Raw genomic sequence first — 144,179 nt, 5'->3', positions numbered from 1 at the left:
CTCAGCTCTGTTTTATCATTAAGTTCCCTTAGCCATTGCTTAGTGAAGTCATAACTATCTGCAGTTTGTCAGCTCCTCTCTCCATGTAAGGATTCCGCTCTACTCAATCGCTCTACCCCGGAGCAAGGCAACTCCAACGCCACAATTCCACCGCATAATTGTTTTAACATTAGAGAGTTCTTGACTATTCATCTTCTCTTCTCTTGTGTCAACATTTTTAAAACATCACTGCGTCAACGTGACAGTATACCCTTTATGGGTAGTTACCAGTAGATGGCGACAGCCCTGAGATATAAAAGCCCACTTCTCTCACTTGTAGTCCTCTCTCTAATTCTGGGCAGCTGGGTATGCATGGTCCAATTTACAGGTAAATAAACAACTTAACTTGTTCAAATTAGTTAATGTTTCCTCTAATGTTAGTCACTTTGCAGTCTGTTGAGTGGTAAAGGAGCCTTGCGGCTGTTAGCAATCTTGAGGAGCCAGGACGTTTGTTGTAGCCAGTGGGTAGGCAGGGCCCCGGTTGGAGTCCTTCATCAAAAACATACCTCGAGTAGCAGTTTCATTCAAACTAGTTTGATGACTCTGGTTAGAAAATCCTCTCCCTCCGAGCGTTAAAAACACTCCTTTCTGAATCTCCCCAATAGCTGATGTTTTATTGATCTGTCACATGGCTCTGGGAATCTTCTCTGCTTTTTTTTAGGTCAATAGACTCGTTCTGTGAGTTTGTTCCGTCTAATCATGATCGGTACAACTGCTTTGATCAGTTTATTTAAAACAGTCTTTAATTCGCTCTGTCTACCATATCTTCTTTCCAATGTCCAATCTTGTCAGCTCTCAGAAGCTAAGCAGGACAGGGCCTGGTTAGCACACCAGGAGCCACTGTGGGGCGCTAGAGCGAATGTCATTGTTTCCTTAGGCAAGACACTTCACCCACATCGCCTGGTAAAGCGCTTTGAGTGCCTTGTAGGTGGAAAAGTGCTATATAACTACATTGTAATAATAACCAGAAGATGGTGCCAAAACTCAGTTTGTCCTTTGGCAAACAGCAGACATCCAAATGTATTTTGTTTGTTATAAAACAAATGTTTTAGTTCTAAAACATGAGATCAAATGAAAAGCTTTGAGATGTTGAGAGAATCCTTTGAATTGGAGAAACAGAACTTTTATAGATATTCATATAGTTATTATAACCAAGAAATTAAACAAAGCAATAACATTATAACTATCTGACTGAAATTTATTAAGGCTTATAAACCAGAACTTTCAAGGGGAATAATAACTAAATTATATCAATCCATTAATAATCTAGACAACTCCTCAACTAAATATATTGGAAATAACTTTCAAGGGGAATAATAACTAAATTATATCAATCCATTAATAATCTAGACAACTCGTCTACTAAATATATTGAAAATAAATGGTATTGATATCTATGGAACATACTTTTGGCCGCCGGGAAAAAGGCGATAACAAAAAAGTGGGTGACGCAAGCTGCCCCGACGATTAAGGACTGGACGTACATCATCATAACTGACTGGAAAAAATAACCGCCAGACTCAACTTGAAAATGGACAAAATGGACTCATAACTCCTCCCATAAGATACGTTAACCCATTCTTCCATTAGATGCTAACTAGTTCACTATCTGCTAACCGTTATTCCTTACATATTCTGAGTTCCCTATGGTCCTACCCAGTCCTACCCTTTTTTTTAAAGTTTTCTTGTTCTTATTTTTTTCTTCTCTTTTTTCTTGTTATTATTTTTATTTATCTATTATTTATTTATTTTAATCTTCTTTTGTTATTATTATTATCATTATTATTATTATAATTATTATATAAGCATAAGAGAGAATGAGTGTATGTATGTGTGTATGTGTGTGTATATTGTGACGAAGTAGCTTCGTCAGCCAGCGTGGGGAGACCAGGGCGCCATGGCGCCAACGCATAGACGCGCACACACGCGCACACACACGCACACACACGCGCACCGGTACAAATATGAATGTGTATGTATATCTCTTTTTTTTCTTCCCTATGTCTTTAGTTAGGTTAGTCTGTGTTATGTAAGTTTTGTTGTGTATATAAAAAACAATAAATGGGAAAGAGAAGGTAAAATTTTTTTGACGAGTGGTAAAATGTATGTACATTCCAGTGGAGGACCACAAATTTGACAAACTTTGGACCAAGTGGTTCTTTTGATGTTTTGTTGAAGTCTACTACTGTTCTTATTTCCTATGTTTTATGTTTATTCTTTAAAAAAAAAAGCTAAAAACTAATAAAAATACAAATAATGCATTATATGTGTCCTTTAAATGAAAACATTAAGGCCATTGCTGAAATTCCACATTATACCAACAGTAAACCAATGTGACTTGGACTAAAGAAACTAAAGTCTCAGGAAATGTGAAACTGTTGTGGAAACTGAATGTGAAGTAACTCAAATAAACTACAAGTGAAAGAAGACCTTTATCAGAATAAAAGTATGTTGACTCATATGGCTCATCAATGAATGAACTTGCGTGTCTTTTTGTCTAGTTATTTTATATTCCAGGTTGAGCCCCGGTGGTGTTGTTGGTTTTTGTTTTATTTAATTACAGTTAAATCGTCATTTATTCCCCACTGAAGTGACTCTTATGGCAGCCCACATTTCAAATATCCTTGTTTATACTATGTCCCGAGTGTATGACCTCTATTATACAATAAGCAGCTCTAAATGTTTCAGAAAAGAGCAGTCCTGAATGACCCATTAGCTTCTCCCTCCGCATCGAGCTCCATGACATGTTGTTCAACGTCATTATCACCCATTCCCACATCTTACACCATCAGCCTGATCCTAAGCTCCGTATTCCCCCACACATAATGGCTCTGCCACGTCAATCACTTTTATTACTGCCAAGCGTCGTAATTCTTTTAATCTGCTGGTATTTTAGCATCCACTTCTGCGCTTAGGAGGAAAAAAGGAAGAATTAGTGCATTTGCATGTTTAGGCCAGACAGCACACACACACACACAGATAGGCTCGTGTTATGTTGGAGCGCTCCCTTCACTCCTGCGACTCCCGATAAGGAAGCTAAGTCCAGGATTTAGGGCTTTAGCTTATCATCATCTTTCTCTCGGATTTTTCTGCAAAGTGCGCCAAGCATGGGCCGGCAATCTGCACGGAGTTTACAGAGGAGGAGGCGTACAGAGGAGGGGGCGCTGTACTCACAATGTGAACATGCACAGACAGAAGGGAGCGCTCAGACAACTGTACAAGGAAACTACTGCTGCTGAAAACACACAAGTAGTAAACGGGGACAACCTTTACAAGTAAAAAAGATCAAATAAATCTATCACATTTATGGTGCTTTTTTGACCACCAGGCGGGTACTCCTCGTGTTTATGGGATCAGTACGTTTCTGTTATGATTATTTATCGAAGCTCCAAAACCTCAAACCGTAAGAATCAAGCTTCCACTCCGATTTAATAGAATGATCTATCTATGACCTAATGTTCAGGGATTAAAATTCTTATGACCCTGGCTTTGAAACACTACTCCAGCTCTTTTTTTTTTATTTCAAACAGTAATGATGCATGTTTCTGTTGTCAGTGTTTGAGTTTTGAGCGCTGTGGTTTGTCAGTTTGAGAACTGTCTGACATTGGCAGGGTGGTCACGCTGTGTGCACATAACTCCGCCCAAAGGTGTGCACAGGGGCTCACCTGCAGAGGCAGCATGGTCAGCCTTTGTACAGACAATACTACCACAGTGTGGTGAGTGCTCATGTCTATAGTCCTGTACTGACGGGAAATAAACTTCCTCTATATCTCTCAACTCTTGAGCTGATTTAATTGAGACGGTGAGACGATGGCTCTGCCATCGGAGCCCCATAAAGGTTAAAGGTAAATTGTAAAATTGATTGAAATGTTAACCTTAAAGCTATAGGTGAAGATTCTCAACCAACTAATGACAATTATCATACTACAACCACTGGTGGGTAGAGCAGACAAAATAATATTAAACAAGTAGAAGTACAAATTAGTACTATGTTTGTAAATTTTGTTCATTGACAATGGCAATAAACTTTTTTCTGATTCTGATTCTGAGTAGTTCAAGAAGTCTGTGTAACCCCTCATTTGTCCAGGAGTGTTCCATCTACGACAGTCCAAGAAATGACATAACAGTACAAACGTATTTGAAGCAAACTACAGGAACGATTGTTGTAAAAATCACAGTCTGGACGTAAAATTGGATTTATATTGTGACGACAGACACAAAAAAAGAGAAAATAAATAATATCGGAAAAAAACACAAAATGTTAATAATTTCATATTGTCAACATAAAGCTTTTGTAGCTCAAACCGACACTTTCACTCAAGTAGGAGACTGTTACACTCTACAATACTCAAGTAGAAGTAAAAGTATGCTGTCTGAAATCTACTCTGAGAAGTACAATTGCATTACATAGCAAGAAGCTAAATCTAGAGAGCAGTAACAACATGGCAGCTTACAGAGAGAGCTCATTTCCGGCTAAACTTGGACTGCGGTTTCCCAAATCAAATTGCTTTTATTCTTCCCAACATGTGTTCCCGGAGATTAAGGCGCTGTAATCTTGCCCAGGCTTAATAAGACGGGGTAGTGCGAGTGCGGGCTAGAACAGAAAATGTGGAACGAGCGTTAGCGCTTAGCCTCGCTCCACACACTGACTTTAATCCTGTTTATTAAATTATAAAGAACCTTAAAGGATAAAGATAAAGAATATTGAGCAAAGGATTTGAATGATTCAGGCTGGATTTCTCTCCTCCTGTCTTAGCTGCAGTTATGTGATAGTTGTGTGTTTTTTCTAAATGGTGCTTTCTGACTGCATTAACCCAAGCTGTGGCCTGGTCGTCATACTACGGTATTAGTGCCATTTTCTTGTGGTAATCCGGAGTACCACTGATCTCTGCCACCGCTGTCAAGCTGAGAAGCCTCCACAAATGTGCTCTAAAACGCTTCATGTCAGGCTAAACCGCAGCCGGCTGACAGTAATGCTAGTGTATATGCTTATGGGGACATTAGAGTGGCGGGCAGGTCGGCAAGGCAACACTGGAAAAGGCGGGTCTATTGTTCAAAGTGTCCCATATAAGGAGGCGTACTGAATTCATTCATCCAGTATGGAGTCAAAGAGAAATGCACACAATTGTAAAGCGACTTTGAGGGCACTATATAGATTATTGTTATTAATATTATGGAAGTTAGATATTTACTGTTATTACTCGTTGGCAAATAAGACATAATATATTTCAACAACAAACATTTGTTTGTACTAAATTCAGGTTTTTATTATCATTGAAATGAATGCGATTGAACGGTTATATCTCCATCAGTGCTCTTTATACATTGAAGAGTCAAGTCTAATAAGCTCATCTGTATGGAGTAACTTTTTTTCACCAAGGGCCACATATTAAAACTTTCAAAGCAGAGGGTCATGGTCAGTGGTAAATACAGGGAGTAGTTCAGATGGGTAAATTCAACATATGTAAATGACACCGTACCTTTGATAAGGCTTGGACAAAAAAGGTTGCCAGGAAGCACAGCATTATCGCGTGTTCTGTTGCACAGAAATACTTGATACATACATATACATATACATATAAATACATACTCCTGGCAGCTGGGAAAAAAGCCATCTCAAAAAAATGAAGGACACAAATAACGTTGACTAGAAACTTTTGGTCTGTACTGACATGATATATAAGTCTGTACTATATATATATATATATATATATATATATATATATGCAGAGGCAGCGGGCTGGTGTGGGCTTGCTTATAGTGTTGGAGTTCACCCCGGTACAGGTCTCTCACTGTTGTGTTGGCCTATGGGCCGAACAGCAGTGCAGAGTACCCGGCCTTCTTGGAGTCCTTGGGAGGGGTACTGGACAGTGCACCGACCGGGGACTCTGTGGTTCTACTGGGGGACTTCAATACCCACGTGGGTAATGACAGTGACACCTGGAGAGGGGTGATCGGGAAGAACGGCTTCCCCGATCTGAACCTGAGCGGTGTTCAGTTATTGGACTTCTGTGCTAGCCACGGATTGTCCATAACGAACACCATGTTCAAGCACAAGGGTGTCCATCAGTGCACATGGCATCAGGACACCCTTGGCCGGAGGTCAATGATCGACTTTGTTGTCGTGTCATCAGACCTCCGGCCGCGTGTCTTGGACACTCGGGTGAAGAGAGGGGCAGAGTTGTCAACCCGGTGGTGGACACCGGAAGTAAGGGATGTCGTCAGGCTGAAGGGGGCCTATCAGGCCACTCTGGCTTGTAGGTCTCCTGAGGTCATTGACAGGTATCGGCAGGCCAAGTGGGCCGCAAATTGTGCTGTCACAGAGGCAAAAACGGGGCTGGGAGTTCCGGGAGGCCATGGAGGAGGACTATCGGTCGGCCCCAAAGAACACTGGACCAGCTCTATACTCTCCATCGGGTGCTCGAGGGTTCATAGGAGTTTGCCCAACCAGTCCACATATGCTTTGTGGATCTGGAGAAGGCTTTTGACCGTGTCCCTCGGGGTGTCCTTGGGGTCTGTACGGGGTCCGGGGCCCTTTGCTCAGGGCTGTCCGGTCCCTGTATGACCGGAGCAGGAGCTGTGTTCGCATTGCCGGCAGTAAGTCAGACCTGTTCCCAGTGCATGTTGGACTCCGCCAGGGCTGCCCTTTGTCACCGGTTCTGTTCATAGTTTTTATGGACAGAATTTCTAGGCAGCGTCAGGGGTCGGAGGGTATCTAGTTTGGGGACCACTGGATCTCATCCGAGGCCATGGTTCTCAACTGGAAAAAGGTGGCTTGCCCTCTCCGGGTGGGTGGGGAGTCCTTGCCCCAAGTGGAGGAGTTCAAGTATCTCGGGGTCTTGTTCACGAGTGAGGGAAGGATGGAACGTGAGATCGACAGGCGGATCGGTGCAGCGGCTGCAGTGATGCAGTCGCTGCATCGGACTGCTGTGGTAAAGAAGGAGCTGAAGCGAAAGGTAAAGCTCTCGATTTACCGGTCAATCTACGTTCCTACTCTCACCTATGGTCATGAGCTTTGGGTGATGACCGAAAGGACAAGATCACGGATACAAGCGATCGAAATGAGTTTCCTCCGCCGGGTGGCTGGGCGCTTCCTTAGAGATAGGGTGAGGAGCTCGGCCACACGGGGGGAGCTCAGAGTAGAGCCGCTGCTCCTCCACGTCGAGAGGAGCCAGCTGAGGTGGCTTGGGCATCTGTTCCGGATGAGTCCTGGGCACCTCCCTGGGGAGGTGTTTCGATCATGTCCCACCGGGAAGAGGCCCTGGGGAAGACCCAGGCCACACTGGAGGGACTATGTCTCTCGGCTGGCCTGGGAACGTCTCGGGATCCCCCCGGAGGAGTTGGAGGAAGTGTCTGGGGAAAGGGAAGCCTGGGAGTCCCTGCTTAGACTGTTGCCCCCGCGACCCGGCCCCAGATAAAGCGGAAGAAAATGGATTCATCAAACAAGAGAAGAGAATGACAAAAAAAAAAAAAATGATTTTAATTTTATTGCTCAGCTATTACACAGCTGAGCGAGCGTGAAGTGGGGATGAGAGCGAAGGACATGCACTAAATTGTCGGAGCCAAACTCACGACATTGCGGCCGGCTGCACATGGAGCCTCGTGGCAGACTTTTGTTTTCATGTTTACATTTTTTGAAAAGAGGTTACGTTTTTGTACAGCACTGAACTTTCAATCAATGTACTTTCAAGGGGAATAATATTTAATATATATAAATATATATATATAATAATTAAACATGCATTATAATCTGGACTAGAATCCTTCAACTATATATATCCTCAAAATAAATTGAAAAATATGTCACAGTGTTTGAGAGTCAAATTGCATGGATCCTTGTTTTGTGTGATATACATGTAGTGTGTCATTGTGTGGACTACTCACTTTTGGAGTGACTTTGGGTGTGCGTTACATAGAGCAACTAATTGAGCTACACCCCATTTAGCCTCTGAACTTTTCTAATTGGTGGTTAGGGCTCAGCGACTCCATTAGATGAGCTGGCAGTGTAGAGAAGGAGGCCTGAAACCTGGAACTGGAGCACACAGAGGTGGACTGGTGGAGGAGATTGTCCAACACAGCTACTGTAAGTGCAGAGAAGTGTCCAGACTGAAAACTACAGCTGTCCTGACGGTGGCAAACTGTGCCGGGTTGCGAAGGAAAGGAAAGCCAGATGGAGTGATTTGATGCAACGCACGGCAAGAGATAAGTGCAGGAATGTGCCTAGTCATTACCTACAGTACATGCGTGCAGAACTACAGTATGTTCTGTGTCTACCATCAGTCATTTGAGTAAGTGCTCCTTTCTCTGTAGCTCAGAGGGGAGCATGAGAAGAGGGTGTGGGCAGACAACTTCTAGAGAGGCCCCAGGATGGAGCAAGGAGCAGTGGAGCCGCGGTCAGACTGGGCCTGACTGGTGTTATCTCTAAGAGAAAAGCAAAGGATGTTCCAACTACCGTGGTGTGTGTGTGTATGCGTGTGTGTGTGTGTGTGTTGGATTGCAGTGTTTGTCAATCTTTTGATTGTCTTTTTCTCCAGCCCTGTGACTGAGGCGCGACCTGCTGTGCTATGGATGGCTTAGGACCAGGTAGTGGATTTGATACAATGCACTCTATAAGTAGAGGGTGTCCATGTCATTCACGTGTCACAGAGGTTGCCTAGATTACTCACAGACAATTGATTCTCCCTTGTTCTGTCCCATAGGTGGGAGACGTGACGGACCAGGAGGGCCGCGGGGTGGACCAGTATCAGCTCACCTGCTGCATACATTCTCCGACACAGGCAGTGTCACCTTAGTTTTCCAACTGCGGGCAGGAGCAACCAGAGTTTTATACCATTTTTAACTATTTGGAGTAACCATTATATTAAGTGCCCTTTTTATATTTTGTAAATAAACTTAATCTAAAATATTTCTGGCCTCGGGTGTTTCTTGGTAGAAAGCATCTGGTAATAAAAGGAAGTGAGACAGTGACAAATATATGTGCAGCTCTGAAGAACCACAAGGAAGGAGTTCTGTTGGAAAAATGTATCTTGTTTTTCATAAACTGCTCATTATTTACAAGAAAATGCTAACTGCTGGAGAAACTCTGGTTGCCCGGAGAACCACCACTACCATGTGTTTTGGGACTGTCTTGTTACTCAGAAATAAAGCTGAGATCAGTGAAGTGCTACATACTGTTTTTGACATCGCCACTTGATTTCAGGATGATATATTTGGGCCTCAAAACTCCCATGGACACAATAAATGGATAACTTTGGTACACACTCTTGGCAGCAGGAGAGAAGGCCATTACAAAAAATGTATGACACAAACTGCATCAACAATCAAGGACTGGACCCAAATGTTCTCAATTTGAAAATTGCATTTTTTGACAGACTTTGGACTAGATGAGTCTCATTCGCTGGCTTAGCGATGCCGTCATTTGTTTCATTTCTTGGATGTCTTTTTGTTTCCTTGTTCTCAGTGTCATATCCCTTGGTTTGTGTTTTATGTGTTTAAATGGGGGAAATAAAAGTTGATTATGCAGTACACGTCCCCTTTAATAATCAATAACATTATATTTAAGTTATGCCATTGGGTTAGTAGGATTTGTTTGAATAGATATTTTACCCAACTCATGCAAACATTACAGACCTTCAATGTTGTGTTTCTGGTCTGTCATTGTGAGATCATTAGTTAATTTCTTTAACAAAGGAACTGTTAGTATCATTGCAAAACAAAAAAAAACATCAGTATCATCCGTGGTTTTTCATTGCTGTCCCCCATAAGAGAGTGGAACACAAAACAAAATGCATGTGACATCACCAATCATTCAAGGTTTTATTAAGGCTCTTTAGACATATTATGACATCACAAGTAATTTAAATGCATAGGTCACGCCCCTCCCCCTCCTATCATTACTGTCATGTTTACATCTCTGTCTGTATGTGCACATATAATCCGCTTACACACAAACTGTCAAAGTTAATGGCTACGAGTGCGACTGTGCAACTCGCCAACTTGTCACTGAGAAGCAGCGCGGCGCGGTGGCTAAGAGGATTGAGCCGCTAATCCCAATCAAAAGACATACCATGTGAATTATTACATTCTGAGACAGATTATTTTAGGCCGGATTAGCTCCAGGGCCAGCCAAATCTTCTCATGTCTTTGCTGATGAGGAATGCTACTTCATTTGAGGTCACCACAGTAAGAACAGGCTCCCAAACGCCACTGTAAGCATGAGAAACCAGAGAACTGGAAGCTAAGATGAATTGTAACTTTGAATTAAGTGAAACTTTGCAAGCTCTACAATACATCAACTCCAGCTGAGATGATAAAGACTGACCAGCTACGCGCCAGCACTAAACCCACTGTGCCCCAATCAGCCACAGCTTCAAACATGAAACATTTCTGTAAAATTTGAATGTCTGGGGATAGTTGCAGCAGAGAGGGAAAAATAAGTTATATTAGAGAATGCAGACTTGGAAGAAAATGTGTAGTAAAACATTGCATAAGCGTGTGTAATAAAAATGAACATTAGCATGTGACATAAGGCTTAGCATAAGCATGTGGAATAATACATTGCATAAGCATGTGTACAAAGACTTTACATAAACGTGTGGAATATGCATGTGTAATAATGTTGCTTGCCAGATCTCTGAAACAACATAGGGTCTGGTTAGTACTTGAACTGGGGACATTGTGCTACAGTGGGGCCGCAGTGACTCTAGTGCAAACCCTAACCCTAACCCTATCATCCAGGACTCTTCCCTGCCTTTGCAACGCTATTTTGACCTTTTACCTTCTGGAAGGGGGTATAGAGTATTATCAGCAAACAAAGAACTCTTTTTTTGCCAAGGGCGGTCAAAGCAGCTAACTCTATGAATCTCCAGTAAATGATGTGAATTCTCGGATATTACTTTTGGTGCGTTCTTTAATGTAACAAGTCATCTTTTATACATTACATTATGAAATGTTGAGCCAAGTGTGACATGTAGATCAGTGTATGTTTGTAATTGTTTTGGTGAAACCAAAGGCAAATTTCCACATCTGTGCACTATAAAGTTTTCATATTCGTGTTCATAAATCTAAGGCATTTTTATATTCTTATCACGACTTTGCATAAGCATATCTATAAGAGTTTGCATAAGCGTGTTGAATAAAACATGTAGGTTGTGAGGCGTTTGTGAGCTCAGAGCTGCTCACATTGTTGTCATACTTGTGCAGGAGAGATTAGCTTGAGAGGATTAGACTGAAAGTACAGCCCTTTCATTCAAGTGTTTGTCCTAATTCTGCCCAAATTGCTGAATTTGTTTACATCTGTTCAGGCCAGGGCAGTTATTTCAAAGGGCCTGTTCTGTTTTGTTTTACAACCAAGAGGTGCTAAAGGATGGACATGCTAGGGAAGGGAATCACAAGCTCCGTCACAAGTCGATATAATACACAGTTCACAATGCGATAATATCACATCGATGGTGATACATTTAATAAGAAACATAATGCCCATGATATTCTATGATACATCAATGGCTGTGCTCACACGCACACTAAAATGGGATTGATATCCGATTTATGGACATATAATTTAATAATCTTATAGACCAAAAAAAATCAGATTTTGATACAAATTCTAATACAAATACATTTGCAGTGATTTTCTTTCTTAAATCACAATATGCACATTATGTTTATGAAATACACTTATTTCATAATCAAACCAGTGAAACGGCATTACATTAAACAGGTTTCATTATCCTTAAATTAGCACTTGATTTGGGTAAATCTACAGCTTTCTCGGCATATAGATGAGTATGAGTGCTCTCCCAGCCTCCAGGGGGCACTGTGGTTACCAGCTGGAGTACAGCATTAGTGTTTTGTCTCTGTTCCAGCCTGGTAGATTGACTTTGTGGGTCAGTTTCAGCTAAAGTCTTTGTTTATGTACAACAGTGGTGACCCCCTGCTGGTGGATCAGAGCGCAGCAGGCCACTGGGATCAGAGCCAGGGATCAACAGCTTCTGTCTGCAGAGTGGAGCTGACCTGTGTGATTAGGACACAGGCAGGTTGGACCGGCTTTATTAAAGGAGGTATTTGTTGTGAGCTAATATTACTCTTCAACATTTTATATGGTATGCAAAATCAAGTTTTATGAACGGAAATCCCAAGTTACATTGGGGGGAAGTATTTTTTAATTTTAATTTTAAATCAAATTACAATTTTTCATCCCACCAAATAGGATTTGTTCTTATGATTTAGCCAAAATGTTCTTACAAATTAAAACATAGGTTGTTATGTGCAATAAGACCTCCGCATTTGGCTAAATGAGGCCTGTAGACTACGAGCTGTGCACAGATAATAGTGGAAAACATAGGCTATTTATGCCAACGTTATAGGTTGTATAATTGGCTTAAATTAACGTAAATATATAGAAATTAAATCAAAACCACATATTCACATTGTTTTTCCATCACACTCAGGTGTGCTCAGGTACATCGTTTTTCCACTGATCATCCTTGAGATGCTTCTACAACTTGATATTTGACATGATTTGGAAAAGCTCACACCTGTCTGTATAAGGTCCCATAGTTAACAGTGATGTCAGAGAACAAACCAAGTCATTAAGTCTGTCTGTAGACCTCTGAGACAGGATTGTATCAAGGCCTAGATCTGGGGACGGGTACAGAAACATTTCTGCTGCATTGAAGGTTGGAAAATGGAAAACATTCTTTCTAGAGCTGGGCACGGCCAAACTGGGCTTGAGTCAGGGAGGTGACCTAGAACCTGATGGTCACTCTGACAGATCCCCAGTGTGGCTCAGTGGAGAGAGGTGAACCTTCCAGAAGAACAACAGCCATCTCTGCAGCACATCATCGGGACAGTCCCATCTCTACAGTTAAGCATGGTGGTGGCAGCATCAGGCTGTGGGGATGTTCAGCACCAGGAACTGGGAGACTCGTCAGGATCAACAGGAAGAGGAATGCAGCAGTTAGTGTGGCCCAGTCCAATTGAACATCTCAGGAGACTCTGTAAACTGACACATCCACATCCATCCAACACCAAACTTTGGTGTTGGATGGTTCTGCAAAGAAGAATGGGGAAAACTGTCCATAAATAGGTATGGTAAGCTTGTGGCATTAAACTCAGAAAGACTTCAAAAGACTTGGGGCTGTAATTAGTGTCAAAGGTGCTTCAACAAAGTATTGAAAGTATTTAGCAAAGGCTGTGCATACTTTTGCATGTGATTTTATTTTTAAATTTTAAAGAAGACAAACAACCTTCTTTCACGTTGTCATTATGGAGTATTGTTTGTAGAATTTTGAGGCAAATAATGAATTTAATCAATTCAGTTTTTGAATAAGGCTGTAACATAGCACAATTTGGAAAAAGTGAATAGTTTCTGGATGCAATCAACAATGTTTTAATTTATGTGAACGATTTGGCTAAATCACTGGAACAATTTAGTTGAATCGTGGGCAGACCGGGATGGTTGCCTCTCTGTTCAAGAAGAGGGAGGGTTGTGTTCCAACTACAGGATCACACTCCTCAGCCTCCCTGGAAAGGGCCAGGGTTCTGGAAAGGAGAATCCGACCGATAGTCGAACCTGGGATTCAGGAGGAGCAGAGTGGTTTTCGTCCTGGTCGTGGAACACTGGATTTGTGGAACTGGAGAAGTCTTTCAACCCTCGGGGTGTCCTTTGGGGGGTGCTCCGGGAGTACGGGGTCCGGGGCCCTTTGCTCAGGGCTGTCCGGTCCCTGTATGACCAGAGCAGGAGCTGTGTTTGCATTACCGGTAGTAAGTCAGACCTTTTCCCAGTGTGTGTTGGACTCCGCCAGGGCTGCCCTTTGTCTCCGGTCAGAACAGAACATTTCTAGGCACAATCAGGGGTCAGAGGGTTTACTTTTTCCCCTGCCATGAGGTGGCCTCCATATGTATGAGCTCTAAATCACATTCTAAGGGTTTTCCCTTCTCATTATCTTACTTTGACTTCAAATTATTTAATTGTAATCACAACACATTTCACCATCAGAAGTCATATTTTTTGTGAGCAAATTAAAAGGTTTGTGTGCCCTGTACATGCATCCATTTACAGTACACACAAGTTATCTTTTTAAGCATTAAACAAATAAGTTTGACCTTAAATGTAGGCATATTTATTTACTCAAGTAACCGTCTGGAGTGATTCATGCATGTTTGACTAATCCTGTATTATCCTGCATTTTGAGTGCTCAGACAGCTCTGTACGTGCGAAGATTTCAAAAAATAATTGACTTCAGGTCATCAAAATAAAAATGTGTGAATTCAAACATACACCACTATGAAGAGGCGGAGCAGTTTTGAAAAGGACAGCAATGGACAATGCATAGTTACCAGAGGATTTTATATTTTATTTCTGAAACCATGGGGACGGATGAGCTTTAACCATGTTATAATTGTTTCCTTTCTCATTTCCCCATTAAACGTTATATTTAAAGTCATTCCTGTTTGAGTAATCTTTATTGCATTTAAACTGTTATTGTGCAACTTTTTCACCAACCGCCCAGACTTTTTTTTTTCTTAAATAGCGATCCATGTTGTAGATTCAGTTTGATGTGAAAAAGAATGATCATGTGTGTTGAGGTTAAAGCAGACAAAAGCATACTCTGTTATCTTTGAGCTCATATTCAGAGAAATAGGGAATCTTGCTTTGTTTTGTACTTGAGACGTTTTTGAGAAGTTTACCAAGAGAGTCGGGTCTTTGGGTCTAGATAAATGCCTTCTATGAAAAGTATTATAAATTAAAGGGACATCTGAAGGTCGGTGGTTCGAATCCCGCTCTCGACAACATCCTTGGTAGAGCCCTCAGATCCAGTCCCACAGGTTGGCGATGCGATTGTAGCGGCCTCAGGTTAAAACAGCCGTGGTTTCCTTGGGCAAGACATTTGGCCCATTTTGTCCCCAGTGTTTGCACACACTGGTGTGTGAATGAGTGAGTGGTTCCTAGATGTAAAGCACTTTGAGTGACTTAGAAGGTAGAAAAGGGCTCCCATTTGTAGTATCAGCAGCACCTTGGACAGCGCTTGAATACAGCAGCATTGATGCACCAGATGAAGAAAATGTTTTCTATTTACATTATTTTAAGTTACAAAATGAAAGAACAAGAAAAAGAACTCTCCAGACATAGTCTAAAATGCAAGAATACAGAGGAAGTACTCAGTTGATACATTTACATTAGTAACTTTACTATCAAATAGTACTTCTCTGAGTAGTTTTCAGAGAACACATATTTTTACCCCTACTTGAGAAATATATTGTAACAGTCTCTTACTTGAGTAAAAGTGTTGGTTCTTCTTCTCACAGTGAGTAAACCTAAAATAGGCCATAGGCTGTAACTCAGAATGTGGCTAGAAAATGAATTTCGCTCCACCACATCAAGACTACTTTTCAAAAGTGGTTTTCCAATCTCAAAGATATACTTGAGCTGGGGGAAAAAGTTCTCCGCATGATTTCTGCCAGTATTTGAGAAAATAGGTGTCGAAGTTGCCAGTTTACCCAAATATGTGACAAATTGGGCTGTACACCCATCTTCATACCTTCTTATTTTTTTCATTCTTTGATTGATTACTTCAGAAATTCAGATTCTCAGAGACATAACTACTTTCTTGAAGGATGTAAAGTGGTGAGACTCTGGGTGCTTTAGTTTATGTGCAAATGTAAGTTAAAAAAACAGTTTTAACAATTTTGCATGTTATCGTTACGCACTTGAAAACTCTTACTCCACATTTAGTATTCAACTGAACGCTTCAACAATTACAAATTCTCTAGTCTTGATTCATACTACACTATAAAAACATAATCTAAAAGTAGTATTTTAACCCTTTCAACACCAGTTGCCCATTTGAAGAAAGAAAACATAGGCTATTGGTAAAGGTTTTATTCTATAGAACGGATATAATTTTATGTAAAGTATTTACAATATGAACAATATGAATAATTACAATCATAAAAGCAGTATTTACATCGTGATAAACAGGCTAATTAACATGTGTATCTTTCGATCTAGTATAAGGCAAACTTTCTGCAGAATAGGATATACATACAAACAGAGGAATGATATAAGTATGATTGATGTCAAAATGTGTAAGTACAACATTAACATGAGGCCATGACATTGGACTGGTTTGATTTTTACCTTTTGAGGACAAATATATATCTTGGCAAATTGACAGTAAACAAAGATCAACCTCCTCGGATACATTACCATGTTAGACAATGTCAATTTATCACTAGCACCTACACACCAAGCTAGTAAGTTATAACGTTCAATTGGCACAATCTTTCTGGCAGAGGAAACATTTAGATCCTCTGATGTAGGAGGCCAATTTACATCCATACTAGGGGCACTTTTGACCGCTTGTTTCAGTGATACTAGGGGCACTCTTGACCGCTTGTTTCATCCATACTAGGGGCACTCTTGACCGCTTGTTTCATCCATACTAGGGGCACTCTTGACCGCTTGTTTCATCCATACTAGGGGCACTCTTGACCGCTTGTTTCATCCATACTAGGGGCACTCTTGACCGCTTGTTTCAGCAATATACCTGCACTGTAAACTGTCCTTGAGAGCTCTCGCAGTGCTGCATCTTTACCACTTTCTGGCACCATTTCTCCATCACTACATGACATCTCAGAAACTGACATATCAGTTTCAGTTGAAAAATCCTGGTGGAGAAGTCCTGTAGTCTCCGTGGAAACCATTTCACTCAGGTTTCTTCTTAGTGGTTTGTGAATATTCAGCTGTGGTAAGTCTCGCTGTAATCTCTTCTTCAGAAGATCGGATCTGTAAAAATTAGACAAGGAATAGAAATTCATAAGTATTGATAGATTACTATTTTATTTGTGTTACTATTTTATTTGTGTTTTAGTTTTAGAATTATTATTTTATTTGTGTTTTAGTATCCTATGTTTGTTGTTTATTTTGTGTTGTGTTTTAACAGGGTAACCACTTTTCTCACTGGGTTTTCCCTGTATAAATAAACAAAATGAATGGAAATATGTAGACTCCTGTAGCTAACTGGATTGGTTTGATCTTGAATGAAATTTCATGAATAAACATAGCTGTGATGTTTATCTGATCTTCTATTGTTTTCTTTCATAAATAATAAGAATAATTTAATTACCGGTAACTTCCATGACCAGGGTGTTTTTTGATGAATTTCTGGAACAGGGATAAGAGCTTCTTCATTCTGAGGATTTCCTGATTTTCAATCAGTTGTGTCCGGATGACAGTGTCACAGAATACTGTATATGCATCGCCGTACTCCCAGACTTTAGGTCACCTGTATAAAGCAAGGAAATGCAGTGATTGGTCAGTGATTGAAATATACTAGCTCACTACAAACAGAAATTTGCTTTGATTCAAACGTCTTTAAAATGATCGTGTAGTCATTACAATAATTTTCAATTAAATTATGAATTTATCTAAATATATGGAAATATATATATTTTATTTGATTACCAAAATGTTACCTTTCATCACTTGTCTTCTTTGTCAGAAAGCTTGAGTATTCTTTGTAACACCTCTTGTGATAGAGGTGCCTTCAATGGCAACACAATCTTTACCTCTGGTACACATCAGGATGGATTCATCTGCTCTTGATTCAGCTGCTTTGACCAAACTTCCTAGTAAAGGAGAAGTAAAAGAATTTCAATCAAGGGTGAGCACAATCAGTAAACAATCGCAAAAGTTGTATTGCCTTTTTATTCAACTCACATCATCATACAGTCTTACATACATTACATCTACACCTACATGTAATAAACTAGGCACATATTCCTATAGAGATCTGTTCTTTTCTTCTGTATCTACCTCTGGATCTTCCTGCGTTGCATCAATGAAATGTCCCCATGTGGGACAATAAAGGATTATCTTATCTTATCTTATCTATGTATATTTTGGCCAACTTATTTCACTGTGATTAGTCCTATTTACCACGAGCAAGAGAAAACACACATGCAAGAATCAATATATAATCTACTCACCAGCAGTTAAAGTTTCAGCTTGGACCAATTTATCTTTCTTTGTCTTGTGAGCCTCTTTGATACAGCGATCATCCATCCATTTTCTACCGCTTGTTCCCTTTCGGGGTCGCAGGTGACTGGAGCCTATCCCAGTGACTTCGGGCCTTAGGCGGGGTACACCCTGGACAGTGGCCAACTTGTCGCAGGGCCAACACAGAGACATAACAGACAGTTCACGCTCACATTCAGTCACCAATTTTTGCCTAACACATGCATGTCTTTGGACGGTGGGAGGAACCCGGGGAGAACCCACGGTAACACAGGGAGAACATGCAGACTCCACCCAGAGAGATCATGTGATGTTGGTCTGGTTCGGGAATCGAACCCACGATCTCCTTCTTGGGAGGCAAGAGCGCTAACCGCCTTTGCCACCGTGCACCCAATCAAGGCGATCAACCTTCTGCAAATGATGCAAACTGCAGGAAGTACATCGCTTGACTTTTTAGATGATTTTGTCTTTACATCTCATCAAATCATCAAATCAAATCAAATCAATTTATTTTTGTAAGGCCCAAAATCACAACAACAGTTGCCTCTGAGGGCTACAGGGAGAAATGAATCAACAATGTCTGTGGTGGCGATGGAGTCAGACAATGTCTGTGGTGGCGAGGGACGATGTCCCAGGGTCCTCTGTCCTTAGACTCTCCTTCTCGGCCAGGAAAAACTACAAAAAAAAACCTCTTTGGGAAAAAAACGTAGAAACCTGGAGGAGTTCCAGTGAAGGAGAGATCCGACTCTCACAGACGGACAGACGGACACGAGGAGACTGGAGCTGGACCCACTCTTCAGGCAGATGAGGGACCGACTGAGGCGAACTGGACCCACTCTTCAGGCAGATGAGGGGCCGTCTGAGTCGAGCTGGACCCACTCTTCAGGCAGATGAGGGACCGTTGGGGGCGAGCTGGACCCACTCCTCAGGCAGATGAGGGACCGTCCACACAGGGCAGGGACCACTTCACCAGGGGAGGGGCATCTGGGTCCACAGGTCCTCAGGAGTGAGAGAAAGAAAAGAAGGCGGTGAACAGTTTGCAAGTGGAATCAAAAAATAAATATTGTTTGATAGCATAAGTAGTCAGAAGAAGAGGATAGTGCTCAAGCTGTCATACTTCCCCCAGAATAATTACTCCTAGGGCAGCGTAGCTAAAGCTGTGGGTTTATGTTTCTGTTCCTAACTAGTCTGACCATAAGCGATTTCGAAGAGGAACGTTTTAAGCCTGGACTTAAATGAAGAGACTGTGTCAGCATATTTAACATGGGTCGGGAGCTGATTCCATAACACAGGAGCTTGGTAGCTAAACGCTCTACCTCCTACAGTACTTTTAGAGACTCTTGGCACCACCAGAAGGCCGGCATTCTGAGAGCGAAGAGCTCTGTTTGGATGATATGGTTCTATAGCATCTTTGAGGTAGGATGGGGCCATGTCATTTATGGCTTTGTAGGTCAAGAGTAGAATTTTGAATTTGATTCTAGACTCGACGGGGAGCCAGTGAAGAGACTTCAGCACTGGCGTAATGTGCTCTCTTCTTTTTGTTCCTGTTAGTAATCTTGCTGCTGCATTTTGAACCAGTTGAAAGCTTTTTATGGAGCTTTTAGGACACGCTGCAAGCAGGAGTTACAACAGTCTAATCTAGTCGTTACAAATGCATGGATACGTTTTTCGGCATCACTTTTAGGCAGGATTCTTCTGATTTTGGCTATGTTGCGCAAATGGAAATAGGCTGTTTTACAAGCTTGATTTATATGAGCTTTAAATGAGAGCTCCTGGTCAAATAAGACTCCAAGGTTTCTTAGAGTAGAACTGGAGGCTACACTGACATTGTCCAGTGTGACTATCTGCTCAGATAGAGAGTCTCATAGATGCTTAGGGCCAAGCACAATGACCTCGTTTTTTTCAGGGTTAAGAAGCAGGTAGTTTAGTGTCATCCAGGTTTTTATCTCCTTCACACAAGTACTAAGTCTGTCTACTTGATCGCTCTGATCAGGTTTCATTGATAAATACAGCTGAGTGTCATCTGCATAGCAGTGGAAGTTAGTGTCATGCTTTCTGATAATGTTACCTAATGGCAGCATATAAAGAGTAAACAGAATTGGACCGAGTACCGAACCCTGTGGCACACCGTAAATTACTTTAGAGCTTGGTGAGGAGCTCTGGTTTACATTAACAAATTGGAACCTATCAGATAGATAGGATTTAAACCAGCTGAGGGCTGTTCCTCCAACACCTACATCACATTCTAACCTCTGCAGTAGAATGTTGTGGTCAATGGTGTCAAACGCTGCGCTGAGGTCCAACAGAACCAGGATTGAGACCAGTCCATCGTCAGCGGCTAATAACAAATCATTTGTGACTTTAACTAGTGCAGTTTCAGTGCTGTGGTGGGCTCTGAACCCTGACTGGAAAACTTCAAATAAGTGCAGGTGGCGACAAAGCTGTTTTACTACAACTTTTTCAAGGATTTTAGAGACGAAGGGAAGATTTGAAATAGGTCTGTAGTTTACCAATAGGTCGGGATCTAGATTAGGCTTTTTCAGAAGAGGTTTAATGACTGCATGTTTGAAGGACTGTGGAACATAGCCACTTTCGAGTGAAGTATTTATTATATTAAGAATAGGGTCTATAATTAGGGGAAGAATGTCTTTGAGGAGTCTGCTTGGAATGGGGTCTAGGACACAAGTTGAGCTTTTAGAGGACATAATGGCTGAAGTTATCTCTGCGTGATCAACAGCTGTGAACCTTTCTAAGTTTACAGGTGGATTTATATGGGACGTTAGATTTACAGCTTGGGCTAGTTCAGGGCTAATAGCGGGGGTAATTTCATCTAATTTATCTCTGATTGTTTTTATTTTATTGTTAAAAAATAGGAGGAAATCATCAGAGCTGAGTGTAGCTGGGATTGAGGGCTCTACTGCACTGTGACAGTTTGTTAGCCTAGCTACAGTGCTGAAAAGGAATTTAGTGTTACTTTTGTTGACTTCTATTTGATTTGAATAATATCTGGTTTGGGCCTTACGCAGAGCCTGCTTATAGGACAGCAGGCAACTTTTCCATGCTTTTAGGGATTCTTCGGTGTGAGAGCGACGAAATAATCCCTCTAACTTTCTAACTCTTTGTTTATGTGAACGCAGTTCTTGGTTGTACCATGGGGGGGCGCGCTTTGGCCTAATGACCTTCTGTTTTAACGGCGCGACAACGTCAAGAGCAGACTTCAGAGAATTCATGGTCAAGTCGACACATTGATCACTTAAACTGGGACTAAAGCTGTTCTCAGCAGGATCACATGACATGATCACATGACATGTCACTGAATATTGGCTCTATTATTTCTTTGAATTTTGAGATAGATTTTTCAGATATTGTCCTTTTCATTATAACTTTATTTTGTGGGACTGGATGATCTTTAAGAATAAACTGAAAGGTAATTAGGAAATGATCTGACAATATAGGGTTTTGAGGGAGGACAATGAGGTCACTAATCTCTGTTCCATACGTTAGGACAGGAGTGTGAGTCGGTTTATTTACATTGAGTGAAACCAATGCTGTCTAACAAGGCGCTGAAGGCATTACTGAGAGCGTCATCACTCATGTTCACGTGGATATTAAAGTCTCCAACTATAACTATTTTATCCCAGGCTAACACTAAGTTTGATATAAAGTCAGAAAACTCTGTTAAAAACTCTGAGTAGGGACCAGGGGGTCGGTAGATAACTATGAACAAAACTCCTTTTTGGTTTTTCATATTTGGACATGTTATCGACAGCATAAGGCTTTCAAATGAGTGAAATGCATTGTTAGTTTTAGGGCTCATGAGTAGGCTTGAGTGTGAGATCACTGCCACACCACCACCTCGGCCTGTGCTCCTGGCAGTCTGAAAGTTAACATGGGTGGGTGGGGCGGACTCATTTAGTCTGACGTAGTCGTCTTGTTGAAGCCACGTTTCAGTTAGAGCTAGAAGATCTATGTTATAGTCACTAATTAATTCATTAACTAAGAGCGATTTGGAGGAAATTGCTCTAATGTTTAGCAGTCCACATTTTACGTGTTTATTCATTTGTGTATTTGTGTCATTTGTGATTGTTATTTTCCTTAAGTTATTTGGTCTGACGCCTGAAATATTTTTTCTGAGATGTGACTTTTTGGCATTATTTGTACGAGGGACACGAGGGACACACACAGTCTCTATCTGTCTTGAATCTGAACACTTCACATGTAACAGAACGGGCGAGAGTTCAGCGACAGAGGAGCGTCTTGAACTGCTGCTCTGCACCTGGGGCTCATCCCTAGATGGTCACTTAACACGACTAAGACTATCGGTCAAATTCCGAACTAATAGGGATGTACCCTCCGAAGTCGGATGGATGCCATCCCTGCGTATGAGCCCGGGCTTTCCCCAAAACGCACTCCAGTTATCAATAAAGACAACGTTGTTTTGAGGGCACCATCTGGATAACCAGTTGTTGAATGCTGAGAGACGGCTGTACAATTCAGCATTGATCCGATTGGGCAGGGGACCAGAAAATATTACAGTGTCTGACATCGACTTCGCTAGGTCACACACCGCGGCTACTTGAACTTTGAGCACCTCTGATTGTCTCCGCCGGGCGTCGTTACCGCCTGCGTGAATCACGACTCGCCGGAAACGGGTCCTGCTCCGCTTTAAGATCCTAAGGTTTCCTTCGATGTCACCCATTCTGGCCCCCGGGTAACACCTAACGCTAGCAGCTGGCAGCTTCACTGTTTCTCTCGTGTGTTCAGCGGGCATGTGATCGCTGAGGGGAGAAAACCTATTATAGACGTGAAGCTCACGGCGCTCTGAGGTTCGGCGTTTAGCGCCTTGTCCCCTCCGAACTGTCACAAATTGGTCCCTATTCTGTTCCTGGTCTAGTCCCGGCTGCACGGGAGACGCTGAGGGGCTGAACATCTGTGGTAGATCTCAGTCATTTGGGAGAAGGTGGCAGAGTTGATGTGGTAGATTCACCTTCTCACCCTTGCCATGCTGCCCACATACCGACTGTTTTGCTTTTCAGCACTAGTAATTCGTTTCTTGTCAATGAAACGTCTATAGCATGTAGGGTGAAACGTCTATAGCATGTAGGGTGAAAAGTCTATAGCATGTAGGGTGAAACGTCTATAGCATGTAGGGTGAAACGTCTATAGCATGTAGGGTGAAACGTCTATAGCATGTAGGGTGAAAGCCTGGCTTGTTACTTTCCAGAAAATTAGAAAGATTTCCGTCCGAAGAAGCCACAGAAGACGTAGGATAGTTTTGTTTGGCGAAGTCGTCATTGTGTACACAAACAGCTGCCGCTAACGCGCGGTCTATTCCATCGATTTCTATCCACTTCTGAACACAAGTCACCAGCTTCCTCCAGCGGACAACAGTCTGTGGCTGTGTTTGTTCTTTTTCTACCGATGAAATGTGTGTGATGCACGTGTTATCCATATTTTCATAGTGTTTTCTATCGGCTCGAGAGACAACATGCCGCTCCACGGGAGCAGCCATCTTTTATGTTGTTGTTGTAACTCTCACCTGATTGGCTGATTCAGAGGCGGAATGATTCAGGCGTAGGGATATTGCGCTATCAGGCTGAGAATATAGTTCCGCATTTAAGTTATCGCCGTAAAAAAAACTGGCGCGATCCGAGTGGAGAACTTTTGGTCATGAGCTAATGGTACAATGATAATTTTATATTTGAAGTATTTTTTTAGTCTTGTGACAGGTGTAGCGAACTTGAACGATACAGGCTACAGCCTATGGCCTAAAAGTGAAAACAGCTTTATGGTGACAATGAGAAATCATTTGAACATTTGTGTTTCATGCACCGTCAGATATGATTTAATTTGTCTATTTTTTGTGTCTATCCTTTGAAAACAGATTAATGAGATTTTGTGCATATTTAATGTTTTGTCCTTTAATTTACACTAACTTCAAATGTATAAATGAGGAGTACCCACCTCTGTGTAATAATGCATCTTTACTTGCTCTCTTGCTCAGCACACTCTCTTGTTCCCACAGATGGACTTCACAGGCTCCATGTGCTTTATTTGAACTGTGATTGCCTAATCCCGCTCAAATTAATGTGTGTTCAGTTAGCATAGACAAAGGTCTGTAAACAGTAACGCGCTAACGGCTGAAGCTAGCAGTCCAAAAACAAAGCTTGACACGTCCTGATGATGTTATTAAAGCAGACGCAGCATTTCAGCTAAGCCCCATGGAAATATTCATTTCCAAATGATACTAAATAGACTTTTGCTGTTTTGTGCACCCCTGATGCATACCTGGAGATGTTCTTAGTTTTATTCAGTCACCCAACATTTTAAGCAAACATATTGTCCTTTAAACATGCTCTTGTTTAAAACTTAAAATAATGTATCTAATGAAATTATACATGACTTATTATCTACTGGCATCAGCAGTGTTGGGAAAGTTCACTTTCTACATGAACTAGTTCAGTTCATAGTACATAATTCAAAATTTTGAACTAAGTTCACAGCTCCAAAAAATGAACTAGTTCAGTTCTTTTTTTCAATTTTATGCTATAATGTTTCTAAATTATTTCCACAGCCCAAATACAACCACAGGCAGCATTTTTTTTATTAGTTAATGCTGAAACTATGTTTCAGATTTCATCTTCATATCCAATATTGAATCCTTACCCAGGATTTACATTCACATTGAAGGGACAGACTTCTCCCATTTGTTGCTGTCCATTCAGCACCACACTAGCAGCAGGTTTCAGCCCCACAGTATATTCTCAAAAACATGAGGGAAAACTTGCTGGGCAAAGTTTGCACAGAAATTGTTCCCATCCTCACCGACCTTATCATAAAACTCACATAACTGGTCGTAGAAGGGCGACTCCTGCTGTTCTGTTGCTGTCGCGTCCCTGCTGCTTTTTGTTTTGATGCACATGTGCAGTGTGGTACGACACGCGAAATCTCTATCGTCTGCAATAGCGCTATCGGCCTCTACAACTTCGGCGCTCTCACACTTGCCAGGCATAGGATCTGGTTCGGCAACATAACAGTGTGTTTTTTGCCAGAAGGTTTCTAGAAACACCTTATTGAACGAAATTAAAAAGAATGAACAGACACCAGAAGGAACGCGTTCACAGTACGTTCATCGAACGAAAGTTTATGAACACGTTCATCATTTTGGTGAAGGTGAACTGAACGCGTTCAGGCACAACACTGGGCATCAGGGGGACTTGCCATGGGGAAATAAAGGTTCCTCTTAATTTAACATGGGGAGAAATGAATGATCTGACTTCACTGGAAATAGTTAAGAAAATGCTCTTTACCAAACAAAGATATTGTGAGAATGGATAAAACATGTTTAAATAACAAACTTGGAAACAACAAGATGAAAGTAGAAAAAGCTTCAGTTGTAGTCATCTGGACTCAGTTTGAAAAAATAGACGTTTCGACTCTCATCCAAGAGTCATTGTCAATAAAAGAATTTAGATCGAGAACCCCGATATTAATACTGTTCTGTGGTAAGACCCACCCATTGGGAGGAGCCTTCCTGAAGTAGAAAGAGTTGTTTGTTTCAACAGAAACTCCCCCCTTGTATCTACCGAGCTAGCCTATTCAGAATCTTAATGGGCTATTAGAATCCTCTTTGTCTTTGTGAGACCCTGGCTCAACCACCCTGAGTACCTGATTAGCATCTAAATGTCCTGGTCCTCTACCTTTCCAGGGGTTCAGTAACCCATTTTAAATAACAGGAAGATTAAACCTTAGCCCTCCATTTCTGTTTAAAGAAGGTCTTTCTTTTTTAACAAAAATAGCTTCCTTGACTCCTCTTTCAAACCATCTTTTCTCCCTGCTTAAAACCTTCACCTCACCGTCTTCAAACGAGTGATTAGAGGCTTCAAGATGGAGATGCACGGCACTCTGAGGTCCTGAACTTGTATTTCTTCTGTGCTGATAGAGCCTCTTGTGTAGAGGCTGTTTTGTCTCCCCTATGTACCGTTCTTTACAGCTTTCTTCACTGCATTGGATCGAATAAACTACATTGCTCTGTTTTTGAGTCGGCAACTTGTCCTTAGGGTGAACCAGTTTTTGTCTTAAAGTGTTTCCTGGTTTAAAATAAACAGGGACTTCGTGTTGTCTAAAAATTCTCTGCAGTTTTTCCGACAGGCCAGACACATAAGGGATAGAAACACCCTTCCTTCTCTGTTCAGTTTCCCTTTTGTCCTGCTTCTTGGTTCTCTTCACTCTGTTGAGAGCCCAAGCGGGGTAACCACAGGCTGAGAGGGCATTTCGGACATGTTTTTCCTCTTTCTTCTTGCCCTCTGAGCTGGTGGGCACACCTTGAGCTCTGTGTTGTAAGGTTCTGATCACACCCAGCTTGTGCTGTAGTGGGTGGTTGGAACCAAAGAGCAGATACTGGTCCGTGTGTGTAGGTTTCCTATATACCTCTATTTGGAGTTTCCCGTTCTCTCCTCTGATCGTGGAACAATCAAGAAAGGCCAAGCGATTCTCCTTAGCGTCTTCTCTTGTAAACCTGATATGTGGGTCCACAGCATTGATGTGATCAGAGAAGGTTTCCAGCTCTTGTTTCTTAATTGTTACAAAAGTATCATTGACATAGCGGAGCCACAGTTTTGGGGCTATGCCTGAGAATGAGGACAGTGCCTTCTTCTCAAAGTGCTCCATGTACAGGTTGGCCACTATGGGAGAGACGGGCGAGCCCATGGCACAGCCATGAATCTGTCTGTAAAATTGTCCCCGGAATTGAAAGTAAGTGGTGTTCAGACAGATGTCCAACAGTTTACATATGTGTTCAGGTGTCAGTTTGGTCCTTTCCTGTAGGGTGGTGTCTTCCTGCAGTCTGATCCTCACTGCTGCTACTGCATCAGAGGTCGGGATGCAGGTGAACAGGGACACAACATTATATGAAACCATGAGGTCATCTGGGTCCAGTTGGAGATGTTTCACTTTATCCACAAAGTTGTGCCTGTTTTCCACATGATGTACCGAATTCCCCACAAGCGGAGCCAATATAATTGTTAAATGCTTGGCCACATTGTAAGTGATGGAATCTGTGCTGCACACTATGGGTCTGAGTGGAACCTCCTTTTTGTGTATTTTTGGGAGGCCATAAATGCAGGGCATGGCTTCACCAGGATACAGTCTGTAATACAGAGGCCGGTCTATCGCTTCCTCTTTTTCCAGCCTTTGTAAACAGTCTATCACTTTCTTCTTGTAGCCACTGGTCGGATCTCTTTTCAAGCGCTCGTATGTGGTCGTGTCCTCGAGGAGGGTGTGGACTTTGGCTTCGTAATCAGCTGCGTTGAGAATCACAGTGCAACGTCCCTTGTCTGCTGGGAGGATGTTGATGCTATGATCTTTTTCCAGTGCTGAAAGTGCTTTTCTCTCTTCAGATGTGATATTTGAAGGCGGTGGTTTGGCACTCTTCAGGGTCGCTGTGACACGTAACCTCAGGTCTGCAGCCTCCGATTCAGTCATTTTGTTGTTCCTAATTGCCGTTTCAGTGGCTGTGATGTAGTCCTCTGTAGGGATGTGTTTAGAGGTGACAGAAAAGTTGAGACCTTTAGAGAGCACCTCCTTTTCTGCCTGTGTCAGAACACGATCTGATAGGTTCTTAATCCAATTGTTTTTGCTGGTCGCTAATTTGTCTGTCTCAGTCCTAATGTCTAGCTCGACCTCACCTGCATTCTTTTTGTTCAAAAGAATGTTGAACTTCTTGATTTGGCGTTCTTTGCTCTTCTTGTGCTGTGCTTCTTGTGCTGTCTGTGTAAAATCCAGCACTCTTTTGAAAGCTTCTTCAGGGAGTATGCTGGTTAATTTCTCCTGTAAAGTTCCTGTTCTGTCTTTCAATTTATCAATTCTGACGTTGTTTTCCTGGATCCTTTCACTGAGCATCTGCATAAGGCTCCTTCTCCAAATCTTCTCTGCTCTGTGTCCTCTGACCGGTGATTTGATCTGCAGGCTCTTCGGGATCATGTTGTTCTGTCTGCATCTAAGATTGAACCTCAAGTGATTCCTGTTGTCTGCTAGTTTCCTGGCTACAGATTCGAGTTCCCGAACTAAATCCAAGGTTTTAGGCCCAAAATTCTTGGAAATATGTCGGTGTAATCCCTCATTCGTCCAGGCGTGTTCCATAGTAGAAAAAGCTTCAGTTGTAGTCATCTGGACACAGTTTGAAAAAATAGACGTTTCGACTCTCATCCAAGAGTCATTGTCAATAAAAGAATTTAGATCGAGAACTCCGATATTAATACTGTTCTGTGGTAAGACCCACCCATTGGGAGGAGCCTTCCTGAAGTAGAAGGAGTTGTTTGTTTCAAAAGGAGGTGCTCTCTAAAGGTCTCAACTTTTCTGTCACCTCTAAACACATCCCTACAGAGGACTACATCACAGCCACTGAAACGGCAATTAGGAACAACAAAATGACTGAATCGGAGGCTGCAGACCTGAGGTTACGTGTCACAGCGACCCTGAAGAGTGCCAAACCACCGCCTTCAAATATCACATCTGAAGAGAGAAAAGCACTTTCAGCACTGGAAAAAGATCATAGCATCAACATCCTCCCAGCAGACAAGGGACGTTGCACTGTGATTCTCAACGCAGCTGATTACGAAGCCAAAATCCACACCCTCCTTGAGGACACGACCACATACGAGCGCTTGAAAAGAGATCCGACCAGTGGCTACAAGAAGAAAGTAATAGACTGTTTACAAAGGCTGGAAAAAGAGGAAGCGATAGACCGGCCTCTGTATTACAGACTGTATCCTGGTGAAGCCATGCCCTGCATTTATGGCCTCCCAAAAATACACAAAAAGGAGGTTCCACTCAGACCCATAGTGTGCAGGACAGATTCCATCACTTACAATGTGGCCAAGCATTTAACAACTATATTGGCTCCGCTTGTGGGGAATTCGGTACATCATGTGGAAAACACGCACAACTTTGTGGATAAAGTGAAACATCTCCAACTGGACCCAGATGACCTCATGGTTTCATATAATGTTGTGTCCCTGTTCACCTGCATCCCGACCTCTGATGCAGTAGCAGCAGTGAGGATCAGACTGCAGGAAGACACCACCCTACAGGAAAGGACCAAACTGACACCTGAACACACACATGTAAACTGCTGGACATCTGTCTGAACACCACTTACTTTCAATTCCGGGGACAATTTTACAGACAGATTCATGGCTGTGCCATGGGCTCGCCCGTCTCTCCCATAGTGGCCAACCTGTACATGGAGCACTTTGAGAAGAAGGCACTGTCCTCATTCTCAGGCATAGCCTCAAAACTATGGCTCCGCTATGTCGATGATACTTTTGTAACAATTAAGAAACAAGAGCTGGAAACCTTCTCTGATCACATCAATGCTGTGGACCCACATATCAGGTTTACAAGAGAAGACGCTAAGGAGAATCGCTTGGCCTTTCTTGATTGTTCCACGATCAGAGGAGAGAACGGGAAACTCCAAATAGAAGTATATAGGAAACCTACACACACGGACCAGTATCTGCTCTTTGGTTCCAACCACCCACTACAGCACAAGCTGGGTGTGATCAGAACCTTACAACACAGAGCTCAAGGTGTGCCCACCAGCTCAGAGGGCAAGAAGAAAGAGGAAAAACATGTCCGAAATGCCCTCTCAGCCTGTGGTTACCCCGCTTGGGCTCTCAACAGAGTGAAGAGAACCAAGAAGCAGGACAAAAGGGAAACTGAACAGAGAAGGAAGGGTGTTTCTATCCCTTATGTGTCTGGCCTGTCGGAAAAACTGCAGAGAATTTTTAGACAACACAAAGTCCCTGTTTATTTTAAACCAGGAAACACTTTAAGACAAAAACTGGTTCACCCTAAGGACAAGTTGCCGACTCAAAAACAGAGCAATGTAGTTTATTCGATCCAATGCAGTGAAGAAAGCTGTAAAGAACTGTACATAGGGGAGACAAAACAGCCTCTACACAAGAGGCTCTATCAGCACAGAAGAAATACAAGTTCAGGACCTCAGAGTGCCGTGCATCTCCATCTTGAAGCCTCTAATCACTCGTTTGAAGACGGTGAGGTGAAGGTTTTAAGCAGGGAGAAAAGATGGTTTGAAAGAGGAGTCAAGGAAGCTATTTTTGTTAAAAAAGAAAGACCTTCTTTAAACAGAAATGGAGGGCTAAGGTTTAATCTTCCTGTTATTTATAATGGGTTACTGAACCCCTGGAAAGGTAGAGGACCAGGACATTCAGATGCTAATCAGGTACTCAGGGTGGTTGAGCCAGGGTCTCACAAAGACAAAGAGGTTTCTAATAGCCCATTAAGATTCTGAATAGGCTAGCTCGGTAGATACAAGGGGGGAGTTTCTGTTGAAACAAACAACTCTTTCTACTTCAGGAAGGCTCCTCCCAATGGGCGGGTCTTACCACAGAACAGTATTAATATCGGGGTTCTCGATCTAAATTCTTTTATTGACAATGACTCTTGGATGAGAGTCGAAACGTCTATTTTTTCAAACTGAGTCCAGATGATACAACTGAAGCTTTTTCTACTATGGAACACGCCTGGACGAATGAGGGATTACACCGACAACAAGATGAAAGGACATTTTTTTAAATATGGGACAGGCAAAATGACACGTAATGTAAACTGAACAAGATCAAATTCAATCAGCATTTGAATCCTTTTATAAAAAACGTAAACAAAATTCCAGACACAAATTATTTTATGGACAACCTCAATTTGCTTTTTATGTCAAGAAGAACAAAAAGTGAAATAACTGTTTTGGAAATACAAGGCGCAATCAAAAGATCAAAGAACAATTAATCCCCGGGGAGCGAGTGGTATAAAGCTTTTAAAACACACTTACTCCTTCCCTATTATAACTTTTAACTGGGCACTTAAGAAAACTTAGATCCCTCCGAGATGGAAAGAGCCATCATATCCCTGATACCAAAAGAAGGGAAGGACCGATTGGATTGTGCCTCATATGGACCCATTTCTATTCTGAATGTGGACTATCATATATCCACAATGATCAAACAGGATTCATTAACAAACAAAAAACACAAGATAACATAAGACGATCCTTAAACATAACGAATCATCTTAAAAATTGAAAATAAAATAGCTGTAATAATCAGTTTGGACCCTAAGAAGGCTTTTGATTCTGTTAGTTGGCCATATTTAGTGCGAAACAATTTCAAATTGATGATTTAATTATACAAATATTGGGTTTAGGATGGTCCAACATCAAGAATTAAAATCAATAGTCATCTGACTCTGGAAAGAGATGTCAAGCAGGGTTGTGCCTGGTCACCCTTCCTGTTTGCTTTGTATTTGGAACCATTGGCCCAATTTATCAGGCAAATGATTTGAATTGCCTACTATGCAGATTATGTCCTACTATATTTGACCAAACCAGAAATTTCCATACTTATTGTGATGATTTCTTGATAAAAAAAAAAGTACAACCCCCTCTGACCTTCAGAAAACCTACCCATTTAAATAGCAAACAGAATCTCAACACAGAATAAATATATTTATGTGTCCATAAAGACATAAAAGCTATTCTGGAGAAAGATTTTACCCCTCTTTTTATTAATATCAATAAGATCTTGAAAAATTGAATGTTATCCCCTACTTATCCCCTAATACAACTGTACATTTGTGTACATAGTAAACCTATTTTTATTTTCATTTTGATCTTTCTGTCAAAATAATTGTAAGCAAAGAAAGTTGGTGAAGCAGTGCAACATGTTTAGATATACTTTAATAAGAAATAATTATTAAATCTGGACAACATCTATCACTGTCGTCAACGATTAAGACCAAACTGTGATGCAAAGATGTGGTCAGAAGGAACAGCGATGGTGCTCGGGGCCCGCTTAGACCAGGCTATGTTTGCTTTTCTCATCAGCCTTTGGCCCCTGTGCCCTGCTTGTCCTCCAGGTCAGGGGCCACGCTGAGGTTATCCACACAAAAGAAGAACTCATTTGTTTAGTGGACAGAGAAATGTTGGTGCTTAGACTTAGGCAGGTGGAGATATCGACCATGTGATGATGGAACAGTGGAGTAGTTTTGACTCAACCCTGGTGTTGGTGAGGAGCTGAGATGAGGAGGTTGAGGGGTTTGCTGCTGTGGTGAAGATGAGTAGCAGGAAGAAGAAGGAAGGAGAGTCAGATCTCTTCTTCACTCTGGAACTCCTCCAGGTTTCTACTTTTTCCCAAGGAGGCTTTTTGTAGTTTTTCCTGGCCGAGAAGGAGGGTCTAAGGACAGAGGACACCGGGACATCGTCCCTCGCCACCACAGACATTGTCGATTAATTTTTTACTGTCGCCCTCAGAGCCAACTGTTGTTGTGATTTTAGGCATTACAAAAATAAATTGAATTTAATTGAAATTGAATTGAACTAGAGAACACGTGGTACCTGGGCTATTTCAAGATTCAAGATTTAATATGAACTTTAGTATGGGAAATTTGTCTTGGGCTATCAATGCAGTGCAATAAAATACACTATCCATAAACACAGAATACTTTAAGAGACATACAAGAGGAAGCAACACAGTTTGCTATAAGTTGTAGTTACATGATCCAACGCTTATCTTTCCTTGTTCAGTAACCAGAGGTCGGCACAGTCTGCTCCCATGACAGCGCTGAATTCTGAACCTTCTCTGTGAAGATAGTAACTGACTGCAGAGCATGCAGGGCCATTCCACGTTACAATCTATTACACATGTGGTCCACATGTCTACTCCAGGTTCATCTATTGTCAAGAAAGACACAAAGGTACTTATACGAGGGCAATGGTTTGATTGTGTATGACAACTGGCCTGTGTCCTACACATTTGGGGTCCAACACAATTTATTTTGTTTTATTTGCATTCAACACAAGATAATTAAGATTTCACATCACAAACCTTTAAACTTCCAAAAAATATTCAGAAGTGTAGGTTCCTTTATGTTACAAGGATAAAATTGCAGAATCATCAGAAAACTTTTGATTTTGACGATGAAAACATTTGCACTTGTCTGTATATATAGTAAATAAAACGAGCCATGGGGGCTCCTGTATTCAAAATCTTGCTGCTTGATGGTGTGCTGGCTTCGATCAGTTAAAAAATAATGGTCTTGACTCCCAAGTTACTGACGTATTAATGAAAAAGAAAAATTACCAATGATGCATCATTTTCAGTCTTTAAATGGTGATAATAGAAAAAAATCTTGTATTATCTGTGAAACCAGTGGCACATTCCAATCTCCGTACACGCCTGTGGCCTGGTGCTTTTGTCATGCAGATTGCTAAAGGCTGGCGCGGCGCTGTCTCCGGCCTGTACTTCAGGGTCAGGGATGAGCGCTGGGACAATATTTGCGTTTCTCATCTCCTCGGCGCTGTCAGGGCCTTTGTGACTTCACACACTGGCCGCGTTGTGTGGGCAGGAGCAGATGCTGTGAGTGCGTCTGTCTTACCTCGCAGCCCGGCATGTTAGCATGTCAGCTCCAGCGCTCCGGTGTTAGCGTGAAATGCTTACTTACTATTGGCCTGAGGATTAGCGGAGCTTGGGAATTTGATAGGAACAGATCTGAGGCTGTGTGTGGCTTGGCAGGGCTTTCACTGCGACCTAAATCACACTAATGCCCCAGAGTTTCCCTAGAAAGGCTTTACTTCCTCTCAGCTCCGCAGGCTTACCAGGGAGGACAAGAGTTCCCAAATATTTCAGCTCAAATTCCACATGGATAAAGAGCAAGGGATTGGTGTGCAATGTTGGATTGTTTTGTCACAAGCTAAATTTAAGTTTTTTTAGAATCAATTTACCACAATTACATTTTAATTATGCTTAATAAAGTCCAAACAAAGACTTAATTCCTAATGAATAAATAGTTTATAAAGAGTGATTTGGGCTTAGTAACCATACTCTGTTCAAGGGGCTATGTGTAGTTTGATTACATAAGTTCCATCACTATAGCAACCCAGGCTCATGCTGTTTTCCAAATGGTTATGTCTGTTCACTTTTGCTCATTCCTGTCCCACCTCACACACTGCTCAGCCGGGGCGGAGGGACACACAGCCGGGGCGGAGGGACACAAGGGGCCCGCTGTGCTGGTGCGGACATGTGGGAGCGACACAAGGGTGATAGGGCGCTCATCATGTACAGAGTGAGTGTTGTACATGTACTTGAGTCACCAAAAGGTTTCTGGTTTGACTGGAGAGGGTCTGCCTCAGAGTGTGCTTGTGTGACTTCAGTCACTGAATGTGCATCAAACAGGAAGTGGAACTAAAAACAAAAAAGTACCAGGAACCAGTATCATTGACCAACTATTTCTATCATCGTTTTTGTCAGTGTCATATGTTTGTGGGCTAAAATTAAATAAAAAGTCATCACAAAGACTATAAAGTCGCATGTGTATACTAAAGTATTCATATTTTCATCAATTAATAAAAGTTAAATATCAATGAATAAAAGTGCAGCGGGACAAGTGCAGACTAGATTAAGTTTAACTTTTCAGTCCTAGACCCTAAATTGACAAAATCTAGACCAAAACTAAACATAATTGTAATTAAGAAATGAAGGCTACTTAATCCAAAAGGTTCCTACTGTGAGAACACACCTTACACACCTGCACCAATAACATATGCTCCTTGTGTACACACTGCACACATGAGCTCGCCACAGCTGCTTGTTCACATGTAAATGAGCCCAGTTGTCATGGAGAGCTGGGATCAGCGTGTGCAGCCTGGAGGGTCCTTCACTGCTCTCAGCTCCTCCACAGGGCTGAGGCTGCAGCTTTGTTCTGCCCAGGGACCAGGAACCAGGGACCAGAGACCAGGGAAATTAACTGAGCCACTCCACACGGACCCTCCTCCCGCCTCACTCCTCACTCACAGAGGAGGAGGCCAAGTGTGTAGGGCCCTTCAAAGATTTGCACGGAGAAGGATGCGCGGTATAATGAGGTTTTTTTTTTCAGCGTCGAGGTACAATTGCAAGGAACAAAGAAATGTGTGGTGTTCCAATGACTCAATAGTTAGAACAAGCCCAAAAAGTGTGAAATAGTGAAAATATGTTATGTTTTTGGAAGGCATATACATCCAAACTTTCAAGGGGAATAATATCTAAACAATATAAATGCATTATTACTTCTACTAAATGTAGTAGAAGTAAGATGGAAAGAGAAGGTAATTTTGTTTTGACAGATGAAGAATGGGAACATTCTCCGGGAGAGGCTGGGGACATTGAGCCCGGGTCGACCATGTTCTCGACCTCCATTGTCAATGCGGCTGCTCGGAGCTGTGGTCGCAAGGTCTACAGTGCCTGTATTCGAACCTGGTGATGGACTCCGGAAGTAAGGGATGCAGTGCTTCACCCACACTGTTTATGGTGCATATGGTGCAGGTGGAGACCTGCTGACTTCGACTGGGGATGTCGTCGGATGGTGGAAGGAATACTTTGAGGATCTCCTTAATCCCACTGTCAATTCTTCCGAAGAAGAAGCAGAGACTGACGACTCGGAGGCTGACTCGTCCATCACCCGGGCTGAAGTCACTGAGGTTGTTGGCAAACTCCTCAGTGGCAGGGCTCCAGGGGTGGATGAGATGGATGACACTTGGCTGTCTTGGCTGACACGTCTCTACAACATCACATGGCGATCAGGGACCGTGCCTCTGGACTGGCAAGACCAGGATGGTGGTCCCTCTGTTCAAGAAGGGGGACCGGAGGGTGTGTTCCAACTACAGAGGGATCACACTCCTCAGCCTCCCGGGTAAGGTCTATTTTAGGCACTGGAGAGGAGAATCAGACCGAACTTCGGATTCAGGAGTAGTAGAGTTGTGGAACACTGGACCAGCTCTAAAATTTCCGGTGCTCAAGGGTTTATGGAAGTTTGCCCATCCAGTCCACATGTGCCTTGTGAATCTGGAGAAGGCTTTCGACCGTGTCCCTCGGGGTGTCCTTTGGGGGGTGATCCAGGAGTACGGGGTCTGGGGCCCTTTGCTCAGGGCTGTCCGGTCCCTGTATGACCGGAGCAGGAGCTGTGTTCGCATTGCCGGCAGTAAGTCAGACCTGTTCCCAGTGCATGTTGGACTCCGCCAGGGCTGCCCTTTGTCACCGGTTCTGTTCATAGTTTTTATGGACAGAATTTCTAGGCGCAGTCAGGGGTCGGAGGGTGTCCGGTTTAGGGACCACAGGATTCCATCTCTGCTGTTTGCAGACGATGTAGTCCTGATGGCTCCATCAAACCCGGACCTGCAACATGCACTGGGACGGTTTGCAGCCGAGTGTGAAGCGGCTGGGATGAGAATCAGCACCTCCAAATCTGAGGCCATGGTTCTCGACCGGAAAAATGTGGCTTGCCCTCTCCAGGTGGGTGGGGTGTCCTTGCCCCAAGTGGAGGAGTTCAAGGATCTCTGTGTCTTGTTCACGAGTGAGGGAAGGATGGAACGTGAGATTGACAGGCGGATCGGTGCAGCGGCTGCAGTGATGCAGTCGCTGCATCGGACCGTTGTGGTGAAGAGGGAGCTGAGTCGAAAGACAAAGCTCTCGATTTATCGGTCGGTCTACGTTCCTACCCTCACCTATGGTCATGAGCTCTGGGTAATGACCAAAAGGACAAAATCGCAGATACAAGCGGTTGAAATGAGTTTCTTCCGCCGGGAAAGAATGGGAGGAGCTCGGAGTAGAGCCGCTGCATCTCCACGACGAGAGCCAGCTGAGGTGGCTCGGGCATCGGATTTTGGGTTTCGGAAGCCTCCTGGGCGCCTCCCTGGGGAGGTGTTTTGGGCATGTCTCATCGGGAAGAGAGAAGACCCAGGACACGCTGGAGGGACTACGTCTCTCGGCTGGCCTGGGAACGCGTCGGGATCCTCCCGGAGCAGTTGGAGGAAATGTCTGGGGAGAGGGAAGTCTGCTTAGACTGCTGCCTTCGCGATCCGGCCCCAGAAGAAGAAGATGGATGATATTTTTTTAGCAATATTGAGTGATCGACCATATCAAATGCGGTTGTCAAGTCTAGCAAGATTAAAATAGAAACTTTACCGGGACCCCAATCCATCTTTATGTCATTAAGACCTTTAACAAGAGCTGTCTCGGTACTGTAGTTGGCTCTAAATCCTGATCGAAAGGGGTCAAGAAGGTTACGATTAAGATTATTATTACCCATTAGATAATAGGTGACTTGTGTACAAACAACTTTTTCAATTCTTTTGCCGATAAACAGCAGCCTAGATATGGGCCTAAATACAGTCTTCAAGTTAGTTTTTGTGGTTTGATTACATCAACCTTTAGAGCCTTAGGAAAAACACCTGAAACGAATGACGTATTTAAAAATTCGTAGAATGTCTTTTTCTAAGCATGAGTGGTAAAACGGTGATTGGAGCCTGTGCCGAAGGTGCGTTTGCCCGGCTCCTGGCGGCGTGGGCTGGCGGGCTTTAAAAGCGCTCCCTTTCTCTTTGCTCCCCCTTTTTCCACCCACACGCATTTCCAGGTCCTGGTTGGCCACTCGTCCTCGCGCTCCAGTGCCATTGTCCGGCCACTTGCTCGGCACCAACCAGTTAATCTGCCGATCGCTCAGCGCTTGCTTGTGCACCTGAGCTGACGGGTTTCTCTAAGCGTCTCAGTTGCGCTGTTCGGGCAGTAGAACTCATTTCCACATCCAAGTGTAATGAGTTTACATTATTCTTTAATGACAAAGTTCAGGGCATTAAAAATGCTATAAATCCCACAATGCAAAAAATTACCCTAAAACCACCAAGACACTTAGAGCTAACTCACTTTGCACCAGTAACTGACAAAACTGTCCATGAGATCATCACCAGTCTGAGTTCATCTACATGCTGCCTTGATGTGTTACCCACCAGATTTCTAAAGTCTGTGCTGAACAGTTTGTTAGCACCACTCACTCACATAGTTAACATGTCGCTTCAATCTGGAACATCCGCCTGAACACTGACACGGGCAAAGCCTCAGTCTTAATTCTGTTAGATCTGAGTGCTGCTTTTGACACTGTCGATCATGGGATCCTCTTACAGAGACTAGAGGACTGGGTGGGCATCACTGGCACTGCCCTAAACTGGTTAAGGTCCTATCTGGAAGACAGGAAGTACTTTGTTAAAATTGGTAGCTGTGTCTCAGACCACATGACCCTGACCTGTGGAGTGCCCCAAGGGTCTGTCCTGGGTCCCCTTCTGTTCAACCTCTACATGCTGCCATTAGGTCAGTTGATACGCAGTGAAAATGTGTCCTATCACAATTATGCAGACGAGTCAGATCTATGTTTCACTATCGGCAGGTGACTATGGACCAGTAGATTCACTCTGTCACTGCATCCAACAGATCAGTTTGTGGAGGCAAAACAACTTTCTCCAGCTGAACTCAGACAAGACTGAAATAATCGTTTTTGGCCACAGAAACAAAGAGAAAGTGTTAGAGGTCACCTCCAGAGTCTCGCTCTAAAACCTACAAACCAAGTTAGAAATCTGGGGGTAATAATGGACTCAGACTTGAACTTTAATAGCCACGTCAAATCAATAACATCAGCAGCTTTTTACCATCCAAAAAACATTGCCAAAATCAAAAATATAGTGTCAAAACCAGATTTAGAGAGACTTATCCATGCGTTTGTCTCCAGTAGATTAGACTACTGTAACGGCCTGCTCACTGGTCTCTCCAAACGAGCTGTAAAACAGCTGCAGTACATCCAGAACGCTGCTGCTCGGGTCCTGACTAGAACCAGGAAGTACGATCACATTAGTCCTGTTCTCAGGTCTCTGCACTGCCCCCTGTGGCTCAGAGAATAGACTTTAAAGCAGATCTGCTTGTGTACAAGTCTCTCCATGGCCTAGCACCAAAGTACATCTTGGACATGTTAGTGCCATATGAACCATCTCGGACTCTGAGGACCTCAGGGACCGGCCTCCTGCTGGTGCCCAGAGTCAGGACTAAACATGGGGAATCTGCGTTTCAGTTTTATGCAGCTAAAATCTGGAACAGTCTTCCTGAAGATGTGAGACAAGCTTCTACTCTGACAATGTTCAAATCTAAGCTAAAAACAGTTTTGTTTTGCTGCGCATATGACTGAAAGGATTTTTTCTTTGCACTCTTCTCTTTTGTTTGTGGTTTTATTAGTTTAGAAAATCAGTTGGATTGATAATTTTTAATTTAGTTAATTTTATTGTATTTCTGTTTCTGTAATTTCTTTGTGATTTGAATGCATTTTTCCTGCTGTGTGAAGCACTTTGAATTGCCTTGTGTACAAAATGTGCTCTACAAATAAACTTGCCTTGCCTTGATGCCTCCAGCGAGCCATATACGAGGTGGTCCATTCATACTAATTGGAAAAGCTTGCTCTCAGCTGAATCAAACAGCCTGAGCAGTGCGGGTTGGTTGTTCCTCCTGGTCATTTCTAGGTCCATCTGAACGCCGCCTTTGTTTGGCCTCACGCCATGGACTACATATAGAACTTCCTCAAAATTGGTGTCTGCAGTGGTGAGGAGCGGCACTGGGCACGCTGCTGTTGCTTCACTTGTTGCTCCGCTGTTGTTCCGCTGTTTGTTCCGTTGTTTCGCTGTTTGCTTCGCTGTTCTCGTTGTTTTGCTTACGTTGCTACTACGCTGTTTTCTACTCCACTGTTGTTTTGTTTACTCTTGTTTCTACGTTGCTACTTTTACTATTGCTTCTACGTTGCTTTTACACTGTTGCTTTTACGCTGTCGCTCTTTATATTGCTGCTTACCGTGTTGTTCTTACTGTTATTGCTCTTACTGTTGTTGTTTCTCGCTGTTTCTATTTTTATCTGTTTACTGTGGCTGTTTTCTGCCCCTGTTTTGTTGTTGTGTTTGCTCTGTCTTCCGCTTTGCGGTGTCCCCCGTTGGCCCCTCCGTTGCCTGGCTTGTTGCATGGCGTCCTGCACCTAGTCAGGCCGGGAAAAATTGTACTTTTGCAAGGATTGTTTGAGAAGATGAAGATTAACTGTTGACTTGTGTTACCGCCATTGCTGTCTTTCTGCATTGTCTGAAGTTTCACCTGTGAAGCATTCCTCCATGGAGCTTCAGGCTCCATTTAACTTTAAATGGTGCAATTTTATCCATTACAGACAAAATGTTAGAATTGAAATTGTTTACAATATTATCAGGTGATGAAGATAAAAAAGTGGGAATTTCAGAGTTTGCTTCAAAGAAGTGTTCAGTTCTAAGCACCCTGATAAATATTCTTTTTACACACTGAGCTTGATCATTTTTATGGCAGAACATTCCAATCCAAATGAACACAGAAGCGATCTGAAAGTGCAGGGTCAAAAACCTAGATATTGAAAATGTTACATAACAAAGTTGTTTTCAATAAGGATTAATACAATTCTGATGTATTTATACAGGGAAAAAATATCAATGAAAGAAAGTCTTTCACGTGTACGCTGTTGAGTACCCTGCCAATAAAACAAAGGTCAGTGTATGGCCTTTGTTATGGATCGGCTCATGTACATGTTGCATGCAAGTTCATGATGGTCCACCGCAGATCCAAATTCCTGAGCATTTCTATCATTAGGATAGTCAACGTGTATGTTCATATCTCCAGAGATTATAATATTTTCAAACTCAGTTATTTTCAAACTCAGCTTTGTGCTGAGCACTTTGTTGATGATAATATTTTTTTTTACAGTTTTGACACGTGTTCAAATGAGCCATAGGTACCAAATTACTTTTATTTACATATCTGCTTGTTGTTAAATAGCACTGCTACTCAACCTCCCTTTTCCCCTTTTCTGGTCACATCTAAAAATATAAAATCCAGGGGAGAGGAATCGGTAAGTATTTGTACTTGATTATTAAAAGCAAAATGTCAAATATTTTAGAAATAATACAATCATTGATTAAAAATGACTTGGAATTTGAATATTTAAAAGTGCCAAATGCAGTGGTTCTGAGCTTGATTCAGATTCTGTGACTATATCTTGACAGACACTGGTTAACCTTTTTAAGCGCTTTGGTTTGCGTGACCTTGTTCTGTTTGTATTTATAACTTGAATTTTAAGTGGCTTCTCATTCAGTTTTCACAATCGTTCAGTTGGGAATTCAATGTTCACAGTTTACTTCATACCAGTTCCTTTAGTCCAAATCACAATTGTTCTCAAGTTCTAATTTCACAGTTGATGCTCACGATAGTTTAAATTTGCACCTTTAAATAGTCCACCTGCACAGCCAGGGAAGTAAAACAGGAGGAACAGGAGGAACAAGAAGAACAAGGAACAAGAACAAGATGACGGCAGGAACTCCAGGGCTAGTGCCATAGAGAGCCCCTGGATGGGGCCCATGGTGGCAGTGGGGTACAACGTGGGGCCCAATGCCTCACCACAGCACTGGCCCTTCAGCGAACAAAACATAACCTGGGTCCAGCTCCGCCAAATGGGTTTGGAATCTGTGATGGTGGAATCGTTTTTTTCTTTACATTCTGTTCTGTGAGTGTTTTTATTTACCCTCAAATCACAAGCATTCCATGCTTACATTAGCATGTCAGGGCAAGCTAGCGTTTGTTTATTTCCCCATGGTAATTCCATCTGATGCCAGCAGATGGAGCATTAACACCAATCCTGATGAGGGAACACCTGTGGTTTTCAGTACATACATTATTTTAAGTTGTAAAACATGAGAGGCCAAAGCAATGATACAAGAGCAAGTTTAAAAGTAAAGGAAAAATACAAATCATGCAGAATTTAGTTTTTTTTGGTACAATATTTCTTCTCACACTAATTGAAACACTAAAACATGACAGTGACATGTGAACACTGGGCAAACGCTCACAGACTCTTGGTTTCCTGTCACATTTGACCCCTCACACACTACACACACTGATGGCTGTGTTCCGGCCCCTGACTGGCCCCTGTCTCCTCTCTCACACACACACTGATGGCTGTGTTCCGGCCCCTGACTGGTCCCTCTTTCCTAACTGACCCCAGGTGACCTCTCTTTCTCTGTTAGAATTGTCTGTTTATTTCTACATTCCTCTGACATCTCCTCAGAGACCTCCGAACTAATTATTACCACATTTGGGTAATGTGGTAATAATCATTTGGGTGATTGCTCATTCAAAGTGATGATGTTTACTGCTATAGTCCTCAGGTAAGCAGAGTAAAATTATTCTTTTCAATCAACTATTCTGATGTTTTTCCTTCATCATTGGCTTACTCTAAGTCTATGTTGATTGGTTCCTGCAGAACAGGAAGCTATTGAACCTGTTTCTACTATTAAGCTGTTTTAGAGCAATATTGTGGTTTACAGTGAACAAAATGTAAAATGATTATCTACATATGTGAGGTCTGTGTAGTCTCTCAATCGGCCAGGTACGTTCCATTGTAAAAGAAATATGATGTGACAGTTGACAGTGACTCACCAGTGGTTCTAGTGAGTCACTGCCTTAATTCTGTCTGAAGGGATGAGTCAATACACTGAAACTAACACACTTCAATAAGGATTAATACAATTTAGATTTATTTATACAGGGAAAAAATATCAATGAAAGAAACTCTTTCATGTGTACGCTGTTGAGTACCCTGCCAATAAAATAAATGTAAAAAACCCACACAATGTGGAATAGAATCATTGCAAACTGGCACTGGCCCTGTGGATGGTTTTAACAAGTGCTTTAAATTCATTTAAAGGCATAAAATAATGTAATTTAAAAAGACTTTGTTCCATAAACCAGGAGCAAATTTCTTGAAAGGGTTTCTATGCTAAACAGAATCAGAATAAAGTTTATTGCCATTGTCAAAGAACAAAATTCACAAACATGGGAACTTGTCTTGGTGATTCGATGCAACACAAACAACAAAACAATGAACAATGAATACAAAACAATGAACAATGAATAGCTACCAGATATATAAGAAATAAGTAAGTAAAGTTAAAATAAAGTTAAAAATAGGCTTGATATATACATAAATAAAATATGTAGTGCAATAAGAAGTGAACAGTGCAGTGAGTGCAAAGTGGTTCATGAGTCCAACTGCAGAGAGAAAGAAACTGTTGGCGGGAGGTTTTGGTCCGGATGGACGGTAGCCTCCTGCCTGAGGGGAGTGGCCTCCTGCCTGAGGGGAGTGGCCTCCTGCCTGAGGGGAGTGGCCTCCTGCCTGAGGGGAGTGGCCTCCTGCCTGAGGGGGGTGGCCTCCTGCCTGAGGGGAGTGGCCTCCTGCCTGAGGGGGGTGGCCTCCTGCCTGAGGGGGGTGGCCTCCTGCCTGAGGGGAGTGGCCTCCTGCCTGAGGGGAGTGGCCTCCTGCCTGAGGGGAGTGGCCTCCTGCCTGAGGGGAGTGGCCTCCTGCCTGAGGGGAGTGGCCTCCTGCCTGAGGGGGGTGGCCTCCTGCCTGAGGGGGGTGGCCTCCTGCCTGAGGGGAGTGGCCTCCTGCCTGAGGGGGGTGGCCTCCTGCCTGAGGGGGGTGGCCTCCTGCCTGAGGGGAGTGGCCTCCTGCCTGAGGGGAGTGGCCTCCTGCCTGAGGGGGGTGGCCTCCTGCCTGAGGGGGGTGGCCTCCTGCCTGAGGGGGGTGGCCTCCTGCCTGAGGGGGGTGGCCTCCTGCCTGAGGGGAGTGGCCTCCTGCCTGAGGGGAGTAGCCTCCTGCCTGAGGGGGGTGGCCTCCTGCCTGAGGGGAGTAGCCTCCTGCCTGAGGGGAGTAGCCTCCTGCCTGAGGGGGGTGGCCTCCTGCCTGAGGGGGGTGGCCTCCTGCCTGAGGGGAGTAGCCTCCTGCCTGAGGGGAGTGGCCTCCTGCCTGAGGGGAGTAGCCTCCTGCCTGAGGGGGGTGGCCTCCTGCCTGAGGGGGGTGGCCTCCTGCCTGAGGGGAGTAGCCTCCTGCCTGAGGGGAGTAGCCTCCTGCCTGAGGGGAGTGGCTTCCTGCCTGAGGGGAGTAGCCTCCTGCCTGAGGGGAGTGGCTCAAATAATCCGTGTCCAGAGTGAGAAGGGTCAGCTCTGATCCGACCTGCTCGTCCCAGAGTCCTTGAGAAGTACAGGTCCTGCAGGGATGTAAGTCCGCAGCCGATCACCTTCTCAGCAGAGCGCATAATGCACTGTAGTCTCTGTTTGTCCCTGGCTGTTGCTCCAGTGTACCACACGGTGATGGAGGAGGTGAGGATGGACTCAATGATGGCTGTGTAGAACTGCATCATCATCTGCACTGGCAGCTTTGCTTTCCTCAGCTGCCGCAGGAAGTACATCCTCTGCTGGGTCTTCTTGATGAGGAGCTGATGGTGGGCTCCCACTTGAGGTCTCGGGTGATGATGGTGATGATGGTGCAGAGGAAGCGGAGGGAGTTCACAGTGTAGATGGGGGAGAGGTGAGGGGGGCTGGGGGGCTTTAACTTTCCTCAAGTCCACGATCATGTCCACTGTCTTCTGGGCGTTGAGCTCCAGGTTGTTACCGCTGCACCAGAACACCACACCACACAACTTTGGTGATAAACAGCATGTTAGGGCGTCATCCGGACGTCTCGGGCCAACCCGGATCAACCAAGCCCCAAGTCTCCTTTAACAACTACTCTGCGCAAGTGGTCTGTAAACTCTCCGGTGAAATCCCGCCTGATGGAGAAGAACGTGGAATATGCTCGACTTTATCCTGCAATGCTGAGGATCAATGTGAATGGGAAGTTGAGAAGGTTCACTTCAGCAGACGAGGCGTTAGCATTTGCCAACTCAATACAGGTCCCCTTTTATTTTCCTTTATTTAAAGTAAAGGGACCTGGACTGTACTGGAGACATGTGAGTATTTGCCTATTGTGGGCCAGTGTGTTTACTTTTAAATGCCTAAATTTTTTAACCCTCCTCTTTTTGCCCATGAGCTTTTTGCGTTTTTTTTTTTTTTTGCATGAGCTCTTTTTTTTAATTTTGTTTGTTGTGTTGTTGTAGATTCTGTGTTTTGTGTGTTGTGTTCGACCAAAGAGCTGTGTAACAAAAGTAGAATTGCCAGAAGGATTTCAACATGTTGAATACAATGGCATGTGAAAGGTTAATAACATAATTTAATGTTAGGAAATGGGAGGTTTTGTCTATAAGAGTTCTTCTAATAAGAGTGATTTTTAAACTTCCTATAATCTGTTATCTGTCTTTTTCCTCTGTATCTACCTGCGTTGAATGAATGAAATTTCCCCATGTGTGGACAATAAAGGATTATGTTATCTTATACAGGACATTAAACATTAGAGGGGTGTGGTCATATTGATCTCAATCAGAATAGCCTTTGGTCAGAGTTTTGAATGCAAAAATAAAGATGGCAGATTTGTGGGAAGGGAACTATTCATGGAAATATGTTTACTTTGAAAAATCTATATGCTCTCCAACAGGAAGTGACCTCACTTTCTATACTGTTAGTTGTGGATCTGATTGCAAACCACTCTGGGGGAACCCTTATCTGCGGCGGCAACTGGAACTTACATGTTTAGCCGACATTGGACGTCTCAAGCTCACAAAATATTGGTAAATCTATAAATAATGAATTTCGTAAATTAATACATAATGTAGGATTGATCAATATCTGGGGATCTTTTGTTTTCCACCCCACTTACGATCTGTATTAGAATAGAAGCACAGAAGCAGACATACGTATAATAGATTTAAGTGATCGCGTTTCTATCTACATTATATCTGGAACAGAAACAAAAAGGGTCTTTTAAAAGTTAAACTTGATTTGCATTTAATTAATTTTGTGTTCTGCAAACACCCAATAGAAGAGTAGTCACTAAAATCAAGAAGGAAGACATTGCTAGAAATATACTTAGACTGACATTTTTGACAATCAATCAATATTTATGTCACCTAAAACAAGTCATTCAGAATTATCAAAAGTGGAAAGGAAAGAACTCATGTAGCTCAGCAACAGGTGCAGACAGGGGACAATAAAGACCTACTATAATTATTTTTCTAGCATTATTTTTACTCAAACCCACCTTAAAAGTTATATATTCAAAACTATTTGATTACTTGAGTACTTTGGTATGTAAAGATACAGTACAAGATTTTATAAATATTTCTACTCCACCTCCTTTGCTTGGCGTATCACAACAAAATATATTATACTTGTCCAAAGATATGTCAGCATCCGAGATTTTGGAGGTTAGCCATGATTCAGAGACTACGAATATATTAGGATTTGCTTGTTTTGCTAGTTTCAGTGTAGTTCAGTGTCGTGTGGCTCAAGACCCGGAGCAGCAAGAAAGCATCCAATTCAACATTGGCTTGTGTGGCCTGTTGGCCTTTAGCAACTAGCTACATTCAGTGGCCCATGGACCGTGCGCAGTAGTTCTCTTCTCCCATGTGCGCACAAGTGAGGCGCATGGGCTCGCGTACAACATGGCTGCTCAGACCAATCCGAGCGTAAGTTGCTAGAATGGAGTAGAGATGCTGGATAAAAATCACATAGCTCTCAATGGGGAAAATGCTTTCTGGGCTGCAGAGGATTTTTCTGTTGCAATTCCAATGGACTGGCCACTAATGAAAACTCATGACAGGTTTAGACAGCAATACTCTATCCTGATATTGTAAGACAGATATGGTGATTCATCAGATACTAGTCAGAGGAACTGAAGACGTTGCTTGGATGAGTGGCCAAACGTATTCACTCTTAACGGGCGTTCAGATCGGGGCGTCAAATTCGCGCCTGACGCCTATACATTTGAAGGCAGACGCCTCGGACGCGCGTCCAAAAATAAACTCACCAGCAGACGCTGGTCCGAGGCGTCCAGCGCACATGTGCAGTGGAGGGGATGCTGTGTTTCCCTGTGTAGCTGTGCGATGGCAGCACAAGTGGAGAAAGTGGCTTTGGTGCATTAAGTTTACAAAGTCCAAAAACAGAGGCAATGGGGCTTGTCTGGGACCCGCAGATACTTCAGAGGTGAGAAGAGTTTAGTCAATATCATTATTTGCTCCAAGAGCTGCGTCTTGAGTTTTTTTTTTTTTTTTTTATTGTTGCAGGGTTTGTTTTGGGTCTTCTTCCGGATTGTGCGTAGCACGTCACTGGAGTAATCTCTGATTGGCTGCTGCGCCGCGTCTGCTGCAGAAAAGTTGAGCTTTGTCCAACTCTTCTGCGTCGGACACTCTGGACGTCCTGGATGCGCGTCCAAAGTGTCCGACGCTCAAACTCCCCTGACATCTGACACTCAAAACGCAGGGATCGCGCCGCAAAAATGACGGACGCCCAAGAAGCGCGTTTACTTAGCCTTTGAATGTAAACTGAACGCTTTTGACGCTTTGGTGTGAACAGGGCTTTAAACTCTCAAGTTGACAGAATTCTATTGACAGGCGTTACCTGATTTCTACTGTCTAAAACATGAAAAACAGAACTAGTTCATTTTTATCTATGTGCAGCGGTCCAAAGATATGCTTCTCTTTATCATACTCGCAGCATCCGAATTATTCAACGAAATGAGTTTTCAACACACAAGGGTCCCATTTTTGCCCCAAAAAGCTGCAATTTACAACAACTATACTGGAGAAAAAACAATTTAGCTCAAATACACAGAAGAAAAAAAATCTCTGTGACTACTACTTTTCAATCTCAGCCAATCATTTCTCAACAAGACACTCAAGTGAAATATTTCAAAAACATTGGATCAGACCTGTGTGTGAGTGGACCCTGCCACAGGCCACAGTAACCTTCCTTGTTCCTCTGTATCTTTTGAGATTAAAGAGGCAGCGGCCACTTATGCCGCTCACTTTCAACCTCCTCCTGACCTTTCACCCTGAGTGCGCTCTCTTGTCCTGCTCTCCGGGATTAGCTGCTCCCTTGTAAGGAACAGGCGGGCTCTTGTGATGGTTCATGCACGTACAGCCTAAGGGTCTGTGAGAGCTAAGGAATAGTAAGATCCATTTAAATACTCCTTCCGAGTTTGAAAATGAGGTGCCCCAGATTTAAATATATGTTGGTTGTAAGCAGTAGAGGGCTAACGGTGGCTAATACATTTGGGGAGCCAGCCAGGAGATCAATGCCCTGCTAAGTGTACAAGTGGGCCAGTTTATTGTTGTCCGCAGAGAAAGCAGGCCACTGGGGCAGTCTAGTCTGTCCTGTCTACTGACTCTGTTGTGGCTCTTTCTCTTTCTTTCTCTCTCGCTCTCTTTTCTTTACAGTAAAGCATAAAACACTTACTTTGAAGACGTGCAACTACAGTAGGTGGCGGTAAATGCACATTTTCAGTTGGCTGCCAATCACCATTAAAAGTAACACAACAACAATAACGTCTCTATTGCGGGCACATTGGTATGGACAGGACAGCATGATCTCTGCTAACACACAGAACAAAGAGAACACATAGAACACAAGAACGGTCAGGAAGATGAAAGGATGTGAGGGACACTGAACAGAGCTAAGTCAAGTCTTCTAAGTGGGTGACTCTCCAGGCCTCTCCTGCACCTGAAGCTTTAAGAGCCAGAGACATTACTTCAGTAGAATATTCAGTAGTATATATCCAGATTTCTGTTTCCAGACAGACTTCGTCCAGCTTGTCAGGGGGAAGCCCAAGGTGTTCCAGGCCAGAGAGTTAAAGGCTATGTCTCCACTGGTTCGCTTTGGAGATCAGGATTTTCTTGAGAGGTTCCAGCTACCAAAGCGATCTGGCTTTCTTCAGCTCTGTTTTAGCCAAGGAGAAGCTAGAGCAAAAAAACTGGATAAGAGCGAAAGCAGATGCCAAAAAAGATGGCTAAAGTAGATATAAACAGAAAATAATGATTTCTCACCAAACACTGACTGTATTTCCACTGATGCTAACGTATATGTTGAGCTGCTTAGTAAAACAAAGCCAGCAAACACGTTAACAAATATAATTTTCTGTTTATTGATGCATGGCACGTGCATCAATACCCTGAATATCATATTTACATTTAGATACAGTGAAGTGAAAAAATGCAGATAAATTGGAGGATAAACCAGCAGTTGTTTCTGGTTTACTTTAGCTTCAGTCACATCTGACAGACACAGAACTTGAAACAACTAAACACTTAAATTGGCCTTGTGAATAAAGTCAAATTCAGATAGGATTTAGATTTGATTGATGATTTTTGGTGTTTGGGTGATGTCAGTTGCTCATGTAGCTGACCTGGTTTAATATAGCAGGGCAGTTGCTAGATTTAGTCACTCAACCCCAGAGAGATTTTTGAGCAGACTTTGCGTGATGTGTGAGGGGTATACAATTTCAAAAAATATGTAGAGATGTGTAAAATTTTGTTACGTCTAGACAGATAAAGGTTTCATAGATGTTCCTTGCTTCTCCTGTTAGAAGTCCACAAACCAACTCAACTCGGCAAAGGTTACACCAGATACACCCAAACATAATGTTCTTCTGGTTTCTTATCGTGACCATAACAGAACACTTATAGTCTATGTGAATCCATTTGTCCCCAGTTTGACCATTTTTGTAAAGTATATAGATTCACATTCTGGTTGGACATGGACAGCAAATAGGTAGCTCTAGCTATAATGACTGTTTAAACCGTCAGAAAAGTGTAGAAGTTGTTTTTGTCTTTTAATTTTCCAATTTTTTTTCACAAATTGAAACCTAACTGAAGTAAAACTATGATAAATATTTACAACAGTTGCTATACCACCAAAATAAGTCATATAGACTTAAAAAAAAATATGCAGGATATAAAAGCACATTGTAAACATGTACAGTTGAGGTGAATATAAAATAATATCCAAATTAGAGCTCAGTATTTTCAAGAAGCACATGTGTACACCTAAAAAGGGTTTAAAAAAACATTGGAATATCATATTCACAACTTCCTTATACCAGAACATAATAGATTTATGAATATGTCAGTTCTACAGATTCAGTCTTAAAGGTGTTGCTTTGTTAGTAGTAACGCTAAAAAACATTAGCATGCCAACAGCTCATTTTCACCTCAAGAGCTGGTTTTATCAATGTAACTGTTCTGGGGCAAGACGGATTTGATTTTAGGCCCACGTCAAAGAAAAAAAATAAAATGTACTTAAGAGCGCATTTAAAGGCCATTAACAATACAAATAATGCAGAATATGTGCCCTTTAAAAAATTAAGTGTGCAAACACAGCTTCTACAAAAACATTTTATTGATTTATTAACAACTGTACATTTCTTTATGCTAACAGCGTTATACTTTGGTGTGGTTTCGGCTGGGCAGGCACTTTCTGCCACGTTTCACACAGCTTTAGTTTCCTCTGCGGTTGTTCTGCCCCATCGAGCAGCTAGGGGGAGCAGCAGGTGAGACGAGTGAGGCGGGGAAAGGGTTGCACGGGTCCCTGGCATTATCAAAGAACCACGGGCCGTACCACGGGGCACAGAGCAATCCGCTCGCAGTGCACCATTTGGCTCCAGATCCAGTTAGCGAAGAGCACAGTTAGCCGCTAGCTGAGGTTAGCATCAAAACGTCTCCGAAATCCAGCGAGATCATAAGAAAGAAGCGAGCACGGACAGATAAGGACATGTAGTACACTTTAAAAGCTTTGTATGTATACCATTTAAATGTACATCCACGGGTTAGCCAGAGAGCGCCCCCTGCTGCTCCTGGAACGCCACACCCATTATCAAGTAAAAGCACGGCGACAAAAAGGCCATTTCAAAAATAAAATCCCCAACAAAATGTCCCTGCACACCAGTTTTAAAAAGTCAGTCCTAAAAATCAGTACAGCGTTTTAAAAAGGTTCCACCGAGTTCTCACTAAAGAGAAGGGACAAAATCAGCACATCACAGCCAGGACATGAAAATATATATACTTTATCATATATATAAAACGGCTTTATCTAATCCAGTATGTACACTTTTCACAGACGTCCTGGAAACGAGGTTTGTAAGAAATGAAGCGCTGCTCCATTCGAAGAGACGAGAAAAGGGTTCAAATATATCCGAGGAGGTGAAGGTGGTCAGCAGACGAGGAGGTGATGGTCAGCAGACGAGGAGAAGGTGGTCAGCAGACGAGGAGGTGGTGGTCAGCAGATGAGGAGAAGGTGGTCAGCAGACGAGGAGGAAGTGGTCAGCAGACGAGGAGAAGGTCAGCAGACGAGGAGAAGGTGGTCAGCAGATGAGGAGAAGGTGGTCAGCAGATGAGGAGAAGGTGGTCAGCAGACGAGGAGAAGGTCAGCAGACGAGGAGAAGGTCAGCCGAGGAGGTGGTGGTCAGCAGACGAGGAGAAGGTGGTCAGCAGACGAGAAGGTGGTGGTCAGCAGATAAGGAGAAGGCGGTCAGCAGATGAGAAGGTCAGCAGACGAGGAGAAGGTGGTCAGCAGACGAGGAGAAAGTGGTGGTCAGCAGATGAGGAGAAGGTGGTCAGCAGACGAGGAGGAGGTGGTGGTCAGCAGATGAGGAGGTGGTGGTCAGCAGACGAGGAGGTGGTGGTCAGGGGGTGCAGCTTCAGTAGATGACCTCGTACACTGTTGCCTTCTTGTCTCCGGAGCCTGTTACGATGTACTTGTCGTCTGCAGAGATGTCGCAGCTCAGGACGGATGACGACTCCTTGGACTGGTCAGAACAAGGAAAACAAAGACAGGTCAGGCTTCGTTTTGTCACAGTTTGACAATGTTTGGAGCGGAGCGGCCTCTGAGGGCGACCCATTCATTTCAATGTAGAGGAGCTGCTCCATCACTGTTACCTAGCAACCATTCTCTAAACAAAGTCCAAAATCCAAACAAATTACACAATAGTTTTATTTTGACAAATATTAATACCTGATAATATCTTTGTAAGTTTGTGTGTCCGTTGTTAGTAAATTGTCAACGTTTTGGATGGAATCTCGTTTACTGATGCAATAATTACTGATGCCGTCTATTTCAAGTTAAATGAGAAAAACATGAACCTGTACACGCACTTTACAGCGACACTGCACAACTTGAGAGGACGTTCATGTTTAGATATAAATAGGCTATAATATCTAATAAAAATCAGACTTCACATTTTTCCTGTCTGTGATTTAGATTCAGATGGTCAGACTTAAGTGTCTCTGAGCGTCTCCAGTCCATGTCATCGCTGTCACTGCAGCTCCTCCTCAGACTGTGTCCAATCACACTTTGTCTCTTCTTCTTTAAACCTCTTTCACTCAAGTCGTTTGCCGTAAACATGTCATCATTTAGGAGGAAAACGAGTGAAGTAATGTTCGCCGCGCTTATATTTAATTAAATTAATTTTCTGGGTCTTTTGGCCCAGAATAAAGTTCTGTTAGAATATAACCTCCACAGAGGTGGAGTTCCCGTTTCTGAAGGCACAGCAGAGTTAACTCTTTCATTAGCGAGCCGTAATATTGGTTTTGGACTTAAACCGCAAGCAGTCATTGACGTGAATGCCGATACCGATACTGGGCCAATATATCAGTGCAACATTTCCGTGGAAACAAGCAGGAGGAGGCGAGGAGAAGTGCGAGTTGGGTTGGTTTTTGAGTGCATTCCACTCATGAGTTTCACTGTGATTTATATTACTCAAGTAGGAGTAAAAGTATGGGCTCTGAAAACTACTCTAACTAGTTACTCAAGTAAATGGAACTATTGGCCTGTGGTCCCCAGATATAAAATAAACAATAAAAAGTACAGGATTTAATGAAATCATTAGACGTCCTAAAAGCAGAGGCAGCCTCATGCTTAGGATGGCCACACTGAGTGAAAGTGCGTGTTACCTGGAAGATGCTGGCGCCGTACGGGGTCCTCCAGGCGTTCAGCAGGTTGTCCTTCCCTGTGCTCACAAACCACTTCCCTGGAAACACACCAAACATGTGGATTCAGAATAGGACTTTTCAAACAAATGGTGCTGAAAAGTGCAGATTGCAAACACCCCCAGGAGCTTTAACATTACGATGAGACTGAAATATGAACAGATAAACTAATACAAGCACCACATGCAAGTCATGTCTGGAGAAGTCTAAACCACAAGTTTCTCTCTAAAAAGACACGATGGTTTGTATAATTTCAGCCTTTGTCGTTCGATTGCACCAAATCATATTGCGATTTCGATTGCACTGTGATATATTGTACGGCCTTAATTAGTATAATAATAACATTACGTTTGTGAACACTTCGCCCACTTCACTGCCACAATGAGAATGACAAGAGCTGCAGCACCCGGTGGGCGAGCACTGCAGCCTGTGGAGCACCCACTGGGAGAGAGCTCTACAGCAGAGGATAATGAAGGAGAAAGCAATTGCACTCACGTCATTATTTTAATCAGCCTCTGATTAATTAGCCGCTGACTATTGGCTAATGATTTAATTAGTGACAGAAGGGCTCCGTGTGCAGTGGCTCTGTACACGCAGGCGCACACGCACACCTACACTTACACACGCCTACACACCCACACCCCCCCACACACACACTTATACACACGCCTGCACACCTACACACCCACACCCCCCCACACACACACACTTACACACGCCTGCACACCTACACCCCCCCACACACACACTTATACACACGCCTGCACACCTACACACCCACACCCCCCCACACACACACACTTACACACGCCTGCACACCTACACCCCCCCCACACACACACTTATACACTCCCCCACACACACTTATACACACGCCCACACCCCCCCCCACACACACACTTACACACACGCCTACACACCCACACCCCCCCACACACACTTATACACACGCCCACACCCCCCCCCACACACACACTTACACACACGCCTATACACCTACACCCCCACACACCCCCCCCACACACACACACACACACTTATACACACGCCTACACACCCCCCCACACACACACTTACACATACGCCTGCACACCTACACACCCACACACACCCCCGCACGCCTACACCCACCCCACCCAACCGCCTACAACCATCCACCCACCCACCCGCCTACACCCACCCACCCGCCTACACCCACCCAGAAGATAAGTATTGGAAATGGCAAAATTCAAATATCGGCTTGGGACATCACTAACAGCAGTTTGACAATTACATTTTACTTTTATTCCATCAAGTACCACAAACAGACAAACATGAGTGACCTTTAGAAAGCGGAGCAGGAAGTGAGCCGACTCGTTTGGCTCAAATGTAACTTTCACACATCCTTTTGTCTTGTGCAGTCTGCAAACATCAACATCTATGTTTTTATGTTGCCGCCTCATTAAAATGAACGGGTCAGAATGTTTCTATCAGTAGCAGGTTCTGAAAGGGTTAATTCATGGGTTTCAGGCACAAGGATCCTTTCCCAATGTAAAGGATTTGCAATGGCAATGGTCCTACGTTTAAATAGTAATAACGCAAATTAAAACAAAATACTATATATTTTGGAAAGGGAAAGGTCCTCGCAAAATCCTTCAAATCAGGAAGAATCATTTGCCTGAAACCCACGAACAGCAAATGTAGCAAAGTTCTAGGCTGATGTTATGAGGAAATCCCAAATGTGAGTGTTTATAGCTGGCACGATGCCGAGGGCGGTGGCCTTACCGCAGTAGGCAAACTTGAGTGACAGCACGCAGCTCTCGTGCAGGTGCAGCTGGTACTTGTCTGGTTTGGTGTGGTGCAGGACCTCCACGTTACTGCTCTCCATGCCCACGGCCAGCCACTCGCCAGTGGGACAGTAGCCCAGGGAGAAGATCTGCACAGCACACATGACAAAGCACACTGCTCAGGACGCCGCACTGTTGACTAAAGATTATGTAGTAACAAAATTTTTTTTTTTTTGTACATGCAAATAAATCAAATTTAAAAATCAAGCAGAAAACTGCATTCACAATCTGTTGCTAAGTTCCAGTTTCATATTTTGATACACACAGTCCATTTGGACTCATCTGGACATTTAATATTTCAGGGCTCGATCAGCACCGTCTCCATAGCGACATGCGCCTCTTTAAAGCCTCAGGTGCTCACAGCCTCATGGCCTCTTTCTGTTAGCTAATGTGTTATTTATTCAGTTTGGATTTGACTGTGACTGTTTTTGCATGCCATCAATAATACTTTCATAACTGGAATATTAGCAAGGTTTTTTAAAAACCTGAAAATGACCCCAGGGTTACTCCAAGCCGAATACCTAGTCATAGATACACCAGGTACCGTATTTTCCAGACTATAAGTCGCACCTTTTTTCATAGTTTTGGCCCAGGTGCGACTTATATTTATACTTATTATACTTATACTCCGGACCGACTTATTTGTGATATTATTTGTTATTTTCACACTTGCAACCGCATTTCATACTCCAGGGCAACTTATGTTTTTTTCTTTCTATTATGCATTTTTTGGCTGGTGCGAATTATAGTCTGGTGCGACTTATAGTCCAGAAAATACGGTATATATCGGGAAGTCCCCGTTCAAAGGAACATTGTGTTCCATACGCAAGGAGTCTTTCAGCGCCACACAGTACGTGTGGTCAAAGACATAAAAGTATAGTGAGCGAAACGTTATGCAAAGCAGGGTATGTACAAGCGCCAGCCCGTCGTCTGCAGGGCCAGGAAGCAAAACCATCCCATCGAAGCCATCAAGCGTCCCTCGGTTCAAGATAATGGATGAGATTTAGGCCCATCTTTACTGCCCGCGCGTCGATCCGTGCGTTGCAATTTGGATCAGGGCATCCCAATTACTGTTCCCATGTAAACAGGAGTAACACTGCTCATACAACTCATAACCCCAATACTGACTGCATCTGGGTCTTTTCTTTATTTAGCAGACAAACGCTGGGCCTGGCCCCTAACACAGAACACTCTATTTAAAATCATTCAAGTTAATCTTTTTTACCATGCTGTTCGAGGCCATCCCCTGCTCAACAAACAGATTCATTTACTTTACATTTTATTAAAAGTGGCTTTTAAATTCATATTAAATCAGTTTGTCTCATTGTTTGTGTTAAAAAAAATACTTCATGTGCTTAGAAACGGGCTCTTCTGCTGTAGAGTGTTACAGACGCCTGTAATAGTTAAAATCTAGGTAATATTTGAATACTGTAACATCCTTAACAACAACGTGTGGAAGCAATTCCCGGCGCTCTTTGGCGTGTACCTGTGAGGTGAAGTCGTGCTGCTGCAGCTGCCGGCCCTCTCTCAGGTCCCACGAGCGCACAGTGTTGTCCAGGCCCCCGGTCCACAGCTTGGTGCCATCATGGGAGATGTCGATGCAGCTGGCCCCGTCCGTGTGGCCCTGGAACTGCCTGAACACACACAGCACACGTCACTTCAGTTGTTTTTTACATGAGGTCTACACACAGCCTAAACTGCTGGGTTGTATTAAGCTTTCATTATTATAATGCACACATGTTGAATAGCAGTCAGCTGACCAGACATTAAGCCACGATAGGCAATGATTTTATAGAGCCATCCACAAAGAAACCCTGTGCTGTTGTAGATTTTTTGTTTGGGGCTGTCCTTCAATAAGGCTTCCTTGCATTCATAATGTAAATAGAAACCGGTTATTGAAACCTTTCCTGGGTAAATACAGATTAAACAATTCAAAAGTAACTTTAGCTCCAGTCTTCCATCTAAAAATGTATTATTACATTTCATAATGTGAAGCCAACCAAGACCTGAGGGCTCCTCAAGAAAAGTTGCCAACTCTAAATCCTGGGTAATTTGGCAATCTTTACTTTGCTACTTCTTCAGTTCCATACAAGAGGCTCCCTGAGCTTTAAGGATCTGGCTGAGCCTACATTCAGACCCTTCTGGTCCGATGGACAAAAGACAAGTGAGCCCGGCTTCTCCGCCTGTGTCCAAACAGTTTGACTGAACTTATTCTGCTCGTCTCAGAGCTCAAATGGTGTTTATGAGCATCATGTGCACACACTAGTCCTGCTGTGTATGGAAAAGAGGAGCGAGCAGACCTGACGAGGGTCTGGTTGTGCAGGTCCCACACTGCAATGTTCCCGTCGCTGCAGCAGGAGAAGCAGACTTTGGCGTCGGGGCTGATGGCGAGGGCGTAGCAGGCGGGGGCCGAGGACGTGAGCTCCGCCTTGATGCGGGGCGTCTGAGAGGCCAGGTCCCAGATGGTCAGGGTGCTGGCCTCTCCGCCCACGATCAGAGTGCGACCGTCGGGCAGCAGCTTACACGAGCGGATGTAGTTGTCTCGGTTCTGGAAAGTCCAACAGAGAGAGGTTAGAGGGTACAGGCTTGTAATCATCGTATCATACTATTAAGTTATAGATTATCAATAATATTCATACTTTCTAAAATACTATAAGCCAAAAAAAAAAACTTGGATTTTTGAGTTAACTTTTGACGAATAATGTTGAGTTTTGTGTCTTTGGGTTTAGATTTATTCATTAATTCCTCCTTTAGTTTCATAAAGCGAGACACTGCAGATGAAAAGGAAAAGATCTGAAATTTAGTATAATTTATTTATTATTTATTATATATTTGTATAAGCAAAGAAAAAAATGCATTACATTTTTGTATAATGTAATGTTCATATGAAAATAAAGCCATTTATGTATAAAACATGACCGAATGTCACATAGTTGGGGCGTAGAAGTCTGACAAATGAACAGAGCCAGACTTCATTTTGTTGACATATTAGATACAAATTGACACAGGAAATATCTTATTTAGTATTTGAGTAAACTAGATTTTGCCTGATTTCTTGGGTTAGATATGAAATCCTTCTGTAAACTCTTGTCCGGTCTGAGTGTAAAGTCTGGTGTGTGCAGGTGCTACTTTAAGAGCTGCTCTACGTCTCAGTAGGAGAAAAATGCATTTGCGAATGTAAATCAAAGTTCTTTAGAATAAAAAGCATTTCTAGAAAGTCTGCCCTGGACCTGATCCAACACTGCATATGTTTACATCCGTGGGTATTAAAGGCCCAGATATTAGCACTTATTTGACGCGCTTGAGGACAATCTAAGAGAGTACATCTCCCTCCCTCGGCCTCAGACTTGGCTCGTGTCTGTTCAAACGCTGTGGGCCTGGCCCGGCTCCAGGTGAGCGCAGACGGATCAATATGGCTGCTTAAGCTCTTGGTGAATTAAAAGTGCCGTGTGATGGCTTTATAAGCGCTGCTCAGAGTCCGGTCCGAGGGTCGGGCTCTGGCTCCAAATGAGGGCTGTGAGCGGGAGGTCGAGCACATCACTGGGCTGGCTAATGGCGCGCAGCTCGGCCAATCAGAACGCCATTACTCAGCAGGGTTCAGCTCTGCGCTACTCCTCTCTGAATTATTCACACGTTCATCTGTGAAAGCGGCTGGGATGTGCCGTCGGGCTACATTTGGTGCTCGACAACACGGAAGCGTCGCCAGAGAGGAGCCATCGCTGAGAGCAGTAAATGAGTGCTTTTTCCATGTTGGAATCCAGACAATTGCAGCTGCTGCAAGAACAACTGGTCTTATGGTGCCAAAACAAGTTCAGAAAAACTATCCATGAATAATAGACGTTTCGCATTCAATAAAAAATACATACAAAGGCTGTAGTTGACTAAAGACATTGTTGGTCGACTAAAGATAAGCCCTGTGCACGGTCTAAAAGGGGAAGCGGTGTGGTGAAGGGGAAAAGCTCTGAAAACTATTAAGTATCTCTACAATCTGACCATATATCTGACCCAACGTACAATGACAAGATCACTGGAGTTCTCACAATAACAAATATCTCTTTTTACAGAAAAAACTTGTATTTATCTGTTAAACGGCAGATTAAACTCACTATTTACTCCAAAATCTCAAACTCACTCCAGGCCATATTCTTTCTGTTGTTATCCATATAAATCGTTGTAATACCAAAATAATTAGCCTAAAATAAAAATGTTATTGAGTAAGAATCCATTGACTAAACGACTAAAGACTCAAACACATGACGCAAAGCTTCAGTGTTTCCATAACAACCACTGTTGTTCATGAGTGGGTGAGTTTCACATAAATCGGAAAAATTAAAGAGGGGATTTTGGAAATAATATTTTGAGCAAAGCAGATCTGAAAATTGGAATATAATTCAAATGTCACCTATTTTTTTAGGAGCTAAAACTTTAATATATCAGGCTTCAAAATAGAAAATCACAAGTACATTCTGTCTAAAGTACAAGTTCTTTATAGTGACTACCATTTTTGGAGAGTTGCTGGCAAATTCTGTCGTGGGATGTGTTTTTTGAGGGGCTTTGAGGCATTTTCACGCCATAAAAAGGGTTTTCTCTTTGGCCTTTTCTTGTTCCGTTTCATGATAACGGACCCAATAATAGAGCTGTCTAGTTGTAATTACTAGTGAGGACATAATGACTGAAACACAAACTGTGGTCAATATTCAAGTCATTATTGATGTTAGATATGCTAATAAGACATTTCACTAGCATCTCATTTCCCCTGAGAGGCTTGGTGTCCTGGCGTCCTGGCTAACTCCTCCCTCAGCGCAGAGGAGCGTGCTGCCTCACCAGACAGTCGAGCTGGGACACGGGGCTCTTGCTGCCCGGCTGGCTGATGTCCCAGATCTTGACGCAGCCCTTGCCGCCGGTGTAGACGTGCCGTGTGGGGTTGCTGATGGTGACGGCGCACACCACCTCGCCGTGGCTCAGTGTGTTGATCTGGCGAGCGTGACGAGGGATACCCGGCCCGATCAGAGCGTCCGGAGGGAAGGGCACCGGCTGCATCTGCCCGTCAGCGCTCACGTGAAAAGAGTAAGCCCTGAGGAGGGGGCGAGACAATGGGGGCAAATATACATTAGTGTATTGTTCTTGGCCTTTACACATGCTCTTGTACCTTTGCTTTGGCATCTCATGTTTTACATATACTGTGTTTAATATAAAGTATTGTTGGTTTTAGTAGTTGTTTCACATGTCAGCAACTGAGTTGGAACAGGCTGTACAGGATTCTTTCATGGAATAAATGTAAAAGCAGCCTGTAGGGTCAAAATGAGAACGCTGAGTGCTGTCTGCGTGTTTTATTCTCCACAAAGCAGGAAGTGCGCTGTTAGCAAGCTAATGTTTGTCGTCTGGGAGTTGTGATAACACTCAGTAAATAATTAGGTCAGTGAAAAATCCATTTGGACCACGTCAAACAGTTTAAAAGGATCTGGTTCTGTTTTTCACGGTTTAACAGTAGAAGTAAAATCTGAGCTAAACACTCATATCATACATGAACTGAAGTGTATAATTATTCAGTGGATTGACAATCGTGATTATTCAGGTCACAATATAATCGTAAGAATAAAATAATAATTGTGGCGATAAAAAAATTAACCATTAACTATTCTATTCTAAGATATTCTTCATAAATGCGATCACAAATAGGAATAGTAACTATTTTCCTGGTGTTTGGTCATGATCTCAGTATTTCTGAATAATAATTAATTACTGTAAATCCTGTTGTTTTTCTCTCAATAATTGTAACACTAAAATGTGACATAACGACTGTGTGCTGTCTGTATGGAGAGGCCGTATGCATTAGGACATAAAGAAGACTCTGGTACTCACGGTTTTCCGCCCGAGATGGAGGTGAGGCTGGCAGGCAGGCCCGGGGCTCTCATGTGTGGGTGCGGGTCAAAGCCTCCCTGGGTAAAGGAGCAGGAAACGGAGTGAGTGAACAGAACCCGGAGAGTATCCTGCTCGGACACATGCCCTGAAGTCTCCAGGCGAATCCCTTGAATGCGCAAACGAGGGCTCTTTTTGCATTCGGACAGGCGTTAGACAGGGCTACACCAGCGCCGCGGCTAATGCTAATGAAAGTCTGGGAGATTTTCAAACACGAGATTCGCCCGGCCTCGCTCTCTTTTAAAGCCTTTAGAATGCTAACTAACCCACTTCAAAGTGCCAGAGCCGCTTTGTACACGCTCATTATGTACACACAACAAAAAGCACCAGTCCTAAAAGTTTTTCTTCCAGTGCTTTGACCTCCAGTGCTTTGTCAAAGCACTGGAGGTCAAAGCACTGGAAGAACAACTTTTAGGACTACGACAAAGTCTGGGGAATAAAGTCTGGCGGTAATGCGACACTCGGCTGTCGACTGCCATAAAACAATAACAACAGCAACAACAGTCTAAGGAATAAAGTCTGGCGGTAATGCGACACTCGGCTGTCGACTGCCATAAAACAATAACAACAGCAACAACAGTCTAAGGAATAAAGTCTGGCGGTAATGCAACACTCGGATGCCAACCGCCATAAAACAAAAACAACAACAACAACAACCAGACGAGCAGCAACGCCGAGAGAGACCAGCTCAACTTTCTCAAAGTCATTTGGGCTTGAACATTTATATGAACAGAGTATATTTTTGTTGGCGGAACACTAATGGTGCGTTCCAGTTACCATCGGAGGTGGCATTTTCTGCGTTCCGTTACACTAAAACATCTTCACAAAAATGTCAAAGCCCGAGTAGGCAAATCCCTGTGTTTGGAAGAAGACAGGTATAATATTGATTGTACTTCCATGTACTGTCCTCCTGCAGTCTTAGCTTATGCTAATAGTCACCTGGAGTTAATGACAACAAAAGCAGAAATTCTCTCAAACGTTGATTTATAATAACAATTTCTGTTCCACTAAACTTAAATGATATGCAGTTTGGCAGATTTGAGCACTTTATTAGTTTGTATTACATTTTTTGAATCTGAACTGTTTTCCCGACTTGAACGACTGGAACAGAGAAACTCTGAGAAAACATCACTCCCGAGGACTTGTGTAATACAGCATTTCTTACTGTCTGTTATGGACATAAGTTTGACAACTTTACTACTCTGATGATTGAATTGCTTATTGCTATGACAATGATCCAAATTTGTCATTACTTGAAATCCTTGGATGGAAAAAACAAAAACTAAAACTAATGGTGAGTTCAGTCCTGTGTTAACATGAGTAAAGTCTCATCCTTACAATGGGGGAGCGTCCGTATGCGGCGGCCGCAGCGGCGCTCATCTGAGGGGAGATGAGGCCAGGGTAGACCCCAGGACTGGTCAGTGAGCCGTTCATCTCGTGGTGACCCATCATGGCAAAGGGGCCGTAGGAGCCCGCGATGGAGAGGGGCGTGCGCAGGGCCGGGGCCGCTGTGGGGACAGGGTTAGAGTGTTGTCACAAGAATAACACAAGAGCCCATTTTCATAATAAGGAAAAGGCTCAATACCAATTCTGACGGCATAATGATACAAACGCTCTTCAAAAATCTGCATTATTCATTTTAGCTGCCCATAGAATTTTGTCACACGACACTTAAACGCAGCCTATAATAATAATGGCTGGGTAATCATTATTATTGACATAGAGAAAACACAAATTCTGACCTCTTTAAATTCTTTTTCTGCGGCATGTGATTCCCAAGTTAAGTTAATCATTCATATTTAAGTTCTATTGCTTTTAAAACATTATAAGGCAAGCCAGTGAAGGTGAATAGGAAAATATCTAGAAAAATAGCAATATAAAATGGAAATCCTGTGGTTTACCAACACAAAAAAGGCAAATATTTTAGATATCTTATTTAATATTTGAGGAAACTGGATTTGACTGAAAAAGAAATCCTTCAATACGACCCATCAAAATCTTAAATCCAAGGTTGTAAAGTTTGGTGTGTGGGAGCTACTTTAAAGGCTTTATGTCTCTGTGGGAGAAAATGCACTGTAATGTCTCGCCTCACTATAAATGACTTGATAGCGATGTGTATTTATTAGAAGATTGTTCAGCTCTAAAACAGATATTTCTTTCACGCTGAGCACATCTCATACCCAGTGCCTCCATGCCGGGGGGCTTGCCCATGGTGAGGGGCCTCAGTCCTGGGGTGCTGCTGGTGCCGGGGGTGGGGGCCTCGTTCCTTGGGGTGGGTGTGTTGGATTTCAGGCTGGGTGTCAAGGACTTGTCGTTCTGGAAACAGAAAAGCACTTTGGCTCAACTCTGAGAAAAAACAGCAGCCACCAGGATTCACCAAAGCAAACCGAGCGCAAATATGTTCATACCAGATTATAACTTAAAAGTAAATGGTAAATGGTCACATTTATATAGCGCTTTTCTACCGTCAAGGTACTCAAAGCGCTTTACATCAAGGAACCAGTCACCCATTCACACACACATTCACACCCCAGATATACGCAGACACTGGGGGGCAAGTTGGGTTAAGTGTCTTGCCCAAGGACACAACGGCAGTATTCACATGAGGCAGCTGCGATCGCACCGCCAACCTGCGGGCCAGTGGATCTGACCGCTCTGACTGAGCGGGGAGTCGAACCGCCGACCTTTGGATCAGAAGACGAGCACTGAGTACTGAGTACCACTGAGCTACTGCCGCCCCAATTTCCATCTGCAGTCCTGCAAATTGTGATGTTGATCTAAAGCAGCTTTAATTAGAAGCAATACCCTTCACTTCAATTACAAAACTTCATGTGACATTTCACAGTAACAAGCAGCAGATTGTCATTTACATGTCTTTATGGTTGAAAAGGGCTGCGGGACATTTTAGAGCCCATGTGTCATCCAAAGTCTTAATTTCTTTTTGAAATTACAAGTAAATACAGGGAAGTGGGTTGGTGATAGGAGGGTAGGTAGATAGGAGGTAGGTGAAAATTGACGATTATGTTATCAGCTCATAAATGTCGCTTTAAATAAGATTATTATCAAATACATTTTCTTTACAGTGAGAGGTTTATCAGTTGTCAAGGACCTGAGAGAAGCTGGACTACAGATGGAGCTGAAGAATGGCACCAAAACCTGTGTAAATCAGCCAGCAAAACACGTCCCCCTAACAGACTATGAGCCTCACATAGTTATGGATGCCTTCTGAATCCTTCCTCAAGTCTGTTTGAAAGGAATGTATTTGATAACAGTGCATATTTGATAATAGAGCCTATAACTATTTACTTATTCAGATGGTAAATTGCCAATTTGCCAAGTTTTTTTGGCACTGTATCAGTGTCTAAACCAATTTGGAGATCCAATACGACCCAGAGAGGACAGTAAATGTAGGGTTGTAAAAGCATCGGAGGAGGTGGGTTATAGCGCACAGTAAATCTGCTCCATGGTTTATGTTGAAGTGATTCATTTTGACTGGTGAAAGCAGGTTAGTGAGATGGGCTCTGGGGCAGGGGGGATCCCAGGGTTATTTACAGCCTCAGGACCAGGGCGAAATAAGCATTTACTGGGTAAGCCATAAAGTAGATTGAGAGGGCTTGGATTTCCTGAGAGTGCATCCACATCAGACGGAGACGGAGACAGAGGACAGGGGAGTCTGCGCCCGTCCACGCTGTTACTCTGGTTCTAGGTACTCACATGGGGGTGGTCCTTGGCTTTGGACGATGGAGTGCTCCCAGAGGAGGCCACAGAAGCGGGACTGTTGGGCGCAGCATCTTTCTTCAGTACTCGAGACTTGTCCAGTCCGTTTTCTGGTGGAGAGTGTGCCGGGCTGCCGCGCGGAGTGGCCGGGTCCTAGGGAGGAACAGCAAACGTGAGTCCATGCTTATGTATCCAGGGTGCCCTGAGGCAGACTACTGGAAGGCTGCAAATCTGCGCCAATGGCCCTTCTGACCACCTCATCTATAGGCATAGTGGGTGAAGTATCTCAGTGCGAGCAGGAATCAAACCTCTAACCTTCGGGTTGGTGGACGAGGGCTCCAATCATATCCCCCTCAAGCTAAGCTAACGTTAGCTTACCTTACAGTGTAGCAGTACATTTAAGAGTGGTTTACTCATAATCATGGCTAACGTTGGCGTCTTTACAGTGTAATGGTTGCTGTCTGCTGTTGTTTTTCCAAGTCTGCCAGTGCATTGTGGTCAATACTTAGCCCTAGAGGCTAGCATTGGACACTACTTTTAGAGGTGCATTGTGGGATATTTCAAGCGCACTACCTTTTCACCTGCTAGACATCTTTACAGTACTGAAAAAGGAGTGATCCGTAAATAAATTCTGACCCAATACACATGGGAGGGCTAAAGCTAACTGAATGCGTTTGAAGCTAACTTTTGTGTGAAATTGCTATTAGTACATAAACTTTGCACAAGCTAACCAAAAATGCTAGCTAGCGGTGTGGTGGCTTTAACCTACATTAAAAGGGCGGCGAATGCGGTTCTAGTTTCATTTGTTTACATGCATTACATCACTCCTTTGTCTGGCTCCACAGATACTTATCACACACCTGACAGTTAATCCAAACATTTAGGCGTGTTCGGCTATTCAAATCTTAAATTGCTACCTAGGATTAGCTCACTATTTACCAGGGGTGAGTAGCCAAAAAATAATAATTACTCAAGTACAAAATACTGGTTCAAGTAGAGTAAACTATTACTCAAGCATGAATAACTGTTAAGAGAAACTATCAGATTTATAATTTTAAATTAATGTAATTGGAACTAATGCACAAATAAAGATATACACAAAAAAAACTAATTAATATCTAAACTAAACTATAGTAACAAAATAACTTAAAATGTAATGTTATATTGTCCGAATAAAGCTTTTGTCACAACCAAAAAGTTTGCTAAGACTGTACAATATATTACTCACTATTCAGTATGTTTGTCTCCTCGTGTAAAGTGTTTTTGGGTACTTTGAAACATGTCATGTATTATTATTAAGTATGACTACAAGTAGTACAATAAGTACAGAGAAGTACTAATCTACCCAAGCCAACATACTTGAAGTTCCTCTTCCCACAGTGACTAAATCTACAAGTGACAAGCTTTATGTTGACAATATTAAATGCTTTGAACATTCGTTTATTTTCTCTTCAGACACAGTATGATTTAGTTGTTCTAATTTCTGTGTCTATCCTTTGAAAAAACAAATTGTTGTGGTTTATTTAGCCTAATGTTTTGACCTTACAATTGGATTAACTTCAAATCATAAATCTGGTGTTTTATCTGGAAAGTTACTCCTCTTAATTGAGTAATTTCTTGGACCACTACTTTGTACTTGATCAACCTCTGCTATTTACATGCATTTCCAAACTTGAGCTCTAATCAGAGTGAGGCAATCAACATTTCTGTATTGGCGTGTAACCGCACTGTCTGAGGCTGAGCAAACATTGGCGGTCGAGAGTCCTGGCCTGTACGCGCCGGTCAAACACAGTAAACAAACATCCTCCTGTATGCGCTCCTTTCATTCACCTGTCGCTGCCTCTCCTTTGTCTGGTCTGGCCTTACGCATGAACGCCCCCACAATCAACCCTGTCCACACACACACGGGCACGCACACACACACACGGGCTCACAACACACACGGGCTCACAACACACACGGGCGCACAACACACACGGGCGCACAACACACACGGGCGCACAACACACACGGGCGCACACACACGGGCACGCACACACACGGGCACGCACACACACGGGCACGCACACACACGGGCACGCACACACACGGGCACGCACACACACGGGCGCACAACACACACGGGCACGCACACACACGGGCGCGCACACACACGGGCGCGCACACACACGGGCGCACACACACACACGGGCGCACACACACACACGGGCGCACACACACAACACGGGCGCACACACACACACGGGCGCACAACACACGGGCACGCACACACACGGGCACGCACACACGGGTACGCACACACACGGGCACGAACACACACGGGCACGCACAACACACACGGGCGCACACACACACACGGGCGCACACACACACACGGGCGCACACACACACGGGCGCACACACACACACGGGCGCACACACACACACGGGCGCACACACACACACGGGCGCAGACAGACAGACAGACAGACAGACAGACAGACACAGACAGACAGACACACACACGATCTTATGACAGATGTTTTGGCAGGCACATGGGGAAGAAGGCGTTGAGGCGTATGTAGATGGGTGAACAAAAGAGGTGTGTTTGAGAGGAATGTGGCTGAGCAGGTGAAGAGAAGGAGAAACAGGAGCAGAGGCAGGAACAGGAGGAAGAGCAGAGGGAGCAGAAGAAAGTGGAGGAGAAAGAGGAGGAAGAGCGAAGTGAGGGAGAACAGAAGGCGGCAGAACAAGAGAAGGAGCAGATGGAGGAGAAGCAGGTAAAGGAGCAGAAGGAGGAAGAGCAAGAGGAGCAGAGGATAAGATTAATGGCAGAGGAGAGAAGAGACAGAAGCAGAAAGAGGGGAGAAGCAGGAGTTGGAAAAGGAGACAGGGCAGTGGGAGGAGCAAAAAGAATAGCATAAGGAGAAGGAGCACAAAAAGGGTTAGGAGGAGATTGAGCAGACAGAGGAGGTGCAAAAGCAGGGAAGCAGAGGAGGGGGGCAGAGGGGGGAAGCGGAAGGAGGGGCAGAGGAGGTGGAAGGAGCAGAGGGAGGTGAAGGAGCACAGAAAGGAGGGGCAGGAAGCAGAAAAAAGAAGAGCGGAAGGAGGAGCAGAGGAAGCAGAGGGAGTAAAAGAAAGAGGTGCAGAAGAAAGAGGAGGGGAAGGAGGAGCAGAAGGAGGTGAAGGAGCAGAGGAAGCAGAAGAAGAGTAGCAGAATGTGGAGAAGGGGCAGAGGAGGAGGAGGAGGAGGAGGAGGAGAGTACCTCATTGGATACGTCCACCACCAGGTCGTCACTCTTGTCCCCGTCACTGTCCTGCAAAAGATCCCAGGGAGGCTTTAACACCAGGGAAACGATGGACTCTCTTTAGGTTGTGTTTGAAGTTATATCTGTAAACTGAGCTGGACTGCAGCTCCGCTCTGCCAACTAAAAGCAGTTTGGACTAGCTTACTATCTCTGCAATTACAATTCTTATCCATATGCACAAGAACAAAGACATGTCTCAAATGAACTGTGGTGAAATTTTACGAAACGTTTTGAGATTGTGGATCAAACGCTCACGATAATAGAGTTCATGTTCAGACATTTCCTTCAAACAATGAGTCTTTCCCATTGAATATGTTAAATATGATAAATAATATTCATTAAAAGGCACACTTCTTGAAGTTTTCATGTCAAGTACCACCTAAGAGAACATGTGGCACTCAGAGTACCACCACATCTGAACCGGGCCGAAAACAGGACTATTCTAGGTCTAAACTAAGGATAAAAGAGAGGTCTAGAAGGACCGCAAAATTGCTTAACTAGTTTTAAACCAGGTCACACTCAAATAACCAGGTCACACTCAATATCTGAACTGCAGAGGCATCCACCCACCGCCTGCATACCACAGTTTGAGAACCACTGGTCAAGCATGTTCCACAGTGTAGGATTAGACAGTACATTTCAGGTACTTGTTCAGCAATAAAAACACCAGTAACTGAACAATTAGAAGGTAGAAACGTTTAATGCATACTGTGGTACATTTAATACTCAAGTTTATTTATGTTAAGGACAAAACCCTGTCTGTTCCTGTGGAAACTAAAGTGTCTAATTTACACCCGCAGATGTTTTAGAATGAATAGAATAGAATAACTTTATTGTCCGTCATACGCAATGATGGCAGAAATGTGTCTTTGGTTAGCTCATTCACACACATCAGTCATTATTATTATTTCACTGAATCCACTTCATCCAAACATTTATATAGGACATTTTAACTTTCAATGCCGTTTATGTCTCCCACAGAGACATAAAGATCAGCCCTTAAAGTAGTTAAGAAACTACAGAAGAAGTTTCAAATGGATAATGCTACTGCAGTCTTGTTAAATTGAACGGGATAGAAAGCTAATCTCTGTACCAGGTTTTGTGCAGAACTCTTCTTAATGTCTCTTCCGAAAGCGTCTTTAGAGCGAATGTTATGAGACAAGTATAACCTTGTGTCATTAGTGATGAAACCCACGTACATATCTGCTCATACTGTCTTTGTCGTCCACTTTGCGTTTTTTGGACTCGAGGCCGTAGTCGGAGGAGCTGCGGTGCTTCTCGCTGGCCGCTCGTAGGCTGTCGGAAGGAGACACGGAGTTATTCTGAAAAACAGCATGGCATTAATGAGTACAGAGCAAATTCCAATAATCAGAACAAGCACAACAAGCGTTATATCACCACAACAGAATTCTAAATGTGTGCACGGTGACAAAGGCGGTTAGCGCTCTTGCCTCCCAAGAAGGAGATCATGGGTTCGATTCCCGGACCAGACCAACATCACATGATCTCTCTGGGTGGAGTTTGCATGTCCTCCCCGTCTTACCGTGGGTTCTCTCCGGGTTCTCCGGCTTCCTCCCACCGTCCAAAGACATGCATGTGTGAGGGAAATTGGTGACTCTAAATTGGCCCCAGTGAATGAATGTGAGTGTGAACTGTCTGTAATGTCTATGTCTCTGTGTTGACCCTGCGACAAGTTGGCCACTGTCCAGGATGTACCCCGCCTAAGGCCCGAAGTCACTGGGATAGGCTCCAGTCAGGCTTCCCTTCCGAAAGGGATGGAAGGAAGGAGAAAATGGATGGATGGATGGATGGATGAATATTGAAGCAAAAATTGGGTTCGAGTCATGTTATGGATTTGTATATAGAAATGTTTAAAAGCTCTGTTTCCTCTTTGTTATGTTTGTCTATATTATTTTGTGTTTTTCCTTTTATATGATTGCATTTATTCTTTGTAATGACAATTATGTTCTGGAAATAATAAAAAAAAGATTTTAAAAAAGATGATCTGAAAAAGAAAAGGTCAAAAGTATGGCGGCACTAAGTGAAACAATGAATCACCAACAAAAACTGTGGACATTACTTGACCGGTTATGCAACTTCACTTTTATTTGCCATTCAAATGAGACAGCCTCCTGTAAAATATAAAAAAGGCCAAGACCAAAAAACAAACAAAAACAAGTTGTTGTTTTTTCAATCAAACGAGCGCCAAGTGCCTAACCCTCCAAAACCAGAACAACCAGAACGCACCGAATGGCGAGCTTAAGTCTTTGCCTCGGCCTTTGTCCGTCCAGAGTCACTGTTGACAGCCAGGCTTAGCCCCGCAAAGCTCCGGGACTCAACTGGACACGTTTGGAAGAGAAAGTGATCAGAAAGACTGTGAGAGAGAGTGCGGCGGAGAGGAAGAGGAAGGGAACCCAAAAGGAGGCAGCTGAGCAAACTGGCAGACACAAACCAGGGATGTAAACCCAGAGAATGGTCGTGTCAGGGCTGATGTAACGGAGGAGGGAGAAGAAAGGAGAAAAGGGGCTTGGACAAAAGAGAGAAGAGAAATGTGACATCGGAGGTGGAGGAGTAAGAGAGGGAAAAAGACGGAGAGCAGAGGGAGAAGGTGAAACGAAGCCCGTCCCAATAACACATTAGGAAGTGCGATATATTGATGCAGAAAAGTATCTTGATAAACGATAAGGTTGAAACCATTTCATGCCACTGACACAATAACCTCAGAGCCTGATCATCACGGCAAACTCTTTTCTAAATGTGCAATAGACGACAAATAAAAAACACACAAGTAATTAAAATGAGCGGTACCCGATTTTGTTTATGTAATAAAGTAAAACCGTTTCTGCCCCAGCACAGATATATTGTTAAAGCAGTTCGTAGGCTCAGAATCAGACTGCTGTGTGCTGTCTGCATCCAACTAAAGAGCGTCTAATTCTCAACAAAGTAGCAGGTGAACTGTTAGAATGCTATTTATTGATTTATGTATCTATCTATTAACCTTTTTTTAACCAGGTAAGAACACATTGCAATCGACAACTCTTTTACAAGGGGGACCGGGGCGAAGGGACTTTATGCAGGGGGTGTTTACACAGACACACACCTTGACATGTATTCCACAAACACAACCTCAGGTGCCCTCAGACATGCTCCAGGGCACACTCACTGTTCAAACAATCCGTGTGCATGTGAGAAAGGAGAAGACGCTGTGGACAGGCTGCAGACGGGGCCGAGCAAGAACGCCATCAATATATTATAATAAGTGTGTATTGTCGGTTTTTGTTTTTAACCATGTTCTAACATCGTTCCCTCATCAAAAACATACCTGGAGTAGCATTTAGCTTCATTCACACTAGTTGATGAATCCTGGTTAGAAAGTCTACTCCCTCAAAATCACTCTGTTCTGAATCTGTGACGTCTGATAATCTTCTGTGCTTTTTTAAACTCCATAAATCATCTCCAGACTCGTTCTGTGAATTTCTCCCGTATAATCACAAAATAGAGATCCAAATGTAATTTGTGTGTTTTCTAAGTTCTAAAACATGAAATGCCAAACTAAAAGGTACTCACGAGCATGTCTAGAATCTAACAATACAAATAATGCATAATAGTTGTCCTTTAAAGCACACATATTCTACATTATTAGGCCCGAGCGCCACAAGCTGGCGAGAGGCCTATTAATCTCGTAAGGCCGTGCGAAGCACGGCTGCGAAAGTGCGCACGTAGTGCGCACGAAATAGAGCGCGAAGCGCTCGCCCACTTCCAAACACTCACTAACGCACTCCTTCACTCATGCACGCCCCGTGCATACTAATTAGTAGTAGGAAAATGGAACATTACCGTTGTAAACGGGCGAAGCCCGTGCAAAAGTGCGCACTAAACGAGCACTTTACATTGAGATGTGATCGTCCCCATATAAAGCACTCATTTGCGCTAAGTACCTCACAAATACGTTCCCCATCTCTTGCATGTTCCGTGCATATAAGCATGTAATGCAAAAAATGAACATTATTACTGTATAGAGGGCCAAAAACACAAAGTGGGCGGAGCCCACTCAAAATTAACGAAAGTACCCGTCAGTGACCAGGGACCCACACCATGAGGTAGGAAAGCGCGAGCGCTTTCCGAAAATGTATAGTTTATGATATTTGGAAAATGGGAAATATTGTTTTCGCATCGGAATATTATTCTTTCTTCTTTCTTTCTTCTCGGGACCAACCCCCCTATTTTTCACCCAGTGAACATTGACGAAAAGTCACAAAAATTTGCACACCTCTAAAAATCGTGCCTCTCTACATTCTGGCTATTTCCCTTTTCTAAAATAAAAAAAATTGGCGCGTCAGCGCCCCCAAATGTACCAAAAATGCATTGAGAGATGGGAAATGACCCAAAAAAAATCTGATCGTAGAATCATGAAATTTGGCGCAGAGGTAGATGGTGACAAGAGAAGTAAAAAATATTATTACGGCAACGCCGTCCGGCCAACCAAATGTCGGCCATATTGCTTCAAAAATGGCTAAACATGACTTCGGAGTTTTTCCAAACGTCGTACTTTTACGAACTCCTCCCAGGGCGTTGGCCCTAAAAAGCTGAAATTTGGTGAAAATGCTACTGAGGAGTGGGACATCAAAAGTTATCCAAATTACATTGATACCTGTCACGGTCTCTGTGCGGCGAAGCCGCAAACTGTAGCAAGAATTTCAGAAATCTCCCAAATTTAACATTTCTGCCGTTTGCGCAGATAAAGTCCGAATTGCGTCAAATTAGAATCAGTTGTTAAACTCTTTGCCCTAAACCTACTTGAAGTGAAATAAATTAATTTGGAGCCACAGCGCCCCCTACAGTTTTTATATGGAGGTTAAATATTTAGTTTTGCGAAATTATATGAAATTTACACACAACTCAATTTTAGCATCCCCATCAAAAAAGTCAATGAGACCCATGTCATAATTGTTATGGCTTTGCCGTAACGATGACCGAAACCTTCCATGTTATTCCAATGGGGAAATCGCCAGAACATGTTTACACTTTAGACTTTCACAAACTCCTCTTAGGGCGTTAGACATATTAACCTGAAATTTGGTGAGACTCATCTTCAGGGGTGGACCATCAAAAGTTATCCACATTTTTATTCAAAGAGTCACGGTGTCTGTGCGGCAAAGCCGCACATTTTGCCAAGAATTCAAAATAAAATTGCTTTTTGATGGTAAAACAAAGGGGAGAAGATGTGACAGCGTCACAGATTCAGCAGTAGGCGTAATAAAAGGACAATTGGGGCGCGTTAGCGCCCCCTCCTCTTGCGGTGTGGCGGCGGCCGATCATTGCCGCTTGCGGCTATATTTTGTATTGTTCTTGTCCTTTAAACATGCTCTAGTACAGAGGGCCCCACAAGTTGTTGGGTCACGAGCTACTTTTATATTTCGACAAAGCCCGAAGATCTACCTATAGATCTGAATTATTGTATAATTTAGTATTATTTTTATTGTCAGTATCAAACAAGTTTTTATTTTTTGTTTATCCATAATAAGGCTATAGCAGTGCTTCTCAAATATTTTCTGATAAGCCTCCCCTAGGAAGAAGAAAATACTTCGTGCCCCCCTACTCTCCGCCGCGACTATAAATACGGTGAGCGTATAAACTCCGCACCCCAGATATGTTAGCGAAGCAAAGTGTGTGTTTTATTGATGTGTAATTTATTTGGCTTCATGCTGTCGCTGCCAACATTTTTTTTTTTTTAAATAACTTCCTCTTTAATACAGCGTATTAATTTAAAAATAAAATGGCCACAAATGGATTAAATAATATAAATGTACGCTTATTGGCCCCTCATTGTAGCTCTTTTATCATTTATTAGTGAGATATCTCCATAGTAATGCTCGGGGGAGGGGCTTGAAACTTTGAGAAAGTCACTTTGCTTTGGCTCAGGCCAACAGCAAACAGATTTGTGAAGAATAAAAAAGCATTTACAGGTAAGATTACGCTCTGGAACTACATGTCTCCTCTTCTCTCTTTCCCTCCCTCTCCTCCTTTGAGCTTGTGCGTTGCTTGTGTGTTCAGTGGCTCCACTTTGCGAGCCGCACTGAGCGACTGCTTTGCGCTCCAGTCTTGTTTTGCCTAAGATAAAACTACTCATGCTGACTGACCTCCGTGTGGCGTTTCCGGAGCTTTCCAGTGTGCTTCGGCGCTTTTCGGCGCGATCGACCCGACTGCCTCGATCGACGTATTGGGCACCCCTGCTCTAGTACCTTTACCTTGGCATCCCTCATTTTCAAATTTCAATATAACGTACTGAAAACCACATATGACTTTCAGTCAGGCGTTCCCTTATTAGGATTTGAGTTTGATGAGGGGAATAATGTTACAACATGGTTACAACATGGTTATAAGCTCAAAAAAGTAAATTTAGATGATTGTGGTCATTTTTATGCACTGATGGTGCAAATTCCCAACACAGTGAGTTCTTTAAAAGGTGCACTATGTAAACTTTCTGGTCGGATAACAACCTGCGCTTCTCCATGGTGATGTCATGAATGCCTGGAATGTTATGTTAAGTAGCGCATTGACCTACTTAACAGGTATTTTAATGGCTGAAAATACAAAAGTTACATAGTGCACCTTTAACAAAACAAGTCTAGCTTTGGGGTTATAATGAAAGACTACAAACGACCTGACCGGAGTTCACCAAAGCCCATTAGAAGAAGTGAAAGGAGGAAGCAGTGAGAAGGCCTATAAACGGCTCAGCATGTAGAGAGAGGAGCTCCAGCGTGTGCAGAACCAGAGCACGTGAGCAGGCCACAGAGCATAACTGCCCCTGGACATTAACTGGAGCGAGATGGACAGAATGTCAAGTAGATCGTGCAGAAGCTAAAACATGGTGCTGGCAAAAGCTACAAAGTGGTGACTTAAAAAGAAAAAAAAAGAGTTTTGGTTTAAACAGTCAGCTGTAAACATAATCAGTAGGCACAGCTAGTGTGTCCTCTCACCGACTTTCCCCATGGCTCTGGCCAACGCAGCAGCTTTTGGCCACTTCCACTCGCCTCAAAACGGACATTAGTTCTGCTGCTTGAAAGGAAGTCAAACCACACACATTTTTGAGTTAGAGGCTCGGCGTGAGGTAAGAGTCTTCTGTAAGGGAATGTGCAAAGTCAAATTTGAAATATATTTGAACTGTCAAATATTAGGCCACATTTTTAGGTCACATTTAAGTTAATTGGACTGGAAATTATTACTTAATTTCTCAATACACTCTGCTTTTTCAAGATTTAGAGACGCAGTGCCCAATTTTTAACTATCTGGTAGTCATTATTAACTCTTAGTAGTGTCCTAGTCATTCCTCACTTTCCTGATGCATCCAGATTCTTTACTGCAATGACATTTTACTTAGTTTATATACGTTTTTGGCTCGTAACTGGTATTAGACTGGCGTAGCGTGAAATGGGCCGGCCGAACAGTCTGGGCCAAGAGATTTAACCGCTCAACCACCGGTCAGCGCAACTGTTTAGTAACACATTTCCCAACCTTCAGGATGCAAAGTGGTGTGTCAGCGTCATGTAACCATAATCATAAAGGGGTTTATTGCCATTGTCTGAGAACAGAATTCAAACTAGAACTTGCTTTGGCATTAAGGTGCAACATACAACAATGAATAATAATAGCAGCAAAATATGTCAAATAGGGCATGCATGAAATTTTGAATTTACAATTAAAATAAAATAGACGTGGTCTGAATAAATATACAATTTACAGTTGGTCAGATAAGTGCAATGAATGGTTACTGACAGCTACTAGTTAGCAAGCACAAGTGTTACTTCCTGGTTTGCGGTTGATAAAATTGCTTGCCAATTGGCTCTGTACGCAACATTAAAATGACTGAATACTTCGAGATCAGGCAGCGGACAGTGACTTTACATGTTAAAGACATCTGAACGGTCAGTGGCTAAACTAATTGTACTCATGACAACATCATAAATTTGGTTCAGACTCGCTGAAATAAAATGGAAAAGCAAAATGCATTCAATCACATTTGTATAGTCGCAGAAGGAAACTTGACTGTAATAATATTTCATGTCTGAATAAAAAGGAATATCCTGCCTGGGTGTTAAAAGCTTCTATTCTTGTAGTTTAGACCTCACACACATGTTCTTAAATGCATGGGATTCTTGGATTAGTTTAGCAGTTCAGATTTCTCACAGGTGTTAATGGTCCTGGTTGAGGATTCAGTTTAAAAAAAATTGTTTTAAATCTAGTTTCTCAATAACATTATCTGTCATATAAATCACAGTTAGCGATTATATTTCCAAATTCATTCAGCCCAAGTATAGAGTTGTTCCATTTCCTTTCCATTGAAATTGCGTGGCTTCCTGTAAACAAACTGTGTGACTATCCGACCTCTACAGCCCGCTCTGACCAGCGCGGCCCGTATCAGATGACCTGGGACCGCGAGGGAGAGAGGGGGATCAGGTAAGCGCGTACACTGGCCACCTCTCCTCGTCAGCAGATGGCAGATGCCGAGGAGTCTGGATTGCTTTCAGACATGAGTGGACTTTTTCAGGCTGGATGCTCAACTCAAATCTGTGCCGCCGAGCCAGACCCGGTCAGGCGTGACACCGCGGCCGGACGAGCCAATAAAGGCACACGAGAACATGAGCGAGCGAGTGAGACTGTGAGCAGTGGCAGATAAGGAAAATAAAAAAGAATCCATGACGGCAAAGAGGAATGAAAGTCAAAGTCGTTTTTAATTGTGCTGAAATTAGAGGCGGCAAGCGGCAAGCTAATCCCTGTCCGGCGCTCGGGGTCATTTTCCACCTGGATTAGATGGCACTGGCTTATTTGGCTAGACTTCATTATTTGATTTGAGTCTGCCTACACTCTCCCTGGAGGACAAAAACCTGTGTGTTCAGACATCGATGAACAGACAGCATGAATTTTTATGGGAGCGGTGGATTAGGCCTATGTAAAGTACACCTGATCTGCACACAACCAACCAGGACAGAGGGGAGAGAAAGGATAAAGGGGAGAGAAGAAAGAGAGAAAGAGAAGAGAGGTAGGGAAAGAGAGATTTGGCTTGTTTCCACTGGTTAGTTTTGGAGGGGACTTTTACGGTATGACTCGCTTTGGCTCCCAGAATACTTTAGGTAAGGAGTTACACCCCAGAAAGCGATTTGACATGAACACAGTCTCAAAAAGATGGCAAATTGCAGAGGAACAGAAAATATAAATGCTCAACAAACACATTTCCATTGTTGCTAACTTCTATGTTATAGACTTGGCTTCATTAGTGCATAACAGAGATGTACAAAATATTATGGTAGGATTTAGATTTTTAGGATTCAAATTGTGTTAATTAAGAAAGTTCCAAAGCGTTCTGATATAAAGACTGAGAGAAAGAGAAGTGTGTGGACGTACCGTACTGGACTCGCGTTCTGCAGGGTTTGCATCAGAGGAGAGTGAAACGATGAGGAGACAGCAGAGAGAGGGAGAGAGAGAGGAAGAACATCCGTTAGTCTGAGGATCAACTCATTAGCAGGTACGCGCTCACCTGCAGGTACGCGCTCACCTGCAGGTACGCGCTCACCTGCAGGTACGCGCTCACCTGCAGGTACGCGCTCACCTGCAGGTACGCGTTCACATGTTTACAAATCATTATTACCATTGAAGCTCAACATTTTTCGGTGGTGTCTTGATTGACAAACATTTTCATTGGTTGACCAATTATTTTAGGATTTATACTCTCAACCACAGAAAGGAGTGAGTGAGTTATCTTGAGATTTGGGTGTAAATTGTGAGTTATTCTGCCTTTTTACTGCACGTGCAGTATTTCCATTGTGAAGCAATGAATCATGTTTTAAACCCATGAAACCCGGGTGATCTGAGTCAGACCTCACTTGTTGGCAGAGCACATGGTTCCTCTGGCTCAGCTTGTCGACAGCTGGCACACACTCAGCCCGCCTCTGTGCCCGCCTCTGTGCCCGCCTCTGTGCCCGCCTCTGTGCCCGCCTCTGTGCCCGCCTCTGTGCCCGCCTCTGTGCCCGCCTCTGTGCCCGCCTCTGTGCCCACCTCTGTGCCCACCTCTGTGCCCACCTCTGTGCTCACCTCTGTGCTCACCTCTGTGCTCCAGGTCGTGGTGGTTCTTCTCGTCCTTCACAGGCAAGTGGGCTTGGCTGCCCAGAGCGCCCAAGGCCAGGAGGCCGGAGCCAGCGCCGCTCACAGGAGGCAGGCCGGGGGGCTGCAGTCCGGAAGGGTGAGGGGGCATCTGCACAGGGGGACCATGGGCAGCGTGGGACAGATGCTGGGCCTGGAGCTGCTGCTGCTGGAAACACCACACAAAAGAGGAGGACAAGTGGGTCGGCTGGGAAGAGCTTCAGAGATTAGCCCTGGTCTACTGCAGGCTGCAACATCAGTTAGCTCAGTGTAGCACGGAGTACACGGAGTACACAGAGTATAGAAGGCCCTGCTGCAGGAGCCCACACAGACACAGCAGTGTAGGTCAACTTTTGTGTCATCGTAACAAGTTTCATTTTAAACACATTTTGAGACTAGAAAAGACTTGATAATTGATGCCATCAAAATTTGAAATTTGCCAATCATCAAATTGTATCGATAATATTTTTAATTAATTTGTCACTGGGCATTTAAAGGGATTGTATTTAAGAGATATACCTGTAAAGATGCTAGACTAAGCTTTAGTCTTCACCTAATCTACACAAAAGCGTTAACAGTGTGTACGCGCAGCCGGTAACGTTACTCTGTTGGACAATCTACTCCAACGCATGTCCAACGCACGTCCAACGCACGTCCAACGCACGTCCAACGCACGTCCAACGCGCGTCCAACGCGCGTCCAACGCACGTCCAACGCGCGTCCAACGCACGTCCAACGCGCGTCCAACGCACGTCCAACGCACGTCCAACGCGTGTCCAACGGGTGTCCAACGGGTCTCCAACGGGTCTCCAACGGGTGTCCAACGGGTGTCCAACGGGTGTCCAACGCATGTCCAACGGGTTTACACCAACGGGTGTAATTGTGCTACGCTTTGCTTAACTTAGTTTGGAGCATCAATAAAGTATCTCCAGGGTTTTCTGCAGGAAACATACCAAAGAGGCACGTAGTGTCAAAATAAACTTACAATGCCCTTTCAAAATAAGTTCTAAAAACACAACATCATAAACAATGTGCATTGCACCAGAACCTCAAGGAATGTTTCATGACTAGGGCGAGTTTATTAGTTAAAGTAGAGGAGCAGTTTACACAGGCAGTGGGACATTTTCAAAACTTGGACATTACGTAGCCTAATTAATGCATGTTTGTTTTGCTTGTTTTTTCTCTATGAAAAGAACCGTCCCTCTGTAAACATTTGCATAGTTTTAATTTAAAACATACTGCATCTGAACATTTGTAAGCAAAATTAAACAGTTTGGTGTCTAAATGGTGAGGAGACACACAGCCTTGTAGGCGCAGCTTTGACATCTTTGATGTGAGCTGTAGCTTTTGAATATAAGTAGGTTTGCAGCTTTGCCTACATCACATGTTGCTGTAGCGCTTTAAACTGTATGATCCAAAACATCCATCCATCCATTTTCTACCGCTTGTTCCCTTTCGGGGTCGCGGGTGACTGAAGCCTATCCCAGTGACTTCGGGCCTTAGGCGGGGTACACCCTGGACAGTGGCCAACTTGTCACAGGGCCAACACAGAGACATAGACATTACAGAGTTCACGCTCACATTCATTCACTAGGGCCAATTTAGAGTCACCAATTTTTGCCTAACACATGCATGTCTTTGGACGGTGGGAGGAAGCCGGAGAGAACCCACGGTAACACGGGGAGAACATGCAGACCAGAGATCATGTTGGTCTGGTCCGGGAATCGAACCCACGATCTCCTTCTTGGGAGGCAAGAGCGCTAACCGCCTTTGCCACCGTGCACCCCATCCAAAACATGCGTTGGAATTGTGGAAAAGGTGAGGTGACATGTTTTTGCTGAAGTTGCTGAAGTTGTCCAACTTTGAACTGTGAGGCATGTCAGAGCTGTCACTTGTGTTTATTATGAATACACTTTTCTCCTAAATGGCTGTACTTGAGTAACTGTGAATCAGGCATTCACTTCAAACTTTACGCTTTGACATCAGCAGACCACAACGCCACGTCTACCCTTCCTCTTTAAAGAGCTGCTGTTTAGCACACAAACCGAGCACACACAGCCGCCTGTGCTGAGCTGTCAGAGCAGATAGACAACAGTTAAAGGGCCACTCAGACCAGAGGGAAGCAAGTGCTCAGAAACAAGGTTAAATAACACTTAGCACATCCATCAACTGGCTCTCCAAACAGGAACAAATCTGGTTACTGCTCCGCGTGCACTCGCGCACACTACTCGCGCACACTACTCGCGCACACTACTCGCGCACACACACACACACACACACACACACGCATGCACTCGCACACACGCATACGCGCGCATGCACTCGCGCACACACACACACACACACACACACACACACACACACAAAAACACACGCATGCACTCGCACACACGCATGCATACGCACACACACACACAAACACACGCATGCACTCGCACACACGCATACGCACACACACACACACACGCATGCACTCGCACACACGCATACGCACACACACACACACGCACGCATGCACTTGCGCGCACACACACACACACACACACACGCGCAAGCACTCGCGCACACACACACGCGCACACGCTCGCACGCACATGCACGCACACGCACACACACACACTTGCGCACAAACATTGAGCTCAGGCCTTCATTCAATACAGGCTCAACAAACAAGACTAAGACTTAAATCAGATTTCACAAAAGCCACTTCACAAACAGAATCTTACAAATAATATAGAATATGTCTGTTTAATGGACAGCAGATAAAGCAAGAGGACGCTCTTACTGAGTACATTCACAACACATGCTCTCAGTAAAATATATTTATGTTAAATTGATAACCAGGGACACAAATACGTCATGTTTATTATTAGGTTTCATCTTCCTGCTGTTGCTGTTATGAGGACATTCAACTAAAATAATATATTTTGTTTTAAATTGTTAATTGATATGGCAACAGTGCTGATATGTGTCATTCTGAAACACATGGATACTAGGGTGTCTCACTGTTTGATTCCGATTCCAAGTCTCATGAGCCGATGCAGTGTAATGTTTAACAATACTATTTTCCGGACTAAAAGTCGCACTTTTTTCAGTTTCAGTTCAGTGCGACTTATTATTTTGTTATTTTCACACTGGCAACCGCATGTCACATGTTGATTATTTTCACACTGACAACCACAAGAGGGCGCTCTAGGCTATAAGCAACGCAGAAGAAGAATCTGCACTTCCTCTACTTCCGAGTTTGCAGAGTTGTTTAGAAGTGACACCGAGGATTTAGTGATTTGGAGTAATACTGATGCTTTGGTAAACTTGTTAGCATGTTCTTTATGCTATAATTATCTGAATAACTGCTAATATGTTACGTTAACATACAAGACACTTGCCACAGTTTGTTGTCTTATGCATTTTTTTGGTTGGTACGACTTATAATCCGTGCGATTTATACTCCGGTACCACTTATAGTCCGGAAAATACAGTATTGTGCAGAACCACATGGTGGAGCAATGATAATATAATTACTTAGTTTAATGGAAAATCATGCAGTGATGGGGCATTTGTGAGCTGAGATTTGAGTAAAATAATTAAAGTCAAATTTATAATGATCATTGATGTTTTTATCTGTTTGTATTGTGATTTTACTGCATATTTTCCTGTTCTTTAAAGCACTCTATCTGTATCAGTGAATCTGCCTGATTCACTGCTAAATGCATTGAGTGCAGTATGCTTTGTTTACAGCCTGTTTGCACGTCTTAACAAATGCTGCCCTGTTTGTTCCACAATTTTAAAATATGCCTTTGGGCTCACATAAATACAACAGCGGCTGGGCATTAGCCAGTTCATTACATCACGACGGACCCTGAGAATAGCATTAGCATTTCTGCCGTTAGCTGCATGTTTGGGCAAAAAGGAGGGGGATAAACTAACGCAAGAAGACCGAGGACATAACGAGAGAGTGAGGAAGCGAGCGAGTACGGCGCTTAGGCAGGGACGTCCCCACTGAGCACGCACGGATCATTATCAAGCAGCCTCATTAACGCTGTGAGGAGGAGGAGGAGGAAGGGGGACGCAAATGCTACCGGGAGGAAGAAATGGCACAAAATAAATTGCTTCCAATTCAATATTCATGGGTAAAGAGCCGGCTTCCTTTCGCTCTTATCTCCCCTCATTGTGTGTAAATGCAGCCACAGCGCAGGCAAGCTCGGCAGGAAAAAGGCAATTAAAGCTAACTAGGCGAGGCTGGAGCACACTGTCAGGTGGAACAAGCGCCCGAGCAGCTGGCAGCGGCTTCATCAGTCTGCCCGTGATCACGTTACGCTCACAGACACAGACTGGAGCGATGTGCGAGCTTCCAGGGAGTCAACAAGCAGGATTGTGCTAATGCGATCATGTGATGAGCGAGACGACGCGCCAGGACGGCTGGATTCATCGCCGTCAAAATTAAATTGCAATTCTTAAGGTAATATAATGCCCTCTTAACGTGGATGTTTTCCAAAATTAAAGCAAACAATTCCATATTCTTTGAATGAGCAGAAGGACCACTAATTTGAACATGCTTAAAGGCGCTGTACCGGATTTGTATCGTCTAAAGACATAAAAAAACAAAACTAGATAAGTTAAAGCAATAATACTTTAAAATGATTATCGCTCACTTTCAGCACATTTGCTTCTCACAACTTTCAGAGCCCAGAACAGAGTTTACAGTCACAATAAATCTAATAGCAGGCTAACAGCAAACCCATTTCATGGAGAATTAAACGCTTCATAATTTAGACGCAGACACCACACAGTGGCCCAACAGTTAAATCAGTTTCAGATAAATGTCTGATGCAGCATGCTGTTAAGACTATTATGCAGCATGCTGTTAGACTAAATACTTTCCTTTTAAGACCAGACAGAAATGCTCAGTGATGCGTCCATGCCCCCAATCCACTTCAAACGTGTAAAAAATGTCTGTAATACAACCTTAAAGAGATTTTTTTTGTAAATAAAGTTTCGGAAATATTGCACAAATCAAAATGCTTAGTGGGATCTCGGGCCCTCAACAACAACAATTTTTGGATGTAATATTATATGCAACTCTTTACTTTACTTATGAGGGCCCCTAAAGTCCCTAAAGGTCTCTGCTCCGCCCCTGCTCCGCCCCTACTCCAGCGTTACCTGAAGCCCTTCTCCTGCTATTCTGCAGAACAGATCGAGCCTCTATAAACACTACAGGCTGCAAACTATTGACGCTTTGTGTAGCATTTATTACAACAGGATTTAGACATTTAGAAGAAGATGAACCATTTTGACTTTGCGCACTGCATGAAAGCTACACGATTTTCATCATCTAAAGACTGTTTTGCTCTTTGTGGTTCGTAGGCTACGTATGTTGATCAGAACTATTCCCAGCTGGGCCTCTGATTTGTCTGCATCCGTTTCAACTTTAGCTTGTAGCTGCCCCTGCACAGACTTGCTATGGAGAGAGAGGTGACAATTGAGTCCTGGTTTGAATTGATAAAGAACTAAAGACAGACAGAATGCCTACTGTAGGCTCACTGTTTAATGGGAAAATAACAGTGCAACTGCTGCACAAATTATGACATTCTATCTATTCCTGGTCAGGTTGGTGCCCCTCAAGCACTTGATGCCCACTGCCCTGCATGCAAATCTCGGGTTGAGCGAGACATTTTTTATCATTGACCTGGCGGTCACTCCGAGTCAAAAAATTGCAAAATGTTGATCTTTTTTTTTGCCTTCAAAGTAAAAAAAGAAAAATAATTTGCCTACCGTCCGACCCACAAAAATGTTGGCTCGGGTTACAGCAAACAGACAATTTATTTGGGGTAGCCTAACATATATTTTTTGTTCCAAACCATGGAACGTTGAACTAAATAATACTCCAGCGCGTGTTTAAAGGCTGATAACGATGCATAATATCTGTCCTAGCACCTACACACACCAAATTTTACAAGATTTATTCCAAAGCGCAATTACAGTTTTGATGCCACTTTTCTAGTTTACTCAAATGCTAAAAAAATATCTAAAACAAAAACATCTCATCTATACATTATTTGTATCCAATATTAACAAAGTGAAGCTTGAAATTTAAACCTAGCATTATTTTATAGATTTGGGAGTCCTAAATATGTGTAATTGTGATTTTAGAAAAGTGAGTAAACTACAGGAGAAGTTTAAAATCAGTATCTCTAAGTTTTTCCCATTTACCCTCCGTGTCAAGCTTTAACAGGTTAATACTTTAATCCAAATTTCAAAACACGACAACCAATTCAGGCTATTAGTGAAAAGTGCACACTCCAGCAGTGGGACTGACCATGAAGGCTGGATACACACTATGGGGAGGCTGCTGCTGTTTGAGAGGGAGAAAGAGAGAAACAAACGCACAGTCAACAAAAACATTCATTAGGATTATTACACAACAAGAAACTCTTCAGTGCACTGTTAATCCACCACGACCCCAATGCATCTTTCAGCTGCAGGAGAAAGTCAAATACAACCAAAATGTATGGATCATATAAAAGTGGAATGGGGCATTTCAAATTTAAAGTGTCATAGGAAACGAGTCAAAGTCTAGCAGTGTTTTCAAATGCAGAATCTATTTTAGTGCAGTACTAATTCCATCCATTCTTGAAAAAAAAATCCCCTCAGTAATTATGCCTATTAAAAAAAAAAAAAAAAGTTGACAAATTTCCTATATGGACAAACCAGTTTTTGGACAAACCAGTTTTTGGACAAACCAGTTTTTGAGTTTTTGCAAATGAACTCCTTCATAATAATATATTTGTATAAATATTGCCCACCCCTACATCTGCCTTATGAAAAAAATGGTCATAAAGAGATCCGACATAATTCCTGCGTGCTGTTATCTGCACAACCCTACACGACTGACCTCCTGTAACCCATCACTGCCTGGCACATGTACACAAAGCCGCTCACTCAACGTTTGAAACGTTTAGAAAAGGGAAGTACGGTCAGGACTGTGCTGTTGCCAACGTGTGGTTTAAGGCAGGACTGCGGGTGAATCCCAAACAAAGCTTATAATTAGAGGTACCATTTCAAAGTGAGTCTGTAGTTCATAGATATAAACTGTTCATAAGATCACAGTCACTTATTGTACATAACAGCATTGTATCATTCTATTTTTGCTCAAGCTGCACAGTCAGATTTAAGTCTTGGTTATATTATCTTGATTTTTGGTTATTGTATGTTTCTATTCTCCAGCAGATCATGAACTGTGTGTTGCAACACTGGCATTTCCCCATTGTGGGACAAATGAAGGTTCTCTTATCTATTCCTTTTCTCCCCCTGCATGAGCTAGTCAGACTTCTGATAATATGCATCAGGGCTCGATATGAGAGAGATGCCATGATAAACATGTCTTTGTGCATCAGAGGTCCATTCGAGCCCACCTCCGCCCTCAGCGACATGCCTTCTCCGTTGTGCTCTTTTCAGCTGGGACACGGAGATCGATGAGTGGGGACACATCCGGAACAGATCGGCCCCCGATACGGCCTCTACCAGCGGACTTTCAAAAGCGCTGTAATTACCGTGGAAAGCGCTGTGTTCCTGTGGCTCGTTTGCTCTAATCGAATTTTGATATCCGCCCCTCGTTAGCGTGACCTCGGAGCTGGGGCTGGCAAACCGCGCACTAACCTCAGCTAATTGAAAGGGTCACTTATCCATCTGAGCCCAACCGGCTATTACAGAAGCTGCTCTCTGGTTTTAAATAAAAGCAGGTGGAAAACACTTCAGGCAGAATGCTATTAGAGAGAAAAGAACTGAAGAAAAACAGGCGGCCTTATCCTTTTCTCATATTCTTGACCAACTCAGTTCTTAAGTAGAGGTGGGCATTGGGCAATGTATATCAAAATTGTTGTTTTGGGGCAAAAAGAATGATTTAATCTAAACATTTACAGGCACATTTATTTTTGGCTCTGTGTTGGCATCTAATGTCTGATTCTCTTTCCATGGGGTTTTTGCTCAAATTAAACCAGACACATCACACACACTGACCACATGTTCAAGCCGTTACAAATGAGGTGAACACTGCAACGGCGCTTCTGTGGGAGGAGTCGGTCTCAATAAACGCTAATGCTCATTTTGGAGCATAATGAATACTACAATAATTTAATTCGTTGTTTATTCGAAATTATATCTTTTGATAAAAGTTGGCATTAACTTTGAAACACAGCTAGCTAATTAGCTGCAATGTGATTATTTTTTTCTCAGAGGGATTAAAAATGACAAAAAATTATATATATATTTTTTTTAAATATTGCCCACAATTTTAATCACACTTTTTATTTCAGAACAGGACAGTTGTGGGAAAGGGGGAGAGGGGATGGACAAATGGTCATGGGCTGGAACCGAACCCACAACACTGTACCCACGGTAATAAAACACTAACAATATATCGATATCGTGATATGTCGTGACAAACTTATTGGCAATACGTGTATCGGTACAGTGATGCGTATTGTGATACTTTTAAACAACATAAAGTCATTATAAATTGCCACATTCTACACTTCTGAACCTACAGACGCTGCATCAAGGCTGAGTCTGAGCTGAAAGTGTGACTTCATCATAAGACAGTGGTATTCTGATATTGAGGGCCGAGTGAACATGAAATTCTAATGCATCTTGTTATTCCTCTTAATCAAAGCAAAATTTTAGTCAACTTTTAACACCGGTTTTAACAGATATCCATGAATCAAGACGTGTACCGCATCAAGTTCCCTGCATCAGGATTGGTATCGTATTGTGAGGTACTCTGCAATACCCAGCCCTAGACCACGGCACCACCAGTGGGGGCACTTTCGTCACACTTTCAAACTTTATTATTTATGAATTCACTTTAATTGGGCATTATGATGAATCACTGCAATTCAAATCAGAAAAGACTGTAATAATTAAATAATTTTCTGTGCTAAATATTGAATTTGAGTATTGATATGTTGAAAAATCTGCTCACCCTGTAACTTAAACCTCTACAAACATGTTTAAGAGACTTTTTGCAGTTCATATTAGTCTTCTCTCAAACGTAACGCTTGTAGACTCTGAAGAAAATCATATTAAAATTGAATTTGCAAATCTAATAGAAATCGCAATGTCTGTCAGAAAAATACAATGATCCTGTGATTTTCCTCTCTCCTCCTGCTCCATGATCCTCCTCCTCTCTCTCCTCCTGCTCCATGATCCTCCTCCTCTCTCTCCTCCTGCTCCATGATCCTCCTCCTCTCTCTCCTCCTGCTCCATGATCCTCCTCCTCTCTCTCCTCCTGCTCCATGATCCTCCTCCTCTCTCTCCTCCTGCTCCATGATCCTCCTCCTCTCTCTCCTCCTGCTCCATGATCCTCCTCCTCTCTCTCCTCCTGCTCCTCTCTCCTCCTGCTCCTCTCTCTCCTCCTGCTCCCTGATCCTCCTCCTCCTCTCTCTCCTCCTGCTCCAGGATCCTCCTCCTCACTCTCCTCCTGCTCCTCTCTCTCCTCCTGCTCCTCTCTCTCCTCCTGCTCCTCTCTCTCCTCCTGCTCCCTGATCCTCCTCCTCCTCTCTCTCCTCCTGCTCCCTGATCCTCCTCCTCCTCTCTCTCCTCCTGCTCCAGGATCTTCCTCCTCTCTCTCCTCCTGCTCCATGATCCTCCTCCTCTCTCTCCTCCTGCTCCTCTCTCTCCTCCTGCTCCCTGATCCTCCTCCTCCTCTCTCTCCTCCTGCTCCAGGATCCTCCTCCTCTCTCTCCTCCTGCTCCAGGATCCTCCTCTCTCTCTCCTCCATGATCCTCCTCCTCTCTCTCCTCCTGCTCCATGATCCTCCTCCTCTCTCTCCTCCTGCTCCAGGATCCTCCTCCTCCTCTCTCTCCTCCTGCTCCTCTCTCTCCTCCTGCTCCTCTCTCTCCTCCTGCTCTTCTCTCTCCTCCTGCTCCATGATCATCCTCCTCTCTCTCCTCCTGCTCCTCTCTCTCCTCCTGCTCCTCTCTCTCCTCCTGCTCTGTGATCCTCCTCCCTCTCCTCCTGCTCCTCTCTCTCCTCCTGCTCCGTGATCCTCCTTCTCTCTCTCCTCCTGCTCCATGATCATCCTCCTCTCTCTCCTCCTGCTCCATGATCATCCTCCTCTCTCTCCTCCTGCTCCTCTCTCTCATCCTGCTCCATGATCCTCCTCCTCTCTCTCTTCCTGCTCCATGAACCTCCTCCACTCTCATCTCCTTTTGTGATCCTCCTCCTCTCTCGCTCGCTCGCGCTTGCACTCACAGAATAGCGATCAATCTCCTCTTTTTCACCTATCATGTCCACTAGCACATCACGCCACGTATCAGTCTGTCTTAAAACCATCAACTTATTCTTAATTCTCACTCTTTTTCCTCGCTTCGACCGATCTGTCACAGACACACTGAACACACACATGTTGTTGCCATTTTTTGATTCTGCCAGTGACTCGCAGTGACCGCCAGGCGTCGGGCTTCAACAGTCAATGAGACGTTCTCCGTTCGTGTTAAGTTTCATTTCGCGCTTGTTTTTTGCGACATTTGGCTTTAAAATATTTCGAGTTCCAGTGATACAAAACTATTCAACATGGCGCTTTACGGCGGGTTACAGCAAACAGACATTTTTTTGCTTTGCCCGATGAGAACAAGGTGAGTGAGAAGGGTCAGAGGGGACAGAGGGGAGTGAGAGGCCACTGTATTAGGACAGGCAGGGCTCCGGGATCGACCGGTAGATTGCGATCGCCGGGTTGCTCACCCCTGTTTTACACAGTGTTTTTGCATTCACTTGCGGGTGCTTTGGAAAGCCTTGGTTGAGTTCCACTAGTGCAGCCGTCTCAGGGCTGTCCTAAGCTGACCAGCCTAAACCCTGTTATCTGCCCCGCGCCGGGCCAAGCCTCTTTAGCCTGCAGCTTTATCTAATTAAAGTGCAGCCAAAGTGAAATGTGAGAAACACTGATCTGATCGCTCCCATTTAGGGAGAGGTTTTCGTGCAAAAATAAAAAAAAGCTTGAGCAAAAGCAAGGCGCACACAAGCCGGATAATCTAAGTCTAGATCAAATCATAGGAGTCTGAAAACATTCACTAAAGATTTCAGCAGACTTTTCCTTCAAAGTATAGTAAAGTGTTCAGGTGGAATGGTTTCAGCTTCCTGTTTACAGGCGCCATTTTGAGCACTTTTTAACATTTAAAACATATACACATGAATTAGATGATGCTGCGTTTCATACTACTGCCATCAGTTACTTGATTTGAAAGACTCCTATAGCTGGTGTTTGGAGTTTTATTTCAGATAATTAGTGGCATCTGAGCTTAAGGCCAACTAACTAAGTTATGGCTAAATATCAATATAGTTTAATCATTGTGTGTAATTTGGATTATTAGCATCAGGTGCAGTGCTAACCATGGGCGCTAACACAAAGCTAAGCTGTGCTGGATGTGCTGCTGTTAAAGTGCTAGTTTTTCACTTTCCAGCTGCTCTAATATAAACCCTGTCACACAAGTGCATGAGCCCTACAAGAGATGAAAAGGCTTATTTATTATTAGATGTAAATCATTACTCTGTACTTGGTGTATAACAAGTGAAAGGAACTATATGTTAATTTAAATTATTATTACTCATACATTTAACATTACATTTTTGTGTGTATTTAAATTACAATTTAATCAAGAACAAGCATCACTAAAAAAAAGCCTATGTAGATTTATGTTTCTGCAGTTCAATCAGCAGGCACTAGGCTTGGAAACATGTATTTAACTATATTTAACTATGAAGATAGAGATATCTATCGTATATTAAAATATGAGAACTGATGTCGGTGTATACATTTTGGCCAGATCGCCCAGCCCTACTTAAAACAGAGATTTCTGATGTTGTGCTTCTGTAAGAATCTGAACACCCTTTTTTACTGGTAAGACCACCACAGACTGAAGCTGCAGGAGCAACACCAAATGGAAAGGTTAGAAACATGTGATCACAGCTGTGTCTGAAGCTCTCATGGAAAATGATTAGTCAACCAAATGACAAATTAACAGTGAAGTCTACACAGTGCACATATTAACTCAACACATTGTGAGCCGGGGGACGGGGCAAACCTGCAGTGAAGCGGACTCAGACCCAAGCAATATGAACCTTTTGGATTTTTATTTAGAATTATAGGTGATAAAATGTTAACTTTACAAGGCAAAATGTTAAGTGAAAGTAGTTTCATCCATCTATCCATCCATCTATTTTTTATTTTGCGTTATTAACATTTAGGTTTAAAATTTGTGATTTTCCTTACAACGTACAACGAAATATGTCTCTTGCTCCTCATCTGAGCGTATGACATCACCTTCTAGAATCTGATGTCACATGGACATTATCAGATTCTAGACCACGATAATGACTTTTCTGTATTAATACATTGTATTTTCATAGAAACAGCTAAAAGGTAAACTCACAAATATTGAATCTGATCATTCATATTTGTGAGTAATGCAACTTCACTACTAGACATTGAATTTTACCAATAGTGAATTTAGATTAACAATTTTGCGGTTTACAGTGAACAACATACAAAACAATGATTTATGTGAGTATATGCTTACTGAACCCGCCCTCCGCCTTGCTCCCCCAGCTCCCCCAGCCTCCCCCAGCCTCCGCCTTGCTCCCCCAGCCTCCCCCAGCCTTCGCCTTGCTCCCCCAGCCTCCGCCTTGCTCCCCCACCCTCCACCGCCCTCCCTCTTGCTCCGGGGCCACACTCCAGGTGAGTGTCCAGAGCTTACGAGCAGTAAGCCTAATGAAGCATGCTCCGGTGTCTGAACATGCCTCTGGTCCCCTGAGCGTGCAGGTTTGCCCCCTCCGCCCGGGTCAAATGAAGAAGTAAAAAAGGGGGTATACACACAGTGAGAGGCAGATTGGGAAGTCCACGTACCCCGATGATAGCATTCAGCTCGGTCATGGTCACCTGCTTTGCCCGCTCCACGGCCTGGGCCACCTGCTGCTGGTGCTGTACGGGGGACACACAGAAGGCACATGAGAAAACCCCCCGCAGACGGGACACATTTGGGCGCAGATTGAAAAGTGCTCTGGTCCTGCTGTGTGCTGATGGTTTACTGGGTTATTGGCAATTTCAAACTCCAATCAGGCGTGGGATGGAGTGTGAGAGAAGTCTTTTACGTCAACTGGATTTTCTCTTCTCTGTGTTTATTAATGTGGAATTTTATAGTGTTTTGTTTAGGATCTGGATGAAGAAAAGAGAGAACATTTTGAAACTCTAAAATAATCTTTTGAGAGTTTGGATCTTCTTTCTGGTGTTTCTTAATGTGGAATGAGACAGTGTTTTAATATAACATTTAGCACAATGATAAAAAGTAGAAGAACTATTAAATTGAGGCTGCACAATATATGCAAAAGTATGTAATATATAATATTGCGAGAAACTACTATAAATACTTCAGGATGATGCTAAGGTTCTTGGGTGGGACGGGAAATGTAATTGTTAAAAGAAAAAGTGTGATCATGATTTTCTTTATTAATCCTAATCCGACATTGTTTTAGCCAGTTTGTAAGTAAACGTAGCACAAAACTCAACTTAAGAATTGAAGTACCTGATTTTGAGAACAGTTGGTGTTAAATGTAGTGATTTTGATACATTCGACCAAAGTCAAAATATTACTTATTGGAATTTTCGACAACAGAAATTTAAAAACATTTCCTATTTGTTAAGTGAATTATTGATCAGTAATTATTGTTATTTTTCAAATGTATTTATATAGCCCTGTTCCACCTTCAAGGCCCTCAAAGCACTTGCAGTACTTTTACTTTAGTATTGTTACTTTCCACCACTGTCTAGAAGTACACTGAAATAACAATCATTATTATTATTGTGCAGCTTTCCTCAAAATGCCAAAATAAAAATGTAACTATTAAATTCTGATGAAACCATGTGTAATGTCATTGTACTAACCTGTCTGTTAAAAATATATTGCAATATTGAGTAGAAATGCTACTTTTAAAAAGCAATTAAGTAGTTTAGTCTAGTTTAGGAAAACTGGTGCACTAACTAGGTTAAGATGTTAAACCAGGCTGAACCCTTTATAGGATTGATTATAGTTCACTTGATAAGTCACTTAGCTGTACTGTACCTGCTGCTAATTAGATCAGATTAGTCTCATTTTAAACAGTGTCCATGTTAACGGGCCTTACCTCTTGAGACAAGAATGGCATGATCTGAGCGAGGATTGCGTTGAGGCGTTTGGCAATCTCCGTCTGCAAGAAAGGAAAAGGAAACATGTTGATTAGCTCAGGGCACAGAGGGGGCGGACACCAGCTCGTCCCACCCGTTTGTCACAAAAACACTTCCCCATCTAATGTTCATCGTTTGTCTACCAAAAATGTATCCCGGATTAAATATCTATGTGTGTATAGATATATATTTTTATCAATAGCAATACTTTTTGAAATGAGCATCTGGTTTTGAATAGCGCTGAGTCGGTTAGAGGATTCATTCATTTTCTACCTCTTGTTCCTGTTCAGGGTCGCGGGTGACTGGAGCCTATCCCAGTGACTTTGGGCCTTCGGTTAAAGGATCACCATGATTATTCAGGTCACATTAAACTCGTTGAGACTAAAAGATAATAGTGACAATTTCAGAAGCAAAATTAAGTCTGTTTTCAATATACAAGTTCACTTTACAGTAAATGTAAAGAACTTGATTTGCAGTTAATGTCCCATTAACTCGACTTCATCTTTCAAAAGATGTGGCACGTAAGACTGAAGCTAAAGGAGAAGTAACTTTAAGTGGAGTGAAGTAAAATTCAGGATCTTGTGTTTCTCTTTTACATGTAACTGGTGAGGAGCAGAGGAATGACAAAGAACATGGAATATGGTTTTTGGCTACAGTTCATGAATGTCTAAGGCTAAAGGGATGAAATGAGAGGGGTATTTATTCATTCATTCTGTATAATATTCATATTTTCTGCAGCAGAAAACGATTGCAGGTAAATTCCAGGAAATATCAAACTGTAAATTATAAGTATATTTGGGTAATGAGGTGGCAGGTGGGATTTAATATGTTTAAATTGAATAACTTCTTTCCAGTCCTTTTTGAGCAAAATATGTTGTTAATGAAAATCCCTCTCTTTTTTGGCCCGTAGGCTTTATTAGACAGGACAGTATAGTGTGAAATAGGGATGAAACTGGGGGAGCAAACAAGCAACAGCAAATTGTCGGAGCTGGACCCAAACTCTCGACTCTAATGACACAGAGCGCACATGTGCCATCCACTCAACCACAGAGAAGTATCCGTGTACACTGTAGGGTTGTGGCATACAGTGTAACAGAATGATGCCTTTTACGCATTCAGTATTTACATCCGTCTGCAGCAACCATATTTAACTACATTGGGAAACAGCCTTAAAACAAATGCACTTCCCTCTGTCCCTCCATTAGAGCTTATTTCATTAGAGGCTGAAATATGCTAATTCCATCTGGCCGCAGAGGCTGTAATGAGGGCAATGCTTCATCATTACGGGGCCGAGGAGGGTGGGGCGGCCCCGGGCAGACAGGTTAACTCTCCCACCCCATCTATCAGTGGCATCTTTGCTATCGACCACACAATATTAGCTGCAAGATGATACTGCGCGGCCAGACTGACGCGGAGCACTTAGAGCCTGCTTTTTGGACAAATGGATACGGCTTGCTGTACGCCCTTTACTCCGCCCTTTGTCGTCCCCAGACACTGCCTCAGCTCATTTCCTCTTCACTTTTTCATAAAACCATCTTCAGAAAGACAAAGAAATGCGAGGAGCAGGCAATCGCGCAGACCACAAGCTGATCAGCGGCAGCGCCTTCAGTCTGAGATTCACTATCAGGGCCGGGTGATATTAAAGGAAAAAAATGATTATTTGGAGCACCTGATAAGAATCAGAAGATGTTTTGGCAATCTGACAGAAATGTGACAAAACATGTCTAAGTACATTTATCCAGGTTTAAGTATCAGACAAATGTAAGCAACATAAGTTTGTTCCATTTTTATTTTTTAATCAGCTCTAGTCATTTATTTTAATATTCAAATTGCTTAAAAACGATGTTTACAGAACACATTGAACATTAGATTGGGGCCTCAAATCGCGAAAGTTGACATTTATAACACAATAGCCTGTCTTTTTTATATGAAAACATAAAAGTATTGATATCGCAATATTGTAACAACACAATAATCAATACTGCCACAAACTAAACATATCCCAATAACACACAGGTCCACTCTGCTGTTCCGAACTAAAAACCTTGATTTGTATTTTCCTTATTAAGTCTAAATTGGCCTTGATTTAGTCTTTGTTTTTATTTGAAGACAATTTGACAATTACATTGAGGCATGAACATATTTCTTTTAATCAAACTGAAATAATTTGTTTTGGCATCGTGTTTTAAAACTTAGTTTTGTATGTACTGAAAACCACACACTTTCTATAGAGCAGGCGTTCCCTTATCAACATTGGTGTTAGCACTCCATCTTCTGGCAGCAGAGGGAGTTACCGTGGGAAAATAAACAAAATCTAGCTGGCCCTGAAAGGCTGACGTAAGCATACAGTTGTAATGAACGAGATTTGACAGCGGAAACGCACTGAAGTCTGATGAGGATCTATGGAGACCTCCGGACCTCCACCTTCCACGTCACAAATGTGACTCTGAGCCTTACAATGACACTCAAAGACGAGCTCATCAGGATTAACGAAAGTGTGTTATGTGTTTTCACACACAACAGTTCCAAGAACTAAGTCCCTATTTAGCCAGAGGACCCACCTAGTCCCCCGTGCACGTGTTCACATAGTAACAGTGGCTGACTATAGTTACAGACAGATAGTTTTTTGAGCTCTGTAAACCTGCAGATACAGTAAAACAGTGATGCACAAAAAGTGAAACAAACTATTAAATCAACAATAAAACACAATGTTTCACAATAAATGATTTTTCAGGCTATACAGTGCTCCTGAACAAAAGTCGATGTAACAAAATTTACAAGGAAAAAAATAAATTACGGGTCGTACATAGTAGCCACGTTGTAACATGAGATATTTACACAAACAGTACTCGGTAGTGTACTAGATGTATGGCGGTTGTCTTTTGAACAGCACCCGCGGTGCAGCGGACCTAAATATACTAATTTCTCAGTGAATACGAGATTGTAAAAAAAACACACAGCATTTTAAAGTTTAACATACAAAGAACACGTCCCCTCTGTCCTTGATGACTGTGTGAGCCGATTTATCCGTGTCTGTGTCTTCAAATCTGCTTCATCTGCTCCTGAGCTTGTGCTTATCAAGTGAGTGTTACGTTGTGACATGGGGTATATAGTCCATGGTAGTGATGCAGGGTTTTCTTTTGACTCGTGGGGTATGTCGGGCCAAGGAAGTCTCATTTTAATGTGGCAGGTTCTAAACTGCAAACTGTCGTATATCACATGTCGCTCCACATGTGTTTATGTGCGTCGCCGCGTCTAGATTCACTTCCTCATTAGACTAATTTCTCAGTGAATATGAGTCTGATTGTATTAAAACACACAGCGTTTTGAAGCTTAAAATACAGAGAACAGGACGTGTCACTTGGACAGTGACAGTGACCACTGTCCACTGACATTATCCAGTAAAAATCTAACAAATTAGACGCACTGTTGTAATGGCGGCAGAGTTCAAAGCGTGGGGGAAAAGTAGTGGCTTTAAGTCTGAAAAGTATGGTAAAAAATATATTTTTATGTTAAAGGCGCAATGGACGATTTTTCGGCGATTTGAGAACTCAGGCGGAAGTGCGCTTGCCACTCCCCCGTGCACATGCCACTCCCCCGTGCGGACTGATACAACACACACGTGCGTTTGTTTATTAGCGCAACGGAGCGCATCGCATCTCTCGTCTCCCATAGATTTCCGTCCACTTCTGCGTCAGCTCGAACTGTCTTTCTCAGTCTTCATTTTGCCCCGTACACTGAGGGAACTATATTATGATAGATCCATGCGCTTAGGCACGCGGAAACGTGGGGACGAACCGCACGCGGCTGCAGGTGAGCGTTAGGTGCGTTTTATGATTGATACGTGGCAGGACTAATCAGCAGTCCACGCCACGAGGAAATAAGACTTAGATTTGTGCCAAAAAATGGTCCATTCAACCTTTAAGTTTTTCTCTTTTGCATCAAAAAGAGTCAGAAAATGACTGAAATATTCCAGAAAGTAATACTGAAAAACCATTATATTTGGTTTTAATCTGATTTACAATTTCAACATCCACAGCAGAATGAACAAACCAGGCCGTTTCTTTACCAGTGGTGAATGCCACCAATGCTCTGTTTGAAGTATCTGGTAACAAATACCTCTATGTTCAACTTTTCAAAGGGTAACATGCAGTAACCAGAGAACATGTAGCACATGCATCAAGCAGAAAGGAGGAAGAAAAGCCAGGTCCTAGTTTGAGTCTACAGTAATGTGCTTGGAGGGAGATGTGGGAGGTGAACTAATTGATTGGGAGAATAAAAGCGGGGGCGCGGCAGGTGTGTGGGGGTTACGCGCTGTGGCATTCCAGTCATTTAAACACATCCGACTGTGACGGAGGAGGAGGCTCATGGGAACGCTGATGCCTCTGGACTGGGTCGGTCAGAACGGGTACACAAGGATTTTACTTAGAGCTTCATCATGATTCAGGCACAATTAATAGCTTTTTAATGATCTCATAATGGCTTGTAACGAGAGGTGGGAGATGTGTTCAATCATCTTGTTTTTTGATAGGTAAAAGAAAGAATGTTATATTAAGTAGAACATTTCAATGCCCAGATAGCAATATTTTAAACCACCAGGTGGCGCTATAAAGCATATTATTCAAATCACTCAGTACAATATTGTTACAATATGCATCTCATGGTACAATATTTAGGGATATTCTGGTACAGTATTCGTGGTACAGTGGACAGCACATATGCCTGCCGTGTGGGGTGGGAGTCTCGTCAATTTACTGCATGTCATTCCCCAGTCTCATCCCCCAGTCTCATCCTCATTTCACGCTGTACTGTCCAGTCAAATAAGCAAACTGTCAACAAATCCTTCTACTAACAATAATAATACAAATAAAATGCCTATGGTATGTCTACATATTACACTGAAATGGAGCAAAGGATCATGGTCTATGTCTATGTAGTTCCCTCTTTTTTTTAGCTGTTTGTGGCAACAAAACATACATTAAATCAAGGAAGCTTGTAATGTAATATAAATAGTAATAAAAGTTTGTGTGTCATTTGCCCAGTACTGAAAACATCTGAATAGTGTCAAGCGAGGTGTTATTTTTTCAATATCACCCAGCTACACCAACTTTAAATTAAACAGTTTTCTTCTTCCCAGACCTCACACTTTGAAACACGGGCTGAACCGTCCTGTCACTCACTCACTCACTGCATGGCAGAGGTTGATCAACAGGAACAGTGGGGGGAACGCGCAGATGACATGTGTTTGTTTTGAGAGCATAGAGCTGCTTTAAAAGAACCTGAACAACCCTATAAGCATCGCTCCAGATTGGCAGGTGGTCACTAGGTCAGATGATGATTTGACTTTCCTTTGTTGTAGTGCCCGCCCCCTTTGAGCGTGAAGGAACGGGGCGCCGAGACCTTTGCCGTCCTGTCAGGAATCATCTCAGCACCCTGTCTGACCTTCTGCGCGCCGCCTTGTCTTCTTCATTCTCCTCCTTTCTTTTTCTCCTGCACCCGCCCCGCTAATCTCCTCTGCTTCCTCCACTCCCTCCCCCCTTCCTCTGTTGCCAGGGTAACGCTATCTGGCATGGCTGATCGTTATGTAAATTGGACTGGGGGGCCCTGACCAGAACAGGCTGTAAAATCATATTAGGCACAGCACAGAGGCAGGTCATTAAATTGAATTTTCGGCCTGTCGATCCGATCGGCACGGGAAATTAATGAGGGATAACTGGGACTGGGCCGGGAGGGAAGGGGGAAGGTGTAGGGAGAGAGCGTGGAGGAGGAGGGGTCTGTGGAGACTCATAAAGCATCATCATTAGCGGGGGCGGGATACGATGACACGGAGGAACGGATTAGCATTTCAGCATCATCTAAACTGCGAGGGAAGATGGCTGTAAGAGGGCCATGTTCAGGACGTTAGATCACAGCACAGAACCAACACCAGCGCTGATACAATACGCCATGATTATTCAGTCACTATGACCAAACGACAGTGTTGACCAGTATGCATATCTCTCGGCACAATATCACAATATTTGGTTTACAGCAGAATTGTTATTGTGATATTGTAGAGAAGCAATTCTACAGAATTGTAGAAATTATAACTTTTCATTTCCTTTCTGCAAAAAATATTCTAAATAATGAAGATATAAGAAATGGAGCAAAGGATCATGGTCTATGTAGTTCCCCCCTTAAGCTGTTGCAGCAGTAAAACAGTACTTTTAAGCAAAGAAGTGTGCTATGGGAAGTCGCAGTATTGTAGTTACTATTACATCTGTCGTCCTGCAGTGGGGCGCCCCCCCCCTACCACAGGTCGCCACAGCCACATTAAAGGATGGGTCAAATCCAGAGGACAAATTTCCCTACAGGGACGGTGTCAGTAATATTTTCATTTGCAATATATCGCTCATGAAAATGTTACGTTTCTTACTGTAACAGCCTTAACCGTCATTAATGAAAGATTACACAGCATTCACAGCTTTTTCATCATTTTCTCATTATAGATCCTTTAGGGCCACTTTACATTTTAAATTTGCATATCTTCAAAATAACTTTTATTTGAGATGATAAATCACACATCACTAATTGCAGCAGAAAAAATAAAAAGACCCGCCGTTTTTTCAATGGAAATATAGATACGCATTCTGCTTCAGGCCCTTTAAATGACTCTTGAGTCTTTGTAGGTGCCATTTTCTGCAGTCCTTTTCGAGCAGATGCTGCGCTGCAGAGTTTATTGTCACTTAAAGCCAGTGAAAACACAAGCCCTCGGAGCCTTTCAGAGCGCTGCTGCTGCTGCCACCACCATTACAGGTACTCAGGGGTTTGTCTCAGAGCGCGGCACTTGGAGAGGCGCTCTTCACCGCTGCCGCTCTCTCCATGATGAAAGCCATTTGGGCGCGTGTCGCCCCAGAGTGGACCGCTCGCTCCGACAATGACAATTCAATTGGCCGGGAAAAACAAGTGGCGTGCAATGGGAGGCAGGGGCAGAGAGGAATTATCTCCGCAGAGAGAGAAGAGCCACTCGGAGCGACGTAGTTCATTACCAATGCATGAAAGATGGTTCTGTCTGAGACGCACAAAACTAAACATCGTCCTCTCACCGGGGAACATAGGGATCATATTCTCAGTTATCTTCAATTGGCCTCTGCCGCATGAGCCATATAGCCTACAATTTATACAATGCCTATATAGAAAATACACCTGGGAAAAGCCTAACCATCAATCATAGCCACTTATTTAGTTGTTTTTCAAAATTTCAACATTTCCTATCCAATTATGTTTCTGCAAACTCACTCTGCCCCACGCTTTTGACAGATGAACTAAATATTCCACAGAAATTATGGTATGTGTACATAAATACATATAGTTGGCAGTACAAAAATAAGTGTTTCAAAATATTGTGGAACTTTCCAGGCAACGGAATAAAAGACAAGGAGACATGAGCTGAAAATCGGTTGCAATATTGTTGACATCGGTATCGTTCCAATACTGAATATTTTGCAGATGTTTGGTACTGATATTTCTCAGCACTGCCCATGTGTCATTCCCAGTTGTTTTCAGCGCATCGGATTTGTCTTTTAAAACAGAATAATGGGTTGAAAAAAATTCATAATCAAATACATTTATCTGGGGTATAAAAAACAAACATGAAAAGTAAATTAGGAACTTTATTATAACTTCACATATATTTGTGGACCGAGTAAATAAAATGCACTTTGCTAAGCTTTTTGAAGATGCACACAGAAAGATCTTGACGCAATCCTTTAAGTCAACACGGAGCGGGAGGTGGAGTGTTTCCCTGAGTTTCCACACCGCTCCAGACACTAATTGCCTAACAGTGTCCCAGCAGCCTCTCTAACCGGTGCCCTGCGACCTCTCTGGGGAGGGACTGGCTGTTCTTGTAGTCCGTTTGTTTTGGCTTAGAGACAAGTCGACCATCATCACCTTGGCAAACAATTCCCGAAACCCTCCATAAATTATTCATTGGCCCAGGTCGGCCCTCGCTCTCCCGCCCGCCCGCCCGCCGCCCCTCCTCCGTCCCCTGCTATCGAGGAACCTGACATGAAGAATCTGTTGAGGACCATTCTGCTGCTTTCCTGCTCGTTCAACAACTGAGGGTAAGAGAGAGGTTTTTTTAATATTTGCCATTAGTTTTCAAATCCAGGGTAAGTTCAGAGTGCGCAGCATGACTTTCCTGATGGATGTGATGCTGCCTCGGTCCGTGTCTCATTAGTTTGTTCGATTTCAAATGTAATAGAAAAAATTATTACAGATTTCATTTTTTTTCATCTGATCTTTCATTATTTTTTGATTCTTTCAATTAAAACACTAAATTTGAAAGAAAGTTTGGAACGCAGATTCACTTATTAATTTAGTTTAATTCATTTTGTACTACGCGGATGTTGGTTGTTTCCCAGTGCAGAGAATACATGAACCATCACCGAGGGCTCAAAGGCCTGGCACTGGGACTGCTGTGGGTCATCGCCGTGGACAGATGAAAAGGTCACGGGTAGGGATGCAGACCTAAACCCGCATTCAGGTTCAAGTCCGGATTCGAATCCAGAGGTTTAGGTTCAGGTCCGGACTCATTAGGTCCGGACCTAAACCATGCCATATTTGCATAATGTTACAACAGCGTAACACAAGCTACTTCGCTAAATTAAGTTGAAGACACTTGAACAAGGACGACTATCAAACACAAGGCTTAACTGCAGATTGAAATAAACTCAACTTGTCTGCTTTATTCACTGTTTAACAGAAGTTACAACTTACAAATCACAAGCTACGAGCTAAGACTCAACTCAACAACAAGAGCATGTTGAGTATTGTTGACAAGAGTCAGTCTGGGTCAAGCGGTCAAAGCAGCCGTTTCATCTGATACAATGTTAGACACATTTCCACTCTTTAATTTTACAGATCCATTGGCATTAAAAGTCAGGTAAAAACCTTCAAACAGACAATACACCAGTGTAAATAATTGAGTCACAGTGTAAAATAACAGAGTTACAAAAACTAGCATAAAAGTCAACTTGAATCACTATAAAGCATCAACTTAGCAGTATCAAAAGTAGAATATGAAAATATTTTACACAACACATCAAAATAATACATCATATTAGCAGCATTAAACACCAGACCATATTTAACAACTGTAGAATACAAATACAAAATACTATTACAAAATATAAAATCCAATTAATGAATGCAGCAATTAAGCAATATTACTTTGACTTTAATTTGTATTTACTTAATGCCAAATACATCACACCACAACATAACATAACACTTTCAGTTAGTTATTTCATTCGTATTTACACCCAGACCAAAGACCCAGCCAGACAAGAAACCACGCTGACCCCGCCCCTTTAACCCGCAGCACATAAACCATCACAACATCGCACGTGGCGGCCAAAGCTTAAAACAGTTGAAATAAAGCCAGCAATCTTACCGGCTTCAATCTTCACATGTGGATACACGGTTCCGCGCAGCTCGACACGTACGAAGCGCTCCCGTCTCTCGCATCTTTAAACTCATTGCGCCGGCTTCAACTTATGCCCGGAAGTCGCGTGCGTCGCTAATTAGGGTCCGTGTGCACCATTGACAGCGACGCAAGGCAGTGTTTACGTCGTTTCCAGCGCGAATTTCGCGATCTATGGAAGGTTTAAGATGGTCTAGATTCTAGAACAAAAAGGATATAGTATTTGAGTGCTATATCTAATATGAGTCCAGAACCGAATCACCGGGGTTTCGTTTTTTTTGGTCCTGAACCGAAACGTTTTTACAAGTCCAGATCCGGTCCGTCGTACCGGTACGCATCCCTAGTCACGGGTGTGCCTTCTAAACATGGACATGGACACAGACACACACACACACAGACACACACACAAAGACAAGCGACGAGGGAGGAGCGAATGGGAGGAAAACGCAACCATCCTCGCCAAGCCAGCTCCAGTCAGCAGGGCGCAGAGCTGAGGCGGCTAACGAGTGCAGCTAATTAAAATCACTTATTGACAGCGCACGCCGTCATAAGACTGTCAAAACAAATGACCCGCTGCTGCTGCGTTACAAATGTTTCAGATCCTCAGGCTAACTTTTTTATGATGGACACTTTTGTATTTAAAAGTTGCTGTTCATTATTACTGTGGTAGCAAAATTGATTGCGAGTATCAAGTCTTTTCCTTTTATAGGATCCATTATAGTACTGTGATAACACTATTCAACAGTCCACCTGCCATTTCCTCTTTCGCTTTCTCTCAAATGACACAAGATCATCCCGAGCGCCGAACATCCTGGACAGATCCTCAACACGTGTGAATCCTCCCGCTACAGCTCTACACCTGAACTCATCTGCCTCCATCTTAAGTGCCTCAGCCGCTCGTAATGTGCCCGGTCCCTCCTTTACCCCACTCCTCACTCCCAACCTGGCTCTGACTGTTGACTCACGGCTGATATCATGGCTGGGCTGGGACAGGCTGGAGTCATGCATTATTCACGCCAATCTGTAGGCTTCATTGATAAACAAAGGAGATTCACAGAAGACGAGTGGTCGATTGAAGTGTTTGCCTTGGAGCCGCTCACAGGCTTCCTGGCTTCTTCCGTTACCTCTCGGGTTAAAGGCCTGGTGCTAGTGTCCGCTTTACTGCCTCCTTCCAGTCTCTAGTCCAGGATTAGGTTAGCGAGAAGAGGACGCCCCCTCTGAACAGCGACGTTAGCATTAGACATGTAACAATAGCCAAATGTCATGTATTAAAATAAACAAAACAACAATGCCACAAGGGCTGTATGTGTGATATATATATATATATATATATATATATATATATATATATATATATATATGCTCTAATAACTTCATACATAGATGTATGAAGTTATTAGAGCAGAATGGATTTATAAATAAATGCTTTGTGGATAAACATGAAATTTCATACATTTTCTTATTCAGAGTAAAAACATTACCCATTTGGTAAATTTTTAAGACCCTTTTTTCAAAAATGTATCGGGATACGTATCGTAATGAGGGAATTGTATCGGAATATGCAAATGTCGATACGTATCGTGACCCCTGTATCGGGATACGTATCGCGAATAGGATCGCGAAATTACTCGATTTACTCAATTGATCGTTTCAGCCCTGAAAAGCAGATGTTGGGTTCAAAATGAGTCCATTTGTTTGTTAATTTGATTCTCGGTTGGGTAAAGGGAATAATCAGTGAGTGTGCTATACACTACAAAACGATTTTTAATTTGTTTAAGACAGTAAACATCAGATACAGCACCTTTAAATTCATTGCACCCAATTTCTACTAAAAATCATGAAAAAACTGAACTGAACTGAACTTCCTCACGTTCTCATTATTCCGAGCGTCTTGAATATTCACCGGGATGAGTTTACAAGCACCAACTTTGAGCGGTCAGAGTGAGTTTTTCCGTCACAGTAAAGCTAACAACTGAGAATTAATTACATGCAGCCAGCACACAACGTCTCATTTTGACCCCAATAGCAGTTTTTAGAATATAAATGTAACAATGTAACAAACTTCATAGAGCAAAAGCCTCTTGACTACGTTTGAGGACTTTGGCCAGTGCCATTCTTTTCATCGCCTAATTGATGCATAAATGTATGATCGATCAAGAATTTATTTAGTCTGCTACAAACCAAATACATACTTTTTCGAATGATTGCTTAGGAGATCAAACCCTTTTTCTTAAAGATGCATAAAAACAAGGGAGCAAAGCCCATTAACCTCCTCCCCCTGGAAATGCATCATATCGCCGCTCCACGTGACATGAGGCCATCACTCACCAGGCGGCGATGAAACCAAGCCAAAGCAATGAAAGGACAGAGGCCAAGTGGAGGTCAAGGCACAATCAGATGGAGACCAGCACAAAGACAACAGAGGGGCCATTTGGAGTGTGCCGCCATTTTAGCTTAAAACAATATGTCTGGGTCTGGTATGGTCTGTGCAGTGACTGGAGGGGGGAGGATGGAGGGGGGAGGGAGGGAGGTGGATGGAGGGGGGAGGATGGCGGGGGAAGGATGGATGGGGTTCTCTAATGAAGACGTGAAGTCTATGAGGACTGTACTCCTCCTTTGGAGCTAAGTGCAACACATGGTCTACACTCATGTTTACATTCATCAACATGCACAAACTAACCCTTGACTCAACAGAAGTGATCCTTTCACGCATGCCTTAAATGTAACAAGAGCCATAGCCTTGTAAAAGCTGTTTTGTCTTATTTTGCTGAGAAAATGTGGTTGCATGCGTTCGGCACGTTTTCCTTCCTCAAAATGTCCAAACTGCTCAGAAGATAAAAGCCTGGTCCTATATCCTCTCTGTTCGACTGTGCTGCGCTGTATGACGCAGTCAGCACAAGTATTCATTGAACCCACGCGGTTAATTGATGAGCAGAAGCACAAGTGCCTAAAATTGCCACGGACACTTTGTTGATCGAATAAACTAGATAGATTTATTCAAACTTTATATTATATAAAGCCTTTTTCAATAATAAATTATGTATATTTGATATAAACATATATTTATTATTATTATTACATTAGGGGAAAAAAAAAAAAAAAAAAATCACTAAAATGTGATCGGTTTCGGCCGTGATCGGTATCGGCAGAACAAACCGGCGGCCCAAATGTCCTGATGGGAGCAGTTCTAAAACTCAGGAGCAAGCCCTAAAAGCCCTAAGTCACTATAGAAGTGCTCTTGGCCACTCTTGACAGACTTCACAATAAAAGGTAAAAGGTTGACACACTCAATAATGACTTTTGATGAGGCTCTGACCTAAATGTGCCCAAACCCACTGGACTTTTAAGGGGGCTAATGCTAATGGCTACAGGATAAAATAAGATGAACTAGCTCCAGAGTCCAGCTCAACACAACACATGGAAGCCACAGGAGAATGTTTGTAGTGTAGAAAAGTTATTTCAGTTGCGAGCCGCTTAATCACAACCGTTGATGTTCACGACACAACACACAACATAGACGACCCGCAAAGTGATACAATAGACTTATTTGTATCGATTACATAGATTTTCCGGGCATAGGCCGAGAAAAAATAATTTGGTAGGCCAGATAACAGGAATCTACATTTACCACTGCTTCAGAAGGATGTTAAGCCTTGTTTGTAGTGGATCCAACCAATGAAATAAAGGTTTGTGGAAGGGATCATAATATTTGTTGAATAGGCGTGCATATCATGTACTGAACTGAGTGTTAACGCCCACATACCTGTTTGTGCATCTCAATGTTGAGGCCATATGACATCTCATAGTACTGTAACACAAGGAAAGAAAACACTTAAGACAGGATTTCAGATATGAGTGGAGGCAGAAACACATTACAGTCCACTTTCAGGGAGAAAAGGGAACTCGCAAGCAAACCACAATTAGCAATATCGAAATAATGGAATTTTTAAAGTAACATCAATAATTTCATTCAAAATCTTCAAATAAAATTAAATATTTTACAGCACATAAATTCCAAAATAACTAAAGCGCTCTTTAATACATCAAGTGGAGTAACCACAGGTTTTTTGAGCAATCAGTCTCTGTATTTAGAAATCTGGGGGTAATAATTATTCGGACTTGAATTTGGACAGGGCGGGGTTAGCTGACCCTAACCTATGTCAAATCAATAACATCAGCAGCTTTTTACCATCTAAAAAACATTGCCAAAATCAAAATTATAGTGTCTAAACCAGACTTGGAGAGACTTATCCATGCGTGTGTCTCCAGTAGTAGCTCTGCTGGTGTACAAGTCTCTCCATGACCTAGCACCAAAGTACATTTCGGACATGGTAGTGCCATAATGAACTATCTCGGACCCTGGCGACTTCCTGAAGATGCGAGACAGGCTTCTATTCTGGCATTGTTCAAATCTAAGCTAAAAAGAGTTTTGTTTAGCTGTGCATATGACTGAAATGATTTTCTTTGCACTCTTCTTTTATTTTGTAAACTGATTTTTGTCATATCTTTGTGATTTTAATGCATTTTTTTTCCTTTTGTGTGAAGCACTTTGAATTGCCTTGTGTACAAATTGTGCTCTACAAATAAAAACTGCTTTCAATACCAATTTCCTGAACATAAACAATTAACAATTGCCTTTTAACACTAAAGTGTCTAACTTTTGCGCCAAACCAGTAGATCGCCTTTAAAAAAGAGCCACGCTGAGAATTGACGGTTATAATGGACAAAATCTTGATTAAAAGCCCTAGATTGAAATCTGAAGAATCCCATGCATTATTTGTGGAGGTCTAAACTATGGGGTTTGCAGCTTTTCTCTCCATGAAAACATATTATATGCATATATAACAGCAATTGACGACATTTAATTAGAAACAATTGCACTTGACCTACTTGAAGAACAAACTGTCAAATTTGCTAAAAATTCAACCAAAACTATTCTTTAAAAGAGGGTTAGGGACCTAACCACCGGGCCGGGGCCCAAAACCAGGCCGCGGGTAATCTGCAACTACATATTAAAATGTAATTTATTTTGTTCTATAGTCTATTGCAATGTCCCTGTGTTTTACTCAAGTATCAGTAACAAGACAATCAAATAATATTTAGAACAAGGGTTTGTACATATTTTATGCGGTTGTTACTGGCACTGACCCCTTCAACTGCTCCCTGGAAAAAAATCTTCAAATTGTACCGGTCCTTACGAGAAAAAAAAAGGTGGAGGACCCCTGCTCTAAAACTAGAAATGTGTCAAGTTTCCTTTTGAGAGGAAGCAGATACACAAAGGTCTAAACATACAGCTGTGTAATAATCAGAGATACGTTCTGATGGTAGGGCTGCAGCTTTATTATTTAAGCAATCAAGTCATCTATTGATTATTTTCTTCAATTAATCAAGTCATTTTATTCGTACGTTCGTAAATATTTAAAAACATGTTAAAGGTTCCATATCATGCAAAATCGACTTTTCAGAGCTTTTAACCTTCTTACAGTGCCATTGGTGCCTCATATGTGCCCAAAGTGGTTTTTTGATAGATTCCTGCAGTCTTTAGCTAAAGAACTGTCTCTATTCTTCCCCTCGGATGAGCAGACGAACGGGGGCTACATTACGCAGCACGCTTCTCTGTTTCAGCCCATCCTCCAGGAAGCAGTCTGTACCTTTAACACGCCCCCCTCCCACAGTTAGCTTCAAACGCTACTATGTTCCAACGCTTCTGTTCCAACGCTGCTGCCGCTAACATGTGCTGTGTCATGCGCTGTGTACCTGCACACGCCTCGGCCTCTGTATACACCCCCATCATCTCCACGCAAGGCTACGTCACGGGGTGGGCGGGGGAGGCAGATCGTTCTTCGTGAGGGTGGGGACGAATCTCAAACTAAGCAGTCTGCATTTCTGGGTTTGTGAGCGGGTCCAAGATATAGGTGATAGTTCATAACTATTATGTTATGGGTGTTGTACAACACTTATTATCAAATATACCCTTAGGGTAGACTACGAAAGGGGAAAAATAGTACGATGGGATGCTATGGGATTTTTAAATTCATTTTCAAAAGAACGTTCCGCGTGCTGCGCGCCACAGATTCATGTGTTTTTAATTAAACGAATCATCGAGGCAATCAAATAATCAAAGGTTTTTCGTAATCAAATTACTCTATTTACTCGAGTAATTGTTGCAACCCTGTCTGACGGTGCTTATTAGACGTTGCCAGGTTACAGAGTTATTGGAAAAAGTATAAAGATGAATTACGATTGGGCTCAGAATTGCATAATATTGTGAAACACGTGTGACACATTAAGAAGCCTAAGTGGTTTATGGACAGAACATGTTTCTACTGTAGACAAGTCAAAACAAAATAACTTGTGCTCTGGATTATGGTATTTTTGGTATCGCAACATCGTCGTAAGGAAACACAAAAGCATTCAGTTTCAGTTCTTTTACCCTTAGAGAGCTTAAAATGGAAATGAGTTGTACTTTAGAATATTCAAGAGCCATTTTAGTCCTGGTCTTCTTCCTGAGTTTAGTTCTACTTTAAATCTTTTTAATTTTCGCACAGTTTGACTAATAATCAGGCTTTTAGATAGAGACCTGTCTTCCCATATTTTGGACGGGGTATTTTAAAATGTGGACGGGCATTTTTTATTAATAAATCTTAGGAAAAAAAGTGATTTTCTCAAAAGTATAATCATTAAATCGGGTCGGGAAGCATTTAACAATAGTCCGCCATTACAGTTTACTGTTTACAAGCAAAAATGTGCATGCTGCGCGCTGATTGGTCGACGAAATTTGTGTGCTTGGCTCTGATTGGCTGCCAAGCCGTGGTACGGAGAATGCTGAAGCTACTCGTTTTTTCGCCTAGTCGGCCCCCGGTGTTTTCAAATCCTATCTAAAGCTTGCTAATAATTTTACATTTATATTTGAGGAACTAATTTATATATTATATCACCATCATTGTTTTTTTTTTAATGCTGCAACTCCATGTGGTCCAAGCGTCTTTAGAGCATGTTACGGTATACTTTAGACCTCGCCACACCACAATCTCATCTCGCTTTTGCCACAGTCTCATCCTGCCATCTCATTATTGGTCTCGTCGTTCCCTCGCCATACTCTCAAGTCCCGCCATAGTCCCGCCATAGTCCCGCCATAGTCCCGCCATAGTCCCGCCATAGGCATAGGCCCGCTATAGGTCCGACCCGCTCGTATTTGGAGGCAATACAAAATGAGATATCACTTGTAAACAGTTTGAAAAATACTGGTTTTAGTCGCTGAGTTATAAACTAACATTTGACATGGACCTTTGACTTTGAAGTGAAATATGCACAACCAGTATAGACAAAGCAATAACTGCAAACTACAGGTAAGGCAAGCACTGCAGGCAGCTTCAGGCCAGGATATGAGCACACAATGGCTTCTTGGCATTCCTGCTCCATCTGCTAACGGTAAACGGCTCACTATCCCACATACCTGAGCACGTCGGACACACTTGACTCTCTGGCTGGCACTTTTTTTCCAAAATCATTATTATTGGGCAAGACACTTCACCCACACTGCTGAGTATGAATCTGGTACATGTGTGCATGAATATTTGGTGGTGGTCGGCGCAAATTGGCAGTCTCGCTACAGTCAGTCTACCCCAGGGTAGCTGTGGCTACGATAGTAGCTTACTACCACCAAGTGTGAAGTGGAGTGAATGAATAATGCAATGATCAATGCAATGTGTTTAGCGTCTTTGAGTGTTCAGAAAAGCCCTACTAAGTAGTATGCATTATTGTTATTGGTTTTAGACCTGGTTTAGGCTCTTTTAAGACCTTGTTTAGCCATGATTTAGGCCTGATATAGTTTGGGTTTGGATCTGGTGGTACTCAGAAATGCAAATATTTTGTAAGGAGGTACTTAAATTAATAAAAGCATCGATTCAGCCTCATCGAGCCTAGAAAATGACTAGCGTATGGAGCCTGGGAGGGGGGGGAGCGCAGCAAGCATTAGGCCCAGTGGGACATGCTGGGGGTGGGGCAGGTCCTTGGTCAGGGCACAGCCTATAATTAATAGCCGGACGTTTGACCTTTGCTTGGCGCCTGGAGCTAATAAAAACATGGCTGATAACACCTGTGCAGTCACCTGAGGCTACACAGGGGGCGCCGTCACTACATCCAACACTCACCATGACATAGTGACGCTGCATCTCTGTCTTCTCATTGGCCAGTTTGTCGTACTCCACCTTAAGACTTGAGAGAGAGAGAGAAACAGGAGTTATTTAAAGGCATGTCGAGAAGTCAAGTTGCATATTTGTGTTAGAATTGTTGCGTCAGTGAGCTGTAATTAGCCTAATGCTCTTCATACAGAGAAAAGTATGGTTTTCAGATGTGAAATGTCAAGCATCGTACTTTATGTGCTGTCAGTGCAGAGGTAGGGAACATTAGCTTGTACTTGATATTAAAATGAGATTCCACTGGCCTGTGACCGTATTAAGATGTGAATGACTGGCTGCATTGGAAAGTATGCATGTACCGAGCTCAATCATGGTATACAAATAAACAAATATTAAATAATTTAGTTCAAATATTCTCATTTGTTTACATTTTTTCCCTTGTCATTTTTACGATGGGAAAAATAAGATACAGAAGGACAAATATCATGCATTATTTCTGGCCTTTAAACATGCTCTTGAGTACCTATAGTTTGGCACCTCATGTTTTAGGACGAACTGAGCTATGGGCTTCATCTAATGGTAGCAGAGGGAATTACATATAGGAGAGAGAGAGATAAAATATCAAGAGGCAAATGTATCCTTTTGACGAGAGAAATTCACAGAACGAGTCTGGCAATGAATCATGGACTTTAAACAGCAGAGAAGATTCTCCACGTCACAGATCGTGAAAAGGATTATTGAGGAGATAAAGAACAATGTTTTTGACGCTCGGAGGGAGAGGACTTTCTTACAAGATTTTACAAAAGTAGTGTGATTGAAGCTAAATGCTACTCCAGGTATGTTTTTGATGAGGGAACAATGTAAGAACATGGTGAAAAGCATTAAAAAAAACAAAAACTCAATTTAACATGATACGTGCCCTTTAAAGTAAAGCCAATATTGCTAAAAATACTGTATATTAAATAATGTATAAAATGGATAAATAATTTATATTATAAAGACATTTTAATAAGACTATTTTTAACTTACTTGAATTAGCTTGGAAATGATTATTAGTATCATCACAATTATTCCAAATAATCATGCCTAAACTACAAGGAAAAGAAACCGTGTGTAAGATTTTGAATTATAATTTCATAAACTTGACCAATCCGTGTGCCCAGATACAAGGCAAACGTGTTCAAATCGAATATCCAGTAGCTTTTGCTGAGAACAATTTAATATGGATTTATTCTTAGCTACACTGGACTGCACTGGACATGATCACATTGTTTATGTTATAATTTGGTGTTTTGTTCTCAACACGTTCTATATTCAGAGAGAAGGATGAGGCCAGTTCCTACACCTAAATCCAGTGGTTTAAACCTAAGCCCAGCGCCGGGATCAGTGACAGTGCAGCCTGTCAAACACTTGGATCCGTCTCTATCATCGGGTTAAGGCTCTGGCAAACCAAGTTCAGTTGTGACTGTAGTTCCTTTTTTAAACCAGCAAGGGCGCAGGCTACACACGGTTCATTTTGATTCACTTTAATACACATGTTTAACGGATCTTCATTCCTCTAGTTCCACCACATTCCTCGTGCATGAGTGAATGAGACAATAACAGCCAGATCAATAAGGTAAACCTACATTTTTAAGAGTTAAGACTGAATTTTTCTTTCTAAAAATAAAATATTGTACACAATTACTGATTAACTCATTCCCTTCTCCAGGAAATCTCGCTCACCTGTGGTACTGGGCTTGGAGGAACTGAAACTCGTCCTTAATCCGATCACAGGACTCGGCCACAGTGAACTTGAAGCCAGGCTGGCCCGGCTGGTGAGGGGCCTGGGAGAGGAAGACAAGAGTGAGACAAGAGTGAGACAAGAGTGAGACAAGAGTGAGACAAAGTGTGAGACAAGAGTGAGACAAGAGTGAGACAAGTGTGCGCCCAAAATAGGAATCACAAGGATGTAATGATAACCAGTGTCTCAATTACAATTTGAAAGACCAATTATAAAACTATACATTTACAACAAATTACTTTTTGCTTGATCCCCAGAACTATGCGTCAAAAACAATGCTCTTTTCTCCACATAAAATAATTAAGAAAAAATGACATTTTAAAATTAAATAGTATTTCAATCAATTCATTTCTTATTATGACATTACCAAAGTACATCTTTGGTATGCACCGATACCGATCCAGAAAAGGTTGCCTTGACCAGAAATCAGTTCCAATATTCAGGAATGTACCAATCAACTGAAGTTATTAAATTATTACAAGACTTGAACTTACATTAATTAAGGATGGAATGAAACCGAATTCCTAAACGTCTCGTGGGTCCACAAGGACAAGACAAGTTTTTGACATAATTTATATGGTGCATTCACAATTTGCCCTCACTATTTATTTATTTTATATTTTTGCAGCTTCTCATTAGTTTTAACTGACCAGAGCTCAACAGTAACTCCTTTCCCCCCCTAATCCAAATAAACAAAGAGAAATCACACATGATAGACTTCCACGTTTGTGCAAAAACGTACACGATTATCTTGTGAGATCTTGACCCATTAATAATACTAATAACGCCGAGCTTCTGTAGTTACAATATAACAACATCATATTTAAATCAAGTTTGTGATTGGTTATTGGCAACCGCCTTGGTAACCGAATGCTTCATTTTGCGACCGCGGTCGCAAAATCAGTGACGTCACACCGGGAACTTGCTGTAGCCAGACATTCATTATTCTTGTCGGACATGTGCTAAACAGAGCGGAATTTTACGATTTACACGACAAATCTTGTAATCTTGAGGGAAGCGGGCTCTTTGAGGGGCCCAATGGGGAGGCTAGAGCCTGTCTTTGGGCACGATTTGTCCGTACCAAAAGAATGTTTTAGAATCCCAGCTCGGCGATGTATGGTAAGTCCGGTCCAGTGCTATGCTACTGACAAAAAGTAAGATGCAAGATATTTTCAGATATTTTGTCTGTGCTTTCGTAGCCGCCGTATGCGGCTGTCTGACTGACGCCGTGTGCTTGATGGCGTGTTGTTGTTCACGGCGAGAGTGCTCGCTTTATGCATATTATTGGTTGTAATAACTATACCAGGAAGTTGAATGGACCGCGGAGACTCACACCGGGCTCTTTCGCCTCCCACCTCGCTCACCGTGCTCTCTGCAATACTTTGTTTTTCGTCCGCAACTTTGGGATTTACCTCGCACCTGGCTGTCTGTAGATTCTAGTCGCGGTGAAAGGCGACGGTCTGGATGCGCATTCTGGCTCCGACACGAGATGGAAACGCTGATTCCGGTGTTTGCCGCGCTGTGCATATTGCAGTGCAACACCTCTACCTCTGTATCTACCGGCGTTGCATCAATGAAATTTCCCCATGTGGGACAATAAAGGAATATCTTATCTTATCTTATCTTTTCATCCACATCAGTGAGCAGCAGCACGCACAGGCACTTTAGAGAATGCTACGATCGGACTAGTGAATCTTTGGACTGTGGGGTGGAACCGTTTGACTAGTAATTTGCAGTTTCAAACTAATACAGTAAGGAACCTCGTCATCATTGTATTTCACATAATTTCATGGGAAATATTCCAGTTTAACACGAACCATTCAGAAAGTCTGTCGTTGTCCAGTCTCCATCTCATTCTCGTCTCCTCATCATCATTCTCATCCGCTCTATTTTCATTGTCCGACGAGGCGTCAGGCTCAAATATATGAGGCAGCAGCTGCTGGACATGTTCTTCAACTGGATGCTGTTCATCATCTGTTAAAATCAGCTCACTTGACGAGGATTCACTGGTATTTTGCTTGCTATCGCTGTCAGTGTAAATATCCTCAGCAGGCTTTTAGCTAGAGGGCCGTCTTCCCGTTTTTTTGAACGGGGTATTTCGACATGTGGACGGGCATTTTCGAGTGCAAGGACGGTGTAATTTTTATTAATACATTTTAGAAAATGGAATATCATCATTAAATCGGGCCGGGAAGCGTTTGACGATAGTCCGCCGTGGTCCGCGCCATGACAGTTTACTGTTTACAAGTGAAAATTGGCTGCCGGCCATGGTCTGGAAAATGCCGAAGCTCCACGTTTGCCGAACCTCCACAGCCAAATACCATGTAAAATACGGCGCGATACGCCGCTCCAGAGTGTGATCCGCACGGCCAAGAGGCGCAGGCGGCGCGAGAGTATGGAAAGTCAATATGATACGAGAGGCGTGCGGGCGCCGCTCTAGATCGCCTAGCGTGCGCCTCCGCGTTAAAAGCGCTGTTTTATTTTGTAAAAGCGTCAAAAAAAGGTCGTGATACACATATTGGCTTTCCATAGCCTTTCCTTAAAAAATGTTAAGCCCCCGGACAAAATTATTTGGACGGGGTGTTTTCAAATCCTGGCTAAAAGCCTGATCCTCAGTGTTGGCTAGACAATGTCCCAGATTGGATGTCACATTTCCGGGATAGGTGAAGGCAAAAAGACGGCAGCAGCAAAAGAGCGTAAGTCTGTTAAATAATAAGTTCATTTTTTTTATCAATAGTATCTGAATATATTAAGACTTGGATACTAACGGCCAACAAAAACTTGAAAGCACAATTACAAATAACTTTGCAGCCCATCTTTGACAAATAAAATAGTCCAAATGTTTATGTTTTTACTGACAGAACATAACTATGGACTTCTGCAATCAAAAGGTCCAAGCTGATCCCTGACCATTAGAAATGACTGACTCGATCTCAAGTATGACTGATAAACTAAATGATGATTTAACTTAAAGCCCAATTATTGGTATTGAACCTGAAAAAGTGGGATGAGCGCAGCTCTATCAAGAACCACAATGCATCAAAGCATATGAATACATTCCATCACTGACAAACCTCTTCCATCTTAAGCGCCGTCTGTTACAGAGACTCCCTCCGGCCATCGCTTGTCATTTCTCACACGTTAGCAACGGTGAGAATTGGCTTCGACTTAACTCAAAAACAGGTCTGGTGACATGTTTCAAGGGAACAATAACACTGGTTATTATTGGAGATGAACAATACTTTTGGCCTTCATGACAACTGAAACATTTGTTCTACTTCAAAGGTTTCAATAACCATCAAATCCAACAAACTATTTTAGAAATAGGCAAAAGATTTGAATAATAAGACAAACAACAACAAAACACTTTAGAACATTTGTTCATGCTTTTGGTAGTTATAACTCTAGAATGTGCTGATGAGGTAAACAGCCAGTATTCAACATTTAGTCCTTAGGTTCTTAGGAAATATCCGAAAATAAAATCCACAAATTAATTAAGCCATTATAGAATTGTACTTTGTGATTAACAACACTGATCTAGAACAGAACTTCCGGGACATTCTGTGCATTCCTTGCAGAACAGGACTCTTCCCACCAACGTCCCACAGAATCTCTAACTAAAGGTCAATAAATAAGTGAGATGATGGTGATTATCTTTTGTCAGCAATTATTACAACAAACATCCCTGGTATCGTCCATCACTAGGGAATGAAAATACTTTCCTATAAGTTTATAGAAAATTATAATTTTCCTATAAGTGATCTGTTCTTCTGTATCTACCTCTGTATCTACCTGCGTTGCACCAATGAAATTTCCCCATGTGGGACAATAAAGGAATATCTTATCTTATCTTAAAAACGATTTTGCTGAATGAGAAAGTGGCTTTTTAAAAACCAAAGTTGTGAACATGAACATTCTTAGACAGTAATGTAACATTTTTAGACAGTAATGTAACTACTAGTAGTACTAGTTGTAGTAGTGGTAGTTGTAGTAGTAATAGTAGTAGTAGTAGTAAGAACTCTCTGTAACTTTGTAACTTTTGACTCAGAATGAAGACTGGAGTAAAGTTTACAGTCTGTTCTGTTAGAATGCAGCCGCCTCTGTCCACGGGGCCATTGTTTTCTTCCTGTTTCTGAAGGGACGACAGAGTTAACTCTTTCTTTACCAAGAAGTAAGATTGCAGACCGATATCAATATTATTTAATGACGTGAATATCTGCCGATATCGATACTGGGCAGATATATCGGTGCACCACTAGCATGTTCTTCACTCATGTTTCACAATAGATCCTTTCAAGTGTTTGTGAAGAAAACAATGTTCCACCAGCTCGTACCGTTCCGCGAGTTAGTGCTGAAGCATTTTCAATGACCCACTCGACCACACGCGAGTAACACCAGAGCCACGACAGAAAACATTATCATGTGTTTTATGTAGAACAACCTCATAATACATTTTAAAACATTATTCCGGACAATAATGCACCAAAAACATAGCAGTCCACAACAGTCTGACCATTAAATGTAACCTACATAAATGGTCCCGATGGGCCCTTTTCCCGATGGGCCCGGTCGCCGTGAAAGTGCAGATCTTCAATTCTCGTTCCAGTCATTCTCTGTGAGAATTAACAGTCTCTCTCACATAAATAAAAATAACAAAGGTCTGACAGCAGAGAGCGAGTTCCAGATGGATAATCACTGGCAGCATGTTAAGACTTTTATGTGTGATGTAAATATGTCACCGGAGGAAACCTATGCGTTTATAAAAGTAAGCGTTTTTGTCTCAAAGCTAAACGCTTGAATATAAAACAGACAAACTGTATAAAACTACATAGAACGCAAAGTGGAGGTCAGTTCACATTATTGTTTATGTTATTTGTATGTAGCTTAGAGACAAAAAGCACTTTTATAAACATATACAGTACTTTTCGGGCACCTGAATAAAAGCCACGCCAACAAAGCTTACAAAGAAAAACTAAATTGTACAATTTGTTTTTTTAATTATAATAAATTGCAGATGTCCACGTTGTAACATGAGATATTTATACATAAATAAACAGTTGTCTTTTGAACCGGGGGTCTCGGGCTGCGCCTGTGGTTCGCTGCGGGTCTAATTAGACTCTCAGTGAATGTGAGTTGGACTGTAATAAAACACACAGCATTTGAAGTTTAAAATATAGAAAACATGACCTGTCGCCTTGACAGTGCTTCCACTGACCGCTTCTTCTACAGTGTATCAAAAGCTTGCGCTTCCTGCTAGAGGGCCCCCCGGTGGCCATTAGCCAGTACAATCTATAGATTAGACGCACGGTCGTAACGGCTGCAGGGTTCAAAGCGTGGGGGAAAAGCCCAGGTGACAGTTTTACATGGTACGTAAAGGTCTCACATGCTGCCTGTGATGATCCATCTGGAACTCCCTCAGCTTTGTGTTCATCAATTATTTATTTATTTTAGCAAGGCTTAACTAATTCTTCATAAGGAATGAATGGAGAAGGAAGGGGAACTCCGCATTTTTAAGGCAATCAGAACCAGCCGGTTTGGTTTTGTGAAATAGGCCTATGGGCCTACGTGAAGCTGGAAGTTAGAATGTTATAACTTGTTTGAATATATAAACAACACATGTTTGCACGGTCTACAAACAACACAATTACAGTTTAAATTTGCTGCCACACGTTAATATCAGTACCGAGCTGTGTGCTCCTGGAACGGTCTATAATACAGCGGTTTATCACAAGATCAAGTCAGCTATTGGTGAGAAATGATTTTCTGTTTCCATTTGCTTTTTGCCATTTTGAGTCTGTGTTCTCTCTTATCCAATCATCTTGCTCTGGTATGTAGCTCCTCTTAAGCTAAAGCTAGTACCACTTTGGATCGCTTAATAGGCTGGTACGGTTCACTTTAGGACCGTACCAATCCACCCCAAAGTAAACCAGTGGAAACTAGGCTAATGTCTGATAAGCAGCGCAAGTCATTCAACTTATGCAATATCTGACATAGTTCTCCTGCGTGTTTGACCAGTATTGTTCAGCTCTGTATCAATAAGTCTGGATATCTGTGGTGTTTGCACAACCTGCTGCGGCGAATAAAGCACATATTTTAGGCCAGCACATATAACCAAAGAGCACACAGGCTGCCAGGATAAAAATCTGCTCATGTTGCAAAAACATGCATGCAGAGTAGTCTATAAATGAGATATTGTCCGCCCTGTAGAATAAAGGCAAAGTTATTTTCTGCCAATTACTGATTAGTTACAAAATTAGGACTGAACCCAGAAATAACACAAAACTAGACCATAAAGAAACCAGGACTAGAACAGGAACAAACAAAGTCTACGAAAAGACTTCACCAGTATCAAACCAGGACTACGAGAGGATTCAGTGTTTAAGGTGGATAGCTTATTACTTTGCCTGGAATGAGAATAGAGTCTGGCTTTAAACCAGAGATCCAAGTCAGATCTGTGGAGGAGTGACCCCTCTAGCAGTACGGATGCAAGTTTTACTTAAAAGCAACACAACACAAGAAAGCTATAACGCTATGGAATCTTTTCAATGTCATACAGTGGAACATTTCAGGAAAAACACTAACCTCTCTGTGGCGAAATAATTGTAACCATAGACCCTTTTTCATTTCGTAAAGAAATACATTTGAAATGTTGGCATGGGAGCAACTTGAGGCAAATGTGAAGTGGATTAACCCCAGAATATGACGACATACGAAAAGACAGTTTTGTCAAATTAAAACTACTCAGATACTGGCGTGAAAGACATTTACAATTGTATTTTATTGTACATTATTGGTTTATTTAATATAGGAGATAAAAGACACTTAAAAGTCTGATTTTAAGGGTTTACTGGACAAATACACAAATAAGATAAGGGGAAATGTGTGGACAAATGTTGTACCCATAATACTTAATTAATATGAATTTAATCTCCAACTACATACTATCTACAACTAGGTACTATATACCATCATACCATACATATTTTACCAAAAATTATACTTTTGTGAAAAGAAAAAAAACTGACATATCTGCCTTGCAATTTCAAAAATGCTGCTCATTTTTGGAACGTTGGTTCATGCGTTACAGTCGACATCGTTTTGTCTCCATTCCAGAATGTTGACCCTTCTGCTGAAATGGCATTAGAAAGGTTCTCTAATGTTGATCACCCCTCTGATGAGCTCATTACAACACATTCAACACTGGAACATGTCCTTCCCTCAGAAGTACGAGTCCCTGGACCCCGCTGCTACTCACCGGATGCCGGCCTTGCGGATACATGGCGAGTTCTTCACACAATCAGCTTCGGTGTATCCCCCAGGGCTTTAAATCACTGCCAGGCCTCCCCTCCAACGACAATGTGGGGACAAAGCGCGGCCGGCCGATGGACAGCCCCTCTGTGCATGAAGCTGGACAGACAAACACAACTCATTTAAACAGGTTGCATATTTATTTAGACTAAATTGTTTCATTATTTCAGAGTCGGAGACTACGGCGGTGCAAATAATTTAAACTTGTGTTATTTGTGGAGTATAAATGTTATATATTGCCTATAGTCAATCTTTGAACACATCTTTTAAATGTTGGTACTTTTAAAAGGTTTAAGACCATATGAATAGTCAAAGGTTTCAAACTAGTCAAGAAAGTGGATACTCAATAGCGCAAGTGTGGATACTGACAAAATGTATTACATAAGGACATGAAGTACACAATGTAGCGCAAAAAATATCGATATTGCGTATTGACTAACACCATAATCGATATAGCAAGAAAATAAATACATCGCAACAACAGAAAGGTCTTCATCTGACAAAAATGTACTATTTTTTGAAAGTAATAGCGAAAGTAGTGGTAATTTGTGTCTAAAATGTCGATAGTGTTTTTTTCATTCATAATTTTTTGTTTTCATTTGGCATCAAAATCTGTATTGAAATCATAATTGCACAACACAATAGGCAACTAAGTGTGATTTTGTGTGAAATGTTCAGTCCAGGATGTTTTTAGTCACTGCCACACAATTTAGGACTATAGGGGCCACCATAGTCTCCTCTATTACAGAGGAAGAAACTGTCAAGTCTTAAAACAGATGAAATGACGCAAAAAATACATAAAACTGTGTAAATGGCGTAAAATCCACAAATTAACACCAACTTTAACAAAACAACATTAGCAGAAACAGAGAAAGACCCTGAAGGCAAGCGAAGGATCAAAGCGAGGAAGCGACGCTAAATCTTTTATTAGGCTTTGCACATAATTTAGACCGGTGCACTTTACAGTTTGCGCTGCAGTAAAAATATATATATAATATATATATATATATATATATATATATATATATATATATATATATATATATATATATATATATATATATATATATACATACATATATACATATATAATAATCATAATTTAAAAACGCCGCTGCATGAGGCATCAAATAAATCCCGTAGTTGTGTTCTACAGCGCGGCAGAGCCTTTTAATCAGGCTGCACTTTGCTTTTCCTTGTCGTAAATCGAGCGGGGGCTGTCACTGATTAATCGACAAAACGCGTACGTCGGTGGGTTTGTGGAAGCGGCGCGGCGACTCTCCAACAACCGGGCTCGTCGTTCAAAAAAAAAAAAAAGAGCCACCCGAGCCTCGTTAGCAGCAGTTCCTCGTTACCTTTGTCTCCGCGTTCCTCTCCCCCACGCGCAGGTCCAAAAAAAAAAAAATAGTATCCACAAAAAAGCTCGTAATATCCGTGTTATGGTGCGCGGCGGTCGTCGAGGCGGTGCCGAACCCGCTCCGTGTGCCGCGTTGTGTCGAAGAGTAGTCGTCCACAGCCGCCGCCGCCGCTTCTTCCTCCTCCGAGAGTCCTTTGAAACCCCGCTGGCGGAGTGCGTCCTCTCCCGTCAGGACGTGCGTGCGGAGAAAAAAAACCTGAAAATGTGTTGAGTTGTTGACGGCAGCCGACTACAAACACCGCGCCAATTAGATCCCGTCTTTACGTTCGTCCGCGCGTAATCCAAAAAATGAATTCTTGCGAGGAAAATGTGAATATTTCTCTTCGCTTTGCTGGGTGTACTCCCGTTCTGCCGCTTCGTACCGCTCCTCCGCCGCTCCGTGCCACACACAGACTGGAGCGCTGACACGAGGAGCCGTCTACGGAGACAGGGGCCCCGCGTTGACCAATCGCAGTCGTCCAAACTGCTCTGCCGCGTCGTCCAATCGCCGCGGCCGCATCCCCACGTGGGGGCGAGCCAGCGGGAGCTTCTGATTGGCGCAGCGAAATGTGACCTCAGCTGATCGCCATTTTGGATTTGAAGTGACATTTCGGTGGGCTCAACAACTTGTTCAAAACAAAGGCAATAATTTATACGTCCGCAGATTGCAGACTGTGTTGGTGCTTGAGGTGAGGGGCTACAGGGATTTGTCAATTAAAAAATATTTATAACGTTACGCAAGAGCAGAGATATATTCGTACAAGTCAATTCTTTACTTCTAGTTTGAATTTTTACACACAGATTTCCCCGAGTGTAACCTTTTTACACATGACAGCGAAGTCTAGAGCGTTTGGAGGTTTAATTGTCTGCTTTAAAATAAAAAACAAGACACAGTAATGCCCATTGCAGCTGCGCTTTAGGGGAAAAAAACAGTACGATTTTGTGCAAATGCTTTGTCGTTGTGCACAAGATGTGAATACCGCTTAATCTGCAGCGGAGTGTCCTTTGAGTGACTGGAATTGATCGACCTATTTCTAACGAGACCTCAAGCATCTCCGAGCTTCCTCTCAGCAGCACTGGGCAGGCTGCAACACGTCTGCGCCGGAGGAGGACGTCAGCCAATCACGCGCCAGTCTCCGGGACCGGCCCCACGTGGGATCTCTACCGCCCCCCTCCGGCCCGCGTCCAATCCCGTGGCCGCTGTCTGTTTTGGTGGCTCCTCATTGGCCGGGAGCAGGTGAGGCTGTCAGTCAGGAGGCCGGGACGTCAATAAAACCCACGTTGGCCTGGCGCTGACAAATGCCTGTGCTACTCTCCCTCCTGCCTGCGAATAGTGCCTGGAATGGCTGCTTAATTAGCTTCGAATGGCTTTTCCTTTCAGCTCAAACAATCTGTCACTACCATGTGGTAAAAAGAGCCTGCATAAAACAAAAGCAGGAAAAAAAGCCAGTAGAGGCTAAATATCAGTTTGATTCCCCTCCCCCTCCCTCTGCCGTGAAAACATTTGGTGCAAAACAAAGCTTTTACCTCCTCCCTCTGTGCTCCTGCTCCCTTTAATACGCACAGTTCCAGTGTATAGGTGCTCAGAGCCTCCGCCTAACAGCCTCATGTCTACTTTGATCATTATGATCACACAAACAAGTCAATATATAACCTACCTAAAGGAAACTCTTTTTTGGCTTATTTTGTAGGCTATATCTCGACTATTCAATCATTATAGAAAAAATATTCAGTTGCAGTCATTTTTGAAAAAAAGAAACATTTATTTAAAAAAAAAAAAAAACAGTGTCCAGATGACAACAACTGAATCTTCTACGATAGAACACTCCAGGACAAATGAGGGATTACACTGCCCTATTCAATCATTAAAATAATTTATAGCATAGGCAGGTCTAATAAACGTACATTAAGTGTAAAGTGTATGTTCATATGCAGACTTATAGATCATGTATTGATAGCTGTATTGACAGTAGCCTGTGTTCTGTAATGATTTCTACAGCTAAAAGTCTAGTGTATCAATATGAACATATAGACTGAGTTGTGCTTTTTGCAAGGACTACTCATGTCTTACAGCGCACGATACACCCGAGCAGAAAAACAGAGCAAAATTTCCACATAACTGTAGTTAGCATGCTGCGAGCATTAGCTGTTGCTTAGCAACAAATGTATCCCTCCTGCAGATGCCTTGACATCAGCGCTGCAATATTTCATGTGCCGAGGGCATTCAGAGACACAGAGCCCAGCAGAAGACAGAGAGGGAGCGAGGGTAATCACTGTCTCAGTGTAAACCATCAAACATCTGTAGCACTTTGCATCGCTCAAATCTCTAGCCTCTAATCACTTTCCTTTTGTTACGTGTACACATTTGTACTACAAACCATGTCTGCGCACTTCACTATATTCATGTTTTCATCTTCATCACAGGTTTACGTGGGGATGTCTTGTTCATGTGCACCGCTCTCCAAACAGGTCAAAGCAAGGGCAACTGCACATACCACAAGCCTGCTGTTATTATAGGCCTGTCCTAAGATTACAGTCTGCATTAAAGTCATTAGACACATTTCATCATATTTTACAGAATTATCATCATATTATCCTTTTCTCGGTTGATTAAAACTTTTCTATTAAAATTACAGTTTAAAGGTATAATTTCCGCTCACTCAGAGACAATGACCTTTAACAGACTGGGTTGCTATAAGACCATTAGCAATATGGACTAAATTAGTTAATTCCATTATCTGAGCTGACTCTAATAATGTAAATCCCTGTCCATTTGGTTTAGATACAGGTTTTACAGCTAAGTAAAGTATATAAAAAGTAGCATTAAATCTGCACCTCGAGGCTGGAATAGGACCAAGAGGCGGACGAGTGACTAATTATTTTCAAATTAGTAGTTCTGCAATTGCCAAGCGGTCACATCGATGCCAACAAACTTATTTTCATTACTCCTAAATGACATTATTTAGGAGAGACATTGTGGTTGTTTACTCTGAGCCAATGTAGTAAAAAGTCTCATCTTCATTGCAGTTATTGGGTCAATGACGCGATACGTTTTCACTGTGCATCATGTCTATCATTTTTAAGTTAAATTATTTTCATCAAAGAAATTATCTTATTATGTTTTACTAAGATGTCAATTATTTAGTGTTGAGCTCTGAATATTATATAATCTGTCATTTTTTAATATAATTTTCTATATTTTTTACTGAAAACTTTTGAGGTCCGTGCATTATTTTCTAGTAAGTTATGCACAAAAACATTTTGTCATATTAGTGACAGGGTTTTTTAGATGTTTAATTGGGTAAACATCTGACACATGGTGGGATAAACAAACCATAATAAGGCAAAAATATGCATAAATGTCTAAAAAATTTCGTAAAATTTAAAAAGGGTGGATACCTCTCCCTGCACATTGGTGTGGCACAATTCTCTCCAAAAGGACAAAAAGGCAAATTTACTTTTTTGAGCTTTTAACCATGTTCTAAATTGTTCCCTCATCAAAAACATACCTAGTAGCACTTAGCATCACTCACACTAGTTTGATGAATACCTATAAAAATCCTGTTTCTCCAGGTCAAAGGATTCTTTCAACATATCAAAGCTTTTCATTTGATTAACCTTTTGTAATCCAGACCTTGTAATCTCAGATTTGTTCTATTTGGTGCAAAACCTTGGTCATAAACCAGCCAGTTTAAGATTTTAACATCTTTGTTTAACTTTAGTTTGTATGTTTTCATCAGATCCTTCCTTGTTGTAAGAACAGACTTCACCCAGGGATTCTTAACTTCCTCCAAATGACTCAACCATCTGTCATCTGCTAGTAAGGCCTGTACAGGAACCCCCGGCACAACATTAATCTCAATATTTTTCCATTGAGCTTCATATTCTGGGTCACGCCAGTACAACAACACTCTGATTTGAGTTGAAATAAAGTCATTTTTCGAACGAGGTAAACCCCAGCCTTTTCTTTTGATAATTGTAAGGTTTTGTAAGGATACAGGATGTTTTGCCTTGCCATATAAATCTTGAGATTGCTTATTTTACTCATCAAACAGCCCGTTGGGGATGGAAATCGGGAGAGTCTGGAACAGAACTAACTCTAACCCAGAGAAATCTGGGCAAAACATACATTTTTATAGTTTCAATCCTTTGACTTAGACTCAAGTAGGAAGTAAGATCTTTCTTACCAGTAGTAAAGACAGGGGTATGTCTCTATAGAGCACTACACCCAAATATCTAAGGGATTATGTTTGCTATTTAAATGGGTAAGTCTTTTTAAAGGTCAGAGGAGGTCCCCAGCATGAGCGAATTTCAGTTTTTTGTACATTCAATTATATCCACATATTGGACCAATTTCTTGAAGAAAATGCACATTGGGTATGGAAATTTCTAGTTTGGTTAAATACAATAGAGCATCATCTGCATAGCAGGCGACTTTGTGTTCCGTCCCATCAATTATAACACCATTCATTGTTTTTGATTGTCTAATATATTAGGCCAATGGTTCCAAATACAAAGCAAACAGGATGGGAGACCAGGCACAGCCCCGCCTGACCCCCCATTCCAGAGTCACTGGATTTGTCAGATGACCATGGATTTTAATTATTGATGTTGGACCAGCGTAAAGAGCCCCAATATTATTAATAATTAAATTGTTGACTTGAAATTTGTTTAGCACTTTGTATAAATATGGCCAATAAAAAGCCTTCTCTGCATTCAAACTAATTATTTCGGCTTTGCTTTGTTGTTTTTGTATACATAATATATGATTTATTATATGTAAGGATAGTCTTATGTTATCTTGCGTTTGTCGTTTGGTAATAATCCTGTTTGATCATTGTGGATCAAGTTTTGAATTTGGTCTTGTTTTGTTGAGATAAAATCACTTTGCCTTTCCCGTATTTTAAAAATTATTCTTTCAGCTTGTTGTTTTCTAAGTTTACAAGATAGTAATTTAGAAATTGTATTATTATTAACATATAACTATATCATCCCTCCATCCATCCATTTTCTACCGCTTGTTCCCTTTCGGGGTCGCGGGTGACTGGAGCCTATAATATAAATAATTAAATTTGCCTTTAAAAATTGTTTATGGAATGTAAATTGATATTAAAGGCGCAATGGACGATTTTTTGGCGATTTGAGAACGCAGGCGGAAGTGCGCATGCGCACTCCCCCGTGCGGACCGATACAACACACACGTGCGTTTGTTTATTAGCGTCTCGTAGATTTCCATCCACTTCTGCGTCAGCTCGAACTGTCTTTCTCCGTCTTTATTTTGTCCCGTACACTGAGGGAACTATATCATGATAGATCCATGCGCTTAGGCACGCGGAAACGTGGGGACGAGCCACAAGCGGCTGCAGGTGAGCGGTAGGTGCGTTTTATGATTAACATCCGCCTAACGCTGCTCCTGATTGGTTGTTTTTCACGTCAAGCTGTTTTTAGACAATTACCGTCACAATAGCGTTGTTTTTCTCCCAAAACAAGGAAAAAAATGTAAGTGAAAGTTGTTTCTTTGTTGTTGCTGTGATTGTGCAGATCTTAGCTAGCTTGTTTGCTAACAAAAGTTGGAGATTTAAGACATTTCCTCAACAAATGGACTCAAAAACATCTTATTAGAGAAAAGTAACAAATTCAATTCAAAGTCTGTTTCAGTGATACATGTGACCGTAGCTGCAGTGTTCCTGTTCCTGCTTTTCTGTTCTGTCATTGATTTCCTTCTATTAGATGTCAGGTACTAACTTCCGGTAAATATTTAGCAGAGTTTAGACTTTTGTTATTATATTCTCATGCATTTTTGCCACTCACTAATAAAGTTCAGAATCCTGTGATGTCGTCTGCATAACCTCTATAGCCACTATGAATTGATGGTTTGCACTTGGTCCGTGTCGTCAACATCAATCTAAAGGTTAGAAGGAATTACAGTTTTTGCATGAATTCAAAGCTCTGCACCCCCTAGAGGCTGAAAGTTGAACAATCAAAATTCCCTTGAAAGTTACAAATTCACTAAGTTTTGGCATGTAACCACCGTGAATGACATCTGTCTTACAAGGCTGGAACCTTGGCAAAACATTGGCCTAAAAGTGGCATAATTCGGTGGTTACGCAGAGTTGATGGAACACACCGGTGGTCTGGGCCGTAGTATGCCCGACACAGTAGTGCCTGTCCTGGGCATACACAGCGCTGCGAGGCTGGGAGTGGCTGGTGCATGGGGACAGGCAGTACAGGCAGGACGGGCAGGGCAGACGGGGTGGCTACAAAGGGTCCGGCTGTGGGATCGGATCTGGACTCCTGCTCTGTTTATTTGCACTAGACCCTTCGCTCTCTCAGGCCTGCGTCAACACGGCGGCCATGTTTGCAGAGGTTAGCTTGATTCTTTACTCAGCAGCCACTGGGACTAAGACACTGCAAAAAAGTCTATGTGAGCCACAATCTAATTTTTCTTTAAATTGCATTACACATTTCACTTAAACATTGTCAACATTGAAGATATTGACATCCTAGTTTGACATTTTGGTTAATGATATAGCTTCCTGATTGGACATGGGCTGCTGATGTGACATAAGTAGAAGTAATCCCATAATGGTTCCATAATGTAAACAAGGGCCAACATTTTGTCTGATTGATACAATGATATTTATTTGTAAAATAAAATACATGGCACTTTTATTTTCTTAAATTAATGTTTAAATAGTGAGGAAAAATTTGTTCCCTCCGCATATATTTCCCCTGAATGTTATGTATTGATGACATAGCTTGCGCGCTATTTCTACTACTACTATTTAATAAAGACTTAATTCATAACAAGAGTTGGGGGTAACATATTAGCTGGTAACTCGCGAGTACTCAAATTACTTTTTTAGGACTGTAATGCGTTAGTTTTGTGCACCCTTGTAATCGGGTACTAGGTACTTTTTCAAATCAAAAATGCTTTTTGGTTAGGTCTCATGTCTTCACCGCAATCCCAGAGCCAGGTTTGTTTCCCAGCCGCAGAGAGGAGGAAGAGCTGCAGCAGCAAACATGTTGTGAGGATGTGCACTGTGCAACTAGTGACTCTTGTCCTCGCGCCAAAAAGAAATACATTTTCAAATGCACGTGTTGAAAAACTCCTTCTCCTTCATTATAACCACTATTTTGTGGCTGAGGAGTAAATGTAGGGCAACAGCGATATTGTGTTTTGTGCTAAAACAAGCACGTTCTGTTGTTTTGCGCCCGGGCTCTTGCTAATCTATTAATTTTGTTTTAGCTATGTATTACCTTGCTTGAGAACAGGCCGACACGTGCTTATTGCATGGCATTGTATTGTGGTAATGTTGTGGTATGTTAATTATTGGTAATGCAAGAGTACTCTAACACATTACTTTGAGAACAAAGTAGTGCAGTAATTTAACGTGTTAGTTTTCCAGGGCAGTAACAAGGTAACGTAACAAGTTACTTTTAAAAGTAACGCTACCCAACACTGATTCATAATGAACAATAATTAATTAAGTTAATTATTTAGGCTTAGAAACTACTTAAGTAATAACCTATCTCCTAACAAAGCCTGAGTTATGCTTAATCAACTATTTGTTTAGTCCTTGTTAAGGCTAGGTGTATTTAGTGTAAAATGTAGCCAATGGTTTTCTCATGTCAAGCTAAATTATATTTATAGTCCAAAATTAGTATTATTAGATTATTATAACTCCAAATTAGTCAAAACTGTGAGATACATAATTCAAGTCAATTTCACTCATGTAGATATATATATTTTTTGCAGTGTGTTTTTTTTTAGCCAACCAACTCCAGGCCCCAAAATCAACACAACTGGTGTATATTTTCGACGGCCGCTAAAGAGCCCAAATCCCATTTATTTTGTGTAGGTATCACGTTCTCCAGTCGGCCGCTTCCCACAGGCCACCGCAGAGAGCAAGGGTGGGCTTTCAGCATGCACAGGGGAGAGCGCCGAGAGACTGATACTTCCTGAGAGAGAGGGAGAGGGAAAAGAAAGAGAGGGGACGACCACAGAGTGTAAGAGAGAAGAGAGAAGAGAGAGAGGGAGGAAATGACAAGAGGGGAAAACAGAGGAGGATGTGGGGAGGTGTGAAAAGGAGGAGGGTGGATGAGGGTCATAAAGCCGCTCTGGGTGAGGCTTGGACCTGGGATGGCTCGGATCACTCCTGTTTTTCACCACATCCCTAAGTGGACAGTGTAATACTATATCAGATTTAGGATGATTAAAAGGTAAAATATGATAAATTATTATCACTAAAGATTTAAACATTTCAAATAGGGCACACTACTTTTACACATCTGCATAAAAATACAATACTGTGTTCATGGTAAAATTGCTATATTTATATGCCCCGGAAGGACGTCTGCTGTGACTGGTCATATAAAGTGACCAATAGTTTGGATACAGGGATTTATGGATATGTAGTGGTTAGAAAAATGATTTGGTTCTGTTTAAGCGTGAGTCAAGTGTGACAATTTGCTCACCCTACTAAAAATCCTTAGGAAAACAAAAGAAGAAGAATTGAGGAATAATTTGGGTTTTATTTAAGTAAACATAATCTATGTTTGGGTGATGTCAGTTGCTCACGTGGACCCAGAGCCAGGCACTGGAGAGCCAGGCACTGGAGACACAGGCCGCCATTAAATGAACCGTTCCAAAGCACTCCTGGGCAAAATGTCTGGGGGATCAGGGCCAGTCAAAACGTGGCTTTAGATGTTGGTACGGTTATATGTGAAAATACATGCCTATTATATGTCTGTAATTTTGGTGATTAACGGTCATAAAGGTACTTGCTTTTTCATATTTGCTTTATAGATGTAATGACCATCTTTGCTCCAAACTTCTACCAAAAACATGTCCTCAAATCTTAACCTTCAGCTCTCGTTTTGCACTTTCACACCCTGCATGTCCTGGGCCACATAAGCTCCACTCGGCCATTTTAACACTGGCTCTAAAGAGGTCTTAAGTGTGTGAGAGAGAGAGAGTGCTTTTCATCTTACGTAAGCCGGGGCACCTCCGGATTATCGGCATCCATCAGTCTAATTACACCCCCACCCCCGCGCTCTCTGAGGGGTGTGAAGGGCCCCTCTGCCGGTGAATGTGCTGGGGGCCGGACCCGGGGCTATTGTGAGGCCGCCCAGTGGTGAGGCCAGATTATTGACATGCTTTCACAGGCCAGCGGAGGCCCTGAAAGGAGACATTCCTGGAACACAAAGGGCCCAGTGTTTGCGGCGGGCCCGGCAGACACAAATAGGGGCCGTAAGTGTATCAGTGTGACTTGTCAGCCTGTAATCAATGCAAACAAGATGAAAGGGCCTTATCACAGGAGACAAACAGAGACATGAAGCGAGCTGGGGCAGGGAAGGCTGTCTTCTGGTGCCTGTTGGTGCAGAGGCTGGACTTTTGTATGAATTTGTTTGTGTTATGTTGTTTATTGACTTTATGCCCTACTCATGTGGACCCACAGAGTTATTACTAAATGTAATGACTTAACGATCTATTCATGGGTCAGAAATTACTCTCACTCATTACTGCCATTTTGAGAACAGAAGCCGCCATGCTGGCTCACAAAAGAAGGATTATTCTTCTAAAAAATCTCCACGGATCATGTTTGTCACAAGAAATGGATTAGTCCAATCAGGAGGGACCAGTGGACTAAATCACTCTAGACTACGCAGGGAGCACTTTGTTTCTGGAGCTAGTTTACACATGAAACTGCCTCGTACATTGTGTGGATATGATAATAAATGTTATTATAGTTGAAGACTTAATGTTAGTCTCATTTCCAACCATCTAGGTGCTGTATTTTAGGATCACACCCAAAGTGCGTGCTCTTAAATGCTTTGAGGGTTTGTCCACACTGAGAATGAGGGAGCTTGGATGTAAAAGTCCACAAACAACATTTGTCACATAACATTAAGACCAACAACAAACAAATCAGTCAATGACAGCAAAGAGACAGCTCAAATTAATTCTTAAAAGAGGGATATTGCTTTTTTTCTCTGGAACACTTAATATTGAACTAAGACTAACTAAAGTCAATCATCATTTTGAATTTTCCTCATTGTAAACCACAATATTGATCTGAAACCGTTTGGTTGACTTCTTGTTCAAAACTGCACAACCGATAATCTTCATTGTGACATTTCACTGTGACAAGCAGCAGTTGGTCATTTACATGTTTTTATTGTTGAAAAGTGGATATGTGACATATTAAAACTCTATGTGTGTCACTCGGAGTCTGAATATGTAAAAAATAACCACAACTAAGAACAGGGATGTAGGCGGGGAGAGGGGGTAGGTAAAGACTTTACTGAACATGCAAGATTACTCAAACATGCAGGAAACAATCAAAATACAAAAAGCTCATTAAAGTTGTTTTCCCATAAGATGAAAATCATAAGATGAAAATACATTTGAAAAATATAAAGAAAATAACAGCAACAATAAGAAGGTGTTTGATGTGCTTTGTGTTTGTGCGTCTTCATGTTCATTTCTTTTATTAAGGATGCCTAGATTTTAGATAACATCTATAAAGAGGTCAACAAGTAATAATAATAGTAATAATGATAATGCATTTGATTTATATAGCGCTTTTAAAGTGCTTTACATTGCATTATTCATTCAGCACCCAATTGTTCTTGGCATTTAAACATGCTCACGTATCTCTGCTTTGTCATCTCATGTTTTAACACTTAGAGGAAGAAAATAATGTATCTATTGAAACCACACAATTCATTTAATCATCCAGGCATTCCCTCATCAGGATTGGTGTTAGCAATCCATCTACTGGCAGCGGAAGGCGTTACCATGTAATGAACTGGATTTGACGTCAGAAGTGCTCAGAACGAGTCTGGGGATGATTTATGGACTTCAAAACAGCACAGAAGACATCCAGACTTTTGACCTCACAAATCAGGGAAAATTGGAAACTAAAGAAGTTAGTTTGTGAGAAGACGAGCTCGTAAACAGGAATCATGAAACAAGTGTGAATGAAGCTAAATATCTCCAGGTATGTTTTTGATGAGGGAACAATGTTATAACATGGACAGAAACTCAAACAAAGAAAAAAGAAAATTGCTACCCCATATAAATTGTCTGTTTGCTGTAACCCGACCCAACATTTTTCAAGAGGGTCGGTCGGTAGGTAAATTATTATTTTTTTTACTTTGAAGGCAAAAAAAAAAAGATCCAAACCGTCGCCATTTTTTGACCGGCAGGGATCAGGCTTCAACAGTCAATGACGGAAAACATCTCGACCAACCCGATTTTAAGACATTTCAATTGACCTTTTGTACGCCGTTATCCTTTATTTTGGTAGTGAAGGCGAGCGGGGGGAACATGCAGGGGACACTGGCGCCGCCATGTTTGTTGTGATGACGCTGCTGGGCGTGTTTCCCACCCAGAATGCAATGCGCAAGTCAAATTCAAATGAAGCCACACCATGACACAGAACGGCATGAGTGGTGGTCAGGGCAGTGGCGCTGACAGAGCCAAATCATCAAGTAAAATACTTAACAATCAGACAATATGGGTTCCCTCCTGCATGATCTGTTAAATACAGAAGAATATGTAGAAGTGAACCGAAAATGAAAATGCATTGTGCAATGCGTAATTTGTCCCGTGGGATGAAAGATAATTTTCCCAGCGCTATAGGAAAGGAGTCGGCAAAATATTTGAAAAATAAAATAATTTTAGTTTTTTTTAACAAAATGCTGATATTTTTATTTTAGTCGGCTAGTTTTATACCGGGTTGGTCGGGTAACGGTAAACAGACATATTATTTAGCTCAGCCTAATGCGTAAAATAAATGTAAACAACCTAGGTTAATATCTGCAAAAGTAGTTAGCACGTAGACTACCTCCGTATCAAGCATGAGTTCATCCCAAACATGACAGTAGCTTATCATTGCAAGTAAACAGGCCCTTCTCTCTTCTCTCCACTGCTGTAAGTACTTAAGTTTTAGAGCAAGCCCATCACTTCTTACTCCTCTGCTAAAGAAACTTGCCAGAGGGGAGCTGTCTGTCTATCAGGACAATTGGTCAGGTACTTGAGAGAGACAAGGGTGTCGAAGTGAGCCAAAACAGGGCCCTCCTCTCAAGTGCCCTCCCTCAAGCGCTCTCCCTCTGCTTGTTGGGCTTGTTTTTCTTGTCTGGACAACTTTACGTACACACAGCAGAGGGAGGGACGCACACTAAACAGGGTTCATTTACTAGGTGAATGTGTTAGTGGACATCATGAGGCGCAGCATGGATTTCCTTTTTTTTTTACAGATTTCAACAAAGTATCTTAAATGATACAGGTACAGTTTGGCACATTAATAATATAATATCACAGTCTCTGCCACATTTCTATTTGGCTTTGGTCAAAGTGGACAAAATGTAATTCCAACAAAGTTACCATAAGCCATGTTGACGTCACCCAATCATAACAAATGTTTTCTTGATTCATTAAATCTAAATCCTACCTTAATTGTTCATTTCAACCATAAGGCCGATTCACAAAAATACGTTTAGTACTGCTGCTAAATTTGTGTTGCTGTGAGACGTGGCTAAAGCTCGAGTAAACAGGAAACTACTTCCTGTTTATCCTCAGTCTTTTCTGCATTCATTTAACTTCTCTGCAAAGCCTTTACAACACATTTTAAATTCTCTCTATGAAATGTATAAAATACAATATTTTGTGTCTTGTGTTGTGCGTTGATAAACAGGGAACAGCTGATGCCAATGTGTGCTAGCTTTGTTTAAGTCTGTGGGCTCAACATATGTTACTATTAGTGGAAATACAGTGGTCTTCACCTGAGCATCTTGTGTCACCTGAGTGTTCTCTCTTGTTCAATGCGTTAAACACCCCAGGAGCCAAATCAATCCAGAACGTTTTGGAAGCGAGACCTCTCTCGACACACTTTGGGTCGCTTAAATAGACCAGTACGGTTCAAGACTGTGGGGACACTTTTGGACGTACCAATCTGCCAAATCAAGAAAACTAAATTCTAGCACCTGCATAAACATGCAGGTTAAAAGCAGGTTTAAACGTTTGCTGTGGTATTTTGATTTTGTGTGAATATTTTTGAGGACATTAACCTGGCTCTGAATTGTCTCTGAATTGAGTTCTTCAAAGGCATCAATCTGGGAAGTCTCACCAAAACCCGTCGAGACATACGTCATGCTGATTGGACAACAGTGGAAGAAAAAAGCTAAATTATGTTAAATCAAGAAGTCAGAAAAGCACAGTCCGAGTCCTCTGTCTCATCCACAAATGTACAAAGCGCTATTGTGTGCATGTTTATCAAAATAGTCTGTATTTCTCCTAAAATAGGCCGAAGTACGGCACCGCCATGTTTGTTTTGGTTTGGTTGACTTCCGCCCAAGCCACAATGCTTCTCTATGATTGGTTCCAGTCCTGCCTGCCAGAGGCGCTGCATCCCATTAGGCAAACCAGGCAATTGCCTGGGGCCCCAGGCCACTAGGGGGCCCCCGCGAAGCCGCCCGTGCGCTTAATATATGGTTTATTTCTGGTTGTGCTTAATACTGACACAGGATTACGTCATTTCTAAACTCCTTCGTGTGCGCGATAGTCGACACTGCCCCTAGTGGACGTTGTCGTATAAGTTTTGTTTTTCCGGCCTCATGCGTTCAGTCAAGCATGTCCGGCTCCGGCAGCTACTGACAAAAACATCCCGTTTTCTGCCTTGGAGTATCTTTGTCCATAAATTGAATGTTATTCTGTGTTATAATGTTGTTCTACGTTTGCATATATAAACTTATGTCAAACTTAAGCTTAATCTGTACTTCCTTTGAACGTTTGTTGTTGCTAGCTGCTGTGCATGTAGCCTTGTCACATTTTAAGCTAGGCTATGTGTTCAGACCTTTATTTTCATTGCTCTTATATGTATCTGTTCATGTACAATTGATGTGAAGGTACATTTATAAGGTTTACATGTGTTTGTTACAGTTTTACAAAATTCCAATTGTCAAAGAGACAAGTTGTGGGGAAAAGCGTCTTAAAAGACATTAAAGACAAGTCTTCTCTACATGGTCGTTGGACTCTCTTTTTTGGATGTTCGCCATCTGTCTAGCCCTGGTAGTGACACCACAGTGAGGACAGAATAGACCTCGAAGATTTTTTGTGAACACTGGTCGGTAGGGCCCCCTAAGAATTTCTGCCTAGGGTCCCCACACTCCCTAGAATCGCCCCTGCTGCCTGCGAGCCCTAAATGCCATGTGATTGGCCCGTTTATCACTGGTGCAGACGAATCAGCGGTAGCAATGAGATGCATTTGACTTTGTGAACTCACAAAAATCGTGAGGATACATCTTGCTGGCAAAGTTTGGTGTATACATTTTGTAAATTTGTTCTATCTCAACACGGAGAACTGTTGGATTAAGTGTCTGACGCCCTCTTGACCAGAGTGAGGATTGAGGCATGTTGAAAAGTCAAAAAGCAGCACAGCTCTTTTTTGCAACATGATGTTAATTGATAACTGTGGAAACCAGACAGGTTTGATTAGAGTACAGTAGCAGTATTTATAATTCGTTCTTTTCCCTGTGTACCTTTAAGATATACATCAACACTTAAGGTTTTATGTGAAGAGTGATTTCCACAAGTAACAATAGAATAATATGCTATGATATTTTAGCATCTTAGGAACTCAATTACTCTGAAGTGAACGCTGGGATCACTAATACATTCTGAAAAAGCCTTGGCTGTGCTGCTGCTGTGTGATTACCAGGCCCATTGACTCAGCTCTCAGCACGACCCGGGCTTCCTCCTCCTCTACGCTAGTATTTAGTGAGCTGCTGTTATTTTTGTGATTATGCTCCAAGTGGCTGGTGCTAAGAGGAGGTCAACAGAGCGACCTCGGCCTGTTCTTCAGCAGAGAGGAAGGCATGTGACCACTCCAGAGTCCAACGCTGCATAATACCACAGCCAGGTGCCAAGTAGCTCTCGGCACCGCGCTCAGTCAACAGCACTACAGCACTAGACCGCCTCTTGTGGAGTCGTAGCAATCTGCTGCCGTTCATTTTTCTATTCATCCAGGTGCTGTTATTGGTTATGTGTGTTGTTTGTAAAGTGCTGTTCTACACTATGTTTTATAGGTTCTGTCGCCTCTTTGAGTGAATGTGGTTCAGAGCATTGATGTACTGGTGTGACCCAGAATATGAAGCTCAATATGGAGGACATTGAGAATCCATGGGTAAAATGGCTTATGATCATGACCCGATATTTAAGGTTGGTATAACAAAAGGTATGAAAGTGTTTTTGTTTTGTTTTAACCAGATTGTAAAAGAAAAGCAAATTATAGGTCTGACTGAAATATTTATGAAGACATTAACTTGTGAGCTTTCAGGGGGGAAAAAAGTTTCCCCCTGAAAGCTCTATAAATATCTAAACTATACAACTGTATTAACAGGACTTGGCGCAGACTGAGTCGTTGCACTACTACACCCAGCTGCTGATATTTGCCTTTAAAATCTCTTTTTCATCCACAATCCGAGTAGCAGGACACTGAGAGAGATGAGTGAACACTGAAAAGACAAGGGACCTCCCTTGTCTTCTGTTTGGCTTTTGAATAGTTCAAAAGCCAAACAATCAAAACTGAAGGAATATATTACTTCGGCGGAAAACCGACTTCCCCATAAGCTAGTGATGCTAATGCTAGTGCAGTTCCTGAGGGGCCGCCCGTCACCACACAGCCGAGCCCCGTCCCCGGAGGGTACTCCCAGGCCCCACACGGGACGGACTGGAGAGGTGGCATAATGTTACAGTAAAACAGGTGGCCCTTATGTTATCTGAAATGCAACATGACATGCCGTTATTGAGAGCTGAGGTCAGGTCAGAAGGGTCAAGAGGAGACAACTGATGCTTCTCACATTCACACTCTTCTGGTGACTTTTGAAGGTAAAAATCATGTGCTTAAAACACCAGCAGAAGCAGAAGAGCTCCACAGAAAAATGCAAAACACAGAGAATTGAACAGCAACAAGAGACGGATCCATCAACGTGGGGAATATGAGTTTAGGTAATGGCATGATAAAGACATGTTGTTTTGAAGAGACTGATAGTTCTTGCATGATATATTTGTTAGTAGAATTCATTACAACATAGGAGCATTATTGTGGTTATGAGGCTGAAGAACAGCTTGAAATAATTGTCTTCCTTATTTTAGTAATTTAACTGACTGTCACTGTGAAGATAATGTCACCAATTTGAAAATGGCATTTACATACATACATGCCTTATACCTTTGAGACACAGTGTCTAGTTACAATAGGTTTAGGAAGGGATTAGGTTTGTGGGAAATTGGATTAATAAATGCTGTGGACGGTGGAGGAGTGTAGCTGTTTGAAGAGGTAGTGCATCCATTTCTTTGAGAGAATTGGTACCAGGAGTAGGTTGGGAGACATTCCCTAATTAGAAATGAACTTCGCCCCATTTTTTAAAATCTTTTACATGATCAGGTTTTGGGTTCAATGCATGTTTTTGACATGAACCTTTTTGGATTTCACACAGGGCAAACATTTAAACTGTCTGATCAACGAAAAGAGGGGTGACAAGACAAACAGTAAAAATGGACAATAAATACATAGATAACTCAATAACTGTAGCTAAATCAAACAAAAACAAATTAAATACATATATAGGCTAGTAAAATATGGTAAATAATAAATTCATGTACAGCTGAAATAAACTCAAACCTAAACCCCCCTAATCTGCCTGCCATGGTTCAGGCCATAGGGTGGAGCCTGGAGGTCACGCCCAGGGCTGGATGAGGGACAGCTCCTCAGTTTGGTGCTCTGAGACAGTGCGTTTGTCTCTGGTTGCACCTCGTCTGGATGATCGACGAGGCAGATGTAAAGATGAACAACGGCGAAAAAGTGGTTGAAACCGCGTTGTTACGCATTCACCGATAACATCAAATGTGACAAATAGTAAATTGGGAACTTAAAGGTGGAATGGACGATTTTTCTCAGCAATTTTTTTTATCATATTTCCTCGTGGCGTGGATAAATCATTTGTCCTGCCACGTATCAATCATAAAACGCACCTATCGCTCACCTGCAGCCGCGTCAGGCTCGTCCCCACGTTTCCGCGTGCCTAAGCGCATGGATCTATCATAATATAGTTCCCTCAGTGTACGGGGCAAAATGAAGACGGAGAAAGACAGTTCGAGCTGACGCAGAAGTGGACAGAAATCTACGGGAGACGAGCGATGCGATGCGCTCCGTTGCGCTAATAAACAAACGCACGTGTGTGTTGTATCAGTCCGCACGGGGGAGTGGCATGTGCACTTCCACCTGCGTTCTCAAATCGCCAAAAAATCGTCCATACCGCCTTTAATGAGATAATAATGAGCATCGGAGGGTCAAAGCCACAGAAAAGGAGGGAAAAACAGTTCAAGACTGTTAAAAGCTTAAACCTAAGTGAAAAAGGATAAAACAGCTGCCTAGTAAATAATTACATAAATAAAGAAATAAGCTTTACATTTTTATTAAGAATTATTGTCAGACCAATCACAGGCTTTCCCCACTGACCGCTGGCCGTCTTCCCGTTATGCGCAGGAGCTGGTCGATCCCGTGCCTAGTGACTCAATTCAACATTCAAACTTTGCAATATTAACAGCAACCATGATATGAACATTTATGGTAGCAATTTATTCTGTATTAATTTAATTGCGGTAAGGATTTGGTGTAATCACCCATTTGTCCATGAAAAGGTTTCAAAGGTAACCAATGGGACACTGTTGGAATCAGGAAGTTTTGTCTGCTATCCAGAAGTTATTTTCAATCTTAATGTTCCAGTCTGATAAGCTACAATTTATTACAGCACTGAGCTTGAATCGCCCTGCCCTAAAGAAGAAGAGATTGTAGAATCATACAACAAATACAAACAAATAATAGCAAGAATAATTACGCATTATGCTTGAAATTTGCTTTTAAGGCTAGATGCTTTTAAAAAACGAGCCCAGGAGTTAAGAAGTAACTACAGTTCTATCAGTCCTTCAGTAATTTTCACTTATTATTGCATCATACTTTTGATTATTCCAGTGATGTCCTTTGTCATAACATGGGATTTATTTATACCCACATCCTCTTGTCTGAGTGTCCATGTCAGCTGTGTCTGAGTGCTGAGCCATGCAGGCCCGTCTCCAGCCCTTTACACGCTGCCCCCATGCACCAGACACTCCCCGCCCGCCCCCTCTGGCTGGGACAGAGTGGTTAGAATAGCAGGGTAGTGTGAGCTGAACCCTGGAGCACTTGTTGACAAGGCGCATTAAGTCCGAGCCATGGGGGGATTTGATGATGCCACTGGAGACACGTGTGTAGCATAGTCTCCTAACAGCTGATCACTCTATCCTCGCCATTTAGGAGCAGAGCGAGTAGGTTAGATTCACTTCAAGCCACTTCACTCACTGGTTTTATGACAGTTTGATACATTTTAGAATAGTTCTAGAATAGTTTACACAACACCTTTACAGACAAGGAAGTGCTTCACAACAAAGAGATATCAATACAGAAAATTAACACACAACTACAATAGGCTATAAACATACAACAATATGACAATCATAGCAGCCTCTAAAACTGCTGCAATCAAAACACTTGACAAAATAAGAATATTTTGAGTTGCGCTTTTGAAAGCATCAACAGGAAAGTAACAGAGAAACAGTCTCCGCTTGTCCAAAAAGTAGATGCACAGACACACAGGTCCTGGAGACGCTCAGGTCCTGAAGACGCTCAGGTCCTGGAGACGCACAGGTCCTGGAGACGCACAGTTACTGAAGACGCACAGTTCCTGGAGACACACAGGTCCTGGAGACGCACAGGTCCTGGAGACGCACAGGTCCTGAAGACGCTGAGGTCCTGGAGATGCACAAGTCCTGGAGACACACAGGTCCTGGAGACGCACAGGTCCTGAAGACGCTCAGGTCCTGGAGACGCACAGTTCCTGAAGACGCACAGTTCCTGGAGACACACAGGTCCTGGAGATGCACAGGTCCTGGAGACGCACAGGTCCTGGAGACGCACAGGTCCTGGAGACGCAGCGGTCCTGAAGACTCACAGGTCCTGGAGACGCACAGTTCCTGGAGATGCACAAGTCCTGGAGACGCACAGTTCCTGAAGACGCACAGTTCCTGGAGACACACAGGTCCTGGAGACACACAGGTCCTGGAGACACAGGTCCCAGAGACAGCAAAGGTCAAGGTCCTGGAGACACACAGATCCTGGAGACACACAGATCCTGGAGACGCACAGGTCCTGGAGACGCTCAGGCCCTGAAGACGCTCAGGTCCTGGAGATGCACAGGTCCTGGAGATGCACAGGTCCTGGAGACGCACAGGTCCTGGAGACGCACAGGTCCTGGAAATGCACAGGTCCTGGAGAGGCACAGGTCCTGAAGACGCACAGGGTCCTGGAGACGCACAGGTCCTGGAGACGCTCAGGCCCTGAAGACGCTCAGGTCCTGGAGATGCACAGGTCCTGGAGATGCACAGGTCCTGGAGACGCACAGGTCCTGGAGACGCACAGGTCCTGGAAATGCACAGGTCCTGGAGAGGCACAGGTCCTGAAGACGCACAGGGTCCTGGAGACGCACAGGTCCTGCAGACGCTCAGGTCCTGCAGACGCTCAGGTCCTGGAGACGCACAGGTCCTGCAGACGCTCAGGTCCTGGAGACGCACAGGTCCTGGAGACGCACAGGTCCTGGAGAAACAGGTCCTGGAGAGCACAGTCTCCAGAGAGCACAGGTCCTGGAGACACACAGGTCCTGGAGACGCAAAGGTCCAGGTCCTGCAGACGCACAGGTCCTGGAGACGCACACAGTGGTGATGGGGGAGTTTGTCAGGATGAAGGGCTCCAGAGGGGCTGTGACTTTCCTGAAGTCCACCATCATCTCCACTGTCTTCTGGACGTTGACCAGGCTGGGTCTCGATCCTGAATCACCCACACCCATCGACTTGAGCTAAACTCACCAGTACACTACTACTATTAATGTTTTACGGTTGATGTAAGACAAATTATGCTGAGAATGAGCACTTTTGTAGTTAAATTTATTAATATTGTAATTTTGGTATATTCTGCAACAAGTAGTTGTATCGATCAGTATAACAGTTTGTTATGTGTTTGCAGCGCACCCTGCCTGCAGCGCACCCTGCCTGCAGCGCACCCTGCCTGCAGCGCACCCTGCCTGCAGCGCACCCTGCCTGCAGCGCACCCTGCCTGCAGCCGCACCCGCCGCACCCTGCCTGCAGCGCACCCTGCCTGCAGCCGCACCCTGCCTGCAGCGCAGCCTGCCTGCAGCCGCACCCTGCCTGCAACGCACCCTGCCTGCAGCGCACCCTGCCTGCAGCGCACCCTGCCTGCAGCCGCACCCTGCCTGCAGCGCACCTGCACAGGTGAATGCAGGAGCTGAGAGACTCTATGCACTCGAGCATGTGCACTGAATGTATAATGTATGTGCACTTCAGGTATCGGTGTTGGTATCGGTATCGAATGAAATGCCCCCCAAATTACTTGGTATGGTATCGATTCTAAAATGTGTGGTATTGCCCATCCCTACTTAGATGTTATTTAGTGTGAAAAGTTTGAGCCAAAGGAACAAAAAAAAAAACAATCCAGAAATTGTAATAAAAATACTGCATAATTAACATTTCCTCCACTGGCAGAAACCTTTATTCTTTGTTTTGTTAGAATCTATAAACAGACTTTTTAATTCGTGCCTCCACTCTCATCTGCCTATTACCATCCTAACAGGGCTCTAATTGAGATGCTGAACTGCAAATTGAAGACACATTCATAAGTGTTATTAATATTTGATTGTTTCTTTTTGCTGCACGTTCAGTGGTCTGGAAAGTAATCACTGACAAATTAAAGGAGTGCTAATTATATCATTGTGAATACTCTCATTACTGAAGGTGCTTGAGCTAAGAAAAGATTAGTCATAATGGAGTGGGTTTGTGTACATTCCGAAGATTGCTATTATTTGAAGAAAGTATTCACCTAGTCTCCTTTAGAAGAGTAGTTTTGTTGTTTCTTCCATATCAGACAATAGGTGAGAGATGATGTAGAAAATGACCTCGACATGTTTTGACTGTGAAGCGTCACGGTGGCTTGTGTGACATGTCTTTACCGCTGTTGCTCTTGGGCGTGGTCAACCTGAAACTAATCACATCTCTCACTTATTGTTTGTCTGATATAGAAGAAACAACAAAACAAATGTTCAAGTTACTTATTGCTACAGACATGCAGTTGATTGTCACATACTCACAGTGAGATTTAATACGTAACTATATATCACTCAAGTTGGAGTATAAGTATGTTGTCTTTGAGAAGTGGTGATAATGGAGGTTGGTCTGGTTGGTCTGGCACTGGTCGAAGCAGGACATTTACTTGTCCCAGTCTACGGCAGGTCAGAGAACTGAACATGTGCGAGGGGGCAGAGAGATGTTCAGGGGTCTTTAGTAAGTTAGCATTAGCATTAAAACTAATAAAAACAACTACCATACATAACATAACCACACTTTTGGCTTAGATAAAAGATTTGAAAATGTGTTTAAATGGACAGTTTTCCTGCGTGTACACAGTGTGCCCTTGGGCAAGACACTTAATTTAAAAACTCAACACCATGTGCCCCTCAGTGGCCTAGTGGATAGTGGATAGTGGATAGCACACCTATGTCTTTCCCCAGTCTCATCCCCATTTCACAGTCTATGGGTCAAAATATCCTTAAAACACTACTCTATTTTGTAGGTAACCTACTCATGCTATATAGTTCTACAAATAAACTTGCCTTGCCTTATACCACACACCAAAAGGAACAATACACGTTGAAACTAACAGTATAAAAAAGGAAAAATGTTGATTCATTAGCCCCTGTAAAGCACATTACATTTCACGCATGCACACAGTCCATTAGCAGCACCTTAATTGTAACTTGTGACCTTTGTCAGCACTTTGTCCATTGGAGCAGAAATACCATTCAAATCACCACAAAACACGCAGCGCACTCAGGTATTAATGAACGCATGGACTCAAGGGAAATCTCACCTCATTCACATTGCCATTGACGGAGCTCTATTAGCGCCCTCCCATACCACTTCCGAGACGCCTCCTCCTCCTCACCGCCCAGGATCCAGCAGCTAATGACTTGTCCATAATTTGTCACCACTTTGCAGCTTCCAACAGAATCCTTTTCTGTTCATTGATGCAGTCCGGCTCAGTGCGCCGGCTCAGGCTTTTAGGCATGGCTCTTTTCGCACAAAGAACGGTGGAAGAATCTGCTGTTTTATTCATGGGTCAAAAAAGTGCTCGGCCTGCTTCAGGCTGATTTGATGGTAATAAGCAGAGTGTGGAGGTGGGTGAACTGCTGCTGGTGAAGTGGTCTGCCTGCTGTTGCCTACACAAAGACTTAGACACTGGATGCAATAAGTGGTCTACAATAGCGCCCATAATATCATGACAGCTTGTTGTGATCATTTATAGTCATGTTAAAAGTCTATTAACCAACACATTTTAATTTCTGGAATGGAGGCAACTGGAGACAAAAGGGAAGTGGAACATAATAGCCACATTTCGACTTGCCCTGATGCCCCGGACCGGTTCACTTTCGAGCACAGCTATATGAGCAACTGATGTTCACCCAAACATAAATCATGTTTTCCATCAAACATAAATCCTACCTGAATTGGCCTATACTCCGAATGCCTCCGTTTGAGGGTGCAGACCCTCGCCTACTGAGCATGTTTTCTACTAAACAGCTGTGGAGCCCCCAGGAGCTCAAGAGGAGTATGCACAGAGAGTAGAGTTTGAAAAATGATGATCGGTGTATCGTTCATTCTTTAGTTTGTTTCATTTTAAACCCAGATCTACAAAAGGGAAAAACAAACCGTCTTTTTAATTATTATTAGTTTGATCCACACGTATTACATGGTTCACAGCACAGCCCGCGAAACCTTATATGCAGTAAGAAAATAACATACCGTAGGTTTGGGCTTAAGTGTTTGAAATTGTCAGTGTGTGCGAGCTTCAGCGGCTCAATCACCTCTTCATGTCTGTCTTTCCTTGCTTGTTTATGTTCTCCACGCACCTTTTTGACTCCCACTCACTCAAATGCGTAATGCCACGTTCTGCTCGAATTGTGTGGATGTGATAGTGTCAAAAGAGTTTAAAAGGCTTCTTAAACGCTCAGCATAGAGTGGTGAGCATATGTGACCTGGCCCGCGTTGGGCCTCTCGCTCTATCTGCTCCTCTTCCTCTCCTGTTACTGTGGCTCAGCGTTGACTCATGAGCCACTGTGGTCCAGAGCTGGACAGTGGTGGAAGTGACCTCAGTCTGTTCCCACGCAGCTGTTCGGGGATGAGTGCGTAAGGTCATCTCCAAATGAGCACACACATGAGTTCTTTCACACTCATTTTTGTACATAGTGTGTCCAAAGGGGATGGAGAGCTTTAGCGGGCTGTGCTGTGAACCGGGGAACACGAGTGGATCAGCGGATACACAGCATCAGCTCTCTGACCTCAATCGACCGGTAATGTTAAGCTGAAATCATACTATTAAACAAACAAAACAAAATTACTATTTTTTAATTTGGTTCATCATTGTCATTTTTTGTTTGAAACTGGCTCCATAAGCTTCATTAATGCTCTAAAGCAGGCGTGTCCAAACTTTTTTCACTGAGGGCCGCATTTTGAAACTTATACGGGACTAAGGGCCAGAGAAAAACACTTTGAATACATTTGACATAGTTTCCATGAGCTGCCACACCTTTAATAATACTTAGAGCATTAATATTAGGTTGGTATAATGTCAAAATGCTTGGAATTTTTTTTTATTTTACAGTTAAAAGTACTACTTTTTGCTGTTTGGACAAACTTAGAAGGAAGCCGGAGGGCCAATAACATTTGGGCTGAGGGCCGCTTTTGGCCCCCGGGCCTTAGTTTGGACATGCCTGCTCTAAAGTAAAGGTGCACTATGTAACATTTATTCATTCATTTTCTACCGCTTGTTCCCTTTCGAGGTCGCGGGTGACTGGAGCGTATCCCAGTGACTTTGGGCCATAAGCGGGGTACACCATGGACAGTGGCCGACTCGTCGCAGGGCCAACACAGAGACATAGACATTACAGACAACCATTCACTCTCACATTCATTCACTATGGCCCACGGTAACACGGGGTGGACATGCAGACTCCACCCAGGGAGATCTGCATGTCTAGTCCGGGAATCGAACCCATGATTTTGGGAGGCAAGAGCGCTAACCGCCTTATCCACCGTGCACCCCATTTTTTTATTTTTTTATTTCATTCATTCATTTTTAACATCTGTAATCTAATATATGA

The 144,179-nt window shown here is 42.6% G+C and overlaps 1 protein-coding gene across 20 annotated transcripts; it reads right to left on the bottom strand.

The window, feature by feature from the left end:
- Positions 1-51,229: 51,229 nt before the first annotated feature.
- Positions 51,230-120,289, bottom strand: tle3b (TLE family member 3, transcriptional corepressor b). Of its 20 annotated transcripts, none has more exons than XM_072464832.1 (22): positions 119,809-120,289; positions 118,401-118,552; positions 111,088-111,188; positions 109,375-109,438; positions 104,985-105,029; positions 91,719-91,781; positions 90,415-90,519; positions 83,866-83,901; positions 77,502-77,718; positions 76,815-76,831; positions 68,612-68,734; positions 67,371-67,421; positions 64,123-64,278; positions 62,589-62,724; positions 61,747-61,916; positions 60,352-60,428; positions 59,314-59,563; positions 56,790-57,037; positions 55,976-56,123; positions 54,428-54,578; positions 52,628-52,704; positions 51,232-51,483 (listed from the first exon to the last, which is right to left on the bottom strand). In XM_072464832.1, exons 2-22 carry the CDS (start codon positions 118,422-118,424, stop codon positions 51,376-51,378), a joined length of 2,367 nt encoding a protein of 788 aa, XP_072320933.1. In that variant the 5' UTR covers positions 118,425-118,552; positions 119,809-120,289; the 3' UTR covers positions 51,232-51,375. The 20 variants fall into 20 exon arrangements, with proteins under 20 accessions (XP_072320950.1, XP_072320933.1, XP_072320935.1 ...); XM_072464834.1 differs by having other exon boundaries at positions 77,502-77,715; XM_072464833.1 differs by having other exon boundaries at positions 83,866-83,898.
- Between the last annotated feature and the right edge of the window lie 23,890 nt (positions 120,290-144,179).

This window comes from Eucyclogobius newberryi, unplaced genomic scaffold (assembly GCF_026437365.1).
Source record: "Eucyclogobius newberryi isolate DKJ021-1_F unplaced genomic scaffold, fEucNew1.0.hap1 SCAF_5, whole genome shotgun sequence".
NCBI lineage: Eukaryota > Metazoa > Chordata > Actinopteri > Gobiiformes > Gobiidae > Eucyclogobius > Eucyclogobius newberryi.
This window is presented reverse-complemented; position numbering and strand designations above follow the sequence as displayed.

Excerpts from the sequence above, each read along its gene's own strand:
- tle3b (XM_072464832.1), bottom strand. The coding sequence starts at position 118,424 with ATGTATCCGCAAGGCCGGCATCCG. Across the intron at positions 109,439-111,087 it reads CTCCAAGCCCAGTACCACAG|TCTTAAGGTGGAGTACGACA; the intron begins GTGAGCGAGATT and ends CTCTCTCTCAAG. Across the intron at positions 51,484-52,627 it reads ACGGCGCCAGCATCTTCCAG|TCCAAGGAGTCGTCATCCGT; the intron begins GTAACACGCACT and ends TGTTCTGACCAG.